The sequence below is a fragment of the Paramacrobiotus metropolitanus genome, unplaced genomic scaffold (assembly GCF_019649055.1).
Source record: "Paramacrobiotus metropolitanus isolate TYO unplaced genomic scaffold, Prichtersi_v1.0 Parri_scaffold0000137, whole genome shotgun sequence".
NCBI classification, from domain to species: domain Eukaryota; kingdom Metazoa; phylum Tardigrada; class Eutardigrada; order Parachela; family Macrobiotidae; genus Paramacrobiotus; species Paramacrobiotus metropolitanus.
This window is the reverse complement of record NW_026570357.1, coordinates 127,998-269,067: the sequence shown is the minus strand read 5'-3', so window position 1 is coordinate 269,067 and position 141,070 is coordinate 127,998. Positions and strand designations below refer to the sequence as shown.

General features: G+C 45.9%; 14 protein-coding genes across 21 annotated transcripts; 11 read left to right on the top strand and 3 right to left on the bottom strand.

Moving 5' to 3' along the window:
* Positions 1-3,616: 3,616 nt before the first annotated feature.
* Positions 3,617-7,329, bottom strand: LOC129599063 (uncharacterized). 2 transcript variants are annotated; one of them, XM_055497198.1, is made up of 4 exons: positions 6,937-7,329; positions 6,123-6,723; positions 4,314-5,090; positions 3,617-3,921 (listed from the first exon to the last, which is right to left on the bottom strand). In XM_055497198.1, exons 2-4 carry the CDS (start codon positions 6,708-6,710, stop codon positions 3,907-3,909), a joined length of 1,380 nt encoding a protein of 459 aa, XP_055353173.1. In that variant the 5' UTR covers positions 6,711-6,723; positions 6,937-7,329; the 3' UTR covers positions 3,617-3,906. The 2 variants fall into 2 exon arrangements, with proteins under 2 accessions (XP_055353173.1, XP_055353174.1); XM_055497199.1 differs by having other exon boundaries at positions 6,972-7,329.
* Positions 7,330-36,962: 29,633 nt separating this feature from the next.
* LOC129599057 (uncharacterized) lies at positions 36,963-43,622 on the top strand. Of its 4 annotated transcripts, none has more exons than XM_055497186.1 (4): positions 36,963-37,127; positions 40,820-41,491; positions 41,949-42,677; positions 43,145-43,622. In XM_055497186.1, exons 3-4 carry the CDS (start codon positions 42,012-42,014, stop codon positions 43,391-43,393), a joined length of 915 nt encoding a protein of 304 aa, XP_055353161.1. In that variant the 5' UTR covers positions 36,963-37,127; positions 40,820-41,491; positions 41,949-42,011; the 3' UTR covers positions 43,394-43,622. The 4 variants fall into 2 exon arrangements, with proteins under 4 accessions (XP_055353161.1, XP_055353165.1, XP_055353163.1 ...); XM_055497188.1 differs by lacking the exon at positions 36,963-37,127 and having other exon boundaries at positions 40,654-41,491.
* Positions 37,415-39,556, top strand: LOC129599058 (uncharacterized). Of its 2 annotated transcripts, none has more exons than XM_055497192.1 (2): positions 37,415-38,248; positions 38,547-39,556. In XM_055497192.1, the coding sequence occupies exons 1-2, from the start codon at positions 37,846-37,848 to the stop codon at positions 38,633-38,635; spliced, it is 492 nt and encodes a 163-aa protein (XP_055353167.1). In that variant the 5' UTR covers positions 37,415-37,845; the 3' UTR covers positions 38,636-39,556. The 2 variants fall into 2 exon arrangements, with proteins under 2 accessions (XP_055353167.1, XP_055353166.1); XM_055497191.1 differs by having other exon boundaries at positions 37,416-38,418.
* Positions 43,623-46,405: 2,783 nt separating the features above from the next.
* On the bottom strand, positions 46,406-49,333 carry LOC129599070 (uncharacterized). The gene is made up of 3 exons (XM_055497207.1): positions 48,510-49,333; positions 47,292-48,038; positions 46,406-46,941 (listed from the first exon to the last, which is right to left on the bottom strand). Exons 1-2 carry the CDS (start codon positions 49,131-49,133, stop codon positions 47,337-47,339), a joined length of 1,326 nt encoding a protein of 441 aa, XP_055353182.1. The 5' UTR covers positions 49,134-49,333; the 3' UTR covers positions 46,406-46,941; positions 47,292-47,336.
* A 1,069-nt stretch (positions 49,334-50,402) lies between these two features.
* On the bottom strand, positions 50,403-53,606 carry LOC129599071 (uncharacterized). Of its 2 annotated transcripts, none has more exons than XM_055497209.1 (3): positions 52,652-53,606; positions 51,514-52,260; positions 50,403-51,071 (listed from the first exon to the last, which is right to left on the bottom strand). In XM_055497209.1, exons 1-3 carry the CDS (start codon positions 53,258-53,260, stop codon positions 50,916-50,918), a joined length of 1,512 nt encoding a protein of 503 aa, XP_055353184.1. In that variant the 5' UTR covers positions 53,261-53,606; the 3' UTR covers positions 50,403-50,915. The 2 variants fall into 2 exon arrangements, with proteins under 2 accessions (XP_055353184.1, XP_055353183.1); XM_055497208.1 differs by having other exon boundaries at positions 51,537-52,260.
* Positions 53,607-53,954: 348 nt separating this feature from the next.
* LOC129599075 (uncharacterized) lies at positions 53,955-56,899 on the top strand. Its single transcript, XM_055497214.1, has 3 exons — positions 53,955-54,727; positions 55,608-56,357; positions 56,715-56,899. Exons 1-3 carry the CDS (start codon positions 54,089-54,091, stop codon positions 56,889-56,891), a joined length of 1,566 nt encoding a protein of 521 aa, XP_055353189.1. The 5' UTR covers positions 53,955-54,088; the 3' UTR covers positions 56,892-56,899.
* Positions 56,900-56,933: 34 nt separating this feature from the next.
* On the top strand, positions 56,934-58,111 carry LOC129599076 (uncharacterized). The gene has a single exon (XM_055497216.1). The coding sequence runs from the start codon at positions 57,146-57,148 to the stop codon at positions 57,854-57,856; it is 711 nt and encodes a 236-aa protein (XP_055353191.1). The 5' UTR covers positions 56,934-57,145; the 3' UTR covers positions 57,857-58,111.
* Positions 58,112-62,495: 4,384 nt separating this feature from the next.
* On the top strand, positions 62,496-63,331 carry LOC129599094 (uncharacterized). The gene is made up of 2 exons (XM_055497234.1): positions 62,496-63,113; positions 63,200-63,331. Exons 1-2 carry the CDS (start codon positions 62,496-62,498, stop codon positions 63,218-63,220), a joined length of 639 nt encoding a protein of 212 aa, XP_055353209.1. The 3' UTR covers positions 63,221-63,331.
* LOC129599092 (uncharacterized) lies at positions 63,316-65,171 on the top strand. The gene is made up of 2 exons (XM_055497233.1): positions 63,316-63,993; positions 64,704-65,171. The coding sequence occupies exons 1-2, from the start codon at positions 63,316-63,318 to the stop codon at positions 64,878-64,880; spliced, it is 855 nt and encodes a 284-aa protein (XP_055353208.1). The 3' UTR covers positions 64,881-65,171.
* A 3,978-nt stretch (positions 65,172-69,149) lies between these two features.
* Positions 69,150-70,581, top strand: LOC129599091 (uncharacterized). The gene is made up of 3 exons (XM_055497232.1): positions 69,150-69,861; positions 70,134-70,513; positions 70,569-70,581. The coding sequence occupies exons 1-3, from the start codon at positions 69,283-69,285 to the stop codon at positions 70,579-70,581; spliced, it is 972 nt and encodes a 323-aa protein (XP_055353207.1). The 5' UTR covers positions 69,150-69,282.
* Positions 70,582-74,223: 3,642 nt separating this feature from the next.
* On the top strand, positions 74,224-78,686 carry LOC129599074 (uncharacterized). The gene is made up of 3 exons (XM_055497213.1): positions 74,224-76,439; positions 76,632-77,826; positions 78,135-78,686. Exons 2-3 carry the CDS (start codon positions 76,762-76,764, stop codon positions 78,285-78,287), a joined length of 1,218 nt encoding a protein of 405 aa, XP_055353188.1. The 5' UTR covers positions 74,224-76,439; positions 76,632-76,761; the 3' UTR covers positions 78,288-78,686.
* Positions 78,687-79,201: 515 nt separating this feature from the next.
* Positions 79,202-84,671, top strand: LOC129599065 (uncharacterized). The gene is made up of 3 exons (XM_055497202.1): positions 79,202-79,944; positions 82,752-83,528; positions 84,182-84,671. The coding sequence occupies exons 1-3, from the start codon at positions 79,357-79,359 to the stop codon at positions 84,347-84,349; spliced, it is 1,533 nt and encodes a 510-aa protein (XP_055353177.1). The 5' UTR covers positions 79,202-79,356; the 3' UTR covers positions 84,350-84,671.
* Positions 84,672-92,844: 8,173 nt separating this feature from the next.
* LOC129599078 (uncharacterized) lies at positions 92,845-99,855 on the top strand. 2 transcript variants are annotated; one of them, XR_008691872.1, is made up of 5 exons: positions 92,845-93,718; positions 94,288-95,077; positions 95,142-95,390; positions 95,453-95,524; positions 99,454-99,855. XR_008691872.1 is itself a non-coding variant. In XM_055497218.1 (3 exons), the coding sequence occupies exons 2-3, from the start codon at positions 94,514-94,516 to the stop codon at positions 99,607-99,609; spliced, it is 720 nt and encodes a 239-aa protein (XP_055353193.1). In that variant the 5' UTR covers positions 92,845-93,718; positions 94,288-94,513; the 3' UTR covers positions 99,610-99,855. The 2 variants fall into 2 exon arrangements, 1 of the variants encoding a protein (XP_055353193.1); XM_055497218.1 differs by lacking the exons at positions 95,142-95,390; positions 95,453-95,524.
* Positions 99,856-108,330: 8,475 nt separating this feature from the next.
* On the top strand, positions 108,331-109,430 carry LOC129599090 (allatostatin-A receptor-like). The gene is made up of 3 exons (XM_055497231.1): positions 108,331-108,830; positions 108,942-108,994; positions 109,060-109,430. Exons 1-3 carry the CDS (start codon positions 108,331-108,333, stop codon positions 109,428-109,430), a joined length of 924 nt encoding a protein of 307 aa, XP_055353206.1.
* The last annotated feature ends 31,640 nt before the right edge of the window (positions 109,431-141,070 follow it).

The window sequence follows — 141,070 nt, the reverse complement described above, 5'->3', positions numbered from 1 at the left end:
TTATGGCAGCTTTAGAAATACACGCCACAACCATACTGTACCTGAGTCCGGTAAGCGGATTTTCCAAAATCTTTCTGGTCATACCCGGATGCAGACTGCAATTCTTCACCGTATATAAGCCTGATGGCAGCAGTGCATTCGGGAGACTTTTTCATTCCGGCTTTTAAGAGTAGCTTGCTGCGCCACATTGAGGATAATATCTTCTTCTTCTGCCGGTTGAGCAGATCTTTACGAGCACTGGGATACTCTTCACTGCACGCTGTTGTTCGTTTTGGGATAGTTTCTCCCCCGGTCGTCGTTTTATTAGCAACTCATTAAAACTAAGCCGCAACATGCTTGTATACGGACACGATCAGGGCGCCGTGAACGCGTGGAACTCCGTTGACGTCCTGGTGGACGGTGTACTGCAGCACGGGAGCGTGGTCAACGTGCTGGAGAAGGGCTTGGTCATTGATTTCGGATGTGAGACACAGCGCGCGCAGTTTATCGAATACGGAAGCATCTTCCACTCGATCCAGCCAAAGGATGAACGGGCCGTACTCCGGGACTACACTGTGCAAGTTCTGCTGCGAGCGACCCCCGATGGCCCGTGGCAGTGGTTCGCGGGTCGGTTCGTAGCCGGTGGCTGCTTCGCGTTCATGCAGACTGTCAGCGCTTCCGTTGTAACGGCGCAGCTGCCCCACGGTGTTATCACTGAGCTGCTGCCCCGGCAACAAATTCGCCAGCCGCTCTCGGACGCCCAACTCGCCCGCCGCCGGGTGCGGGTCAAGGATTTTTGTATTCGTCAATGCGCACTGCCAGCAGTGTGGTGCGATGCAGCACCTTTGCTTCGAAACATCTGCCGATTGCGCCTGCAGCGAGTGCGGCCCGTCTGGTGGAGAAAGGTGTGCCGCGGGACGCTATTGTACATGCAGCGTTCCCGCGATCCTCCCCTGGAACCTCAGGATCTGGTACGTGACCACTGTAGAACGTTTAGCTGCAATACGGGACCGCTCAGCGATGTTGCGAGAAATACCGCGCTGCAGCTAGAGCTGGTTGCGCGGCTCTCTCTGGTGTCTGGCCTCTGACTCGCTAATTTATCGGCCAGTCGCGCAACCCGACTATTGCCGCAATGCGGTATTTCTCGTTAATCGTTGTTGAGCGATATGTTTCGCTTAAGGATTTCATCCGCTTAGGACTTCTTACCCGCCTACTACTGTACTCCAGTTATTTTTATTTATTATCATTATCTTCGTTCATTGTTATAATTTTCATGAGCAGACAATGTTCGCGTAGGTTTACTTTTTTACTGATCGTGAGGAACTTTGAATTATGTACAGCATTACAAAATTAATGAACATTCACCACGAAATGAACATAATATAGCATGCTGCTTTCTTATAATGATAACTGTGCGACGATCAAAATAATAAAACGCTTATTCTCATGAAAATTGGGACCGGTTGTCACTCTTGGCAGCCAGTGAGCGCAAGTGACAAGGCCTATCAAGCAGGTTAGGAATACATGGGAAATATTAGAAATATTATTAGTAAAACTATTCTAATAATAAGAACAGACATGAGCATGATACATGGGATGCCGGGATCAGAATATTAGCGATGACGAGGCGCAAACTACTTTTTCCCTTTCGCAGGAAGCCGTGTGTGTGGAAGCGTTGAAGAAGCATAGTGAAGGAGACATGCCGCGGCAGTTGCTCACTGCGGCTGGTATGGACTCTGCGATAAGCGAGCGCACGACAAGCATTAGTTGTGAGGCGAGCCTGTTTTTACCTAGAGAACTGCTGGTGGAGATCTTTCAGTCGTTTGACTCCATCAATCGCTTTCGCTGCCAGCGCGTCTGTACCTTGTGGAACACTCTTCTCGGAACCGAAACATATTTCCCCGATATGCACGTCTCCTGCCGGACAGAAGACTACCTGCCCTCTTTCCCGCCGCCCATGTTCTGGGCGCTGGCTTGCCTGTTCCGTTTGCGTGTAAAGCGCCGCACGAAGCGGATTATTATTACAAAGATGGATGTGGCGGAGAGTGTCGGCGTCGCCTATATGATCCGTTACGCGGCAAATTGCAATCGCATCCCAACTCTGGTCTTGCAACAGTGTGACTGGTCCACCCCGAACATGTCTGGGGGTCAGATCCTGGGCCGTAACGGCATTATCGCGCGGATTTGCGGCACGGCGGAGCGTGTGGTGTGGTATAAATGCCGCCTGGTGGAGGCACGTCTGACGGCCGCCGTTTCGCGGCACGCGCACTCCTGCCAACCAGAACAGCAGCTGGAAATCCAGTTGTGGGATCTCTTTGACAAGCACCTCGTTGTGGATGAAGCGGTTGATCGGATTATCTTGTCGGAATGGGTTGTCCACTGCATGCAACATGGCTTATTCGGAGAACTGTTCACGGTAAGCGAAATTAATTTTCGGCCGGTTCGGTCAGCTACAAAACATGAGGGGATTACAGGTTATCCGGCAGTATATTAGCGTGGATCCGCGGTCATCTAACCAGTATCGGGATTATCCGTGGACGACCGCGGCCATCGCGAGTTTCGACGGGAACAAACTGACCCCGCTGGCCGCCGCAGCGCTCCACTGCGACATGAAGAAAGCGCAATGGATACCGCCGCCCCGTCAACCATAAACTGTTTGGCTCCGAATTTTGTCTTCCAACTAACTAAGAATAGTGGCATACATCGGCCTTGTGTGCTTTTCGATCTGAGGTATACCGAAGTGACCGTGATGGGAGACCAGTATTTAGCCAATTAATAGCAAGCTTATTTTCGAGCTGAAAATTTTTATTCTGTTCAGAATTGAAGTAACACGGGGGTTTCTGGGCGTGTATCGAATGTTAACGGCTTTATTTACTGAATGTATTGTCTAATTATTGTGAGTAATGTCCGCGTAAATCAGCACTGGTTTTTTTTACGTGTGTACGAGTACAGGTACTGACGGCACATTCTTTTTATTAGGTTATTGGGTACGGGCTGTTGCCGAATAACTGTTATCTTAAACAATAATTTCTCTTCATCTTATGCTCTTCGCGCATCACGCAGCCTACTCTGTATGTGGGGATGTGATAACGTTCTGTCGTTCTATTCGACTTACTGTCAGAGCGGCATCCGCTTTCTATAGGATCGTTCGATAGAATATTTCAGTACAATTTGTATGCTTTGCCGATAGCCTAGTGGCGCCTCTCTCGGCCCCAGAGTATGGAGTTTGTGGGTTCGATTCCCTCAATCGGCAGATTTTTTGTTAGTGTCTATGCGAGCCGAGCCCAGCCCTTCAATAGCTGCATTTAAGTATGATAGACCGTATCCATGCCCGGTTGCATCGGGAAGCAGTACTCCCGAACTACTGCCTGCAGATCGGAATCCGATATACGGCACCGTCTCAAAACGACTCTGTCGTACGATGTCGCAAATTCCGCACCCAGGTAAGCCACGTGGGAGATGATTGCGCCGATACGTCAACGAATATCGCTGGAGATTCAGCGTGGAAATGCAGCATCTATCCTTGGCACAATGGACGGAGTGGATAGTTTAAAATGAAGTTTTGCTGCTGTAAATAAGATAGCGTATTTCTTTCTTTATTACCAGAACTTGTGCGATTATTAATAAAGCTGCTAGATTTACAAAAACTGTAATGGCAGGTAGACTACTGGATAAAACTGCTAACCAAACATAAAAAAACCACCCTAGTCTCTATCTTCTCTACGGTTAAAAGACGATTAGCACTTAAAACCGTCATAACAATTGCTAAACTAAAAGGCTGCTTGAGAAAAGCAATAGAGGGAGCTCCTCCCGTTAAGTCCCGAATTTTATTGCCCATTAAATGTAATAGTTCACTTAAGAGCCAAGCCAAAAACCTCCAGTGTTTCAACCGCTAAAAGATTTTCCAAGTACGAATACTTGTGGACTTTATCCAGGAAGAATCTGTAAGCGTCCAAGAATCACAGCTCAGTGTCAAATCAGTAGCACTAACATAAATACGGTGCACTTCAAGCGGAATCCAGATGACTTTTTTAATGATGCAAAAAAATGGCGTTGTTCTTTATTAATGTGTATTACAGCTTAGGACTGAAAAGACGAATACTCCCACCACAGCATTCCGAACGGATGCGGCGCAGTGCGCTGTACGACTCAGCTAAAATATCCGGTTGTCGTACAAGTGCACTTGCCACATGCGTACGGATATCTGGGTATGGGGTTATGCGTCTTTTTAGTCCTAAGCTGTACGTTTTACCGCGTTGTGTATTAAAAAATCGCGTTGTTCTTTATTAATGTACTCGTATCTTACGTTTATATAAAAGTTGCTAATGACTTGCCTGATACATCATCCTCCGTGGAATGTGATCGTCTCGTTTGCATTTGGCAATCCATTCTAGTGCGGCATGTCGCTTCCACTGGCTGTTGATGGTCAAATTGCTCTCCATGAGATCCCACAGCTGCATCTCCACATCCCTCCTCGATGGACCCTGAAGGCGGTACTGCGGAATTAGACCCTCGAGACCGTAATCCGCTATGCGACAATGCTTAAGCACCGTTCGGAGGTACGGCCCACAGTTCACGGCCAAGCTAGCCATCCGTCTTATGACCCCGTCAATTTCATACATTGGCGTAGTGAAACAGCAGTCATAGAACACCACCACTGTGGCGCAGTGCAAGGTGGTGAGGAGTGCGACCAAGTCTTCAACGGTCGCCAAACCGACATTCGTGATCGCCACCAACTGGGTGCGACTTTGAAGGCACTTGAGTATACCAGAAACCAACCAAAACATGCCCTCGATGGAGAAGGACAGGTGACCATCATAATATCCGTTGCTGCCGGTCAAGCGCACATCGGGGAAGTTGGTGTCCGTAAGAAGTTTGTTCCACACGTGACAGACGCGCCGACAGCGGACGCGCCCGATAGAGTCCAGCGACTGAAAGACCTCCACCAACATCTCCCCGGGTAACGGTAGCCCTATTTGATCGCTGTTGCCAACTTCCCAATCTTCGGTGGTTGCGCAAATCGGCCAGCGGCGAAGTATCCGGAGGCCCAATTTCGTTAATGTACAACAGCCTCTTTTTTTCTTTTTTTGTGCTTTATGATAGGCTTCCTCCTATGCCACCATGTAAATACAATCTGACTAAATGAGGAGGCTACGGTCTATGTTAAAAAGCCAGCGAACAGCCTTTTTTGCCCGCTGAGGCTGGTTGATCAATGCAGCCTCTCTGTTGTGACTATAAATAGACCGAAGACAGCGCATTCCGGTGCTGCCAAAAAGCGCAAGCGGAGTGCTGCCTTGCTGTATCGATCGATCGGCACATGTGCGTGTGAGTGGGTAAATCCGCTCGCATTCACTACGCACGTATGAGTGTGGCTGTCTGTGCGCGTACTAGCTGTACAAACCGGTTTTCGCTTTCTTCGCTACAACGCATACCCTAAACCCGTAGCTTCCTTTCTTGCTCGCATTGTATAAGATTAAATTTATTCAGTACGGACTGTATGGTAACAAACTTACAACTGGCTGTGCCTGCGTAGACGTACAACTGTAGCCGCTATATGAACCTTAACCACAGAGTCTAGTGTACGAAAAAGTATCACATGCTGCTCAGCACTCTACGTAACTAACACTTTTATTTCAAACTTGTACAAGCAAATGCACTTTAAAAACTTAGACTCAAGTAACCAAAAGCTAGAACAAATAAAACAACTCCTCTAGCTCTTATACAACAACTCCCTATAGCTACGTAACTTGTGCGATGCCCGACAGTGGCAAGACAGCTTCCCGATCTGACAGAGGTGCACCTTCATCTAGCGGTAATAAACTGTTAACTGGGCTGAGGAGGTCATTTTTTAGCCAAAAATTTCGAAAATTAAAAGAATGCCAGGTTTTAGAAACCTAAAAACGGGCGGCTAAAACTGCATCAAGGGTCGGACGACCCCCAAAAGTTCTCTCTTTCAAACGGCAGCCAACGATATTTTGCCGGCCATGTACCCCGTTAATTAGTCTGATTTGATGTTTTGGCCGTTTATTCCTGCTGAATGCGAAATGACTTGATATTCTCTCGGCAATAAAATCACAAGACATGGGCCGGGGCTACGAATGCTGTATACAATTTCATTTCTCAGTGTTCAACAACAAACTTACAAGATGCTCGGGTTTCAATGGATCGTCTTCCCGAAGCTGCAGGTAGAGTAGCGTTTGGCGGAGCAGAGAAGTGCACATCACACCACTTCGTACCAAGACACACTGGAAAGCTTCTTCGATGGTCCAGTAGATGGTGGCGGGCAACGGGCAGCACCGAATCACGAAAGCATTTTTTTTCAAGCGCCGCAGCTCAGATTTCCGACCGGCCGTGGGCTGAGGGCGCACCTGCTGCCAGGGTATCAGTTCGCTAACGGTTCCTTGCGGCAACTGCACTTCCACCCATGCGGCGTCGTCATAATCGTAATCCCCTATGGAGACGACCGTTCCCGGATACCAAATCCACGCATCGTTAGGCTGCCGACGCAGCAACACATCCACTACCGTCCCATCAGGCACAGTATTCGCGCCGCATAGGCTCCAGTAGTAGATGCGCCCGTACTCAACGAACTGCGAGCGTTGTGCGGGGCATTCAAAATCAATGATCAGACCGCCCTCCACCACATTGATGACGCGGCCGTGCTGCAGCTGGCCGTCGATGCGAACATCCACGGCGTTCCAGGCGTCCACGTCGCCTACGTAGACGAGCATGGTGTCGCTCCGGCTGGAATACAAGCCCGTTTTACAAACAGGTGATCGTGAAATCCGCTAAACACTGGCTTAGGCTATTTACCATACTGCAATACGCTACGCGACTGGATTAAGGTATAGGGATCATAGACAGTTGTATACTCATCATAGATAGTTGTATGGTGACAGACAATCCCCTTCATACGTTTTTATACGCGGTCTATAACTCTATATGCTACTCGCTTACCGTGGTCACCCGTTTTTCAAACCGACTTGTACTACCTGTAGTAGCAGATTAACAGTTGATCTGTGGTACCACAATCAGCACAGTTGACAAAGACATATTTTATTCTTGTGGGAATTCTGTCCAAAATGGGCTTGGGACAGGACTGTTGGCACAAGCAGCTCAGACGTCAGTACCAGCGTACATGCGCTAGTAGAAGGATCACCTTAAATTTTAGTATGCGATTATCAACCCATGTGTGTTGGGCAGTTTGAAACTATGCAGGAGTTATCGAAATCATCATCTCATCACGAGAACGCACGATTGCGCTGTGTATACTGTTATCCATTAACACAGCACAAGTAAAAGGCAAAACAAATACGAAGCATTGTTATATTATAGCGCAGGCAAAACATAGTCTCGAGAACGATGGTAACTGACGGCAATGTGGAATAAAATGTGTATGCAGTGTGTACCGTATACACTATACACTGTGACACAAAGCTAGTACAATACAACGCAAAACAAGCATAACGCCGGCAAAACACATGCTGCATGTGTGAGAATACAGCCCTAGGCTGATAACGTGTCAATAAACCATGAGTCATAAGCGCACATTTTATGGGAAATTTTTCGCGTAAAATTCCAGCTCCGGTTCTGCCAAAACGTAAACCTCGTAAACCTTTTTTACTGCCATACCTTTCACTCCTTACTCCCCTTCTTCTCACTACCTTTCCTTTGTTACTGTACATATTTACCATTATCGTACATCATTATTCGGTACCTCTATCTACATGCGCTATGAATAACGAAGTTCGAAGAAAGAAACAATAAAAAGATTAGAAACTATTCAGAAGAATTGTCGGTGTGCCATCCGCAGTCGCACCGATGCGCTGGATTAACATCATTAAGACAGTAAAAACAGCCGTCCAAGTCCCAAGAAGATGAAAAGCGGTACACGGCTGTCTGTAAGGAGGTGGACGCGAAGTGCGGCTAGTTTATTCGGCCAGGGTCGAAAAGAGGGAGGGAAAATTAAAGGGAGGGATTTTTAGCGGTCGAAAAGATGGAGGGGAAAAGCAATTGTCTTGGTCAAAACGACAAAACTTGTTTTCGCGGTGTTGGAATATTTGGAAAGTTGTAACAGGAATTTTTGCAACTGCACGCGACGGTTGGTGTACAAAAAAAAACAGCGAACGCTAGAAGATATAGCGCTAGTTTACCGTCAGCTCCGAATCGGTCCGGTTTTCGACCGGTCCGCGGTTCGGCTTGTAATCGGTTCGGTTTTCAGTCGGTTTGAACCGGTTGGTCCCCTTTCTTTGGTTTATTTTTCCCCACCCTCTTTTTTTTATGAACATGAATGAACATGCATGATACAGACAATAAAAACTAACAGAAGAAAGCCCAGCACTTATGGAAAATGACACCCCGACAAATTGGGCACAGCAGCAGCTTGCTTGAACATTTTGCACAGCAAACTAAATGACCGCATGGTCTGAACATGATTTCCGAATCATTTTCATAGCAGACTTTACAGCGTAATTTCTCTTTGGGGTCTTCAGAAGTTGTAGGTTCTTGAGCTTTTCGTGTTAATCCACAACATGTTGTTTCGGCTTCTTGGCGTTTTTTACGAACATCGTTGATGAATGCTGAGCCCTTTGTTTGTACAAGATACGGACATTTCGGGTAAGTCCAAGCGTGCTCTTCCCACGGAACATCATCTTTGTCCCAAGCATAAAGTGCACCACCACAGTGAAAGCAGCGAACACAGTCATCTCGGCCTTCATAATAGAAGCCGGCTGCAGCCATATCTCTGGGTTGCTGGTGCTTGTTAGCAGGCCATTCAGCGTGAGTAGCAAAGCGTGTCTTGTAGTCTTTCATTGCCGGTGAGTGCGGAATGTGTTTTCTTGATCCGAATTCCTCCATAGCCCTAACACAGTCTGGACGTGCTAAACGGTGTCGGTAGTATGGTTTATACCGTGAGTTCACCCAGTCACCCATAATATAGCCACAGTATGCGCAGTGGATTTCGTCATGCTGCCCTTGATAAAAGAACCCTTGGCTTGCCAGTTCTTCAGGGGCAAGGGACTGATCCGGCCAGTTTTCAAAACTCCCGAAGCGATTGCTCATCTGTGTCATATCCATTTTGGCTACCAACTGAACTGCCGCACTGAAATGCTAGCGTTTATATAGTATCTATCAGTCGTGTCAACTCAAGGCAAAACACCTAGCACAGTGTGCTCGCCAGCTATTGGTTCATCACCGTGTAGCCCAACCCCTAGTTATACTGCAAGATTATCGTATGGGTCGGATTCGTCGTCTCCACGTACAGCATTACTTGGAGTATTAGACTTGGACTATTGGTCACTGTCTTGTGTCTTTGTGGTAGAGGTTTAGCCTGGAACTAATGTTGTGGTATGTTGTACTACTGTTGTACTAATGTTGTACTAGCCAACTGTGTTATGTTGTAGTGGGTGGCGATTTGTATTAAACTACGTTAAACACAGTGTGTGGTGCCATGTATTAAACTATGCTGTCTAGCTTGTTTATAAGCACGAAGAAGCTCTGTCTAGCTTAATCATTAAATCAAGTTTTAGTCTATCTGCACTGGTATAATTGTAACAAGGATAGGTCCGGCTGTATAGGTTAAGATACTATTACATTTTGTGCCCATTCATTAAGTAAAAGAATGTCACGATTAGCTCCGGTTAGCTTCCATGAATACGGAACTACCGTATTGTTTTATGAGATGAGTGGCATCGTTCTTTGAATATTAAATGCTTTTAATCCGGGTTCAACGTGTTTGTAGTCGGGAGTTTATTGTATATCAAATTATACACTAGCGGTCTATGGGTCAATAAAACAAAACCCTTTTATCAACAGAGGTTTCATTAGTATCCGGGTTAATAAGACAGCTAGTGACGTAACACAGTGGTCCGAGCGAAGCGAGGACCACGCGCGCCCTCTCGGTGTGTGCGCGTGAAGCCGAAGCCCAATTTCAAGTCTGTGTAATAGATGGCTGTTGTATCAGTACGCTCGTATTAGTTTAAGCCCGCCCACATGGGTTCTCTCTGATATTAGCGCGTTTCAGTCACTTTCGGTAATACAAGTAACGTTGGTATTGTTTTTCTAAGAGAAAACTATTTGTAGCTATAATCAAAGGGTTGAAAACCAAGTGGGACGATATTTCGGAGCAAGAGCAACGGGAGTGTGCCCAGTATAATATCGGTACGTTTTCGTTTATATTTGTTAAAAGGGTTAAACTTAAACAATGAAAATTTAATTTATTAGATCTGTGTGCAAGTGTCAAGAAGTTTGTCGGAAGCTGTACATGGAGTAAGCCGGGAAAGGAGGTAGACCGTTTGCTACATGCGGTCAACCGGTTGGAGGTATATTGACTTTTTATTTTATTTCACAAAAATAATGCTACATCCGTATAATATGTTTAGTGGTCGGTTGCCTTTTTGAGTTGTGACATTGTTCCCGATCCGCGTCGTACCAACTTACAACTGGATACGGTTCCCATCATAATGGCAGGCAGTGTGGAGCGTGACCGAAAGAAGAAGGAGAAGCTCAAGGCCAAGTCTTCATCATCAGTGAAGCCATCCACTTCCAAAGCCAAGCCGAAGAAGAAGAAGCAAAACCAAGCCAAGCGGGTAATCCAATCACCAACACCCTCTCCACCGTCAAGCCGTTCTCCAACCCCGGACTTTGGCGGTTACGATTTTACCCGGCAGCGGGAGCCCACCCCCCAACCATCACCACCTGTCTTCTCTGAGCCACCTCAACCTACTCCACCATTGCCGGCGGCTGTCATCACTGAGCCACCTCAACCTACTCCACCATTGCCGGCGGTTGTCATCACTGAGCCTACTCAACCATTCCCAGTATCTGTCACAGCTGACCAGCCGACTACTCTGCATATGGAGTTTCCCGTTAGCCAGCACCGCATTGTTTCCTCGGGTGCTATTACATTCCAGGCAACGTTCGCTGACGGTACGACCATTGAAGACACCCTGCCTGTCCCTTCGACTATTCCTACTCCACCGTCTCCACACTTCAAGGCGCCATTGCCAGTGAAAAAGTGCATCCTCGTTCCGCAGAAGTTTACGTTCCCGAACACTCAAACCGTGATTACCGTGAAAGACGATCCACTTGGCAGTGCCGAAAATCCTATCATCATTGAAGACAAAGAAGAGCCGCCCGTCATTACTTTGGATGACTCTGACAGTTCGGATGAAGGTATGAAAACGCTTTGCTTTGAGTCGGATAATGGGGGTGAAGCGGTCGTTTTGGACGGAGGCCAGGATACCGACATGGAGGACAATGATGAAGACGACGGTAATGAAATGGACGACGGATTCTTGGGAGACATCGATGATGATGAATTCGAGCCGCCGTTTGCGTCTACTCAGTATTCATTGGACAACAGTGCGATGGAGGACACAGTTGGTATGACCGAAGTGGAGGGCTGGTTGAACGCATTTGGTTATTACTTAGACTGATGAATTGTTTTCTCTTCTTCATGTTGTTACCTTAGCTAAACCATTTTGCTAATGATGGCTTTTATGTAACTTGCGGTTGATGGGTGCAATGTTGTTAAGAAAATGTTAACAATAACAATATGTCTAACAATAACTTCTTGATGTGAACTCTGAATGAAATCTGTTGTCGGTCTATTAAACTGTGTTTAAAAAAATAGTTATACTGGTTCAATGATTTGTCGCAGAAACACAAAAAAACACTTTATAAAGATGTGTACCATAGGTCCATTATAAAGCGCCCTCGAGGCGCGCGCGCGCAAAGCCAAAGCCGCGGCCGAGCGCAGCGAGGCCAGGCTGAGGCTTTGCGTACTGATACAACAGCCAGCCAGCGTACTGATACAACAGCCATCTATTACACAGACTTGAAATTGGGCTTCGGCTTCACGCGCACACACCGAGAGGGTCGCTGAGGTTTTATACTCAAAAAAAGTGTAGGTTTCAACTCTTAAAAGTTAACATAACGTATGAACTATTGTTTTAGTTACTTGTACTACGCAACCCGTTAACTGAACTCCGTTGACCAGACTAAAAATTGACGTTTAGACTAGTAACCAACCGTAACGTTTCACTGAACAATACCAACGTTACTTGTATTACCGAAAGTGACTGAAACGCGCTAATATCAGAGAGAACCCATGTGGGCGGGCTTAAACTAATACGAGCGTACTGATACAACAGCCATCTATTACACAGACTTGAAATTGGGCTTCGGCTTCACGCGCACACACCGAGAGGGCGCGCGTGGTCCTCGCTTCGCTCGGACCACTGTGTTACGTCACTAGCTGTCTTATTAACCCGGATACTAATGAAACCTCTGTTGATAAAAGGGTTTTGTTTTATTGACCCATAGACCGCTAGTGTATAATTTGATATACAATAAACTCCCGACTACAAACACGTTGAACCCGGATTAAAAGCATTTAATATTCAAAGAACGATGCCACTCATCTCATAAAACAATACGGTAGTTCCGTATTCATGGAAGCTAACCGGAGCTAATCGTGACATTCTTTTACTTAATGAATGGGCACAAAATGTAATAGTATCTTAACCTATACAGCCGGACCTGTCCTTGTTACAATTATACCAGTGCAGATAGACTAAAAACTTGATTTAATGATTAAGCTAGACAGAGCTTCTTCGTGCTTATAAACAAGCTAGACAGCATAGTTTAATACATGGCACCACACACTGTGTTTAACGTAGTTTAATACAAATCGCCACCCACTACAACATAACACAGTTGGCTAGTACAACATTAGTACAACAGTAGTACAACATACCACAACATTAGTTCCAGGCTAAACCTCTACCACAAAGACACAAGACAGTGACCAATGGTTCAAGTCCGAGATTCCTAACAAACAAAACAATTTTTAAAAACAAGAAATATTAGAAATTAGGCAAATTGCGAGTTAATTATAGTGGCGACGGCGGGGGTCTGATTCGTTCGGCGAATTGGTGGAGCGCTTTCGCGTAGTCGGCTGGCTGTAAATTTCCTCCGGATAATGGTCCCTGGGTGATAGCGATGCGGTTAATTTGGTCAAGGATAAAAGGTTGGGAAAGAAGGCTATTGATTCTTTCAACGGCGGTCTGGTCCTCTGGTGAATAGTCTTGTACTGGCGTTGATGCGCGCGGAGTCGTTGAATGGAACGGTGTTGGCGGGCGGCGGCGGCGTTGCGGTGCATTTACAAAGCGTGATCGGCATGGATTGCGAGTCGGTGTAGTAAAAGCATCAGACGTGGAAGGCACTGTGGGTGACGGTGGAGTTGAAGAGCGGCGGCGTCCACCTCGTGGCGCATCCAACAGACGTGAGCGGTATGGACTACTGGGAGAAGATGGTGACGTCAAGCGAATCAAATTGAAGGGCTGTGTGCGAATCGGTGAAGGCATTCGATCCCGGGCAACGCGGGCAACATTCCAACGAGAGGTATGTGCTGGCTGCGTAAGGTAATGGCTCAAAGTTGACATGTCAGGAGAAGCAGGACTGTACTCCACCATCTGGGTCGGTTCCGGAGTGCGAGAACGTTGTGGCAGGGAAAATGCTAGCTCTTGCTCATGGTCGTCAGGCAACGGAGAGTAGACGCTGCCGTAAGCGGCAGTATAGACGCCGCCGTCGTTGATTGGAGTGTGGATGTGGTGGGTGTTGTCTGCAGAATAGTCGTTGGCTGGAGTGTAGAAGCCAGTAGGTGGTGGTGGACTTGGCGGTGCGGGAGGCTGCGAGGCGGTTAAGGGGTTCTCACCAATGAACGGTACGGTGCCGGTCACGCCAAACTGGTAGACTGAATTGTAGGCGGCGCAAGGACCATACGGACCAACCAAAGAAATAAGACGGGCGTCATGGAAAAACTGAATGTCTCCCTGTAAATGGTATAAAACTATACTATATAAAGAATCCGGCCAATATATTTTTGCTAACAAAATATATCACTCCTTTGAAGGCGGGGCAAAAAACTAAACCAAATCTATCGTGGAACTTACCAAAATCATATTAGCCAGATGGATAGCATGCACCCAGGCATCAGGAAGATTATCCATGGCGCTTATGTTTGGACGTCGGGCCAGCATATCACGGCGTATACGGTTAGCAATTTCTGTTTAATTTAATTTTGTTGTAATAATAGACAAAAAAAATAATTTGAAAATTGTCTTACCGAATGCTCTATTGGAAATGGCAGCCAGCTCTGCAGTCGTTGGCGTATGAGTGAACACATGAAAAAACTGATCGATCTCCAGACAAGCGTTAGCAAACGGACAACGAGGATCAACCAAGTTGTATGGTCGATACACGCCATCGGAGGAAGTGGATGATGCGTAGGACAATGAGGATGAAGAAGATCCGGTAGATGCTACTGAATCTGCTCGGGAAGACATTATGCAAAGGTCACTCGTTAACTTAAGCTTACTAACAGAACAGTCTACAGCGCTGTTATAAGGTAATACCAAAAGATCCAAGAAGCGTCCAAAAACTGCTGCTCAAGCAACTGATGGATTAACTGTGGCTGCAGTTGGTTTATATCAGCGAAAATTTCGTTTGCAGATTTTTCACTGTACATGTCCTTTTGTTTCCTTACAGTCGGTCTGGTTAAGGCTCTTTCTCCTTCGTAAGACTAAACCTAACTTTTCCCGTACATACGTGTAAGGAAAAAGTTTTAGTACGAATGTTAAGAGAAAAGACAAGTTTCTGTGGAATTTTCGGTATGTGTTGAAGTAAAGGAAAGTTGAGAGGAGACCTATGACAAGAGGTTGGATGACAAGTAATAAACAGTAATCCGTCTCGCGACCCGGATAAGAGCCATTTTGTTCTTGTTTTTCTAGGTCAAGCGACAATTTGATTTTCCCTGCATCCGTATCACAGATCCTGAATAAGTCGCGTCAGCGACCTGGTTTCTATTGTTTGAGAATTTTGGTATAATGGCTGTCGTTCTCCTGTTCATTTGCCCTGTTGCCTAGCTAATATTCCGGATTCGTCGCGACACTGACAAGGATTGCATTGTTTTAGTACCGACATAATCCTATTTATCTGGGTTACACGCTCTTTTGATTTGGTCTGGTACCTTGATATCTGCGACCCGGATTCCGTCGCGACTTCCATTGTTTAAGAAACGGTTTTTCCGGAGTCTTACAATGGTTCTCCCTCGTCCCTTCTTACCGAATGGGTCAAAAGGAATTTTCCTTGGTAGCTCCACGTATCATACAGCCCAACCCACATCGTTAGAGAACCAGTGTCCACCAGACCAAAAACTCTCTGCTTCGGACCACATCAGTCTGGTCAAGGGTAGTGGGAGTTTACAAATCACCTGCAGCCAATGGCTGCGCACCAGAAAAAATGTCGAGTTCCAACTCAGAGGATATAAGTCGATTTCTCTAACACAAAATCAAATCATTCGGACAGTTTTCTTTTACGCACCACTGCAACTGGATCTTCAGCATCCCCCATGGCTATTCCTGATTTTCCTGACGAGTTTCCCCTGCTTGAAGAGTACACTGGTAAGTTCAAACAGTACCTACTAATAACTTATTACTAATAACTTGTAACTAATAACTTTCAAATTTAATATTCTGACATTAGTAAGGGTGACCTTTCATAATTTGGATTGAGGCTTTTTATAACACGGTTATTACTCTATTGCCTAAAGAAAACCTCGGCTTCTTCTAGAGATCGCAAATGAATTGTTTTCGGATTGGTTGGCTCTCAATCACTGCCGCAGAATCCGGCGTTATTCCGGCTACTACAACTTAGCCTATGCTTTGTGGATTGACCTTGCTTACTACATCCGCCATTATGATGCTCTCGTCTTGTTTCTCCATGTCGCTGAATTTCTGGTAAGCAGCCACTGTAAATTTTATTCTTCACCTGAATTTACATTTCTTAATTCTACTTTGATTTTGGTTTACGATTTTTTGCTAATTTCAAAATTTTCTATGTAGAAGCAACTTCACGATTTCTACTATCGGCTCATTGTTCCCACTCCGGATTTGCCTGACGAATTTCCACTATTTGCACAGTACATTGGTGAGACACTGAATTTTCCAATTTTTTTTAAGATTTTTGTGTTTGTCTGTTCCAACACTTACAAAATGCTTAACATTTTAGAGCGAGCCAACAATTTGATCTCGGACTGGGCTTCACGCACTGAGTTTGACCAGATCCACACCTACTACACGTACTACTCGCAGGCGAAGAATATGTGGTTCGATCTTCAGCGTTACACTCGCAATGCTGGCGTCCTTCTCGTGTTTCTTCGTCTAACTGATTTTATGGTAAGAACCCTCGCCGTTGATGTATTTTTCTGTGCATAATTCAATTTATATTCATTACTTGATTTTTGTAGAAGCGACTGCACGACTTTTACTACGAACGCGTTGCTGGCGCCCCGGACAACTCGCTTGACTCGGGTTTCTTTGAGGGCGATCCGTCGGATGAAGCTGAAAGCGACGTGGGTGACGAAAACGAAGAAGAAGGTGAACACGTTCTCGCAGACGACACGTTGGAGAGTGAGCCGGCGACTGAAGCTGAAGAAGGAGAAATCGACGCGATTCCGGAGACCGAAGCCGAAGAGGAATTGGACGACACTCTCCTGGTAGGAGACATTGACTTAAACGAGTACCTGAACGGCACTGAGCCTGTGGACACTGTCGAAGGCGGCAACAAACGGAAGCATTCGGACGACGACGACGACAACGACACCGAGGAACCGCCTGCCAAGAAGCAAGAGACTGAGGTGAACACGCAAAACTAAAATGTCGTAGTGTTTTTCTTTTATGGCTTTGTCTTTACATACAATACATACCATGGGATAATGGCAGTACAGTTTTCATACCTCTTATTTGATACCGCATACCGTGGGATAATGGTTACAGTAATAGTGGAATTACAATGTTGTGGTGTAGACTGTTTTTGATGGAGATTGTTGTTGTTGTTGTGGAAATAATACAACGTGGTTCTTTTTCGTTAGTTTTTCACGTTAAAACATGTCGAAAGAAAGGCCGAGCGGTTACTTACCGGCGCTGCTAGCGCCGGTAAGTATCCACTCGCGCCCACTGGAACGCCCAAAGGTGTGGCTTAAACAGTGTTAACCAATTACATCGTATTACAGAAAACATCAGACCAATAAGCACACGCTACAGTAATTCAGCTCGTGTATAAAAGCCGCGCGGCACGAGACTTTTCTTCATTTTAATCTTTCCCGTCTGGCAAAAATGACTTATCAGTTGACTGCTTCTGATCATGCGGCTATTGCGGCCATTCTCAGTGAGCCGTGGATGGGTGTCGATGATGAGCAGCAGCAGCAGCAGCAGCAGCAAGTTAATGATGCGTACCAGTTAACCGTTGAAGATCAAGCAGCCTTTGATCACATGCTTGCTAATCCCAATGAGTTCAATGAACACGATGAACAAACTCTAGCAACGGCTTTGCTGCACCTGGATCAGGTTGATCAGTTGAGCCCCGGATCTTTAGCTGCCGCTCTTGCTCTTGCGCAACTGGACGACTGGCAGTATGAAGATCCTCCAGTGCCGCAAGCTGGTGGAAATGTGGTCCGAGATGAATCGCTGCCCGATTTCTCAGGTCTATTTCAATTGGTCAAATAGTCGGAACGCGTTTTCAAAACCTTCAACAGCACTGAACAGAAATACCGTGTCCAGATAGCCTCGCTACCGCGAATTTTTGCAAAAGAAGAAACCATGCTCATCATGCCGGAAATCCTGCGCGTCATAATGGATTTGTGCTTTAAAGAATTTGCCCCGACGGACCGTGTTGTTGTGGCTCTCAAATCGGATGGGCTTGAAAGAACGTTCTATTTAACCATGCGAAAGCTCTCTGACTTTAGCATACCCGCTTTTATGCATCGTATTGAGCTTCTGAACTCCGGCCAGAAGCTGGTGATTGACGATTCTTTCACCATACGGATCTGGCGTTCTATCATGCCGGCTGGTGGATCCTGGTTCCTCAGGCATCAGCATGTTAAGCAGGACAGAAATCGTTTCAAGAAATCCATTGTAAGCGTCCGTGTAGAAAATAACCTGTGCTTGCCTGCCGCGTTGTTCCTGGGGAAATTTCGCCTGACGCATGACCTTGAAGTTCCGCAGCATAAGAATAAATGGAACAATTATATTCGCGCTAACCGCACTCGCAGCTTGGAAGCGGAGGCCATCAAGATAATGAATAACTGCGATCTGCAACCTGGCCATTACTGCGACCTTGATGCCCTAGATGTGCTACAGGAAAATGAATTTCCCGAGTTTCAAATTAAAGTTATATCGGCCAATCAAGGCGACATGATTATTGCACGGGTACCCGAACGTAAAACCCATGATATGCAGGAGATTTTTTGTTGCTGGACAATGAGCATTTTGACCTGGTCACAACCGCGACAGGCTTTTACTGCTCACCCTACTTCTGCAATGATTGCGATCGACCGTATCATCATAAAGAACGTCATCGTTGCGAGGGGAAATGTAGGTCGTGCTACCGCAACAAGAGCGACTGTCTCGTGGACAATCCAATCTCCTGCACTGAATGCAGCCGTCGGTTCCACAACCAACAGTGTTACGATATCCATAAGAAGAAAAGAAAAAATGGAAAGAATTATTGCGAGCAAATGTTCATCTGCCAGACATGCGGTGTTTTTGTGAACCTATCCAGTCGTGGCAAAAACGTAACACACCAGTGCGGGGAAATTTATTGCAACACGTGCAATGGTTTTTTTCTCCAAGCTACGCATTTGTGCTACATAAAGCCGCTCAAGGCACCGCCACCATGGCAGAAGGAAGAAATGAAATACATTTTCTTCGATTACGAAACCTACAACGATCCAGTGAATGGTCACGTGCCCACATGCATCGTTGCGCAATATGCTGATGGTTCGGAAGTACGTTTTCCGGAAGATGGTCAGCCGATGAATGCGGAAGTTCATGAGGCATTTGGGCGCTGGCTGTTTCAAGAAAAGCATCGGGGATTCACTATCATAGCACACAATTTTCGAGGCTATGATGGACATTTTGTTCTGAAGTACATGTTGGACAATGGTTTGAAAGGAGTGGAGGTCATCAAGCGTGGGACGCAGTTGTTGGAATTGCGGTACCGCTAACTGGGGATCCGGTCACGTGATACCCTCAACTTTCTGGCTTTGAAGTTGAGTCAGTTACCAAAAGCGGTTATCTGGAAATCGAAGTGCAGAAAGGCGACTTCCCACATCGATTTAATAAGCCTGAAAACTGGGATAAAACTGATTTGCCCTGGCCCGAGCCGGAACAGTATATGATTGATGGAATGCGAAGAAAGCAAAAAGAAGAATTTCTTAAGTGGCACGCTGAAGCTAAAGCGGCCGCCAATGGGGTGTTCAATTTTCGCGAGCAGATGATGACATATTGCTCGAACGATGTTACGGTTTTGCGTGTGTGTGCGTTAAAGTTTATCAGCGATTACCAAGCTCTGACGTCGCTGAATCCAACGGAAAGTATGACCATGCCTTCGGCCTGCTACCGGTACTGGAGAATGTTTCACCTTCCCGAGAACAAAGTTGCCGCGTTATCCAGTCACGGACCGCACCGAAACCGACGGACTAGTATTCAAGCCACGCAATGGCTGGAATGGGAGAACATGAGCGCAAACGGCCGTATACGCCATGGTCGGAACGGTAAAGAAGTTAAAATTGGGCGATACTTTGTAGACGGTTTTGACAAGGAGACACAAACCGTTTACGAGTATAACGGCTGCGTCTTCCATGGACATCCTTTCTGTACTGAAGAAAACGATGTTGTACCATACTCCAAGAAGAAAATGCGCGAAGTTTACGAAGAGTTCCAGGAACGCGAACGCTTCCTTGAAAGTCAGGGATACACTGTGGAGGTGAAATGGAGCTGTGAGTGGCTTAAAGAACGACAAGATCCGGATATTGCCGCATTTCTGCTAAATATGAACATTCGTGAGCCAATGAATCCTCGTGACGCCTTCAAAGGAGGCAGAACGAATGCCAGTCGTTTGTATTACCAAGTGAAAGATGACGAAGAAATTAGGCACTATGACGTTGTTAGCTTGTACCCATTCGTAAACAAGACCAAGGCATACCCGGTTGGCCATCCTGAAGTAATCGTATCACTGGCAAATACTCCGACAAAAATGTCGCGAACGTTAGGATCTTGTTTCAGCGCTGAATCTATTTGTAGGCTGTTCATGGCGCAAAGTCGAAAAGTACTTGGCGATTGTTGTTAATTTCGATAATGTTATCGAAGACCATCATAGCTATGCAAACTATACCTTCAGGTAGCGGTTTTGCAAATTTAACATTGATGTTTAAATTACCTTGCCTTATCAGTGACAAGGCTCCTCTGCCCGTGTGGCCGCGAGTGAAGTCAAACCCAAAAATATTGAAACCACCCTTGTTAAATACGGACCTGTCAAACGGTAGTTCACCATGACCTTCATGCAGCCGCTCTAGAGTATCTAACAACCCTTCATAACCCTCAATTGACGCACCGTCCTGGAAATCTAAGTTGTACCCCGTGTAGGAAAAAGCTGTCCATCAATTTCAGCACTTAAGTTAGATACGTTGAAATGATGAAAATTGAACGGAGTTGACTTAAAATCGCCAACGAATGAGCGATTGGGTGACATTGCAAAGAACATTACCTTGGGTAACTGTCCAATAACAATATTCGCCCAGGATAGTTGCTGCTGGCCTGATTGCATTGTGGTTTGTCTTAAAGCAACCCGTTCGATGTGATATTTTGCATTAGTTGTGACTAGTTGCTTTGTCATGGCTGCTAAAAAGTCTGGAGAAGGTTCATACTTTCGAACTTTCAGCTTGGGGTTTCGAATAGCAAAAGCCTTCGGAGCCGCTAGATCATTATCAGTAAGAAAACAAAGATTAGCCCTGTTTCGTATTAGTTTAATGCTCAACTCTACACCAGGAATTAGTGGACGGTCTTGCTGGAACAAATCGCAGTGTAGTTTACCAGACAACTGCAACGGACGGAAAGTCTGCAACCATGTTCTTCGCGTTTCGGCACCCTTACTATGAAATGTTGTTGCCCCATTTATCTCATTCATGTATAACGAGTCTTTGTCAAGGTCAGTGTCCAACGCAAATCCACACAAGCTCAACTGACTGTTCTGAGCCTGAACAGTGAAACCCAGAAGGGATTCAATGTACGCTCGAATGTGATACAAGGGACTGTTATCGGTTATGTTGCGACCTCCCAATGAAACCGTAACTGATTGAAATAAACTATGCAAAATATTGTTAATTGGTGCAAGACAGTCTTTTTCTGTTGGAACAGTACCAGCAGAATTAGCAACGTGTAAATCACATGAAAATCTAATGTCAGCTAAGCTGATCAGCTCGGTTTGACACGGTGAAATTGTAAATACAATATCGTTTGAATCGTCGGTTACGGCTTGAGACGGGCCCAAGTCATAGTCATGTGTATTCCACCTTTCCGTTAGCGTAGCTGGAAGATAAAACAAGTGACTTTCCAAAAGCATGGAGGGTTCTGAGCCAGCTTCAATAAGAGCCATCGTTACAATTTGTCTTTTATAGCGTCTATTGCGCGTTGACGTTTCGTGGGTTTGATCATTCTCTTTCGACGACGACCCTTAATACCCGACCCCTGTTGTTGAGCCGTGTTGCGTAATTTCTCGCTAACACGCTCAACAGCTTTATCGATTACGGATTCCACAGCTTTGCTGGCCATTGTTTTCATGTGAGGTTGGGCCGTTGCAATTAAATTGTTTATATGCGGCGCAGCTTTGCTGAACAAACCCTTTGCAAATCCAATCACACGTCCCCAGAAACTACCACCTTTCATGGGTGCGCCACGATAATATGGCATGCCGTACCCATGCTGTTTGGTGAAGATCTGGGTGTAGCGGTGCTCGTCAAATTTTAACTCCTGTAGAACCATTTTAATGCTTCTTTGGTCGAAAGTGTAATTTAATTACTGATGTACCTGGATGAAAGAGTACCTCCTTCCCTAAATCATCGCGCATCGCTATTTCTATAGTTTGAAACGTATGGTAGGCTAGCGGCATATAATGCGGATTTTCAAAACGAATTACTGTCTCTCGAAATGAATTCGCTTGAGTCGATAAGGTGCGTAGTAAAGGCACCATTGAGTCGCCTACCAACCCATGTGTAATCACGTCACAATACACATGCACGAGACGATTATGCAGTCCCGGATATAACATATGAGACAGAGCATCTCTGCTGTTATATGTGTACTGGTGTAGTATACCTAGTGCGCGCGCGTATTCGGAGCCCGTAAAAGTTAAAGCGAGGCCCGGCGTGATGTTTAACTGAGCTGCTTGACCACTCGCTATTATCTGGCCGTAGGTTTTCGAGTCCCTATCATCTACGTTTTCCCTCAGCAGTTTGTTAACCGTCCGAATTAAATGATTTTCATCCTCAAAAGCATGTTGATCGACGAATCTATGAGTTCTAGACGGCATACCGTCACGCGAGACAGCAATGGATAATCCGGTATTAAACTTTATCCGCATAGGCGGTAGAATAATTTCCGAAAGACCTACTTCCCACGCACCGTCTAAATCTATAGGTCTAGCGAGCAGCGTTGTAAATTTACCAGGGCAGTTTTCAGGGTATAACCCGTCTGACGCCGAAGACGGCAATGTCATGTAAAAACTCATTTCAAATCTTTTTTGTTTTCCCACGAGTCTTAAGCAGGACCGTATCCATACCAACGTACTAAGTATTGTACTTTTCCTTTATGTTTCCTTTCCCTTAATATCCTAGAGATCCTATGATATGGCTTTTCTGCCATTGTGACTTTAGATAACTCTTCCGGATAAAACTTACCGTCTACAGGTTCGCCAGCTAAATCTTCGACCGTGTAAAGGTAATGGCTCCCGCTTCGTGTAGCGTGGGTTATTTTAAAAACTTCTTCTGTGAAACGAGTCTCGTACCCTTTTTCAAATGTCTGTTTCTTTTTTTGCCAAACGTACATGATCACCAAAAGAAAATGTTGGTTTTGGATTTTTCATACCTTTTTGTTCATCATCCATCTTCTGGAGAATTTGCTCAGCTTCATCAGGACCGACGTCTTTAGGGGCTACTCCTGTAGCCGAGTGTTTTGTAGAATTGTAAGCGGATAAAACCTTAGGAAGGATATCTATGAATCGGTATGTGTTGTTTTCGGTCATGAACACATACAACCGGTCTTCAATGGTACGATTTAGACGTTCAACCATCGCACATTTTACATCATCGTTTTTTGTTGTAAAAAATGTAACATTACATTCTTCAAAAAACTTACGCATGTCTTTACTAACAATTTCCTTGCCATTATCGCTTTGAACGCGTAATGGAGGATAATCACTCTTGTATATTTTCAAAAGCGCTCCACAAATATCAGCAGGCCGTTTGGATTTAACCGGCTCTGCCCATGCATAACGAGAAAAGCAGTCGATACACATAAGAATATACTTAAACCCATCGTTATAACTAGCAAATTTTTGAAAATCCACAAGATCGATTTGATGTTGGTCACCCACATTAACGGAAATAATTTTTCGGCGTTTGAACTTAGACCGAAAAGGTTTGTGTTGTGTATATGCGTCTTTGGTTTCTAAGTAAGCCTTAACTTGCTTTCGTGTATATCCATGTTTCCTGGCTTCTTTGTACAAGCGGTCTATGCCACCTAAACTTCCTTGAGAAACAGGATTCAAATACAAATCATCTAATGTGGGCTTCATCATGTGTACGAGAGCCAGCCACCTCTTTGTATACCACCTTTGTGTCTTTTAGCGGGAGGTCCTGACGGTTTATTACGTTTTCTCAACTGAATTTTGTTCTGACCTGAACTTTCAGCTTTATTTGATTGTTCGAATGTTAAAGCCTTAAGCGGCGGTGTGTCGGTAATAGCTGCCTGCTCTTTCTCACTGGCCTCTATTGCTAGTCTTTGAGAACCACTAGCAATTGCAGCCCTTTGCTTAGGTTTTGGTGTGGCCTCTTGGAGCTTGTTAGAGGTTTTTGGCTTAATTGCCACCGTCTTCGACCCTTCAATAGCAAGTTGCTGATCTTTGTCCTTTTGCCGGAGCCGGTTTGAAGTTTTCGGTTTAACGGCCAGCGCTTTTAACCCTTCAATAGCTAGTTGGTTTTTTTCCACAGCCGGAACGGATCCATTGTCAGGTACTTGATATTCTAACACACCATCAGCAGGAAATTCCACTATCGGAACACTAGGCGGAGTAGGAGCGTATTCTATAGCGGCATTTAAAGTGTTATCGGATTTCGGAATGCGTCTAACATGGACTTTTTTGACCAAAGGAGGTTTTTTCGGTTTCCGATAAACATGTTTGACTACCGGTTTGCTTGGAACGACTTGTATTTGCGGCTCACCAGGCACTTGTACATATTGTACAATTGGTTGTGATGGTACCTCGACATACTTATATTCAACTAACGGTGGGGCTGTTGCTTGAGTACCCTGTTCATGAAATGTCGGAACAGCCTGCACAACTTGATGGGTTACGTTTGGACCCGCTTGACTATATTGATCTTTAAGAACACCTGTAGAATGAGCTTGTATACTTTTATCAATCATTATGGGTGATGTATTGGTAGCAGGAGCACCAGATTCAACTTGCACTGTTTCCAACAATGGAGTCGCGACTGGAGCGTTACCCGTATTGTTTAAACGCTGGTAATCCAAAGCAGCCTTCGCCATGAGCTGCTGTGTAATTTCATGACCAATGTCTTGAGCCTTTTTCCAAGCAGTCGGCGCGGGAACACCTTCCCGAGCATGCTTCTGTTTTAAAAACTCGGTTTCGGGAACTAAAACGTACGTCTTCATTTTGCTAGAAAAGTGGAGACTAACGTTCCTAATACTGGAAGCAAAACGTTGAGAAATCCTCCTTTTTGTTGCAATGTTTTACGTTTCTTTGAACGGTCTGTACTGCGGTCAGCTAGACGTTTGATTGTTGAAGAATGTTTTCGAGCCCGAGCTAAATCAACTTTGCTAAGACCGGTGGGTTGCTTAACTAGGTTTAGGCAGGCTTCTTCGATTGCGCTTATTTGTTGTTTAGTTGCCAGCTGGAAAAAGCTTCTTCTCTGACGTGGTGTCAGAAGCTTTAACGCTTCAATAAGTCGAAAAATTTCTTCTGGTTTCATTTTTCTACATATATGCGTCTGTACTCAAACACGTGCGACTGAAGACGAACATTGTCTGGAGCTTCGGGTCTAAGGTTTATCAGTAAATAACCAAAGGGTTCCTTTATAGCCTTTCGGTAGGCCTCCAGCATATGTGGCATACCTAACTGACGTGCAAGTGTTTTAACTTGCTGAACATCGCGAACTGATTTAAAAATTACCAAGTACTGAGAATTCAGAGCGATATCACGCATGCTCCTTCCTTGTTTGTATAAATTTTGAGATATAAAAGTTACAGAAACATTTTTATGATGAACGTCGCGAGTGAAAATCGAGGAACACCTTGGCGTTCCAGCAATTTCCTCCATTAGATCATCTAAAACTAGCAGGCTCGGGACGTCTTTGTCGAAAAAATTCTCATCTTCTACGATGGGATTAAGACCTTGGACAAGTTCAATATCTTTTCCAAAATCCTGGAAGGCATCTTGCCAAGTACCATAAGCATATACTATTCTAACAGGGGGTGGATTGAAACTCTCCGTAAGATTTCGCAAGAGCTTCATTGTAAAAGTCGATTTTCCTGACATAGTTGGACCAGAAATATATATCGCGCAGGGAGTTTTAAAGCGGAAATCAAAACTCAGTTTTTCCATTTTTAATTTCTCCTGATTTGTGCTGCTAACTATCGGCCACTTCACAATGCACTCAATTGCAAAAACTCTCAAATGTTGCTTTTGAAACGATCAGATTTTTTCACTTTTCCACACCGTAGTGGTATACTTTTCAAGGAGGTTTTTAATCTGTTCAATTGTGCGTTGAATCTGCAACAGTGATCTCGCTCCGAGAACCACACACTTTCCAGTATGGAAAACGTTTACGGTAGTTTTCAATAACGGAAACCGCAGTTTGATCGCTGGAAAAAGCTCAGGTTCATAGAAAAATGCGACACCCGTTGGCTTTTCTTTCAAAATCTGGCTATACAGCTTATTTAAATTTATTATTTCACTGTAAGCATACGTACAGACTATATTTGCCACAAAGCGCTCCTTAATAGTCACGTCGATGCAGTTTACCCTCAACATTCTTAAATGCTGTTCTAATAGCCCATTTGATTCTTCTATGGACTTGCCACCTATTACGATTACCTTACCATTCTGGAAGATCTGGCAGAATGTATGTGACTGGTCTACAAGTCTGATGTTAACTGCGTTGAAATTTTTCACCTTCGTAGCATGTTCCCCGAAAACTTCTAAAACATGCTGCAGATCAACTTTTTCGTTGAGCTGTACCGCCAGAATAATGTTGTGGATATCCATGACTGAACGCATTACTTGCAACAGTGTCAGCAAGAAGGCTTTATATGCTTCACTGCTGAGACTGTCGCAAATAATGGCGTTTTTCAGCCTTTTTTTTTCTCATAACAAAAGGGACTAATAAAAAACAAACAAAAATAACAACAGCAACATTTTTATAGTGTTACAAAACATGAGAAGAGCGGCTAAACAATAAGAGATTGCGCTTTAAAGCTATCGTCCAAGATTCGAGCCACATCGATGAATCCCATGTATGGTAGCTGAACAGAGCGCCCGGGCTGAGAAAACCTGATTGTGCGCCCGTACTTTTCGTGCACCTTCAAAGTCAATTCCAGGCAAGCGGGGCCATCGAATTTCATTTTCTCCTGTTTGCCTTCAGATGCTGCGTTATCCAGCGAATCTTTCAAATGTCCACTCTTCAGGATCTTTAGCAATTCAGTGATTTCATTGTATCCGAATCGGATTCCTTTATTCCATGCTTTACGCAAGCCCTCAGCATCCGCATTTGCTTCGAACACAAGAAATGCCCGTACTTCTTTAGCATTCCAGAACAGGCTAACCACACTATTGACTTTGTACACAGTGTAGCCATCATGATCACCAACAACATCTAAAATGCGTGCGAAATCCATTTCTCTTGAGATATGGCAAAAAACTTGCTCTCAACTTTTTTTCAGACTGATTTGGAAAAGGCCAGTCGCGTCGCTTTTATACTCACCAGCTGTGTCTGAGAAAACCAACCGCTTACCCCATTGGTCGTAAATTCCGATCAGACTCCGCCTTTTTCACACTTACGTCATTCAAAACAAAAAAACACTTTATTTCATCTATGATTGGCTGAAAAATCGAAAAATAGCTACGCCCTTATATACTGTAAGCTCCTATCGATTGGCTAAACCGTACGTGACGTAGCTTGGAAACTCAAAAATGTTTTAGAAATGAGAGCGGTGATTGGTTGTAAACAAAGTAACTTTATTCTATAGAATATTTAAACTCGAGTTGCACTGGAAAATCTATCATTCGCAAGGAAAATGGAGAAGGACCAATTTCGTGGTTGCTTAGTTGGGGGTATGCTGGGGGAATGCTTATGCGTTCCCTTGGAGGCGTATCATGGCATTGTTCACAAGGTTGCGCAGTTGTTCGTTGATACACGAGACTACCGCTCTTATCGTAAGAAGACCGTCTTAACAAACGCGCTGGGTAATGCATTGCTGGATGATGGGGGTTATGATGCAGTGTCTGCCGCTCGAGCGTGCGTTGAAGCTTATTACAGCGCACATCCCGTCATACGCTCGGCTTTTGGGAAGCTTAAGGATATAATACATCACTGGAAGTGGAGCAATTACAACACCTTTGACACATTACCGAAAAACATTGTACCGAAAACGTTCCTCAAAGGATACGGCCCAGCTGCGTGGATTCCAGCGTACCCACTTTACTTTAGACATCAGACAGAGCTGATGATCCGCAACGTACGTAGCGTTGCCGAACTCACACATCCCGCAATGGAAGCTTACGGAGCATGTGAACTTCAAGCCTACGCTATTGCCGTAGCCCTACAATACCCCTACTTTACTCCAGAACAGTTTCTGGACATGCTAATCACGCTGTGTGACTCAGGCATTAACCTTCAGCTGTATCAACCAAAACTAGTTCATTTAAAAACGCTGCTGTCGCAAGAAACAAATATCGTGGTGAAAGCCCTTGGTAATGATTCCGCGGGACTAGAAGCAGTACCTATGGCTATTTACTGCGTACTAAAAGGAACCAGTCTGGCGCCTGAAAATGCTTTTGAAGCGACCATGGCGCTTACAATACGGGTTGGTGGATGCACTGACGGAATTGCAACCTTGGCGGGTGCTATTGCCGGAGCTTGGCACGGTCTCAAAAGTATACCGCAGGCATGGCTACAACTGTGTGATGGATACAAGAACAGCATTACGCTCGCCGATAAACTTGCCGAACACGCCAGCAACACCCTAACCAATCGCGAAATAGATGATTTCGGCAACTACGACACTTTAGAGTCACGTTTGGAATCGTTCAAAGGATGGCCACATCTGAAACCCTCACCCATGGAACTAGCTGGAGATGGATTTTTTCATTTTGGCACACAAGATTGTGTTCAGTGTTATTACTGCAACTGTAAACTTAGAGATTTTGAGCCTCTCTCTGATCCGCGTTGGGATCATTTATGTAAGAAGCACAACTGTCCTGCCTCCAATGGTCCTGATAATTTATATTTTCACTTGTAAATACCATAAAATAAAATGTCATGAATAAATAAAAGAGGGTGGGGGAAAATAAACCAAAGAAAGGGGACAATCGGCTCCAGTCCGGTTCAAACCGACTGAAAACCGAACCGATTACAAGCCGAACCGCGGACCGGTCGAAAACCGGACCGATTCGGAGCTGACGGTAAACTAGCGCTATATCTTCTAACGCTGAGAGGATGTGATCAAGCGTTATGCGCAGGTTAGAGCAAAGATTGTATGACCAGCGTTGTTTTTCTCGGCATCATCTGGCACTTTTAACATCTAGTTTTAGGATTTATTATTAAAAACACGAGTGCATATGAAAACATCCCCAATAGTCTTAAAGAATTACAGTACATGTGTACGCACTGATTGTGCAGGTGCAGAATCATTTATCAAGAGAAAGATCTATACTACAAAATCTATACAATAAAACTATCTAGACTACAAAATCTATACAAAAATAGGAGAACCTATTAAAAAACAAGAATAACATAAGGAAACCTAAGAAAACCATTTAATTACGAAACCTAATTAAGAAACCTAATTAAGACCATAATAAAACCAAAGAAACCTAAGAAACCTAAGAAAACATTTGCATAACACCACCTCATTAACAAAACCACCTAATTAAGAACCCTAATTAAGAAACCTAATTAAAAACTTAAGAAAACTTAAGAAACCTAAGAAAACATTTGAATAATACCTAGAAAAACCACCTAATTAGGAAACCTAATTAAGAAACCTAATTAAAAACTAGAGAAAATTAAGAAACCTAAGGGTCATTTGAATAGTACTCGTAACAAGAGAGCATAAGAAAACCGAAAAAAATATTTTAAAATGCACGGTTTACAAAATGAATGGTTTCCGAAATGGTTTCCGAAATGAATGGTTTTCGAAATGAACGGACACCCTCATCACAACTACAAAGAGTCCGGCACCGTTCAAGTGGGAGCAGGGACTATATACCGTGACGGTACGGCCGTACGTGAGTTATCAGCATGGCTGCATGAGTGAGGCGCCTGCTTTTTTACAGAATCTTAATATTATAACATGAAAATTAATCTCAGTGATAAAATCTGGGTTCAAGCGTAGTGCTTATGAAGGGTACTATTCATATCTACCGTAATTATCGAATTTGCCGCAATGGGCGGCAAATAGTTCGAATACCATAAAGCAGGTGCGCTTATTTCGGGGAGGTGCGCTTATTTCGGGGGGTGCGCTTATTGCGGGGGGTGCGCTTATTGCGGTGGGTGCCACAAATTCGATAATTACGGTATATGCATTACGATTAAAGAAGGCAATGCATACAGTATAATTATACAATACACAGGTTTATACGCAGCGATGTGCAATACAGGAGATATTCATGTAACTCATGCTCAAACATCTGCCAAAATAATCAAGACTTTGTGTAAATAAGTACAGAGTACCTCTGTTCAATACCTTTAATAAGTATCATAACAAAATCGCATTCATAAAAAAAACCTCCTTTATGCTATCCTGATCGAGGTGTGTAAACAAGTACTTATTTTTATGATCGATACTGAAACATAGCGGAGCGGCATACTTTGTTCTCTTTATGATAATAATCATTATATTTATTATCTTGTAGCTGAAGAATGGTAGTACAAAATTCGAATAACTGTGTTCACTGTACTGTAAATAGGTTCCATTTTCCGAATGGTGGTGCCCGAATTTCCCTGTTCTACAGATACTTGTTTTCAAACACTTGACTAGGCTTTTCGTTTTGACCAGACAAATTCCCTCCCTCTTTCGACCGCTCAAAATCCCTTCCTTTAGTTTTCCCTCCCTCTTTTTGACCCTGGCCAGTTTAGGCCAGCAGGGCAAATCCAGGTCAGTGATAACAATAATCATGGTACGAGAGCTGAAGCATTTCAGAAGATCGGCAACGTACACCCCTACCAAGGCTATCATATATACCACAAATAAAACAGTAATCAGAATGAACCGGTACGGTTGGAGAAAAAGCAGCTGAAGGTTAAACTTATAACATCAAAATTTTATTTAGGTTTCCCTTTCCCTGCCATGTGCCGGTAAGTTTTAGCTGATTCTCGCTTCGTGTGGGCTTTGCTATCCCATGCTGAGATTATCAGTTCGTATTCGTATTCTTTCTGTCGACGCAGGACTCTACGACAGTACACATACCATGTTCTCGTCGTTTAATGGCTCGCTTTCCCGCCGCTGCAGCTAAAGTGTTTGACGGAGCGACATGGCGCACAACGCACGATACTGCCTACATTGGAACGTCTCACGGAGTTCACGGAAAGCGAGCGACCAATGGATGGCCGCTGACCGGCTCCAGTCCGTTACCGAGCAACAGCGGATCACAAAACCATCCTTTTTCACGCACTGCAGTCGTGCAGCGCGCAATCTTCTTTCCTGTACGTTGGACGTACTTGCTGCCAAAGGGCCAGCTCCTTGACGGTGCCGTGCGGCCGCTGGACATCAACAAATGGCATTCCATGGTAGTCTCCCAGGAAAGTGACCGTGCCGGGATACCATACTCACTTTCATCGTCGGGCTGCCGACACAACAGCACGGAAGCTGGAGCCCCCGGGTAATGCTAAGTTGTCGGTGTTCGAGTGGAAGATGCGCCCGTACTCGACGAACTGCGAGCGCTGTGTGGGGCATCCGAAATCAATGATCAGGCCACCTTCCACCACGTTGATTACATGGCCATGCTGCAGGCGACCGTTCAAGGAGAACGTCCACGGCGTTCCACGCGTACATAGCGTCTGCGTAAATATGCATGGTAGGCACGTCGTTTCTGTGACTGTGAGTCGGGGTCATGTCTCGAGTAGTCGTTGTAGTAAAGCCTAAGCCTCGGGGTAGAAGTAGCAAAGTAGTAGTCCGATGTGTACTTAGGGACGCCAGTACACGTCAAAGTGTAGTGATTTGTATGAGGAATAGAATCGTGAACTTGTATCAATCAAGGAGCGGAACACTGCGGCACCTGTGGTATCTACGGTGGGCAGTGGCTGAGTCGCACGTTCTCATACTCCGCGAGTTGACTAGCAAGTTTTCCGAATGCTTAACTGCTTACCACTGCGATCTAACAGCCTAAAGTTCATCATTACGAGTATACCGACATTGCACAATCAATAGTAAAAAGACGGATCTGTCGCGTTCGCTTCGTAATAGAAGTCAAGGCGGATGCAGACTGGAATTTTCTACGGCTTATATAATCTTGATGACAGCAGGGCATCCGGGACGTTCTTTTTGCTGCATTATCACTTTTCCAGAGTTTAAATTAGGATCGGATTTTAAGAATAACTGTTATGGATGCGCCACATCAGGACTACTAGCTTAAAGTTTGCCGGTTTAGCAGATCATTACAAATACGGTAGATACCGCAAGATCACGCGGTATTATTCACTTTGGCCTAGATTCGACGTCAGTCGCCGTTTTATCACTATCGGTACTCGTAGGGAACTAATTACGTAGAACTGAGCCATCGATGGCTGCAACATGTTTGTATACGGACATATTGAGGGCGCCGTGAACGCGTGGAACTCCGTGGATGTCCTGTTTGACGGTGTACTGCAGCACGGCTGCGTGATCAACGTAATGGAGAAGGGCTTGATTATTGATTTCGGAGGTGAGACACAGCGCGCGCGGTTTACCGAATACGGAGGCATATTCCACTCGATCCAGCTAACCGATGAGTGGGGCGCCCGCCAAGACCGCACTACGCAAGTCCTTCTACGAGCGACTTCCTCTGGCCCGTGGCAGTGGTTCGCGGGGAGGTTTATTCCCGGCGGCTGCTTCACGCAGCCGGTCAGTGCTTACGTTGTATTTGCGCAGTTGCCGCATGGCGATATCATGGAGCTGCTGCCCCGGCAGCAAGTTCGCCTATCGCTATCGGACGCCGAACTTGCTAGCCGCCGCGTGCGGGCCAAGGATTTTGAGATACGTCATTGCCCATTGCCAGCCGTGTGGTGCGATGCCTCCCTTTTGCTTCGAAACATCTGCCGATTGCATCTGCAGCGAGTGCGGCCCGTCTGGTGTACGACGGAGCAACACGGGACGCTGGGGTACATGCAGCGTTCCCGCGATCCTCCCCTGGAACCGCAGGACCTGGTGCGTTGCGTCTATAGTATGTTTTAGCTTCTATATAAAGGCGGGCTTCTTATGCTACTATCGCTCATCGGAATTCGACTAGAAGAAATACCGCAAGCGGTTATGGCCGGTGCGCGGCAGTGTTGGAAAGTGTGCCCTAGACGTAGTGACCTTCTACTCGCCCATTTTGCGCCCTTCCAAGTGCGCATCCGGGTATAACCGCAATACGGTTTGTTCCGCAACCCCGCTGAATGGTACTCACTCACAACAATTAACCGCCGCCAGCGGCGGCCGCGGCTGGCCATCCAGCCGCCGCTGGCGCCATTATCCAGCCATTATCCAGCCGCCGCTGAATTCAGCTCACTCTCTTACTCTACGTGTTTTATAATGTTTCTGAATGTGACGTTTAAAACTACAGCTGGTAACCAACCAGTAAAGGTTAACTCCCATGTCTGGAATACTTAACTGTACATGACAACAGCACCATCGGGAAATAAGTACATATGTTAGCATTTAATGCTCACCTGCGTCTGTCCTATTGCCATTACTGTATTCCTTATTTTGGACTGCAATAATGGCAATGGAGCAGACACCTCACGCTCACATGTCCTTACTAAACTTATTTGATGAAAAGGAGACGTAAAATAGTTCTTCCTTTTTTCCGCAGGAAGCCCTGTGCCTGGAAGCGTTGAAGAAGCATAAGGAGGGAGACCTATCGCGTCAATTACTCAGTGCCGTTGGCATGGACTCAGCGAAGAGCGAGCATACGGCCAGCATTAGTTGCGAGGCGAGCTTGCTTTTACCTAGAGAGCTACTGGTGGAGATCTTCCAGTCGCTGGACTCCATCAACCGCTTCCGCTGCCAACGCATCTGTACCCTGTGGAACATTCTTCTCACCACCGAATGCTTCTTCCCCGATATGCGCGTCTCCTGCCGGAGAGAAGACTACCTACCCTCCTTCCCGCCGCCCATGTTCTGGGCGCTGGCTTGTTTATTCCGTTTGTGTGTTTACCGCCGCATGAAACTGATTATTATTACTCAGATGGATTTGGCTGAGTGTGTCGGCATCGCCTATATGATCCGTTACGCAGCCCATGGCAATCGCATTCCAACTCTGGTCTTGCACCAGTGCTGTTGGTCTAGTCCGAGTTCGAAGGCGGGACAATTTGTGGAACATACCGGCGTTATTGCGCGTATTTGCGGCACGGCGGAGCGCGTGGTATGGTATAAATGCCGCATGGTGGAGGCGCTTCTGACGGCCGTCGTCCCGCGGCATTCACAGCATTGCCAACCAGAACAGCAGCTGGAAATGCAGTTGTGGGATCTCTTTGAGAAACACCTCGTTGTGGAGGAACCAGTAGATCGCAGCATCTTGGCACAATGGATTGCTCATTGCGTACAGTATGACTTAATTGGTCGTTTGGCAACGGTAAGCATTTCGAGGCGACTGGGTCAGTTACTAGCATATACAAATACCGCAATTATCGAATTTGCCGCACTGAACGGCAAATCGTTCCAATACCATGGAGCAGGTGCGCCTTTTTTTCAAACAATAAATTTCAGATGCCATTATTTTTCAAACAATAAATGTAAGAAGGGAAATTTAAATTTAAGAAATTTAATTATTTATGTTTCAAAACAACGGCGCATTCTGCTCTACTAAAACTGAGTGCAGTTGTTACCGGGTATATGGCTAGCCAGCAATACGGAATTACACAACTTGAATGCAGATCCCGGTTTCTGTAAGCCAATGCTTGCCTTGCCAGCAGTACAACCGTACGTGCATACTTATTCGTTTACCGCCGTACTATTATATTCGTACTCTTAAAATCCCCCCTTGAACAATTAAGAATTTCTTCGATACATCCATATATATTCTCGTTGCTATATTGTTGTATCGTTCAATCAGTAAAAATGCCTCGTAGTTATGACACGAAGTTTAAGTTGGAGGTTGCCGGTTTATTGGACTTGACATTTCATTACGGCACCGGGTGCCGTAATTTCGGGGGGGGGGGGGGGGGACATTATTTTTCAAATATAATGCGGCGCTGCGCTTATTGCAGGGGTGTGCCACAGATTCGATAATTACGGTACATTGTGTGGGTTACAGGTAATCTGGGATTATGTGGGAGAGGATCCGCGCCCGTCCAACCACTATCGGGATTATCGGTGGACGGCCTCGGCCATCGCGGGTTTAGACGCGAACAAACTGACCCCCCTGGCCGCGGCGGCGCTGCACTACGGCATGAAACAAGCGCATTGGCTGCCGCCATCGCATCATGCATAAAGTGTTCGATTCTCACTTTTATCAGTATTCCAGCTAACTACGAATAGTTGCATTTATCGGCTTCGTGCGCTAACCGATCTGCACACTTATTAACCGCTATGGAAATCATATTTGCAGACTTGCCAGTGCTGGAGCTCTTCATTCTTTTAAAAATTGCAATGGTACTAACGGTTTGAATGTTCAAAACTTTCTTATTAAATGCTTGACGTTTTTATAATGTTTAAAACTTCTTTCTTGCAATAAATGACGTCGATGCGATCATCCTGCGCAGGAAAATTGTCGGTATTACTCGTACTTCATATGTGTCCTAGCTATTGCCGAATAATTTTTGTTCTCAGATTCCCATTGACAGCACTCAGTGTGGCTCTCTAACGCGAAAAATTCTTTGACAACTGCATTTTGCACAGAAGTATTTCTTCTGTAAAACGATATGCCTACTAGGCAGCCGCCTTTTAAAGATTTGTTTTGTTCTCTGCTGCAGTGCATAGTATCTGCCGTTTTGGGTGTTGTAGAAATAGCACAGCTGACGCCGATAACTGCTCATTCCTGTTCCGGTAATTTTTTCAAATGGTGTATCTTTATTTCAATAGCGTGATAACAATATTAAGATCTAATTCCGGTAATTATTTATTCGCAGTGTAAATGTGTAAAATAACTGCGATCGCTGATCACGTATTGTACATGGCGTGTAATAACTGCGCTCACGTATTGCGCATGTGTGCAGTACGTGAGCGTAGTGCTTGCCTTTTTTCTAGAGATTCACTGAAAAAACTCACATCTTCAAGCGGCGGCGTCAAGCGCAGTACAATCTCCAGCTAATTATATATATTATTATTTCTACAATACTTTCAAGTCAGGCCATAATGCACATCAGCTGACTTGGTGCTTGCCCAAATATTCGATCCATTCCTGTGAGCAACCACTCTCGTAAGATGGATTACCCGTCGAGGATGACAGGTATTAGGTTTATACTTAATGTTTGCTCTTCTTTGCTACTCGTACAGACCTTAAAACTACTTCTGCAGGTTGTTCTTCAAAGTACTTTGAAAAGATCAATGCGAGTAATGGAACGAGCGAAATCTATCTCTGACTGCGGCAGAATAGGTGGCCACACTATCCGATTTACTGGTACTGCGTGTTAATGTCCATCTTTTACTGGCATAACCCGGTAAGGCGCAATGCTCATCTACGGAGACGAGGCATGGAATGCTGTGTACGTTCGTGTCGACGGCCAAATGCAGCACGGCAACGTGATCAACTTGGTGGACGGCGGCCTGACGATTGATTTCAGCCTTTTCAGGTGCCGGGCACAACGCTCGCAGTTAGTCGCGTACGGGTGCATCTTTCAATGGAGCGCCGACTAATCCTGGCGACCTTCCCTCGGTACGCCAGTGAACGTATTGTTGCGTCGACAGCCGGACGGTGCATGGAGATGGTACAGCGGCACGATTACTTTTGTGGAGGACGAAAAATCTTTGTACCCAGCTTTCTTCGTGGAAGTGCAGGTGCCGAATGGTACCATCAGAGAGTTGGTACCCTGGTCGCAGGTACGGCCAGCAACGAGAAATTTGGATCCCGCGCTACAGAGCGTGAAGAAGGATGACTTTGTGGTGCACTGCGGGCCTGTGGCAACAAGTTGTCGAACAAGAGCCCAGCAGCGGAATTATGCGCGATAAATTGATCACGCGCCTTCCGCTTGCTCGAGAGGACGCACCGACGCGAAGAATATCAGGCGTTGTGCACCGTCTCGTCCCGTCAAACAGTGCTCTACCTGCAGTGTCGGACCATTAATCCGTACTCATTACCAGCCGGAACCAGTGAAACACAGTCAACTCATACCCGCTTTCAAAGACGACTGCTTGGGGCTAATAACATGTCAAGCAAACCACGCTGTAAAATTCTTCTACCTGAAATTTGGCCCTCCATTATTTTCCTGCAAGAATGAGTGTACTCGCTGATGGTACCATGCGGCAGCTATGGCACCATGCGGCAGTTTACAGTGTTATACTGTAAACTAGCTGTCTGCGATCTCTTTTTTGACATTACAGTAATTTTCACGTTTATAGTTTACATACGTACGTGCGACTTATTGTGCTTCGGCTGTCTCGAAGAAGCGCTATACCGTAAGTACCAGTCCGAAACTGTGGCAACTTATCGTGAGTGTTTTAGAAATAGCGCAGCTAACGCCGGTACATGTGCATTTAATTAAATGCAGTACGCCGGTACTGCACTTAGTTTTTGTCGCACACTGTACACTACATGTGTAATAATAACGATCACGTATTGTGCATGTGTATGAACCTAGCGCTCACAGCGATAATGAAGAGCGCAGGTACTTCAAAAAAACTGACATTATTTTTACCACGACATGGTCTGCTGACTGCTGATACGTTGTTAGCCTCCGGCAGGGCTGCCGTGAAGTTGCCGTGTGTTGAGTGCACCTCCTACTAATGCAATTTCCGTCTAGAAGTGCTATCTTCTCGCGCGACGGCATATTACAGTAGGTGCATGCTGGGCCAAACACACCTGCTCGCGCACTTCGCCACATATGATCTATGCCTTTGAGTGAGGGCTCTCGTTGACCGTTGGGGATAGTATTCGATCACGCAGTGCGCAACCATAATATAATTTTCTTGCCAGAAGTGGATAAGTGTTGCTACTGCCCTTCTGAAAACGGACTACTAACGGATAAGTTGTTGGGTCGATTTATTGCGAACAGAAAACATCCGTCTCTAATAACAATTCTCCCACCTGACTGTTCATCTATTACATGTAAGCCGTGAGCGGTAACGGCAGGTTCATGCTTGTTACGGAGGCAGAGTATCGGCGTGGCACGCCGTAATGGTTCGCGTTGACGGCCGACTACAGCATGGGAGCGTCATCAACGTGGCGGAGGGGGGTCTGATTATTGACTTCGACTGTCCCGGACAACGTTTGCAGTTCGTCGTGTACGAGCACATTTTTCAGGAGATGTACGAGCACGTTTTCCAGCGGAGCGATGGCAGGTTTACCGCACTCTATGAGGCTGGAGCGCCGGTGTTCGTTTTGCTACGTCGGCAGCTCGATAAGGCATGGACATGGTATGTGGGCACGACCGTCTCCCTGCTGGGTAACGGCAACTTTCCGGAAGCGGCACTCGTGGAAGTGCAGCGCCCACACATAACGGTCAGGGAGCTGGTTCCAGGGCAGCAAATATCCCGACCCTACACGGAGAAGAATGTTCACTTCGTGCGAGTGAAAGCAGGTGATTTTATGATCCGATGTTGTCCGGTGTCGGCCGCCCACTGGACCATCGGGAAGACGTTCCAGCGCGTGCTGTGCCAGGAGTACTCTTCGCTGTGTACATCCGTGCTCCCGCAAACGTTTTTTTACTTGCAACCTAACCACGGGATTCCCTTAACAGCGGAGCACATAGTAAATATTATTTATTTGATGTGAAAATGCATAGATAGAATATTTTAACTGGCAACGCAAAGCTACTAAATGAGCACAAACAAAACGTCCGATAGCAATAACATTGACAGTCTCGCGTGTCGCTGCAGCACTCAGCATACGACACGGCGACGAGCAGGATGAAAAGAGGCTGGGCTCCACCGACGTATTCCTGGACAGGCTGCCGCGAACCGCTTAGTCCGCTCAACAACAAGCCGACCTTTGACGTCACGCATTCCAGCAGCCTACCGTTGCCAGCGGAGCTGTTGCTGGGGATCTTCCAATCGCTGGACTCCATCGAGCGCACCCGCAGTCGGCGTGTTCATCCCGTATGAAACAGTCTCCTCACCACGGAAGCCAATTTCCCCGACTTGCGCCTGACCGGTCGCGATGGATTCTATGACGGTGACATCACTGACAGGTACTGCTCCGTCAAAGGTTCGTTCTGGGTGGTTTGCGGATGGCTGAAATGTCGCAGCCGTTACACCAAAGTGGTGGTTATCACAAGTCTGAGTATGGCCGGATGTCGACAATTAGCCGCAATGAGTACTGAGAGCGAGAATATTTACCGCGTATCGCTGCTGGTGCTTCGCGACTGCGATTTTCGTCTGTGGCATCAACGTGTCAATGGTATCATAAGCCGGCTGGCTAGCCTACCCGACGAGTTTGCGCCGTGCGACCGAATTGTGTTGCAACAGTGCCGCATCGAGGATGACGGTCTAAAGGCTCTGGTACCGCAGCTTCACTGCTGGCAGTTCCCATCAAGGCGAGGTTTGGAGATGCAGCTGTGGGATCTTGTTGAAAACAGTATGACTCTCAGGGACCCGGATAAGCGGCCTTCCGTTTTGAAATGGATTGGCGACTTCAAGGCGGCGTTACTATAGTCTCGAGATGATGATGATTAAGGCGAGTCGTTAAACTGGATTTCACTGTGCAGATAGGGCAAGAAGTCTATGAAACCAATGACTTTCGTAAGCCCGATGTGGATGCCCGGAATATTTCTCAGATTCCTTAGATTATCATCCTGAATTGTTGTGTTTCTTAATTTTCTTAGTCGTCGCCCTTGTGACGTTCGACGAATGTTAGTCGGCATAATGTTAGCGTAAAACAGCAACTTCAACTCATTATTTTAAAAGCTGAAGCTAAGACTGGAAGAGACAGAACGAGGATTCAAACAGAACACGGATGGATGTCCATTTGGTTGCCACTACATAATGGTATTGGTGGTTACCAAAATGGCGCTCATTTTTGATGGCTGGGATACATTCAAGATATAGTCGACAGCATGTTTCAGGACAAGGGAAACGATAACGCAGATGGATCAATAAACCCAGTCCCGTATAAAAACATTTGACGGCCAGATTTTGGGATCTAAAATTTTACTAGCCTTCTTGCTAAATGGGAACGATACAATCCAAAACCGAAGTCATCCTCTACCGAAGCGGCTGACTCATACGATTCCTGAGTAAAAACTGAACATTCCTGCGGCTACCGCTATCGGTGTCCGGTGTGTGATTCTGTAGTTACAATAAGGCCACGGAGAGCGCATCGCTTCTAACGAGCGTACCTTCTAAGCCCAGAGTAAGATACCAAATTTTTAATAGACAAAATACAGACGCGGGCACACTATTTCACAATCAAAACGTATCCATTGCAGAAACAAACAAAATCTCTATCCTCCCGTGAGTTACAAGGTAACGTACTTAACGCAGCCGTAGCGCTTTCCTTAATCACAGCCAAACTGAAAGTAGTAGCAGTAGAACGCCCTTTGAAGAACCAGTGAATGCATGAATTTTTCGGTCCATAAAATGCAAAAGTTCGCATAAGCCGGGCCGAAAGCATCAAACTTTTTCAACCATTAAAGGATAAAAGAAGTATCGATATTTCTACGAGGTGTAGTTCTTCCGGTGCGTCGCGTTTTCGGCTAGGTGAGCTACCTTGCCGGCGAACTTCGAACTCCCGTGAACACGAGAATCGGTAAAATACAGTACATGAGCCAATAAAAACACTATTTACGTCAATTTACATTTACAAGTTAGTACCCACTACCAAGTACCAACAAAAAACGTCTCAGACGGGGCATAAATGACATATGTACCGATGCGGGCGGTATATACCGCCCGCAGCGAGGGCTGTCTACGTTGATCGGTACATATTGTTAGGAAAAACTGCTACACTTGGTTACGATTTATCACGCGGAATATGAAATAAATTGATGTAAATCTGAATTTCCGATCTTCTGGATATCGAACAGCGTACATGTTGAAATAAAATAGACGAGGCGTTTACAGATTTCTCCCACTATCGCGTTCTGTGCTTGAAGTTTTGAACGTTGTGTATTCAGCATCAGAAACATATGAGTTTTTCTTCGGATGTGGTTTAGCTCACGCGAACCACCATCTCAGACCGAGTCCGACGGTATCGAAAACCAGGACCAACGCGAAGCCATGCATATTTACGGCCACGAGGATGGTGCTGTGTACGCCTGGAACTCCGTGGACGTCCTCGTCGACGGTGTTCTGCAGCACGGCCGAGTGATCAACGCGGCGAAGACGGGCTTGGTCGTGGATTTCGAATGTCGCATCCAGCGCGTCCAGTTCATCGAATACGGACGCGCCTTCCACATGATCAAGCCACCGTATGATTTAGATGCACGTCGGGACCGTGATGTCCAGGTCCTTCTGCGCGCGGATCCCGAGGGTCCGTGGAGGTGGTTCCGGGGTGCCATGGTTCCCGGCGGAGACCTTAGCTCCCGCGTCAATGCGTACATCGTGGAAGCGGAGATGCCACACGGTACCATCAAGGAACTGCTTCCCCGCCAACAAGTGCGTCGACCGCCCTCGGACGACCAACTTGCCCAGGTGTGGCCCAAGGAATTCGTGATGCGGGAGTGCGAACTGCCAGCCGTGTGGTCCGGCATGTCGCGTATGCGGCTGAAAAAAGCTTGTGGGTTGTATTTGCCGCGACTGCGCGACGTCTGGTGTGCGAGAGTACGTAAGTGGACGCTGCTGTACGTGCAGCGCTCGCGGGCCCTCCGCTCCAACCGGAGGAAGTGGTACGTGGTTTATGTTTGGCGTTACGCCTTAAACTGTCTACAGGGGATGAATCCCTAGAGCGCGTAACCTTGGAAAATACTTTGAAAAATTACCTTGAAAAATTAAAATGATAAATAATTTATTTCAAAATTAATCAAAAAGATTTTTGCAGTTGTCTGGCAAGCAAGCTCCACGAAATGAAGTTTAGCTGCTGTACTTCGTAGTTACATAGCAATTTGGCTTGTATCTACGCGTTTGTGTAGGTATAAGCTAAATAAAACGAATAAATATTAAACATTGAATAAACATCCAAATCCTTAACGTCAGTCATGATCACAGAAGAGCACGTTCAGGGCACTCAATAATAGTACTACGAGCAGTAATCATAACACCATCATATGTTGCACGACTGAGTACGACTGCTGTAATGTTTGCCGACGAGGCCCTGCCAAATAGGAACTGGCCGCTGATTTGCAGGAGGCCGTGTACAGGGAGGCGGAGAAGGGACTGAACGGGAAGAAGCCATCCAGACAGCTGGGCATGCAACCGAGCGTAGTCAGCACCAATTCCAGAGTGAAACGGCCTTGGCCTAGTGAGCTGCTGGTGGAAATCTTCCAGTCGCTGAACTCCATCGACCGCACTCGTTGCCGGCGTGTCTGTGCCCTGTGGAACCGCCTTCTCACCACCGAAGCCTACTTCCCGGATGTGCGCGTCTCCTGTCGCACCGACAACTATCCATTGTCCTGGACAAATCCCCTGTTTTGGAGGCTGGCTGGTCTGTTGCACTGCGTTAACCGGCACACGAAGATGATCGTTCTTATGCACATGAATCTAGGCGACAGTGAGCACCCCGGGGTTGTGATTCGCTGCACGGTCGGCCGTATCCCGACGCTGGTGTTGTATCAGTGTGTCTGGCCCCACTCGAGTTTTCATCTGGAGAAAACCTTGTACTGTCACGGCAGTATCATGCGAATCTGTGGCATGGCGGATCGCGCGGTGTGGTCGAAGTGCCGGATCGAAGAACCGCTTCTGACTGCCGTCGTGTCGCGGCATTCGCACTGCTGTCAACCACCGGAGCAGTTGGAATGGCATTTGTGGGATCTCTTTGAGCAGCATATTGTGTTGGACGAACCGGTCGATCGGAGTATCTTGTCGGAATGGATTAGGCAATGCGTTGAGCATGGTTTATTTGAAAAGCTGGAATTGGTAAGAAAATTTATGTCCGCGTGTTTTTTAACGATTTACCGACACTACAACACACATCTTGTCGACTGCGGCGAAAATATGGCTTAAAAAACCCTAAGAAAACTACAAAATCTAAGAAACCCTAAGAATGTGAGATGGTTCAGCAAAACTCGAGCTCGAATTAGCGATGGATCGATATCCTGTCTGTTCGACTTAGGTTTACGATAACGAATTGCCGGCCGTATAATATACGGCCGGCAACTACCGTTTTGGACTAGTCGCTGGTGTAAAATGTACGACCTTATAAAAGCTGATGCTATGTTTTAACGCCTTCCGCACCAACAGACGCTCTGTCCATACGCAGTGCGGGCGGTTCATGCTCATTGGCTGTTTTCCTGTTGCACTTGTCGATTTATTAAGAAATTTTCCGTGAACCTACTGACCGGTTTCCACTGTTTGCAATTGCACAGTGACTGCTGTGATTGCAGGCTCTTTACGATTACCAGAACGCCGATCCCCGTCCATCGAGCCAGAACGGCTCTCGTCGATGGACAGCCTCAGACATGGAGGATTTGGATGTGAACAAACTGACACCACTGGCCGCCGCGGCTTTATTCTGCCTCTTGGAAAAGGAGCCGCCGCTCCCACGTAATCGCAAAGCAGACTCTGCTTTATCCGGCATTCTCGTTAACTCGGACAATGGGGTATTTGCTTTTGTACTCAGTAACAATTTGTAGTAGTTTCTGCATAACAGGTTTAATTAGCGGCATTGGAAAACTGATTTTTATTCCAGTCGTATGTTGTACAATTCTCTTGAGTACTTGTACATTTGCTGCTGCTTTCGGTATTTACACCCCGTTCACGCCAAGTCCGACCTGCTGCGTTTTGATTTTTTTCTAAGTGTGTGCACTATTTATCCTGAATCATTTTCTTGTTTTTGGTAGAACTTCTTCTTGCGCATCTTATGAGTATAAAAGCTTCAGTTTTTCTGCAACGATGCGCCGAGAAACGACGCCCGAAGCAAAGCATCGATCGAGCTGAGCGTGGCACCCATCCCAAAAATTTTAATTTAATAAGAAATTAAGGAACGACTTCCGGCGCTTGAAGCTGAAGTCAGTTTGTAGCCAATCCGAAGGGTGCTTCATGGAAAAAATCGTGATTGCCAAAAGCTGACCAAACCTTCAAAACGCGTTGGCGAACAAAACCTTCGATCGTCCCAAACCAAGCGCTGATCGAAAGAAGTGATGGTGGCCAGTGAGATTGCTTTTGTATGAAATGTTGCGCGCTTCCATAGCAGACACTGGTACAAATGTTGAAGCCCAGAGCTTTGTGGATCGTATTTTGTCGGGCATAGTCAACGGAAACGTCTCACGGTTGTACGGTGACCTTTCGAAGGTTGTCGCTCACGAATTTGCCCACGCCCAAAGTTATACCTCTCCCCTAACCTTGGAGTGGCTTCGAATCACCGGTGTGAAGTGCGTCCCGAAGGGCCACTGTATAGCTAACTGAGCGCATTTAGTGCCGTTGGACTAAGGCATAAATGGGAATTTTAAATGAATTTCAAGTAGAGCGAAGACAACCACGGAGGAAATCAGGGCATGGCTGAGCGATGCTTTTTAAAAATTTAGTGCTTGATGTAATTACATGTACACTACGATAAACACTCGGATCCCCAAAGCTACAATAATCATCAGCACTGCAATCCAAAACGGTGATTTTAAAAAGTTTTCCTGGAAGTTCTGCCGCACGGAGGATTTCCCGGGTTTCTCAATGTCATCGTCTCGTGGTTTTTGTGCCCGGCTGCGTGATTATGATTCTACAGACTTTATAATTCGCTCCAGGACGGGAAAGACTTCCCTGTACATCGTTTTCTGCTGATGCCGTATTGGCCGGTCTTCGCTGTCATGTTAACTCACGATTTCAAAGAAAAGCAGCAGGTGCTGTGTGAAGTAGAGGACACCGACGGGGAAGCAATTGCAGTTTTGCTCGACTACCTCTACGGATGTGTTATGACCAAGATCAATCCTAACAATGCGGAGAAGGTGTTGATTATGGCGAATAAGTATGAATCTATGATGTGGTGGATCTGCGCTCCTTCAGCGAACAAATGCTGCTCAGCGGGCAGAATGCTGGTACAGTGGAACCTCCCGACCTTGAACACCCTCGGTACGCAGTTTCTTGTTCAGGGTTCAGAGGTGTTCATGGTTCAGAGGTACTGCCCCCAGGGGCGGAGATTTTCTTAAGGGGGCCCCTGACTTCGTATAATTTATATATAGCTAGTTAAAAAGCTTAATTTATGATTTGTATCGTGTTGGGCAAGATAAAAGTTTAACATGGGAATTACAATTCAAAAAATTAAAATTTTAATATTCAATTTTACAATTCAAAAATTAAAATTTTAATATTCGTCGGCCGAAAAATTATCGAGAATAGATTTTTTTCATCAGAATGAGCAGCGGTGAACTTGTCTGGGACGCATTTCTTACCTTGATGTTCATTTAAAAACTAGAAATTTGATCACGAAATAAAAACACTGAACGGCAGACGAGTGGTTACGAATGCTCTAAGTGAACACCTTGAACGCTTGATCTTCTCGGATGTTTTGGTGAACCGCTCTGTTCATGTCTGGAGGTCTAATTCAATAAGAAAATATTCTGCGGTACACAGCCGAGTGTTCACGGTTCAGAGTTCAGAGGTGTTCAGGGTTCAGAGGTCCCCCCTAATGCTATACATTACGAGAAGCGCCGGTACGAAAAAAGTTGTTCAAGATTCAGAGGTGTTCAGCGTTCGGGGGTGTTCAGAGTAGGAGGTTCCACTGTAGGTATCTCGCCTTCGCGGAGCAACGGCAGCTGGATAGACTGAGAAGGGAAGCTCAGTATCTCCTTAATACGAACCTTCCTCCGCTATACACGAACCGTCCTCCACCGCGCAGCCGGGCACAAAAACCACGAGACGATGACATTGAGAAACCCGGGAAATCCTCCGTGCGGCAGAACTTCCAGGAAAACTTTTTAAAATCACCGTTTTGGATTGCAGTGCTGATGATTATTGTAGCTTTGGGGATCCGAGTGTTTATCGTAGTGTACATGTAATTACATCAAGCACTAAATTTTTAAAAAGCATCGCTCAGCCATGCCCTGATTTCCTCCGTGGTTGTCTTCGCTCTACTTGAAATTCATTTAAAATTCCCATTTATGCCTTAGTCCAACGGCACTAAATGCGCTCAGTTAGCTATACAGTGGCCCTTCGGGACGCACTTCACACCGGTGATTCGAAGCCACTCCAAGGTTAGGGGAGAGGTATAACTTTGGGCGTGGGCAAATTCGTGAGCGACAACCTTCGAAAGGTCACCGTACAACCGTGAGACGTTTCCGTTGACTATGCCCGACAAAATACGATCCACAAAGCTCTGGGCTTCAACATTTGTACCAGTGTCTGCTATGGAAGCGCGCAACATTTCATACAAAAGCAATCTCACTGGCCACCATCACTTCTTTCGATCAGCGCTTGGTTTGGGACGATCGAAGGTTTTGTTCGCCAACGCGTTTTGAAGGTTTGGTCAGCTTTTGGCAATCACGATTTTTTTCCATGAAGCACCCTTCGGATTGGCCACAAACTGACTTCAGCTTCAAGCGCCGGAAGTCGTTCCTTAATTTCTTATTAAATTAAAATTTTTGGGATGGGTGCCACGCTCAGCTCGATCGATGCTTTTGCTTCGGGCGTCGTTTCTCGGCGCATCGTTGCAGAAAAACTGAAGCTTTTATACTCATAAGATGCGCAAGAAGAAGTTCTACCAAAAACAAGAAAATGATTCAGGATAAATAGTGCACACACTTAGAAAAAAATCAAAACGCAGCAGGTCGGACTTGGCGTGAACGGGGTGTAAATACCGAAAGCAGCAGCAAATGTACAAGTACTCAAGAGAATTGTACAACATACGACTGGAATAAAAATCAGTTTTCCAATGCCGCTAATTAAACCTGTTATCCAAAAACTACTACAAATTGTTACTGAGTACAAAAGCAAATATGTGAAATATCCCATCATCCGAGTTAACGAGAATGCCGGATACAAGCCTGCATAGCTTAACGGAATCAAAAAGAATAATTACGACTGACGATACTGCTTCAACCAGCGCGCTTCCTTCAGCCCCTCAAACAGGGCCGCTGCGGTGATTATGGTCAGTTTTGTTCGCATCCACATCGCGGATGTGGGACGATATCCACTGATGGCCACGATAATGCGTTGAGCTGCGTGGATCCTCGGTCTGGTAGTAGTACAGCGACTAAAAATCGCAAAAACCAAAGGAAATTAATTAGGGATAGGTAATCAAGAATATAACACATCCATAAACATTTCTTCGAGGTTTTTTGAATTCCGGACACTTTCACAATAAGTGAGAAAATTGAATTACCTATATGCGCGCGCTGCTCCCAAAAGACTTGATAATTTTTTATGAATCTCATATATATGCTTGTGTACAGACATCGATGACCACCTCATCGGTTTTAGAAAAAGAAAATCGCGGAGAATTCCATGTCTGTGTTGTTCGGAATGCAAATATTTATTGTGTAAGCAACGGGAATTCGGAAAAATCAAAGAATGCCGAAAACAGAACGAATTACTAGCACCTACATGCCACAGCTGGTCCGATTAATTATGCTGAACCGAGAGGGCAATTCATTCGGGCACGAGCGCCCGATCTACCGGTTCCTTCACAACCAGATGCTTTTCGAACATATCCCGCAGCTGCTCTAAAAGCCTCTCGTCGGGTAGACAGACGATCGAGTGCTGCGGCACGACGGCAGTCAGGCGCCGCTCCCCGATGTGACACTGTTTCCACACCGCGCGCTCCGCGGTGCCGCACACCCGCCGCAGACATTCCATGATGGTCCCCAAAGAACTGGACCAGGCATTGCCAATCCACGAACACCGGTTAAACACCAGCGTCTGGATGCGGCCGGCGCTGTAGCGAATCAACGTGTCAGCCTGGTCGCATTCGCTCATCTCCATGTTAGCTAGAACGATCCACTTCGCGCGACCACTGACGCAGTGAAGTAGGCAGTTGAGGGCCCAGAATAACGGCGGCATACGGGACGACGGAGAGTCCTCTTTTCGCCCGGAGACCCGCACATCGGGCAAGTTGGCGTCCGTGGTGAGGACCGTATTCCACAGGGCGCAGACGCGGCGACAACGGATGCGGTTGATGCTATCCATGGACTGGAAGACTTCCCTTAACAGCTCGCTGGGCAAGAACTGGAATAGCTGACAGCTGGCCTTGGCTTGACGGTGTCTGTCTTGTCCCTTAACTGTAATCTGGGTCGAAAAGATCAAGTTTTCTGGGATGTCGCCGTTTTTCTTCATTCGATTGTACAACTCTTCCTGCAAAACGTAATCAGTTATGTTTTCTCGGCCGAATACCTTTTTTATTCACGGCATTCCAAGATACCTAACCGTCGAAAATAAAGCGTACAACATGCGCGCACGGCACGTATTATGACGTATGCACGCTTTATTTATTTATTCTGTACTGGTACTTAATTAGACTCTACACGCAATCAGGTCGGTGTAAAGTTTACACCGACAGGACCTTAAGGTTTACACTGTAAACCTTAAGGCTTTAAATTGCTCTATAAGTTAAAGTGCAATCCTGCTTTAAAAAAAAAGCAGCCAACAAATTCGAAATTTTCACGTGATCTTTCAAGTAAAGGAACTCAGTGGGTTCCTTTAAAATACAGAACATCCACAACTTAGCACGCGGCCACAAAAAAACAAAATTCGTTTCAAGTTATAGTATAATGAGCGCTGCTATGGTACATACTACAATAATCGCCTGATATTTATAAAACCCACCAGCTCTTCAGGCTGCAGCGGACGGTCAACACCATGCTGCAAGTACAACAGCCTATCGCCGAGCACCGCCGTGCACAAAACTCTCCGCGTTCGAGGAAGCCTGATGGGGTGAATCTCGAAGGGTGGCTGAAATCCGCCTGAGTATGTCGCCGGCAAGGAACATTCACGGATAACAAAGCCTCCGTCCCGCACGCTCAACAGTGCCAAATCGGATTCCGAAAGCGGTCGGCGCCCCTGATTCATGGGTAGGAGCTCCTTGACGATGCCGTGGGGCAACTGCACCTCCACGACGACCAGACCTGCCAAATAGCCTTCACTGTCAGTGCCAAGGGACAGCGCCTTCCCGGAATACCATGCCCAGGGACAATCGCGGCCAGCGCGCAGGAGGACCTGCACACCAGGATTCACATGCGCGCCTCCAGAAGTCAAGAGTCTCTGCGATTGGAAGACGGTATGGTATTCGACGAACTGGGAGCGCTGTCCAGCACAGCCGAAATCAACGATCAGACCCTTCTCTGCTAAGTTGACTACTTTGCCCAGCTGCATCACACCGTCCACGAGGACCTCCACGGCGTTCCACGCGTAGAGCGACCGCCAGCGCTCCGCCTCATTGTAAACAAACATCGTGATCGTATAATGTGTATAATGGCTTGTCAGGCTCTCCGGTAGAGATTGCTGTGAGCTTTTGGGGTAACGCTAATTTTAAGCGACCTTACAAACGAAACGCCTGATTACTTCAAAAGTTTTTAAACAGAATACTGAACACAACTGTTTTCCAAAAAGCGTACCGAGAGTAAACACTGAAAGCAGTTTAAACCTGATGCATGATGCATCGTTGTCATGACAACGATTAGCAGCTTCATAAGTTGATGGTTCAGAATCAAAATTTGTTTTGTACCGACGCGCCGCCCTGGGGCGGTTGAGACACTCTACTGAGTCACTGACCAGTGATACCAGCATAGGTGCAATACTGTATTCTCAAAAATTGAAACTTAGATCACTGAGTAGGATAAAATCTGTACTATTTTAATAAATTTTTTTTATTAAACAAAACAACGTTTTCCACGGTACCAATAACAGAAGCGGCATAAAGCGGCATGCGTAGTTTCCCCGCTGCGGTGATAAAACTTGCTGAATATCGACATTTGACAGTTACCCGTATCGAAGTAACTACAGCCTACACATAGTGAACTGTTTTTGGTTTTCTAGATGCTGGAATATCAGACAATTAATTTTACTTTTAATACGATTAGTATAGTAAACAATCAAATAGTAAGTTAAGTACGCTTAATATACGTATATATATGCGCTTTATTAATGTACGCATTAGTTAAATATGCTCGTTGTCTGTAATTAGCATAGTGTCAGATACGTCTCATACCTTACCATTAGGACGTTGTCGAAGTTTTCAGTGCTTCTTAGCGCATTTTGTTTAGCATCAGAAACAAGAGACAAGGGAAAAGAAATTACTAGTGCAAAAACCTACAAGCTATAGGCGCTAATTCTGAACCGCTGGGATACGTTCAGGACATCTGCGCTGCTAGCCGCCAAGCATGCTGCCGGTGGCAATTTAGCCGTATGTGCGTGGTGGCGCGTGCCAGCCGGACGCCGGTAACCGAGCGTTTACTGTATACTGTAACAACAGCCTATCTGGCTGCTGTTCTAGTGGGGTGGCGATCAGCCTTTACCACGATTATGCGGCTGTTAGGACGAAAGGTGGCACAGCCGGCAACGATGCTGGCCGAGGACGCTCTTACTGATGTAACACAATTACACAGGTGGCTCCGATTGGGATGACACAGGTTCATCCCAAGCGGTCAAAACGCAACAACGTAACTCAAGGCATGTTTAATGACAAGGGCGTTCAAGAAATGGAGCAAGGTTTAGGGCAAGAGTTTAGGACAAGGTTGATCAAGTAGATGCAAGCTGTAGCAAGCTGAGTAAAAGATTGAATTCTAGAAATTCATGAGAAAGGAAACTAGCCGGTAAAGTGGACAATTCGTAACGAGATGGAAGATGAATCATTACGGAGTGGTATTATCGTTCGTACAAATACTATCCCTACAGTACTGTTTACTGCAGTCTGTAATGGCTTTTAGAAAGTTAGAAACTGACGCGACCCAAACAAAAGAATCTGCAGGAACCACATATTTGTCTACTAATAAAATCAATAAAATAACCTACCGGTACGTCTGAAATCTTATCAAACTTGTTAACCGGCCGCTGAAGAGCCAATCAGTTAGGGTAGGCCTTCGCTAAAACTAAAAGTAATTCCATGGAGGGTAGTAAAAAAAACTCAATTCATCGGTTTATTCCAGTTACACTAAGCCCGTAGGGCATCGTTCGTCTTTAGCTGCAAGGCCCAAAATGACAACGCGAATCAGCAGAACCCCGACGCATAGGCGCCTACCACTGCTTGTCCTTCATGGCACAGCGGAGAGCCGCCGCGGCCAGCGGCGTCAGTTGGGCCACCTGCAGACCCGCGACGGTGGGCGCCGTCCACCAGCAGTGACGATAGGGGTTGGAAGGGCGCGGATCCGTTTGCAGATAGGTGTAGAGCATCTACGAGACGACATAACATCCATGACCCATCTGTAGAGTACGGTTCATGTGTATATTCCCCCCAGGTCACATTTTCTTTCTTACACCTTGTTGCGCCTAAGTGACAGGCCTGACAACTTGCCATTGCTCCGATCACAGCAACAGACCTGCTCGATGCTCGGCTATGAATTTTTATCGATCTGCAGAGTATTTTTGAATTTTATTTATTATGCTTAATATCTGTGTAGCAATGCAGCATTAACATTATGTACGAGTATACAAATTTCTCCCGAAATTTGTAACATAAAGGTTCTGTACAGGTAGCACGTATTTAACGCGAAAGTTATAGATTCTGTATTTTCGACTGTACTGGCGTAACCAGTGACTTTGGTACTTTCTGCTGTGTTAATGCGATAGAAATTATGGCATGTGCTTGCACAAACTACACGAAATGACGACTTACCGTCGTAAGATATCTGAACCCACCATGCTGGACGCACTGCGCAATCCATTCCGCCAAAACAGTTCGATCCACTGGTTCCTCCAGGACGAGATGCTTCTCAAAAACATCCCACAGTTCCATCTCCAACTGCTCCCGCTGGCAACTATGCGCATACTGCGGAATAATAGCCGTCAGGCGGGGTTCCTCAATCCGGCAGTGCGACCACACCACGCGCTGCGCAGTACCGCACACTCGCATGACAGTCCCGCGACGCCACAGGATTTCCCCCACCGCAAAGCTCGGATAGGACCAGGCACACTGCTTAAACACCAGCGTTCCAATGCCCCCGATTTTGTGGCGGATCATCTGGGTTGCGCAGTCGCACTGCCCGACGTTCATGCGCGTGAGGATGAGGGTCTTTGTGCGACTATTAACGCAGTGGAACATTGTGGCTAGTAACCAGAAGCCGGGCGTGGTCCAGGATGCCGGGTAGTCCGCTGGGCGGCCGGAGACGTGCACATCGGAGAAGTAGGTTTCCGTTGTGAGGATGGCGTTCCACAAGGCGGAGACGCGGCGATAGCGGAAGCGGTTGATGGAGTCGAGAGACTGGAAGATCTCCACCATTAATTCACTGGGAAGATGCAGCGCCGCTTCGCAGGTCTCGCTGGATGTCCGCTGTCGCTTCGCGGGCGGTTCGGCAACCGCACTGGTTAGCTGACGTGGGATTTCATTTTGTTGCTCCTTCCACGCCTCCATGCAGACGGCTTCCTGCAAAATTGAGTTATTTTTGGTTTGATGTTATTGGATAAAAATTATTCGTCTGGAGATCATCGAACCAAAAAAAAAAAACATTTTCAAACTAAAAATCAACCCCTTCATTACTCATTTTTTACAACGTAATTAACCGAAGAAACGGTTCCAGTGAATTAAAAATTATCAAGTACTCAGTAAACAGTAAGCTGTGCTTGACACGCTAACAGAAAAAAAACGCGAAGAAAATCGGTTCTAGAGCAAATAAATTCAAGCCTGGCTACTTAAAAATACGTCACCCATTCACCTTAACACTAACACCGGTAGCTACTTGAAGGTCTTTACGAAGAGCGAGAGAAATAAAAAGCTACAACAAAAGAAAGTTCATCTTGAAAAACGGTCTACGCACCAGATCATAGGGCTGCAACGGACGCTCCCGGGCCCGCTGCATGTAGCGCAGCGTGCCTTGGCTAACGCTCCCAAACCAGACGGGATGCCTTCGCTGCAGGAGCAATCGGACGCAATTTCCAAACACAAGCGGCCTGGACCAAGCCGCTGGCAACGCACACTCCCGCATCTGGAATTCTTCCGCCCCCACGCGGCGTCTGACAAGCTCCGCGCCCGAGGGCGGTAGCCGCACTTGTTGGCGAGGCACCAGCTCCGTCAAGGATCCGTACGGCAGCCGCACTTCCACGATGCACGCATCGGCACAGCAGTTCAGAGAGTTCCCGGGGTCCATGGTACCCGCGAACCAGGTCCACGGGCTGTTCGCGGTGGCGCGCAGAAGCACTTCCACACTGCGGTCCTGACGGGCATCCACATTGTAATCCGGTTTGACGGAGTGGAAGATGTGTCCGTGGTCGATCAACTGCGCCTGTTGGGATTCGCACCCGAAATCGATTATCAGTCCCTTCTTCGCTACGTCGATAACGCGGCCGTGCTGCAGCAATCCGTCAACGAGAACGTCCACGGCGTTCCACGCATGCAAGGCCTTATCGTCCACACCGTAAATGTGCATGATGCCGTTGGCGCTGGCTCAGGTTGGATCAGTTCTCTACCGTCAGGCGTACAGGTACGAAAATCCAGTAGAAACCACGCTGCCAACTGAATAGAGCGCGATAGAGAGAGACACTGTTATTTTCTGCATGCAGACTAACCTCGCGTACGTTTCACAAAATTTCACATTATGTATGGCCAACTCTGCGCAAGGATCAGAAAAACAAGTTTCTACCAATGACTAGGTACCATTAACAACAAAAAAATCATTCGTTTAACAAGTTGCCAAAGAATGTGACAAATCTGCAGGTGTTGATGACTGCCATTGCTCAGATTCAGACATTCGGGTAACTTCCAACGCCTGTGTAGGTTTTTTGTGCATTTTGCGCAGTAGAAACGACTGGTAACGTGTGTCATCACGATCCGGGGTTTATCTACGCTCTGAATGGTCAAAACAACTATACCGCACGTATTCGAGATACCGCGCTGCACAGCTCCGTTTTTTAATATACCCGTTCTTATTTCTAAGAATCATAACTTATGCGCTGCACTGACTGTACACCAGCCAACAGAGAAAGATGTCTGACTTTTCGTATTGACTGGCATGAAGTTCTGATCGAGATACCTGTGCAAGTTACGTGCTGAAGTGCTAGGCTGCCGCCCATAGCGACGACTACCTTGGAGAAAGCGGTAATATTCGAATTATATTCCTTAAATTTAATTTCCTTCCCATTAAAAATTGTCTTTGCTTTACGACTACAGATTCCTTTCAAAACTTTTTTTATTTCTGTGAATCATTTTGAAGAGTACTGTCCCATCGCGAGGTAGCGGTACCTATTCGACGCGCACAATGTTTGTTTACACCGAGCACGAACAGTACACATGGAACACAGTGGAGGTCTTCGTTGACGGCCTGCTGCAGCTGGGCAAAGTCATCAACGTGGCGGAGAACGGCCTGATCATCGATTTCGGTTGCACTGGCCTGCACTCGGAATTTGTTGAATACGGTCGCGTCTTTCATTCGGGTGTGCTGTGGACGTGGTGGGCAGCCATGGATCGTTTGGTCCGTGGCTTGAAGGGGATCGATTTGGATGTAAACAAGGACCCCACTGTGCAGGTCCTCCTGCGAGCTGGCCCTGATTGCCCTTGGATATGGTACCCCGGGAGGGCATGGTCCCTTGGAAAGGAACCCCCTTTTGCCAATGCCTTCATCGTGGAGGCGCAGCTGCCGTACGGCGCTGTCAAAGTTCTGTTGCCCACGGAACAGGTGCGCCGGCCGCCCACCGACGCCGAACTCTCTCGGCATCGGGCCCATTTTGTTATCCGCAGCTGTCCTTTGCCGCCCTGCGCAACCGGGCTTCCAGTGCCCTTCGAGATTTTGACGGCAACGCTGTTTCAGGAGCGAGAAGTACTTTGCATCAAAGTGCTCAATGAGACCCTGCAGTACCTGCAGCTTGGCTTCCACACTGCGTTGCAACCGGATAAATTGGTGCGATTCTTGATTCACCGAATTTTGAATTTTCTGATTCTATCGACAAAAGTACGGCATTTCTCAGCAACCGGATACTCGTACTTTAAATATATTATAAACCAACCGTCTCAGTCTCCATTTTAGTGGGGAGGGGGGGAGCTCGAGGGGTTATTCCCCGCGGCCGGTAACTTGGGCGTCAAAAAATTAGCAAAGTGGATGGTACATTGCGAAATTTTTTAAGGCGCGATTCAAGTATTACGTAACGCAGTTTTTCGTGTTTTTAACAACCCCCTACCCCTTGTAAGTTGTAACAGCAGGATAGCAAAATTTTCAACCCCCCCAGCCGAATACGTAATGGAAAGCCCGACCACCCCCCATAAAACTGAAATTAAAATGTATTATTTATTTTCGATTTTTTATGGGGTGTCGGCCCGCACGTAACAAAAATTTTTGGACCCCCTACCCCATGTAGCACAGTGTAACAAAAAGCCGACACCACCCCCTACCCCTCGAGCATTACGTAATACTTGAAGGCCCCCTTAAAGTCAGCCGAAAAATCGAGAGAATACCGCCCGCTTTGGTGGTAGTTCTCCGGCCTCCCTCCGAAATCAGTCTAGATTAGCTACTGAGGACCACTGACCAGCAACCATAGGTCATTTGACCTAACATATAACAGATGATCGCGGTTGAAATAACATGTACTAAGGAAGTCAATTAATTTAATTTTTCTCTTAAAACAGCTTTGCGGCTATCTGTAACTGGTACAAAAGGGTCGAGTAGAAAACAAAATATTGTGCAGACGGGTTGCTCAAGATATACTAGTCAAACGGACTGGTTATTGAGAAATATTAGAAAAGTCGGCAAGCACTGCGTAATTAAAAATAAAATTATTTTACAGAGCGAGGTGTACGCGAGATTGAAACTGCAGCGCAATTTAAACGGCGGCATCTCAGCACACCTGTTCGTTCGAACGGCAGCCATGAGACTGGATCCGAAATGCACGGAGAGTGTCAGTTGTGAACTCCCATTCTTACCCATTCTGTTGGTGGAAGTCCTCCAGTCGTTGGATAGCATCAACCGCACACGCTGCCTGCGTGTCTGCGCTCTGTGGAATGGGATTCTAACCACAGACGCCTCCTTCCGCGATGTGTGGGTCTCCGGCCGCCGCGAGGAAAGCCTGTCGCCTGGCATGTCGCCCTTGTTCTGGGCGGTCACGTGTCTTCTCCATTGCGTCAACCGTCAAACCAAGATCGTCGTTCTGATGCACATGGAGCTGAGCGATTGCGACGCTGCGGCCACCATGGTTCGATATATAATCGGCAGCGGTAACCGCGTCGGAACGCTGCTGTTTGGTCGCTGCTCGCTGGAGCACCACGATAACTGGCGCATAACGGAGACCCTGAAGTGCTTGGCGCGAATATGCGGTATAGCGGAGCGTGTGTGCTGGACACGGTGCCGTGTTAAGGAATCGCGCTTGACTGCCGTCGTACCGCGGTACTCCATCATCTGTCAGACAGACCAGCAGCTGGAAATGCAGCTGTGGGATCTCTTCGAGAAGAATCTTGTGGAGCAACCGGTCCGTTTAGCGCTCCTGTCGCAGTGGATGGCCCAGGCGGTTGCTGAGGAGCGCTACTACGCACTGGGACCGGTAAATGAGTATCTTTCTGGGTTTATTGATTTTATTGCACGGCAGGCAGACATCTCAATAAATGCTACAGTGGACTGAACATGATAACTACACAGTAAAATCGTCTGAAACTCGAAACTTAGACGTTATTTGAAGCGATGAGTTCAAATCTGGAAAATACCCGTAGAAATTTAAACCTAGCAAATAGCAGTGGTGAGACATGAGCCACCGTGAACGACACTACAGCAAGAGACACTCAAGGAAGTAAATAGAAAATGAAGATTATTAAACGGTTGCAATATGCTTTAAAGCAGCCAGGAAATTCCTGTTAAAAATGTCGTTTCCAGCCGGGTGTTGCAAGGGTTTGACTGTTTGCAGAGTCTCTGCCACTATCAGAGCGTCGATCCGCGTTCCTCAACGCACTATCGTGGCTGCCAGTGGACAGCGTCTGACCTGCGCAATATGGATACGAACAAACTGACCAAAATCACCGCAGCGGTTTTGTGCAGGAGGCTGGAAGTTGAGCCGTGGCTGTCCCCTCCTGCCGATAATTGACCGTCAGCTTACTCGGTAGCTCCACTAACATCGGAAATTATTGTATTCGAACCGGACGTCTACTGTCGTGATGCTACTGCACAATGGCTCCAAATAACCCAACATGACCTCCCACACCTGGACGCGCGACCAACCCAGAAAGTTTGGGACGATCCCATAATTCGCGACACCGCAGATCGGCTACGAGCGACAGCCGGGAATGACATCTCCGAACAGGCAAGGCTGAGAGGTGTGAGCACGAAAGAAAATGGGGCATGGTTAGAGCGCTGCCGGTTGCCTCCCTTGGCAACCTTCTTACGGACTCCGTGGTAAGAATCGCCGTTGGTTTGCGTCTGGGTGCACCGGTAATTACCCCACACCGCTGTGTATGCGGTGAATGGGCGGATGCTCGAGGCTACCATGGTCTAAGCTGCAAGAAAAGCCGAGGACGAATCCCCACACATAAATGCCTGAACGCCATTGTGAAACGTAGCCTCGCATCTGCTGGTTTCGAAAGCGAACTGGAACCGCAAGCTATCTTTCCAACAGACAGTAAGCGACCAGACGGAGTTACCTTGACACCATGGGATAGAGGACGAATGCTGGCATGGGATGCTACTTGCGTCAACACAATGGCCATATCGCATATTATTGCGACATCCGCACGAGCGGGAGCAGCAGCAGCACAGGCCGAACAGGGCAAGATCGAGAAATATCGCGATATCGGCCAAGAGTACTGGTTCCGTCCTCTGGGTTTTGAAACGCTCGGGCCGCCCGGACCGGAAGCTGCCCGCACGATAACGGAATTTGGACAGCTCATACAACAAGAAACTGGCGAAAAACGTGCCACGGAATACCTTCGCCAACGGATCAGCATTGAAATACAACGAGGAAATGCGGCATCGATCATGGGGACAGCGCCATTGGGAGCAAATTTAGATCAAATTTTCTCTGTAATTAGGCCGCCCCTCTCGATTGATGCTTAATAAGAGTAATTGCCTTCTAAGTTACTGTAAATGCTTTGGTGAGGAAAAATAATAAACAAAATGGGTGTACCATAAAAAAAAAAAAAATTGGCCGTCATATTTACGTCTAGAAACTAAAAAGCGTGTCTGTTACTTCATTTGTGCGTCGCTGGCTTTCCTTAGCAACGAAATTGAACAATGGGCGCGTCTGTAACTGTAGATCTTGTTGGTTGTTGGTTAATCAGCTAGGAATGGAATCGTTTTGCATGCATTCATACCCTCTATCACACCATTAGAATTACTATTATTATGCAGAATTTGATACTCGTTTGGTACATTTGATAGCCCTTTGAGACAGCGATGGCGTGAAACTGAATAAAAGTGCTTAAAGTTTAATGCGGCTATGGAGAACAACGCAATGGAACAACAGTTATTCAACATTTTCTTGAAAATTACCGCTTTAACGACGAGGGTGCTTCCACAGATTACGGGCCTACACGGCGCCACCTCCCCGTTTTTCTGTGTTCGCAGCCTCGTTGTCAGCCCGTCGTCAACGCCGTCCGAGTGCGCGCGACTGCCTTGAGTATGATGACGGTATACCGATTTATTTCGCCGCACTTGTGGTGTAAGTTATTACGCGTTGTCAAAGTAACGATTCTCCGAAGTCAGTATATATCTGTATGTACTATGCATGTAAATTCCGAAACAAGCATATCATGTCACCATTTCCAATTTTCACCGGAAAAATTTCACAGTGCGGGTCCATGCGCCGACCGTCACAAGATCGGGATAGACGATCGAGTATAAAATCAACAATGCCAACATACTCAGCTGCCTGTAAACAGTCCAGGCTAGAACCATAGCGCTTTAAACCAGGCGTAGTACACGGCCATAACGGCTAAGCGTGGCAATTCCGCCAGATCCAATTGGCGCAGTTCTTCAGTCGACCACGGGCAAACAAAGCTATCCCTTGGAAAGCGCGGATCCAGGCTCCGATAATTGAACAGTATCTGGAAACAGATTTAACACGCAATGCATTCACCAGTCGCGTACAAACGAACGAGAAAGGAGCCACGCACCTCTTCCAGGACGTCTGCACTCTGCGTACGGGCTATCATCGCGGATAATTCCATCAGGGAGCACGCTTCGTTGACAATATGCTTCTCAAACAGATCCCAAAGGTGCCCGTGTAGCTGCTCTGCTGGTTGGCAGACGACCGAGTGCTGCGCCACGCATGCCGTCAGAAGCGTATCCGCGATGTAGCACTTTATCCAGGACGCGCGCTCCGCCAAACCGCAGACCCGACCGAGGACGGTTGTGGTGTCCTTTAGAAAGCTTTCTTCTTCAAGACGTAATAAATACTTACAAAACGTCAGCGTCCCGATGCGGTTCCTGACACCGAGAATATGGATAATGATTTCGGCAGCAGTGGCGCATTCGGCCAGGCTCATCTGCACAAAGGTCACCTTCTTCGTGTCGACGTTGACGCAATGCAGGAGAGAGGCCAGCGTCCAGAACCGCGGTTGCTTGTGGGAGAACAGATCGCTCTGTTCTCCACCAAAAACTAGCACATCGGACAAGGAGGTCTCCGTGGTGATGATCGTGTTCCAGAGGGCGCACGTGCGTCGACAGCGGCTGCGGCCGATGCTGTCCAGGAAACCAAAGACCTCGATCAGCAGTTCGCAGGGTAAACACTCGTCCAGCGCATCGCTGAGCCAGTCCACGCGCGTTGTAGCAGAAAGCAGATGCCGACCGCGTAGTTCGGGTTTTAATTCGCCCTTCTCCAGCTGTATCTTCAGCGTCATGTAACGGTCTTCCTGCAAACGTTTCCTTCAGTTTCGGTACACTAATCACTTACCAGGGCTCGGTCACCGCCTTCCCCCCCAAAAAAATTTCGTTTTTTGTTTGAGGACGGAAGAGTTATGGGGAACACTTAAAAAATACTTACTTTCATCGGCAGTGGTGCAGTGGGCGTGGCCAAACACAAATTTAATGGTCGACATTATTGCCGTATTTTTTATTATGCGTCATATGATACGAGTATTACAGAATACAGATTACACTGATAACTTTATTTTCCGAGTTCTGTGTTATCCGTTACCACTGAAGTTTTTATTTTTTCATTGATTTATTTCCTAAATCACTGTTTTTAAAAAATGAAATTGTTAGAGAATTCGCCACTAGCGACTGTACAGACGCCCGTGTACTGAAATCCATGCATGTTGGAGCTTGATAAGTGGCGAGATTAGTAAAAGTTTTACTTTTTCAAAACAGTTATTTAGGAAGTACATAATATGAAATGAAATAGTGCAGTGGTAATAATAATATGTAATGGGTAACACAGTCTTCTGGAATTAATTTTCAGTGTAATCTGTATACCATAGTTTTACGATACCGCAATCCAACAATGGCAATACATGCTATAATGTCAACCATCAAATTTGTGTTTGGCCACGCCCAGTGGACCATTGCCGATGAAAGTATTTTTTTATGTGTTCCCCATACCTCTTCTGTCCTCAAACAAAAAACGAAATTTTTCTGAGGGTGGAGGCGGTGACCGAGCCCTGGTTAGTAACCCCGTATACTGCAGAAAATGCTTTAGTTACTATTGCTTATCTTTAGTTATCTTGTAAAAAAAAACGCTACTTATCCTGAAACTGCATCAATTACTTGCATGATGCCGGTTGGCGGTATTCGACCAAGATGCTACGTTGCGTTACTCACCAATTCCGGCGAATACAGCGCCGGTTTCCTGGCGTAGCGCTGAACATAGTACATCTTCCCGTCCAGCACCGTCGTGCAGCGCACTCGTTCTAAACTCATTTTGCAGAGCTCGCGGAGCAGCGCAGGTCCCTCGAACCAGGCCGTCGGCAAGGAGCAGTCGCGGACGACGTAATCATTTTCCCGGATGCGATGGCTATCCAGATCCGCTTCCGAGGGCGGAAGCCGCACTTGGTTTCTATGCACCAGTGTCTTGACGACGCCGTAAGGGAGCTGCACCTCCACGCAGCACACACCAGCCCAGCAGCTTTGGCTTCCCAGGGACACCTTCCCGGGATACCATTTCCAGGGATCGTCGGGGCTTGCTCGCAAGAGGACTTGCACATTTGGGGCTAAAGATATGTCCAGACGCTGACAGACATTCTGCGAATGGAGAATAAGACCGTATTCGACCAATTGCGTCTCTGTGGAGCGCAACCGAAATCGATGACCAGTCCATTCTCGGCAACGTCGGCTACTTCGCCGTGCTGCAGCAGACCGTCGATGAGGACGTCCACGGTGTTCCACGCGTGCAATGACCGACGTCGATCGTTTTCGTAAACGTGCATTCTACAGCCGAATTCTAGCCGGCATCGAATTAAGCCGATTTGATTTAAACTGCACAAAGATTAAAACCTGTCGATGATAATCTAAGCTTTCTAAGGCTTTGGAAGCACAACGTGGTGGTATAGGTATATAAATGGCGCAGTAAACTTTCCTCACTCGATGCATCGACCGACGTTGAGATCTAAAGGCAAAACGTCCAGAGAAAGAAGTTTATTTCCGTACATACTCTTTCCAACATCATAAAAGCACTTCAACCTCGATTAAACATCAATCGCAGTGCGATGACTCCCAGCATCTATGAGACCATGAATTATTGTGACTCACTGGCTTGAACCTGACAAATGACTACCGAACCGTTAGACCGAGGACAACATAGAAAATTAATATCGCTGCATGCGATTTGTACCGCAATGTTACGATGACATTTATAATGATTTATGTGAGCACTGAGTACTAAAATTAATAAGCGTTACTTTAGCGCGCTGCCAACGTGCAGCGAGCTGGCAGGTTGCATGCCAGCTACCGGTATGCCAGCTACCGGTAGATACCGCTACCGGTACCTTGTAAACTGCTGTTAAATGCCGCAGACTCGTAACAGACGTGCCCGGCTTGTATGTCTGATCGCAAGACTTAACATATTCATCGGAATATGTTCCGACTTATGATCATCGGCCGAACTTGTTTAAAATTTTTTGATGATCATGCCAGTGTGCTGCTTTCTTTATTCCGTACAAGTGGATTTTCACATGGCGGCGCCTACATAATTTAAATAAATAATCCATTTCAAGAGCACATTACTGAATCACGTTTCCTTGTAAGCAGCGCGTAGACGCAGTCGTCCCGTAATAACGAATACGTTAATTACGTTCGTTGCGAACTGACAATGTTTTCTTTGACTCAGTTTGGAGCTTGTCGATAACCTCTTTATTTATTATGAGTAGAGTTTCTCAGAGAATTTGACGAAAACGAAAAGACTTTTTTACTGAGCTACGGAACGTGGGGAACAGGTAAGTTCTGGCATTATTGGAAATAACGCCGTTATCGGCTGTCTTAGTTTTTAGTTTTATTACTGATGCCAGTTTTCATTTCCTGTCGTTCCGTAACTTCCGTTCCGACTTTATGAACAAAGTTACCGATCCAGTAATATACATCTGTATATGGTGATCTGGAAGCGATTTAGAGTAGTTATTTGTATGTGAAATCAACGTCGTAATTGCAAGTGTTTCTTTAAAAGTCTGCGGACAAAATCTCATCCCTGGTCGTAGCGAAGCATGACAGTCCCTGTCCCTGTAGCGAGTCCCTACACAATTTGGACAAGCAGTACATTTTCACCATGTTTGTGTACGACCCACTTGAACAATCTCTGTACGCGTGGAACGCCGTCGAAGTCTTCGTCGACGGCCTGCTCCAGCTAGGTAGAGTAATCAACGTAGTGGAGAAAGGTCTGGTCATTGATTTTGGTTGCGCCACGCAGCGCTCACAGTTTATCGAATACCGGCGTATTTTCCACGCGTGTAAAGCTAGATCGCCTCATCCTGTGAATACCTATCAGGAATACCGTGAATATCGTAATGTGCAAGTTCTCTTCCGAGCGGGCCCCGACCGCCCCTGGGCATGGTATCCCGGGACGGCGGTGTCGCTTGGGGAGCAAAGCTATTTCGGGTGTGTGTACATCGTGGAGGTTAAACTGCCTCACGGCGTCGTTAAGGAATTGCTACCCAGGAATCAAGTACGGCGCCCGCCCTCGGACGCCGACTTAGCCGCCCGCCGCGTCCAAGACAAGGACTTCGTAATCCGCGGATGTCCCTTGCCGGCCGCACCACGTGAGCTTGGGGATCTGTTGGCGTCCAACTTGCCTCCAATGCGGCGAGTGTTATGTACGGAGGTGCTCAACGAGACGCTGCTGTACCTGCAGCGTCGCCTGGACCGAGAAATGCAACCGCAAGAACTAGTGGGTGACATTACTTTTAACAGTATAGTGAATTGCATTTGCTACTTTGATATGGACTACTTCGTACATGTTAAATTTTTTTGCAGGATACAAAAAAGAATACGTAAGGATATTGTGGATACAAGTCCAGTTGTTATTACAGGAAGAGGTTTACCACCGACTGAAGAAAAAATATAATAACAACCAAATCTCACAAACCCTGATGGTTTCAAGACGCGGGACGAAACGGAAGGCCGGTGACAGTTGTGAACTAGTATTCCCATTCTTACCCAGCGAGCTGCTAGTGGAAGTCTTCCAGTCACTGGACAGCGTCAACCGCACCCGTTTCCGGCGCACGTGTGCTCTGTGGAACACGACACTCACCACGGATGTCCATTTCCCCGAGGTGCGGGTCTCCGGCCGCGTGGACGACAGTCCGCCGACCTGTACGCCGCCCTTATTCTGGGCGCTGACGGGTCTTCTCCACGGCGCCAACAGCAGCACCAAAAGCATCGTCCTCATGTATATGGATATGAGCGAATGCGCCGATGCGGCCAAGATGGTCCGCTACATCATCGGCCGAAACGGCCGCGTTGGGACGCTGGTATTCGTTGGGTGTTCTCTACAAGCCTGGTGTTTGCAGAATACTATCGGCGGTTTGCTGGAAGTGTGTGGCGTAGCGGAGCGGGCTGGCTGGATACGGTGCCGCATCGCAGAGGAGCGCCTGACGGCCATCGTGACGCAGTATTGGGCCCTTTGTCTGCCCCCGGAGCCACTGGACGTCCATTTGTGGGATTTGTTTGAAAATAGTCTCGTCATAGAGAAACCGGTGGATCTAGCGCTCTTGTCGGAGTGGATTGCCCGGACGATGCAGCAGAATTATTCAGACCAGCTTTGGCAGGTAATTGAATGACTGTCTGTTTCTTGCCATGCTGTCGGTAATCATATTATTAGAAACTCATGCTCTGTACGCCGTGTACGGTATGATAATTATTGAAAACACCAGCCACTCATGGAAACACAAGCTTACGGCAAACCGACACTTTGTGACCGGCAACTTGCTGACGTCTTTTTGCAGAAACAGTAACCCGATGATCGACAAATTGCTGAACGACAGTTCGTTGAACCTCGAACCTCATAAGATGGCGTATGAAAAGAGAAAACAACCAATAAAAAAACATAATAAAACCTAAGAAACCAAAGAAAGCTAAGAAACCCATGAGAAAACACCCAGAAAGCTAATAAACCCAGAAACCAGATAGGTAAGTTAGTAACCAATTTGTTGGTCAACAACATATTTTCTTATCGATCTGCAGCTTATTGGTCAACAGCAATATGTCGGTCAGCAAATTGTCCAAAACAAAACGAAGGTCAGTGAATCTGACGTGCTACCCAAGCTTAATGCGAGTAAGTGGGCTAGCGCATTCAGTCATCTCTCAAACAGAAGCGCAGTCGGATATTGCCTCGAACTGAATTAACTGATCAATAAGCAGAGCGTCCGTATGGCGGCGAAAGGGTTTCCAACGACATGCTTACCGTAGTACCGGTATTCGTACTGGCTGGGAATTAACTAGACGAACGGCTTTTGAGTATTTTTCGATGTGTTTGCAGACTCTGGACCTTTACCAGCGCGTGGATCCCCGGTCAACGCACTATCGCGACCGTTGGTGGGCACTACCTTCCCCCCGGAATGATGTGGATGTGAACAAACTGACCAAAATCACCGCCGCGGCAATGTACCGTGTGCTGAAGGGATCGCACTGGCTGGCACCATCTCGTCCACCATGAACTTTTTTTCTTAATAGTGAAAGCGACTCGAAATTGGCTTCGATGATAAACAGAACTGCTGCTGTTAAAATTCGGTAGTTTTGGGAGTTTGGTTTGATGAAGCATAAATCTGCTTTGAGTGCCGTTGCGATACAATTGCTGAAATAATCCTTAAACCGGTCATTCATTCATGTATCGGGAGCAGACAGGCTGATTAAACTTCTTTTAGAGTTGTTTTACTTGCTCTACTTCTTTGTAGCTATTTGGCTTCGAAACGCGTATGTTCTTATGTTTTGTCTCATTTGTCTGTACCGCGCCACAGGTGATTAATCTGCTGACCCGTACGGTGAACTTGACCAGTTTGCTAATGATACCGAAGTATACTGTGCACATAAATTCCGGAGCAAGACCAAGACATCACTTCACCATTCACAGTATTCAAATTTACCGGTAACATTTCACAGTTACAGACTGTACGGGAGCGTGCGTCAGCCACTTTAAGATCGCGACAACGATCGGGTATAAAATCAGTACAGTGTGGCAGTATGCCACCGTAATCAACTGCCTATTAACATGGATGCCTAGAGCTAAAACACTTTTCTCCAGGCGTTATAAACGGTTCTGGCGGATAATGCCTGCCTAGAGCGCAGTTCGTCGGCAAGATGCTTCTCTAAGAGATCCGACATCCGCTTGTGCAGCTGCTCTGCCGGCTGACAGACGACCGAGAGTAGTGCCAGGGATGCCGTCAGCAGCGTATTCCCGAAGTGGCACTTTAGCCAGCACGCGCGATCCGCCATACCGCAAACCGGCAGCAAGCCGGCTACGAGCCCATTAAGATCCCCTCCTTCGTCAAGACGCAATGAACACTTACATCAGCATCAGCGTCCCGATGCGGTTGTTGTCGCCGAGAACATAGTCAACGATTTTGACCGCAGAGGCGCATTCAGCCAGGTTCATCTGCACGAAGGCCACCTTCTTCGTGCCGGCGTTAACGCAATGCAGGAGAGAGGCCAGCATCCAGAACCGCGGTTGTCTGTCGGATAAATCGCTCTCTTTACCACCGAAAACTTGCACCTCGGACAAGGAGGCCTCCGTGGTGATGATCGTGCTCCAGAGGGCGCACGTGCGGCGACAGCGGATGCGGCCAATGCTGTCCAGAAAACCGAAGACTTCGATCCGCAGTTCGCATGGCAGATACTGGTCTGGAGCATCACTGACCCGGTCCATGCGCGCTGTGGCAGTTAGTAGATGCCGACCGCGTAGCTCGGGTTTTAATTCGCCCTTCTCCAGCTGTACCTTCACCGTCATATACAGGTCCTCCTGCAAACGCGTTTAACTTAATTTTGGTACAATAATCGCTCTAGAAACACATTGGAAACTGCAGAAAATGCTTTGGGCTACTACTGCTCATCTGGTTAGATTATACAGTCTGTTTCCTAATTTTTGGTTCAGAGGTAGAACCAAGAGATGTGGCTTATACACAGCCTTACCGAGAATCAGAATGCTTCGACAGTGTCCATTCACATACAGACACATCCATTCAGATCAAAAGTCAGTGTGCAGCGGTAGTACAATATTTTAACAACAGCCTATCTGGCTGCTGTTTTGGTGGATCCACCTTACTCCACCTTACCACGATCTGTCGGCTGTTAGGATAAAAGGTGGCACGGCCTGCAACAATGCTGGCTGAGGAAGCTCTTACTGATGTAACACGATTACACAGGTGGCTCCGATTGGGATGACACAGGTTCATCCCAAGCGGTCAAACACAAGAACGTAACTCAAGGCATGTTTAATGACAAGGGCGTTTATGAAACGGAGCAAGGTTTAGGGCAAGAAGTTTATCAAGTAGATGGTGCAAGCTGTAGCAAGCTGAGAACAAGACTGAATTCTAGAAAATCATGAGAAGGAAAGCTAGCCGGTAAAGTGGACAGAAATTCATAACGCGATGGATCTGACTGGGTGGTCTTATTGGTCGTACAGTGCTATCGCTATAATATCTGTACACCAAGCACCATGGCCAATACAATCACACTCTAACTGAAAGGGAAAATACACATTTTCCTTCTCTACCAGGTTGCAAAAAGTACCGAGAACAGAGACAGCGCACCCCCCCCCCTCGCTACGGCCCTGTCAGTACGTATTGATCACCATTAAAGGACTTATATCAATCACACTCTACTGAGTCCGTTTGAACCAAAAAAGTGGAATGTATAAGGCAAACGTTGGTTATCCTGAAACTGCATCAATCACATGCAGATTGGCTGTATTCGACAAAGATGCTAGTCATCATTCTACGTTGCGAAACTCACCAGTTTCCACGAATACAGTGCCGGCTTCCTGGCGTAGCGCTGAACATAGCACAGCTTCTCGTCCAGTGCTTTCGTGCATCGCACTCGTTCTAAATTCAGTTTGCAGAGCTCGCGCAGCAACGGTGCCCCCTCCGACCAGACCGCCGGCAGCGTGCAATCGCGGACGACGTACTCCTTCTCAACCACGCGCCACCTGGCTAGGTCGGCCTCCGAGGGCGGACGCCGCACTTGATCTTCAGGCAGCAGCTCCTTGACGACGCCGTACGGGAGCTGCACCTCCACGAGGCACACCTTGGCCAGGCAGCGTTCGTTTCCCAGGGAAAACGCCTTCTCGGGGTACCATTTCCAGGGATAGTTCTGCCCCGCTCGCATGAGGACTTGCACGTTAGTTTTTCGAATAGGTTCATAGGACGGGTCCCTACCAGCTCGCACAAGAGCTTGCACGTAAGAGTAGAAAGGTAGGTCCAGACGACGATGGGAGCTCTGCGAATGGAAGATGGGTCCGTACTCGACAAACTGTGCGCGCTGTCCCTCGCAGCCGAAATCGATTATCAATCCCTTCTCGGCAATGTCGGCTATTTCGCCGTGCTGCAGCAGACCGTCGATAGTAACGTCCACTGTATTCCACGCGTACTGATGCCGATCGTTCTCTCCGTAAACATGCATTCTACAGTTTTCTTTCACCAAATTTCAGCCAGCTTCAAGTATCTAAATCTGTTGTGTGCTTCTGCTTTTGTGCAAACTGCACAAACACTGATGATTGGAACAGAGTTAGAAGTCGGCTTGCAACAGAGTTAGAAAAGGTACAGCGTAAAGTTAATAAAGTTAAAATGTGTTGTATGGATGAAATGCTGCATTAGGCGTCCAACAATCAGTACCTCGAGCTCAATCTAGCTAGTGAGTTATCACCTACTCTATTCGAGTTACTTACCTCTACTCATGACTCATAAGGCTTGTGAGTCATGAGTACAGGTTAATAAAGGTACTCTTTTCAACACCATAAAGCACGAGAAGCTCGATCACATCAGCTGCAGTGCGGTGCCACAGGCATCTAACTCGAACAGGCATCTGACTCGAACCTGGCATACGATTGCGCTCCGGTGGATAAGTGTGAGATACACAATACCCATGCCAAAAGTGACATGCTCAGGTAGTTTAACTCAACTTCACCCCTGTACCGCGTTAGGATCGGTTTTCGCTGTCTGCGCTGATTCATTTGCAAAGGTATCCCGTTCCATCAAATTCAACTGCAATGTCAGTTTGTCATAACTAGGGTAAAACTAACAATCATGTCTCGTGGCGGTTTAAACCCAGCTCACGTTGCCTATTAACGGGCGAACAATCCGACGCTTGCCGCCAGCTGCAACTGTATGATAGGAACAGCCGACATTGAAGGAGAAAAAAGCGACGTCGCGATGAACGCTTGCATTGGATCCTTACAACGCTGTAGCCAGCCGCTCAAAGCACGTTGAGCGCAAATCTGCCAGCTCCCTCCCTGCTTGCGTAACGTAACGCTTACTCGTTGCTCGCATAACTCAATTCCAGAAATCTCTATCACATACCGGCAATGATGTCAACACGCAGATCGCAAGCCTCCCGGCGGAGTCTCTCCCGCCTCATCTCTTGCGTTGGTCTTTCTAACCGGAATTTCAGCTCACACACGTACTACATAGTACGTTGACGCTGAAAACTGGACCGGTTTATACAGTCTTCTACAGGCTACAGCCGATTGCCGAATGCTTCCTTGTGCTGCTATCGATTGACTGCTTTACTTATACCCGATCCTTGGTACAGTTTGTTGCAAACCCATCCCTTGTTTTAAAGTAAAGTCCGCACAGCTGCGTGATGTCGTTTCATCCGCTGCCGGTTCTCCAAAATAAGCGATGCTGCTCGGTCTATTTTAACCGAGTCAACGGAAGCTGAAAATTTACAAAACTAGTGTTCCAGTGTGTTTTTCTATTGCTTCGGTTAGTTCGGTTTTGCTGTAAATCGCGACGTTAATACTTAATACTCTTTCATGCTGTAAGATCCGGAAGCAGGCAGATACACACTCACGCAGACTCGTGATCGCCATCTTCATTTACAGTGAGGACGAGCTGTCGCGACGCTTTATGTCCTCATGGAACACCGTCTACGTCCGCATTGACGGCCTGCTACAGTACGGCAAGGTCATCAACAAGTTAGACAACGGCCTGATCATTGATTTCCAGTGTGCTCCACAACGCGCGCAGTTTGTGGAATACGGGCGCGTTTTTCGCCCATGGGAATCGTTTACACCGCAGGACACACGTCCGGACTCTAATATACAGGCTCTCCTGCTAGTGAGTCCTGATAGGCCGTGGACATGGTACCCCGGCAAGAAGGTATCTCTTAGTAGCGATGGCTATTTCGCCAGCGTATGCCTGGTGGAGGTGCAGCAGCCCCACGGCGTCGTCAAAGAACTGTTGCCCTGGGAACAAGTGCATCGACCGCCCTCGGATACCCAGTTGATCAATCGCGGCGTGTGGGAGGAAGATTTCCTTATCCGAGGCTGCCCCTTGCCGGCGGGTTGGTTAGGCGCATCGCCAGAACATCGCGAGGCCTTCCTCTCCAGTCTGCCCCGGGCTTCAAACGTTCTCGTCGTTTCGGTGCTCAGCAACGCGCTGGTTTACGTACAGCCACGCTGCGGTGGGCTACTTCCGTCTTCACTGGTGCGGTTTGTTGAAGTCTTTCTAGGCGGTGGCTGTGCAGACTGTGCTCGAATCATGTTAGACGGCTACTAGTAATTCAGATTAACATATGTGCGGTTATATGCAAAATTTAAAGCTGATTGGTCGAAAATGACAGTTCTTGCATACCTGAATCAATTGAACTGTACAGAATTTTCGTATAGCCATAACTCACAGACCTGATGTTGGGCGCACAGACGGCTTTTACGCCAATATATACAAATCATAGGGCTATAGAATTAATATTTCTGCAGGAGCAGCTGTTTGACAGCTTACGGAACCAGATCGTTCCGCCTCCGATTGCGGCTGAAAGACGCGAGGAAACCCGTCAGACCATTGTTTGTGCTGATGCACTAGTTCAATCGTTACCCAGCGAGTTGTTAGTGGAAATCTTGCATTCGCTGGACAGTATTAGCCGCGTCCGTTGTCGGCGCACATGCCCGCGTTGCGATGCTCTTCTCACCACAGACGGCTGCAAGCCGCCGGTGTTCTGGGCGTTAACGTGTCTCTTGCACTGTGTCAACAGCCTCACGACGACGGTTGTGCTGCTGCACATGGACATGAGCAAATGCCGTGATGCTGTCACCATTCTTCGCTACATTCTTGGCCACAGTCGCCGCATCGGGACGCTGGTGTTTGGCTCGTGTTCGCTGCAATATACCAGCTGGACCTTAAGCTACCTCCAGCAGATGCTGGGCGTAGCCGAACGCGCCTGCTGGACCCGGTGCAGCATCGTGGAAGAGCATCGTGGCGCGGCAGTCGGTCGTTTGTCAGCCGGATAAGCAGCTGGCCGTGCAGTTGTGGGATCTCTTTCAGGCGAATCTCGTTGTGGAGGAACCGGTGGATCTGGCGGTCTTGTCGGAGTGGATTGCCCAGTTGATGCAGTCTAACAAACTGGACACGCTTGAGAAGGTATTGCAGGATTTTAGAAAGCGTAACACGCATGGTACTTTAACGATACATACTCGTATAGAGAATGTGCTGACTTCTAAGTCTACAGTAAGAACTAGGAAGTGGTCACGATCTTAAGCCACAACAACTGTAATAGGACACAAGGATTATGTAACTGAGCTCCATCATGTTTACCTTTTCATACTGTTTGTGGCTATTCTTGTGCGTTGAACTCATTAATTTATTATATCTTCTGATGTGTTTATTCTTGATAGACACTGGACCATTACCAGAGTGCGGATCCACGTTGCTCGACGCATTATCGCCGCTGTCAGTGGAGACCATCGGAAATTCGCGATCTCGATGTGGCCAAATTGTCCAAAATCACCACGGCGGCTTTATTTAAAGAGCTAAAGAGAGCGCGCTAATTGTTCACGTCTCTTACTTCATGGTTTGCTGTTACCTTTGGCTGGTACCCCTAAAAGTACGGGCGTATCATTATATCAGTAAATGAATGTCTTTTAGCGGTTTATTTAAGAGATACACCTGGGCCCCGGTGAGCATGGATAGTTTGCCCATGTTGGAAACAATATTTCGATATTTCCCTGATTATAATATTACTTCTGTCTTTTGTGCCCAAGGCATGGTTCACTAACAAAAAGCACTCTTGAACAACCTTTGGCCGCGTGCGTATTTAGGAATTACAGAATTGCACTGCGGTGCGCTAAGATTGCTAATTATCAGTTCAGTAAGAGTACCGTTATTACTAAACGCGGAAAAAGTGTCAGTTGGCACGTTGCTCAAATTTCCTCTGTATTAAGCGACGCCTTTCGTCTGTGTTGCTCCAGTCGTTTTTCCAGCGCTTTCACAAATGCGATAACTGACGGTCTCCAAGATCTTGACAAGGCTCGCACAGACACTCGCAAAAAATCTGCCAAATGAGGCCCGCTCTGACAGGCACACTGTTTCAAACGTTTTCGGAGCAGAAATTTACCTAGTATCTGCCGCTTAAGTGTGAGTATAGCCGACTCCGAGAGTAGCCCGAAACATTTTTGTTTGGCTTCCACCGCCGCTGCACCTGCGCTAGTTGCAGTGGACTTACTGCGGTAAGGCGCAACGGTGTCAACACAAGTACCATCGCAAGCCAGACAAATCCCTCTCTGTCAGGCAGCGGCTGTTTTGTATTAGTTGTCTGTACTAGTAGTCGAGTGCATTTACGCTAGAAGGTAATGGCAACGCAACGGATTAAATCCTTGGACACCGGAGAATCCGCGTATTGCGACGTAAAACGCCGCATCCTGTTTAGCATGCATGTATATATGTTCTGCGTACAGCGGCTGTCATAACTATACGCGAACGATAACAGTTTCCGCTGTTACTCAGTTGCTCTCCCGTTAAGAATTTTTATTTTTGATAGAAATTTCGAGCGTGATCTTTCTTAGTACTGGACGTTTTCGCCGCTCTTCGATATCTGTATTTTACATAAGTGTCCCTTTGCGCATGGCGGTAACTGTCGATACTGTTCGCACGTTTAAGAAGAAGCAACTTGCGCGCTTGAACCTGCAGGAGATCAAGCGGTTCATTGTGGAGTTGGAGGGAGAACAAGCGTTTGATCCGAAAGTGGAGACGAAACAAGACCTGGTGAACCGTTTCTTCCAGCTGCTCCATCCGGATGCCGCCTTAGAAGCAGAAGACGACCAAGCCGTTGGCGGAGCGGAAGACAATGATGCTCCTTTTGACCTTGGCTCTTTGGTCGGGATATCCGCCGAATCGGCCGCTCAACTGACTGGCAAGGGATGATTTGGCGGATGATTTGACCTTGTCGGCTAAAGTCAGGAAATTCCCCGACAATCTGGATTTCATCACTGGACGAATTCCCGAGACCGCGATCGCGTTGAAATTTTCGCTGCTCAACAAGTTGCTTGTTCTTCATCGGTCGTTGTACCGTCAAGGGATCGTTCCTCGACCTCAAATGACTGTTCTCCAACGAGTTTGCGCACCATATCACCCGGGATGCAACGGAAATCTATTGTTCGCGGCGGGTCACCAACGGCAAGGCTTTTTCGGCAAGCGTCATCATTCCCCTTCATGTGAGAATCAGACCCAATACTTAATACTGTACTTTACGAAGTTCAAGTCGTTCGTAAAAGCAGCCCATACGGCTTATAAAATGATAATTATGGGATTAACAATTCGCCGGTGTTCGCTAACACTAAGGGCGCTCTTAGTCCGGCTCGGACGAGTGACGCAATGTCAGATGACCTTTCGGTGACGGATTTGCGCGTGCGTCTCTTACTAAATTCTTGTAATACAATTTAGAAGGAATGGTCGTGCGCTCCACCAGACCACTCGGTATTACAGCTTAGCGCGCTTTAGCCAACCCAAATGCCGGTTTTCAAAACGTGCAGAGCCAATGTGCCACATGCGTACTCTTTGAATGCGTACGCGACCCTGTCGTTACAATGTTGTATTTGACGCAAAAGCGTAGTGTTTGCAGACAGGAATACAGTTTTTCTGTTTGATTGTGAATTTGGGTTATGTCTAGGCGAGTATTCCCGCCACGGCTCCACAGCTGGCGCGCATTTCTTGGCAAATATCCGCCCAACCTCGGATTCCCCAAGGGAGATGGTCGCTAAGGCTCTTTTTCACTTACGCCAGATCAGGATATCCTCAGCATGCCGTTTCGATGTTTACTGTTGTTTCAACTACAACAAACAAAAATCCTGCTTTCAGACTCCGTGACTCTTTCCACATGTCTGCGGATTTTGTGGGAAGGACCACCGGGCCATCAGTTGCCCCAAGCGACCCGGTATCATTAGATGATGACGTTTAGCAGCCACTTCCCTTTCAATTCCGGGTGCACGGCCTTTCGACTTTCTAACCGCATGACCTTTACCACTAGCCTAACCCCGATTCTCTGTCTTTGTCGCGCTATTGCAAACCATCTGTTTAAATGCATTTGCCCTGTCACGCTGTCGCTAGCACAAGTATTTTCTAACCCGGATTTGTTCTTACGTTGTCTCGTACTAGTCTTTTCTGTATGGGAAATCGAACTTACGGATGCACGGATAGAGTTTTTGTAGAAAGGTTTTGCTAGCGGTGTTTCTGTTTTTGTCGTTTTGAGCCAAGCAATACCGGCTGCTTGCAAAAATGTGCTGTATTTCGCTAATAAACTACACGGTGTCGTGCATACTTGTACGAATCAGACTAAATTCTGTTTACGCAGAGCAAACATCGGTTCGGATGCGCCATGATAAGATCCCGCTTGCAGATAGAGTGGTAGAGTCCACTTACAGCAGTGCATCTTATTTAAATATTTATTTCGGCTGGATAACTGTTGAGCTTCCGAGCAAAGGTCAGCTGCTGTACGGCAAGCGCAATAAGTATTGGATTTGTTGAATTTTGTTCTGCATGTTGGGCATCCACAGCGTGGCAACGGTACTGTATCAACAACCAAGTAGAATTTAACAACAACCAACCAACCCGTACTCTTCGGAGGGAAACTTATCGCCTTGCGGAAGAAGGACGGCGGTCTGCGCCCTATCGCGATTGGTCTGACCATCCGCCGGCTGGCTGCCAAGATCATCGGCGCACGTTTAACAGACCGAACAGCCGCCATCTTGTCTCCACAGCAGCTGGGAGTTAACGTGCGTGGCGGCGCCGAGGCTATCGTGCATGCCACTAGGTTGTTCTTGGAATCGGATGCTGATACGACGAAGGTGGTTCTCAAAATCGATTTCAAGAACGCCTTCAACACAGTCTCACGGGACGCCGTCCTGGCCGCAGCGCATGAGCATTTTCCTGAATACAGTGAATTTCTACGTAGTGCCTACGGCCACCATTCTGTGTTATTTTTCGAGGAATTATTGCTGTCCTCCGAATCCGGCGTTCAACAGGGCGATCCTCTAGGCCCTTTACTGTTCAGCCTGGCCCTCCGAGCAGTGCTGATCGCATTGCGGTTGAAGTTGAACGCGTGGTTTCTCGATGACGGAACCGTGGGCGGAACACCAGAGGCAGTTGCCGAGAGTTTTGCCGAAATTATTGAAGGCGCGATGGCCATAGGCTTGCAGGTGAACAAGTCTAAATGCGAACTGCTTGTTCTCGGTGGATCAGCTGAGTCCCAACGTAAAGTCACAGAGAACTTTCTTGAACGTTATCCCAAACTGCGCATTCTGTCGAAATCTACCATGTCATTACTCGGTGCTCCTGTACTGGACGAAGCTGTCGGACCATTACTGGACGAAAAAGCCAAAACGTTGACATTGGTCTGTGAACGGTTGCAAGTACTTCCAAGCCATCATGCGCTGTTTCTCCTAAAAAACTGCCTCGGCGCACCGAAAATTATCTAAATGCTACGATGTTATAACGCGTGGAGATATCCCAAGCTGCTTTATCAGTTAGATGAAACATTGCGCGAATGTTTCCAGAAGTTATCCAATGTGCGTACCAATCACGACGACTATCCGTGCTGGCGTCAGGCATCCCTACCTGTTAGCAGAGGCGGAATCGGCATCCGCCGGTCGGAAGAATTATCTCTCCCAGCCTTTTTGGCTTCGATTCATTCCGTATCCGGCTTGGTGTCCATGCTGCTTCCAGACTACGGTGTAGTAAACGTTACTGAAGCCCTTGATTTATGGAAACTAGGTTCCCGTCAGCCTGATATCCCAGACCCCGCCTTCCGGAAGTCCCAAAAAGCGTGGGATCTGCCACTTTGTAACGTTTCATTGTCAACATTATTGGACGTGTTTCGAGGTGACGAAGTGAATACAGCCCGCTTGCTTGCCCAGTCAAGGCCAGAAGCCGGCATCTGGTTGAACGCATTGCCTTCAGCTCACATTGGAAACTTGCTGGACGACGATGCCTTGAAAATCAGCGTCGGTTTGCGTCTAGGTGCTACGATCTGTGATCCTCATGATTGTAACAAATGCCACAAACCCGTCGATGGCTATGGTCACCACGGATTGTCATGCGCGTTTTCCGCGGGAAGGCATCCACGTCACGGTGGATTAAACAGTATCATTTGCAGAGCATGCGTGTCTGCGGGTGTACCAGCAAAGTTAGAGCCGCGCGGAACATCTCCTACAACGGAACGCCCCCCAGATGGCTGTACGACATTCGCCTGGAAACGCGGAATGTGTCTAGCATGGGATGTGACATGCGTAGACACAGTGGCCGCGTCACATGTTAAAGCAACGTCCGCCACAGCGGGAGCCGCCGCTACGCAAGCCGAGGAAAAGAAAATCAGACTGTATTCCTATCTGAACGGCCGCTATATCTTTGTCCCAATCGCTTTTGAAATGCTGGGCCCTTGGGGAGCGGCGGCCATCGCCATCGTCAAGGAGCTGGGTAAAAGACCGGAGAAGTACGCTCGCACGAATTTCTTCGACAGCGCCTGTCGATTGAGATTCAACGAGGGAACGCGGCGTCAGTACTGGGCACCATGGATGGAGTGGATAAGCTTAGGGGGCATCCATAAATTACGTACGCGGAAAACCACGATTTTTTCACTCCTCCCTCCCCCTTTGTAGCGGTCCGTCACGTTTGCGTGACCCCTCCCCCCTGGTTCGTTCAATCGTAATACATGGAGCTGACCACCCCTCCCCCCTGGGTTCGTCGAGGCCGTCACAGCTTGTCACAATTTTTTGACCCCTCCCTCCCTGGTTCGCTGCGTACGTAATTTATGGATCCCCCCTTACAGAGATTTTTTTGTTATAGTTTGAGCAGTTCTGTTTTATATTACCCACAGTGTAACGAGCAACAAGTAGAATTTAAGAGTGCTGTATTAGTTTTAATGCACTTCTGCAATTCCCTCCGCGCTGCCTTTAGGTGTATCTGCAAAGTAAATCATATCTCTATTACAGCAACGTTAGACGTTTTGGAATTTGGGAGCAGTTGAACTGATCCGACCGGAACAAGCTCACACCATGTTTGTGTACGGGCAGAATCACGGGGCTGCAGCACGGCAGCGTGATCAGCGTGACTGAGAAGGGAATGATCGTTGATTTTCGATGCAGGAAACAGCGCGCGCAGTTTGTCGAGTACGGGCGCCTCTTTCACTCCATCGAACCGCCTTCTGTCTGGAATGCCAGTGAAGACCGTATTGTACAAGTACTGCTGCGAGCGGCCTGCGATGGACCTTGGCAGTGGTTCCCGGGTGAATTGGTCCTCGAAGGAGGCCTTAGCTTTCTGGGCAGTGTTTACCTCGTCACGGCGCAGCTCCCGTACGGCGTCATCAAGGAGCTGCTACCGCGGCAACAAGTGCGGCGACCGCCCTCCGACGTCGACCTGCTCAGCCGGCAGGTGCGACCGGAGGAATTTCAGAGGCGCCGGTTCTCCGTGCCCAGGATGACCCTGGTACAGCAAGATGAGGAGGAGCCATTCAACGCGGTTGCCATGCCGGCTGCGAAGAGAAAACACATGGTCAGCGGCCTCCCGTTACAAGTCGAACTGTTGGCGGAGGTGCTCCAGACGCTGGACTCTCTCAAACGCACCCGCTGCCGGCGCATCTGCGCTCTGTGGAACGTTCTGCTCACCACCGAATTATATCACACGGATGTTAGGGTCTCCTGGCGGGCCGAGGACTGTCCGCGATCCTGGACACATCCCCGGTTCTGGATACTGGCGGGGCTGCTGCACTGCGTTACCCGTCGCACCAAGGTCATCGTTCTTATGCACATGAATTTCGGCGAAGGCGACCACGCCGCCTCCATGATCCGTCACCTGATCGGCCGCGTCGGGACGCTGGTGTTCTATCGGTGTTCCTGGCCGTATCCGGGTTTGACTTGGGACGACACGTTATACAATCATGGCAGCATCCTGCGAATCTGCAGCATGGCGGATCGCGCAATGTGGTTGCAGTGCCGAATTGAGGAGAAACATTTGCCGTCCGTCGTCTCGCAGTGGGCGCACTCCTGCCAACCGCAAGGAGAGCTGGAAGTTCAGCTGTGGAATCTCTTTGAGAAGCATATCGTTGTGGAGGCACCGGTGGATCGCAGCATCCTGTCGGAATGGATTGCTCACTGCATCGAGCGCGGCCAACTGGGAACCATTACAGAGGTGAGCAAAACTGGTTGGTTTTGGGTTCAATGGTTTAACGTCCGCACACATTCAGGGCAGAGTCTAATTCGAAGCAGCAGACACCCACAACAACAAGAATTCTCTAGAGAACACAGTATTTCAGATCAAGCTGTAAACAAGAATACAGCAGTGTATTTAATTTTATTACCACAACTTAGTACACTCGCTCCTTTACAAATACTTTTCCTGGCTATATCTCAGGTTCCAGAATTTTTTTCGTCATGTCTTTAAACGTACCAATGCGGGCAAGGTGCTGGAAGGGTAATTGAAGTGTTGTTTTTTTATAGGCTCTCTATGATTATCAGACCGCGGATCCTCGGCCGTCGAACCAGTATCGTCGCTGCCGGTGGACGGTTTCGGTCATTGCCGGTTTGGACGTTAACAAACTAAGCCTATTGGCCGCAGCGGTTATGCGCTGCATTATGGGGAAAGCGCAATAGCAGCCTCCGTCGCGAGAGCCATGAGATGTGTCAGGACGGAGCTACGTATTGCCCTGACTCAGCCCTTCGACTCAATGTTCTGCTTGGCTGATTCGGGATTCCCATCCCCGCTTTTTCATTCCTGTTTGACGGATCACAGATCCGCTAACTTCGTCGAAGAGAGTGATTCATCGACGATGCGTCTCAAAGAGATCCTACAGCTGCTTGTGTAGCTGTGGTTTGGGCTGACAGACGATCGAGTGCTGCGCCACGAATGCCGTCAGCAGCGTCCGCGGGATGTGGTTGTTAGATAGCGTAAGGTTACTGATGGTTTATGGTGGTGAATGACCCTTACTGACTGACAACTTTTGTCAAAATATTTTGTTTCATCCGATACTGGAATACCTTCGTGGTGCAAGGTATACAGACTATCTGCCAGTTTTCCGCGTTTTCTGGTAAACCGTACATGTGTGCTTTTCTTTGTGTGTGTGCAATAAAGCTGATCTGATGTTCAGCGGCTTATTTCCAGACTACATCTAATTCAACTGGAGTTCCTGTTCGTCGTGATCAGACCACGTTATGGCCTAATGCACATCCACAGAACACCAGCGTCTCGATGGGGTTAGGGCCACCGATAATATGCCCGCTTGTGCTGTGTGCAAATGCGGTTGATGCAGCACATGTGCAAACTGAATCCTGGAAGAAACTGTAAATTTCCCTCGCTGCCCACTGGATCCATCAGAAGTTATAAGTTACTATTGCCATCGAATAAGTAACTTGTTGGTACACAATATCTGACAAGTAGAAGTAGGTAGAAACAACCTAGCCGGCGCATGTGCACCGCCGTTGCTAGGGAATAAATTAGTTTCTGCTTCTGCTCATCATCATCCCGGCTGCTTGCCACTTACCGCAGTGAATCGAATGGTTTATGTGTTGGGAGTTTCTGTTGATAAAACATTTCGCACGCATTATTAAAAGCTGTTGAAAGGCTGATTTGGATAGACTTCGAGCTGCAACGATCGTGCTTCACTAAAAAAGTCGAAAATCGCGTTAGCTTACCTTCAGTAACCAGCTACCGAACAATTGCACCATGCTTATTTTCAAAGAAGACGTCACCGCATGGAACGCCGTAGACGTCCTCGTCGACGGGCTCCTGCAGCATGGCCGCGTCGTCAACGTGGCGGAGGGCGGCCTGATCGTCGATTTCGGCAGTGCGGCACGGCGCGCCGAGTTTGTCCAATACGGGAACATCTTCCATGCGAAGTGTCGGGATTCCTGGAAGGACGACGTGCTGGTTCTGCTGCGATCGCATCCCAACGATGTCTGGAAGTGGTACCCGGGCAAGGTCGTCTCGCTGGGCGACTACGACAACTATGACGGAGCGGAATGCGTGGATGTGCAGCTGCCGCACGGCACCGTCCGGGAGCTAGTGCGCGAGGCGCAGCTGCGCTTGCCGCCCACGGACAAGGATCTGGCGGGGGCGGAGCATGTGAAGCCGGGGGACTTTATTATCCGTTCGTGTCAGCTGCCCGGCGCCAACTGGTCTGGCATGCTCGGGGAGATCTTCAAATGCCAGTTGAATGCGTCCATTCACAATGCCGTGTGTACGTCCCTGCAGGCTGGGTCCTTTCTCTACTTGCAACGCCCGACGGATAGGTTGCTGAAAACTAAGGACATGGTGAGTTCATTTTTTAATCATTATACTGTAGATGTTGCTTGGCGTGCGCGCATTCTGTTAAAAAGCTTTGACTAATTTATATTTAATACTTCCTCATATTATCTAGTTTAGTTTAATATTTTCTCTTCGAAGACGGCCAAAGATTGTTTTTAAATTCTAATTCCCGGCCATATGGAGTATTAATTCCCGGATCGGTTCATTTAAAAAAAAATAAAAATTACAACTCTTTTGATAAATACACTTCTGCGCGTTTAAACCCTTTGCAGTTTTCTTTTATATTTGATTTCCCAACTAGATCTTGCGCCCACAAACCATTTTTATGCCAATTTATTCCAATGGTTTTCTTGTTGAACCCCAAAAAACCATGCAAAGAAAAAACTGTTTGGGAGGCAAAGAAAAACCAAAAGCATGGATTTAACGAGATAATTAAATTTTTTCTCCTCTGGTTTTTAAAACAATGGGTGGGTGGGGTAAAGAAGCTGCGTAAATGCAAGATCATTGCGTTCGGAGCGATACGTTTTGAGCGGAAACGAGAAAAGCAGTCCACCGTGTTTTTGAAGCAGTGAATCATTATTGTATTAACGCGAGGTAATGCTGCCTGTGCGCGCATTAAGCGGTCTGCAACGGTAAGAGGTTGGACGAAGTGTATTACGTACTGCAGTGATTGTGTTTTTCATCAATGTGTACGTAGAAAAACAAAATATACCGTAATTTAACGCGAATCTTTGCGGTACTCTATCTACATTTATAGCACGGTCAGTGCAAGTTAAACTTTCCGGGCATGTGTTTTAACTTGTATCCACAATATCGCACCGTATCCTCCAGATTTTCTATATTTTTAATCACTGCCGTATTCCACCATACTTCTGCAGCATCTTTAACGTATCCTGAATTCTTCCTGTAAGAAACAGTAAAAAATTATCTGTATACTTAAAAGATACTCGCCGGATACAGAAAGTCAAATGATACGCGAAGATACGCTGGGCTACTGCAGTTATTAATAACGCTGAAAACTGTACTCAGCGGAGTACATAAAGGTTACATACAGGATGTTGATTTAATTAATTATGCTAAGCCAGTTTAAACATCCAAAACACAGACAAGCGTCACACTGCATCAAAAGACTGCGGAAACGTGCGGCCGAATCACAGAGAACATTTGATCCAAATTAGCCGAGGCTGGTGTCGTTCCCAGGATGGATGCCGCATTTCCACGTTGAATTTCGATGCTGAACCTCTGGCGCAGATACTCCGTTGCGCGTATCTCGCCCGTTTCCTGCCATATCATCCTGCCTACTTCGCTGAGCAGCCGGGATGCTTCCGGTCCGAGGGGTCCCACTGTCTCCACACCCACCGCACGGAACAGGTAGTCCTGCGTGATGTTCTGGTACTTCGCGGTTTTTTTCCGTTCGGCCTGTGCAGCTGCTGCGCCAGCTTGGGTGGATGTTGCTGCAACATGTGAAAGGGCCATCGTACACACACAAGTTACATCCCATGTTAACATTTTGCCTCGTTCCCAGGGCACTAGGGTGACTCCGTCCGGGCGTAGGCCGTTGATTCGCGATATTCCCAGGGGCTCGAGTTCTGTCTCAATGGTGGCTGAGGCGAATGCTCGTTTAAAGGTGGCGTTTAAGCTACTGTGTCTTGACTTCCGGCCCCGGCTTTTCTTACAGCTCAAGCCATGATAGCCTCGAGCATCCACCCATTCACCGCAAATGCATCGGTGCGGAGTAACGATGGGTGTTCCCAGGCGCAGGCCAACCGCAATTCTTAATGCGGAATCATTCAGGAGGTTTCCCAGTGATGCAGCTGGTAGTGCATCCAGCCGTGCGCCGTTGTCCTTGGTGCTTACACCTAAAAGACGCGCTTGGCTAGAGATATCAGACTGGGCCGTTTCAGAAAGCATCTTCACGGAAGTTTGGATAACTGGTTCATCCCATGTTTTTTGAAATTTTCGCGCTTCCACAGCTGGAAGATCAGCTCCCGCCACTCGCTGCCATTCTGCTTCGGCGCCGCCGCAGTACACTTCCGGGTCGAAGGAGGTAATTTCGGTTGCCAGCCCGGTCACTGAGTAAGCCGAGGCCAAGAAGGCCGGAAGGGCAAACTTCTCCAGACTCCGGATTCCGAGGCCTCCTTCTGCAACCGGAAGTGATGCCTGTGTCCAGTTCGTGTCAGTGATGTTGACGTTGGCAATTGCAGAAAGGCAATCACGGATCATACTGTCGAATTCAGTCAACAACCCTTTCTCTATATAACAACGGGCAGTGCGTAGCTTATAGGTCATTCTTACCGGTCCCATGCTACGTTTCAGTAAAAAAAAAACATACAGGATACTCTGGAATACTGTTGCTTTCGAAGATGATACGCATTCAAATAGCATTTAGTACTGTAGTAGTGTTCTGCACGCATTGCGAACAGTATTTTCTAGCTAGCGAATCTCGCCTTATCCTCACCGTATGCTTCGTGTATCCTGCTGTATCCCGTTAATTTGTTTTAGGCTTTCTAAGCTTTCTTATAGGGTTACATGCTTGTAACACATATGTTATCACACATATGTGTGATACGTAAAAGATACTGCAAAGATACGTAGGTATATTAAGCAAAGATAAGTAAAAAAATGTAAGGATACATTTGGGATACCTAGAGGATACCATGGCATACGGCGGGATACTACAGATGCAAGTACAAAACCATGCCTCGAAAAATTTAACGCGTACGATGTCGTCCATATCTACGTATATCTATAGATTGCATTAAGTCATATACCAGCATAATTCCCTTAAAGTATAACCAGCTCTTCGCTTACAGAAACCCTTGTATGATAGCGCGTGGAAGGAGAACGACCGTGGCTGCTCACTGTCGACACAGGAGTGGATCCGCCGTCACGGCACGCTTAGCACACCACAGGAGAAGCGTACTAGCGGCAAAGGACGAAGCCTGCCGCTGCCCGTTGCACTGCTGGTGGAGGTCTTCCAGTCGTTGGACTCCATCGAGCGCATCCGTTGTCGGCGGGTGTGTTCACTGTGGAACCATCTTCTCACGACCGAAACCAACTTCCCCGATGTGCGCGTCGACGGCCGGCAAGCTAGTTTCTACAATGCGGAATTCAACGGCGCCGATGTGTACTGGGTGGTTAGCTGCTTGCTGAAGTGCCTCAACAGCGCCGCCAAGATGACCGTTATCGTGCAGCTTAAGTCCGCAGACTGTGCTCGTTTGGCCGCTTTGATCCGGCACCTCCTGGGTGAGCAGCGTCTCCCGACGTTGGTGTTCTGCGAGTGTTTATTCGGGGAATCGTACGACGAGACGATGGAGCAGCTCGCGAACGGAGTGGTCGTCATGGCCCAGAGCTTTGTGTCGTACGACCGCATGGTGCTGAAGAACTGTATGGTCTTCGACTGCGTTCTACTGGGAATACTGGTCACGCAGCACTCCTTCCGTATCCAGTCGAGCGAGGCCATGAGAATGGAGGTGTGGGACGTTGTCGAGAACGGTCTCAATGTGCGGGATCGGCAGGCTTTAGTAGAGCGGATTGCTGACGGCTTCAAGAACAAGCGCAATGAGCAGATCGACCGGAACATTGTGAATGTAAGCGTCATCGTGATTAGTTTTATTAGGCAATATGTTGAAAGTCAAAACCCTGCAACGTTGATCCGCTCATATTAAACGGAAAATACTCATTGAAAACCAATTGTCGCAAAAAAGCATGGTTGAGGCATTTCCTTCTAAATGAGGGTAGCAACGCATATGTTTTTAGAACTGATGGTACGGAAATGGTAGTCACAGATAAATGATAGAGTTTAACTGTATCGCTGACGAAAGCGCGACTTGAAAGTTGAAATCAGGCGCACGCAGAAGCAAATGCGGCACTTTGATTTACTGACGCCATCATCACCGTTCGATTTGCAAAACGGTGCCGGCGGTCAAGCTGAGTCGGCCGCCGGCAAAGCCGCGGCTGAAGTCCTCAGTCGTCTTAAAAATCCGACCGGATGTCGGCCAGGTAAAGGCAACTTCGGCCGGCAGGCAAACACCGTGAGCCAGCTGGCCAAATGCGGGCAGTTTGTTACCCATTTAACCGTGTATATCACGGTTCACCGTGTATATCACGTGTATATCACGTAACGGGACGCCTGCGCCGACCCGCGTCAAGTATTTAAAATGAAGGAAATGTGATTAAAGCGCTTGACGTTTAGTACGGTAACGACCAACAGAAAACACCACGACAGCAGAATACGTTGCAGGCGCTCAACTATTACCAGAGTGTGGACCCGCGTCCAGCCACCGAGTACCGCGGTCGGAAGTGGACGGCGGCCAGCATTTCCGATCTGGATGTTAGTAAGCTGACCGCTTTGACGGCAGTCGCTTTTATCCAAAGTATGCGATTCCGGGAAGGTGAATCGGATTTCTAATCGCAGCATAATGCGACACAACACTTTACCGAGTCGTCTGGACCTGTTGGAAACGGATTCGTAAACGAGTACTACCGACCCATCTTATGACACTATCTGTGTGTAACAATATTAATCGTGTTTAATGGCTTCTTTATGATGTTTGTGTAACTGTGCAAGTTTTTACCGTCTACCCAATGCGTGCCTGTTGTGGCTAGCGCATGTCAATCAGGGTGAAAGGTTCACTCATTCGCATTTAACTGCTTAAAGGAAAGGAGTTGTTTGTTCGTACCGGCAAGTTCCGGGATCTACTACTCTGTATACGGTATACTGTATACGGTATACGGTAACAGTATACTGTTATGTTATTCAATGCTAAATTTCAGAAAATGCACAACTCGTCCTAGTAACGATCCCCAGTGCCCCCGTCGCTCATCCGGGGCAAATTTCTGTTTGATTCGACTTAATAGCGCACTCATCTTTCTGAGCTCATGTTGCTTAATCAGCTTGAAGCTATTACAATGCCAGTTTGCGGTTTGCGTAGTTTTATGATGACAGCTTAAGTACTTACTGGGAATTTCTATTTGTAAACGACTGCGGTATACAAATCAAGAAACCGTAACAAGTTAATCAAACAGTTTAAGAAGATCTATCATCACAACAGAAAAAACTCAGTAAACTTTTCAACTCCGTTCATTGTTCCTAAAACTGTATTTCCGTCATGCAGTACGTACTGTATTTCCGTCATGCAAAGAACGTGATGCACAAGGCAGAGGAAACTATCGTAGTGCAAAGCAAAGGGCAGTGTATCCACTAATGGACCTAGTGCGCTCACCGACCGCCCGGTTTTATCTCCATAATAAATGGATACGAGCCCCCATTTGCAGACGTTTTAGAGGCCGCTTTTAAGGCTAAGCAGGACTTGTAGAGTATGTACGACCATCGACGGACATGCGAGGCTCTTTCTTTAACTCATGGACTCACAGTACAAGGCCACGACGGTGATTTTGCAGAATTTGTTCGAGTTTGTTCGACCGACTTCGTCCCAAAGCTCACATGCATTTTTTATACACCAAGAGCCGCATGCATTTTGTGCCGATGGAATTTTTGTTAACAACTTGTTTACAATTAGCGGTCACTAGATAACTGCAAAAGTAATCTTTCTGACCTTGTTTTAATTTACCTGAACATATTTTCAAATTTCAAATATTTCAAAAATTTCAAATATTTCAAATATTTCAAATATTTCAAATATTCACCTTCAAATGCTACTTAATAAATACTTATTTCTAAATATTTCTAAATATTTCGAAATATTTCTAAATATTTCAAAATATTTCAAAATATTTCTAAATATTTCTAAATATTTCTAAATATTTCTAAATATTTCTCAATATTTCAAAATATTTCTAAATATTTCTAAATATTTCTAAATATTTCTAAATATTTCTAAATATTTCTAAATATTTCAAAATATTTCTAAATATTTCAAAATGTTTCTAAATACTTCTAAATATTTCTAAATATTTCTAAATATTTCTAAATATTTCTAAATATTTCTAAATATTTCTAAATATTTCTAAATATTTCTAAATATTTCTAAATATTTCTAAATATTTCTAAATATTTCGAAATATTTCAAAATATTTCAAAATGTTGTTTCTAAATATTTCTAAATATTTCTAAATGTTTCTAAATATTTCTAAATGTTTCTAAATATTTCTAAATATTTCTAAATATTTCTAAATATTTCTAAATATTTCTAAATATTTCTAAATATTTCTAAATATTTCTAAATATTTCTAAATACTAAATATTCCTAAAAATTTCTAAATATTTCTGAATATTTGAGGTCGTTAGCACCTCTGCTTGGTGCGAAAAGCGCAGATATAATAGCGAGGTAAATGAAAGCCTTGGTGGGTTAGAAGTCTAAAAGTGACAAAAAAAAGCACTGAATGTGCAATTGCGCATGGCGACTGCAAAAAACAACTAGAAAACGGCAAAATAACGTAGTATCCTATCGAGGGCGGGTGAATGGGGACGCCGTTACGTACTTCGCCAAGCGCCGCCAGTTTTCCTAACACCCAGTTGTGCACGTCACCCATGGTATTTTTTTACGAATTCATTTTGAACTCTGTTGCAGATGCAGTTAATTTCTGAATGTACAGTACCTCATATGCTAAATTATATATCATGGGGCGTTGTTTTTGTGATTATCCTGGGCCTCGTCCATAAATGCAAGTTGCCACAGCCGTGAGCCAAATCAGGGCTGAGGAGCTATTTGAATCTGTGGCAAACACGAACTTGTAACCACCATGCTCGTTTATGGAGAGGACGAAGAAGCGCGGCGCTTTATGTATAACTCGAACTCCGTGGACGTCCTCGTCGGTGACCGGCTGCAGTACGGCAAGATAATCAAAAAGGTGGAGAACGGTCTGACTATTGATTTCCTATGTGCCACACAACGCTCGCAGTTTGTCGAATACGGACGCGTTTTTAGCTCGTGCGAACCGCCCAAACGTCTCGACACGCGTGCGGACCCAAATATACAGGCTCTGCTGCGATCGGGCCCTGCTGGTCCCTGGACCTGGTACCCGGGCAAGGTGATCTCCTTGCGCAGCGAAGGCTATCTGGTCAATGTGTACCTTGTGGAGGTGCAGCTGCCCCACGGTATCGTTAAGGAGCTCCTGCCCCGGCAGCAAGTGCGACACCCGCCCTCGGACCTGGTCTTGGCTAACTGCAAGTTGCGGGACAAAGATTTTTCGTTTTTTGAATGTCCCGTACCGGAGGGCTGGACCGGCGCATCGCCTGAACGTCGCGAGATTTTTCTCACCAGCCTCTCCCGAATATTTGGAGTGGTGGATACGTCGGTGCTCGACGGGACACTGACTTATCTACAGACAGGCTCCGCGCTCCGTCCCTTTATACTGGTGCGGTGCATAGTAGTCCTAACGGCGCCCTATCGTTTTGGCCACCATTCATTTTGGCCACCATTCATTTTGGCCACCAATAATTTTGGCCACCCGTCATTTCGGCCAACTAACCAGGGAACATTTTCCGCCTCCAAATTCAAAAAATTCTCATGTTTTGTAAAATGGTAGTGTACTATTGTAGTATGCTTAAAAAAATATTTTTAGCTGCCATCGTCAAGGGGGCGTGGCCAGACAACAATTTAAAGTTTGCATACTATCATATGCTGTGTAATGCAATGCAGTACAAGTTATTCGTAATTATTATGTTAACTTTTTCCTGCAGCACCATGGACTTTTGCAGCTGTCCGCTGTCGAGAAATGATGTAAGTAAAATAGGCCCACTTGCGTCGGCTCGGGCCATTGCTGCCCGTGTGCACATTTTCAAAAACTTGTTATGAAGTACAGCACAGATCTGTGTATTAGCAGAACAAAGCTTTTTCACAACTTATTGTTTGCAACACAAATCGATGAAAATATATTCCGAAAATGTATATTCATGCAGCAATGGCCCGAGCCGACGCACGTGGGCCTGTTTTACTTGCATCATTTCACGACAGCGGACAGCTGCAAAAGTCCACGGTGCTGCTGGAAAAAGTCAACATAATATAATTACGAACAACTTGTACTGCACTGCATTACACAGTATAATATGATAGTATGCAAACTTTAAATTGTTGTCTGGCCACGCCCCCTTGACGATGGCAGCTGAAAATATTTTTTAAGCATACTACAATAGTACATTACCATTTTACAAAACATGAGAATTTTTTGAATTTGGAGGCGGAAAATGTTCCCTGGTAAGAAACTTAGAAACCTAAAAACCTACCCGTATGGTCGTTTGAGTGGGCCACCTTAAATATTTTTTTCCCGAAACCGATTTTCTTCCGGTTTTCTTCTTTATCTCCATGCAAGACTTACCCTTCACAGAGTACTTGAAATTTTAAAAAAAGGCTGAGCCGTTCTTTTGCAATTGCGTCGTAAAAAAATCAGTGACGAAAGCGCCTTAGCCACGCCACCGAAGCCACTGCACTACACCAAGAAAAATGTAGCCACTGCCACACATGTGCGGCTGTTGTGACGACACATGCGCACAATGTCGTAACGCTTCAGTTCAACTTACAAAGGTCAATTTTGAAGAAGTAAAGGCATAAATTAAAATAAAATCAAATGAATCTAAACTGAATTCCTCAGCAGCACATTGGCACTACACTAAGAAAAATGCATTCACGATCGCTGAGCTTTATGTTTATGTTTATGTGAAAAAGCCTTATGTTTATGTTTATGTTTATGAGGTATATACCTAACCAACGACCATACGGGTAAGAATCTAAAAAACCTAAGTAAACCTAAGAAACCCTAAGAACCTAAGAAATCTAAGAAAACTAAGAAACCTGGGGTGGCCAGAATGATTGGTGGCCAAAATGTATGGTGGTCAAAATGATTGGTGTCCAAAATGAATGGACACCGGCCTAACTCCTAAAATACACTTAAGTTGCTGTGTAGTCTGTGTTTAAGCAGCTTACAACAATCACATTCACGAATAATTTGTTTTATTTGTTTCCCAGCAAGATTTATTTATTTTATTTGTTATTTTATTTTGTTAGTAATATGCACGAGGCTGTGGACGGGCGCTCAGGATCAGATACCGCTGCTGGTTTTTTGGGACATAGGTTATTATAGATTTCTTGGGTTTTTAGTGGATTTGGAGACGATGTTTTGTTGATCATCAGAATGTCGTCAGTAAAGTGTCTGTGTTCATCAAAATGTCGTTCAGCAAGCTGTCGATCACCGAGTTGTCGTTTCAACAAATTGTCGAGTAAACATTTTGTCGGTCAGCAAAGGGTCGTCAGCAAGCATATTGCCCAGCAAATTGTCGGTGTGCCTCAGCTGCCACAGTAAAGGACAATTCAGTAGCAATAATTCAGAAGCGATCATCACCGAAATATTTCGTCACTGAATGATTTTATTTTTCTAGCAAGAGGTGTTTGACAGATCACACGACCCGATCGTTAAGCCTCTGACTGCAGCTGAAACCGGGGAGAATTCGCACCGGACCAGCGTCTGGTCCGGTGCGTCTGAAGGACCAGGTACAGTAATTCAGTCCTTACCCAGCGAGCTGGTAGTGGAAATCTTCCATTCTCTGGACAGCATCAACCGCGTCCGTTGCCGACGCACATGCTCCCGCTGGAACTCAATTCTCACCACTGAAAGCTACTTCCCTGCTGTCCATGTCTCTGGCCGTGATGACGACACACCGTCGTCCTGCATGCCGCCCGCGTTCTGGATTTTAACGAGTCTCCTGCACTGCGTTAACAGCCGCACGACGACGGTCGTGCTGCTGCACATGGACATGAGCCAATGCCGTGAAGCGGTCACCATGCTCCGCTACCTGAACGGCTACGATCGCCGCATCGAGAGGCTGGCATTTCACTCCTGCCCAATGCAGTACACGAACTGGACTCTGAGCTACCTGCAGCGGATGCTGGGCGTAGCTGAGCGCGCCAGCTTCATCCGCTGTCGCATCGTGGAAATGGTGCTGACCGCTGTTGTGGCGCGACAGTCGGTCATCTGTCAGCCGGATAAGCAGCTTGCTGTGGAGCTGTGGGATCTCTTTGAAGCGAATCTGGTTGTGGACGAACCGGTTGATTTGACAGTCTTGTCGGGGTGGATTGCCGAGTTGATTCAGTCCAATACACTGGACACGCTTGCACGGGTAACACAGGTAACTAAATCCGGTCAGTTGCGTGTCGGGTTTTAAGGCGTGTTTTCTTTACCTTCAAGTGCGCTAACCAACTGCGTGTTTGTAAGTGGGTTAGCGATTCTTCTAAGGGAACTCAACCATCCTTTACGAACGGCTCTACAAGATATAAATACGTTTTTCCTTTAACTTTGTGCTAGTGCTCTATTATCGTTTTTTACATTTTGAAGCAGCTTACTGAAACATTGCTGATATTATGCTGCACACGATTATGACAATAAAAGCAAAAACATGTAAAGCATAATTCGAGCTGTCTGTTTCATATATTTTTGGTTGTTTAATCTCGACAGATGCTCGACCATTACCAGAGCGCGGATCCACGCTGCTCAATACACTATCGCCGCTATTGCTGGTCACCTTCGATTATTCGTAATATGGATGTAAACAAATTGACCAAAATCACCACCCTGGCTCTGTACCATCAAATGAAACGACCATCGCACTGACTGCTCGAGCCACGTCGCCCATAATTTGGCGCTTGCTGTTGTTTAGCGTTCGAAGCGACTCTTTAATTTCACTGCTGTCGGCTGTCGTAAATTATAAAAGCTTATTCTGCTTACATCTAGTTTTTGTAAGTAAAGAAACTTTTGCCTGTCCAATAATCTGTAACAAAGCCTGTTAAGATCAAGGCCGTGATTGAAGTTTTAACATGTAAACATTCAGTGTTTGTCATACAATAAGCTAGATGCTGCGATTTGCTGTTTCTCCCTTCTAATGACAATATTAAAACGATGCTCTTGCAAGGGCTGGGCTAGGCTCGCATAGACACTCGCAAAAAATCTGCCGAATGAGGAAATCGAACCCAGTGGCGGCCCGCCACTATGTATCTTTCGAGTCTCCGGATAATTTTTTTACGTTTCTTCGTGGAATACATTTGGGATGCATAATGAATGCTGAAGAGTACGACCGGATACGGCAATGACTAATAATCATTAAGAATTTGGGAGATCTATTAAGGATACGAAGAGGAGGATACGGTACGATACTTGGATACAAGTCAAGACACATGTAAAAAGTTTCTCTACTTTTATGGCACGGTTAGTAAACCTTAATCTTAATCTAAACGTTAATCTGCATCTTTATATTGTTATGGCACGGTTTAGTACTCGTTGAAATTGTAAAGATACATGAGGAATAGTTAGAGTCAGAGGATACCGTTGGATACTACGAAACAAATAAAAAAAAAAACATCCCACCTGTTTACAGTACGTACTACGTGTAGTCAATATCTCGCGATTATGAATGTCAGACTTATTGTCTTAAGGTTATATGACGTGGTTACCAATTGTCATGGCTTATCCATGTTGCTTGGCTAAGTAATCAGTGTGTTGTTGACGTATAAGCAGAATCTTATTAAACCTTTAAATATTAGCTGCCATAGGTTTTATTCAGATCGGCGGTACAAGGTCATAATTTTTTTATCATAGTAAAGATACTTACCACGTTGATTATACAGCCTCAGCCGACAGGACAATTAGGCGGCCAATTACAGTATGCAAAACATTTCTTCGGGACAGCTACCGGCATGAAAATCAGTGTCCCGCACGCGGCAAATGGCCAAGACGGCGGGTGAGGGCGAGCGGCGCACTCGCTCCGCCGGCCACAGTCACTTGAAGGAGCCGTATGGCAGCTGCACGTCCAGGAAATAAACATATCTGTTGGTGCAGGCCCCGAAACGTAAGCTGTCTTTCCGGGGTCCCTTGGGCCAACACGAGACAGGACCTGCACATTACAGTCCCGGTCGGTATAAGAAGATCTCCAATGGTGGAACATGTGCATACGATCGATAAGCTATGACCGCGGCCCCGCAAAGCCAAAATCGTTGACCAGACCGTTGAGATGTCGGCATCCTGGACTGCACTTTAGACCAGCCGGTGTAGATCGGACACCTGCGCTGCCTGTGCGAAAGAACCATTTACGGCGTGTGTGATTAGTGGAGGATTGTCTGTGTACTGCGCCTTGTTTATAAGTATGTTAAAGATGCTACGCTTTGCTGTGTATAATAGTGTCACATGGGATTTATTAACTTATTTAATTATACTAGTTTGTTTCACTTATATATATATATATATATATATATATATATATATAAAAAAATAAATTATATATATATAAAAAAAATGAAAAATAAATTAGACCTAGCAAGAAATGCGAGTTCTGTATCGTAACGGAGCCAGGAGAGTTCCTTTTAGATACAGAACACCAATCAGCAGCCGGTCGCCCAGTCAGCAGTAAGAGGGTGTGATCGAAACGTTACAGAACTTCCGGCTCTATATCGTACAGAACGCATAATTATAAAGTGCCTTTCGAGTACAGCTACTCGTATTATGGATTTATCAAGGTCATTCTCCACTTTGTTAATTATCTTACCCAGCCGGCCGTGGACTAGCTCGTCCACAGCCATCACTCTTAAGGAATAAAGGAATATTAATGCTGTAGTTAAAGATTTAAGAACCGTTTGGCAAAATTCACAGAAGATCGAAATCGCTAGTGTTACACAAGAACAGTAAAACACTGTTCACAGCTTTTCTCTGACAATGACATCATTTGCCTGATGTCATAGGCTCTGGCATCATCGCTACTCGTAGCACTGCATTAGAAACCAGTCAAACTCCAACTGCCGAAACTACAACAAGGATTACGGCAACAGATTTCATTATAGGCTACCCAAACGTAGTCGTCATCATGGGCGGCCGTTCTGTACACTTCTCCTTTGGCCCGAAAATCCCAAGTGTGTTTTCAGCGTTCAACAATCGCAAAATTTTACCGTAAAAAAAGATTTTAGATTCTGTCGAGCCATGGTCTTGATTTCTGAGTCCCAATGTTGAAACTAGATAAATGAATGTTTTATGCATAGGCATTTTAATAACGTACACAATTCGATTCTCCTCAAAAACTGTAGCCAATAAACGCAGAAGCCTCTCCTGGCATTTTACTATACATATAGTGATTGTAGTCTTACTCTCATCTATGATCTATGGCCTATGCTGCTTTATTCCTGCAATCGCATATCTCGAAAACTGCTGAGCAGTCGCTGTCAGCACGAACTGTACAATGTTGATTTATGGGGAAGCCGAGTCACTGCAAGCGTGGAACTCTGTGGACGTCCACGACGTCAACAGCCGCTGGCTGCAGAACGGCCGCGTGATCAATGTGGCGAAGGGGGGTCTGATCGTGGATTTCGAATGTGCGACACAGCGCGCACAGTTTGTCGAATACGGGTGTATGACGCGCTGCCGGTACCTCTCGTACACAGAAAGCTTCGGACCGCCGGAGGTGTTGGTGCTGCTGCGACGACAGCCCGACCGGGCGTGGGTGTGGTATCCGGGGAAGTTAGTCGGGCTGGGAGAGTGCTGCCCGACGGGTTGGCAGTGCGTGGACGTGTCCATGCCACAGGGGACCGTCAGAGAACTGGTTCCACAAGTCCGTCCTGTCCTCATGGAGGATGATCTGCAGGGGTTGCGCGTGGTTAAGGGTGATTTCGTGATCCGCAGCTGTCCGCTGCCGCGCTCCTTCTGGTGCGACGGTTCCCAGTTGGTCCAGGAGATCTTTAAGTGCAATTTGAGCCTACGGCACGATGTCTGGTGCACGGTGGTGCTCAGCCAGACGCTTCTCTATCTGCAGTGGCGGGGCGACAATCCGTTGACGCGTGAACAAGTCGTAAGTAGCACAATGTCTGGCTTTTACTGGCTCGACAGTCTGCAAAACTTTCCTGTAAAAACAACTGATATTAATTCTGATTATTGAATTAAATGAATAAATGCTAAATTTTTATTTCTAGTGAAGGAAAATGGCCCGGTACATGGTGTCAAAAATGGGATACATACACTTACACTAAAACTTCCGCTTTCGCGCACTCCGAACCACTTTTTTCTGGTACTTAATGCATGCTATTTAATCCTTAAGTTTGAATTTTCTGCTTTTTATACCCTTTTTGTTGAGTGTTAAGCGATAATACGCAGCTACAAACTTACAGAGTACCTTTTAATACACAATATTTAAAAAAAACTTTATGAGAACACGCATGAGTCGTTCCACTTGCTTTCTGTTTCAAACTTTCAGCGTTTAAGTCTGGAGATTATGCGTGGTGATGCTATGAGTATATTGTGCACAGTCCCTTTTCATGTTAATTGGGACAAATTCTGTATCTGATTGTATATACTAATACTGATAGGTGCTCGTTGATGTGCAAATGTGCATATTGAAAAATAAATTTTACATATTTACAGAAACGAGAGTACAAGACATCGAAGATCGATGGAATAGCTGAATTTTCATTGCGGACAGCTCGATGGTTGCACCGTCATACGACTCTTTACACACGCGACAAGGAACGCAAGATCGGGAGCAACAAGAATGCAGCGAGCCTGCTGTTGCCACCCGATCGAGATTATGGTACAGATTCTCCAGCCCCTGGACTCCGTCGAGCGCAGCCGCTGTTGACGGGTGTGCCCAATGTTCGACAGCCTCCTCACCAGCGCCATCCACTTTCCCGACGTGCACGTCACCGGCCGGTCGGTGGATCCTGACCGGGCGCTCTTGAGCGGCCTGTACTGGACGGTGGCCTGCTTACTGAAATGGCTTAGCCAGGACACCAGCACGCTGATCATCACCGGGCTGGGCGTGCGGGACAGCCGGCGCATGATGTCGCTTATCCGCTATAGTCTACCGGCTCCACGCATTGGTTGGCTGGTGTTCGACGATTGCCGGTTTTTCATGGATTATGTCGATGAGGGCCAGCATGAGGCTGATGGCGCCATCGAAGACGATGACAGTCTGGCCGGGGATTTAGCCTTGTGTGACCGGATGGTGTGGAAGAACTGCCACATCTCGGACGATTATTTGCAAGCATTTGTAGCGCGGCATGTGTTCGAGGCTCCGTCGCGGCAAGAGCTGGATCGTGAACTGTGGGATGTGTTTGAGAAGAGTCTCGTTCTCCCGGAGCCGGTCAATTTGCCGGCTTTGTCCCTGTGGGTTGCTGGTCGTGTTGCTGACCACCAGAAACAGCAGATAGCAATGGTAAATTAAATTCTTCCATGAATTATTATGATAAAAAAATTAATTCCATTGATAAATTCTGCAGTTTTCCGTAACAATATTTGGCGTGCACCAGCTATGCGAAATGCACTTCAGGAAAATAGCCCGGTATATATTGTCACAAATGGATTACATACACTCAAACTTTCGCTTTCCTTTTTATGTCATTTTATAGCCAATTGATTTGTACAATGTTCTGAAAGCCCTTATCTCGGCATCCGAATGTTGCGCGCGCAGTCTACTTTATGGCCTTATCACCTTTATGTCCTTTACATCCAAGTTTCAAGAAGATCAAGTAATTAATAACCAGAGGTATGGTACACAACGATGCATTTATACCTTTTTCGCCCATTTTAGTTCGCCATATCTCGGCAACCGGATGATGCGCGCGCAAACGGTTTTCAGAACAAGACTCCATACAATAAGCTGGTAAACAGTAGGTATCCTTATTACTTTTACGTCGCGACATTACAGTCATGAGTCAAATCACTACGGCCATCATTACCCACTCAAGAATTAAAAAAGAACAATGTATACTAGGAAAGTGCACTCGCTTTTAGCGGGCACTGCATGACCGAAGCGTAGCGGGATCATATAGCGGGAACAGGGCTTAGTGCTGACGGTAGCGCGATTTTAGGAAGTTTTTACACACCGGATTTATATCATAGAATTCTTTATTTTTTCGCAATAGGCAAATTTAGACAGGCAATCGGCAGAAAATGGAAAAACATTTATCGTAATTGTCTGAAACGGTTCATTTCGCGCGCTTTTTGCACAGTAGCTTTTCTTGTTTTGATGGACTGGAGTAAGCTAAAGGAAAACATAGGTTCAATTGCAAGTCCTTTCCATGACTTAACACGTGAAAATCCCACATAAATAAGGCCGGACGCGAATTCGCGGGCTCCAAGGTGCTTGGTTACAAGTTATGCCTTGAGCTTTATGAATGGTGATAGCCCAAGCGAGGCATAAAGGCAGCTGTGTTATTGCGCACTTCTCCGATTTTTCCGTCCAATGCGTTGCTGTTGGCGTTATTGGAATACAGTTATTCGCTAACGTCGGACCAGTATATTTGTCAAACTCAACCAGTACAGCATATGGTAGACTGTCCGTCGGGGATGTGCCAGGGGAATATACAATTTCTCTTATATAACCCACCGCTCCGTTAACGAGCCCTTTACTTGTCCACAAATTTCGTTTAAGCATGACCCGGCTACCGCGAGAAAGGTATAAAACCGGTTTGAGACCCATAGCTTGTTCTTCGGTTCCTACAAAAAATTAACTGATAAAAACACCAACGTTAGATATATCCTTAGAATAACATTTGGAAGCAGTGCGGCCGTTATGTTCTGCCATAATTCTTGCGACCGGCATGTTCAGCTGTCTTAAAGCGTTCGTGTTGTAATTTCGTGCGGGTTCTTTTTCCGAAAAAAGATGCAATGCTCCCTTGAAATCTGTTTTCTCGTTCTCTGACAGTAGCGCGTACGTTCGGTTGACAAACTTTTCATAGTCCTCGGTTGTAGAGTCGCCAGTTGCGATGCGATCTAAAGCATCCCTTAGGGCTTGTTGATCGGGGTCCGATCCGGTCTGACGATGTGATGAATTAAGGATGAAACATTTGGTGAATGCGTTTCGAAAAACAAGCTGTCCTTGATCGGATAAATCGCTTGCAAAACCATCACCATATAGCGGTCTGTCCAGTACAGGCGGCAACTGGTTGATGTCTCCGAAAAAATAGACATACATGCCACCAAATGGGAGATCGCATGATTCAGGCTTGGCTTGGCGGCATCTTTGATCCATCTTAGCGAGCAAGGTACACCCTATCATGCTGAACTCATCCACAATAATGCACCGAATATTCTCGAAATCGGACTGGAATCTTGCGAGTTCTTCGTTTGCCAGAGGTACAAACTTCCTGTTAACCGGAATCCTTAGAAGAGTGTGTACTGTCATTCCTTCACTGTTATTGGCTGCCATGCCAGTTGGGGCTACAAGCCGCTACGATTGCTCACCGAATCCAGGTTTGCTCTCCAGCTTTGCTCAAGAAGGAAATAAGTGTGGATTTTCCACTTCCCGCTTTTCCCTGTATGACTGTACAGCGATGTGGAGTAGTGCCATTAAGCTGTTCGTCGAAATAAGCGTTGACTTCCTCTTGTTCACCGGCAAGAGTGACGTTGGGCAACGTCACCGGTTCGTTAACTTCGTCTGCATCTGTTTTAGCCCGTTCAATGAAACTGTCGGCTTCCGCAATATTTGGGTATTGTTGGTAAGCCGCCTGCCAGTCAAACAGTACATCAATTTGACGGGTACCCAGCTCGATAACTGGCGGTGCATCATGCGGACCATGGCCGTGCAGAACCATATACTCATCTTGGTCCCGATTGTTTGGAGCTTCCGCTTCCTCATCCGAACTATCAGGTACTTCGGCCTCTGGTAAATCGTTTTCATGGGCTGGAAGCGCGAGCGCGTTATACGCTTGTTCCCAACTTTGTCCTTCTGCCAGGGCAGTGTTAATGTCACGCCACGGAGAGTGTAGCAACACTTGCTGGCGATAGTACTCTTCATTTTTCGTTGCATCTGCCGATAACGCTAAGATGGGAAATACTCGTACAACAGCTTCCTTATTTCGAGCTCTTTTTTTCCAGCCATTTTTTGACCAGACAAAATTAGACGCGACTTCCATCAGGCTGGAATGTTCGAGATCCAGTGCTCTGTTTTTATATTTGCTAAGGATGGTTTTGGTAGATGGGGCATCTGCATCTGGCTGCTCTGCATCGTCGGCAAGTGGAATCCATTCGTCGCTTCTGATAGTAATATTTACAAAAGGGCGGGAACTTCTGTACAGGTCGAATGGACTGCAGCTGGTGGTGCGCTCATATACGGGTTTGTAGCAGTGATCAAACCATCGAAATATTCGATTATTCGTTGTCTTCCCTGATTATCCAAGATATCAAAGTTCACCTCGGTGGGCACATCTTCTAACCACAGCAGTCCATGAAGGTTCAGCTCTTGTAAACGTTCAGCTCTTTGTTCAGATGTCTGACCTTGGCGTGCACGTCTGTGAGCCTCTCTATCCCGCCGTTGTTCCTCTGCGCGTTCTGAAAGCCTCTGTTCTCGCCGGCGCGCCATTCGTTCCCGATTTATCGATCTTAAAGTGCGCCCTGCTTGTAATGGCATATTTTGTGTTCGCCGACGAGCAGCAGCCTCTCTGTCCCTCCTCTGTTTGCTTCGGAGTTGGGCAGAGGTCATTGCAGCTCTTCTTCGAGCTTGATTGGCCCTATTGTGCGCACGGGTCTGTTCGGCTTGTTCATGAGACTGCCGCCGCTGACGTTTCCTAGGTGGGGACGGTGAAGGTGACGACGATTCGCTATTCGTCCCTGCAGCACAATTATGATCTATATTGTGGATTTTTCTTAAGTGTGACACGGCATTTTCACCTTGCTACGGACAATTAGTACTCACGGTTTGTTATTTCCTCCTTTCTGGGCCTTTTGCGGTTGCCGGGTACGGGCGCCTTCACAGCAGGTTTGCGGGCCATCAAAAATTTCGGGTAAGCGAGCTAATCGGCTTACCGGCAAGTTTGACGGCTATTTACGCATGATATACAGTGACCTTTGTAACAATTTAATTTACAGTATATGACATTACACGACTAATGTCAATAAATAAAGCACTGAAACCATGGAAATAATATTCAGTATTATTAAATGGACAATACTTACACAACGTTGTACATACTTATATTGTACATACTTATTGTTGCACATTGTACATACTTATACAATGTCATGTGGTCAACGCGGTTCAGCAATCGGCGACTCACAGACAACGCATAACGATAGAGTTCCGCCATGGCGGTGACCGACGCACAGACACCACGGTTTCTTTGTGGTGTGAGTATATACGGCCATGTGTGAAACGCACGTACTGGGCGCCATGGTGGTGACCGACGCACAGACACCACAGTTTCCATGTGGCGTGAATATATACGGCCATGTAAGGAACACACGTACTGGGCGCCCAACGAATGGGTTACGCAATGGCGGTGACCGACGCACAGACACCACTTTTTTATTTTCCTTGAACATAGAAGATCTTCGCTACGCTTCGGTCGACAAATCATTTAGCTTTAGAATGACATAAAGTATTGCAAAAAAGTGATTCAGAGTGTGCGAAAGCATAAGTGTTACTGTATGTATCCCATTCTTGACACCATGTACCGGGCCATTTTTTAAGGCGTGTGACGTGAAGGGCCGCGCTATGAAACTTAGCGTAACCCATGAATCTTTATTTCTCGCTGCATCTTTACGTAAGAGATTAATCACGGGATAAAAGTAATAAGTAGCGGGTTCCTACAGGTCCTGGACTTATACCAGAGCGCGGATCCGCGCCTGTCCACGGCTTACCGCGGGCGGCAGTGGATGCTGTCCGATATTTGCGATCTGGATGTCAGCAGGCTGACCACGTTGACTGTGGCTGTTTTGAACGTCATTAGACCAGTCTACATCACCTGAAAACTGAGGAGAAAACATTGGCTTCTTTCGGACTTCAGATTGTACTATTGTGTAAGCACGTTCCTCTTACCTAGCTATTTGGCTACAATAATGTGCAACATCATCGGATTCTGCTTATTTTTATCGTATTCTGTCTAATGTATAGTGAATCAATGACCTCTTTGTTCTGATGGCTTTGTGCATGACGTGGCCTTGTGGCGTATTAGTGTACAGTAGAGAGTGAACACGTATAGCAATAATTGTGTGACGTGATGTATTTCTAGTTTAAGTATTACCGGTGTTTAGAAGAGTGGTTTGACTTGACTGACCTAGTGCATTTCATGTTCTTTCCCTATTAATAACATTTATATGAAACGACAGTTTTATATGTTTCGGATGAGTGATTCACAAAAAACCGCATGTGATACACAGGTTTGCATGTCGGTTCATGCAAATCGCTTTCAGCACTGACTGATAACGCCTAGATAGTTATAAGTTTATCTCGTTCATCATGAATATTGTCGTGATTCGGCAAATTTCGTTCGAAAAATACTAAAATAATTTTAGCTAGCAAATTCATCTTAAGCTTCTACAGATACACTTAAACTTACAAAGTTAATTAATCTTGTTGAAGATGTACGAGCATCATTTGCACAAGTAAATGTGTATACGTAAAAGCTAGGTTAATTGCGATATTTGGACCGTATTACTAGAAAAATTTGTATTACACCTTGAAACATTTGGCATTCTTGTTTTTAATGCGCAGTACTCTGTAATTGATTACCGAATGTGCGCTTAACTGTAATTATGCATAAGCGCAAATCACCTTATTTTTTTCTCTGCATGCTAGCCAGAATCTTAGGCAAAGATGTAATTATAATATATTTTATTGCACTCCAGAAAACTCCCGGTAGCAACGGTAGCGCCAAATTAAATATTACTTAAATTTAATCTCCTTCAGACTCAGAGAAAGAGACAGAGTGCGCATAACAACAGCGATATCGCTAGCTGACTTGTTTTTGTAGCAGGTAAATATTTAAAATTTACGGGGTAATAAGACACTGTAAGTGCGACAGTCGGCAGACGAAATTTTTCATTAGCGCCACGAAATGTTAATCGGTAACGTTAATTACTGAATATTGTACTACTTCTTAGAATTCTGCACCCATTGAAACGGTCCGCTTTTGTATGCAGTATTTCAAACTAGCACAATCAATCTAACACAAACGCCTGATTATCTGATAGTTTGCCGGTGGTAAAGCTAAATTCATCTATATTCATCTATACAATAAACCTCTCTATAATATAACATCATATACATTGTCCATATTATACATAAAGATAAATGAACACCGCGCTAGTATTTGGCGTGTTTCTACCTGTATATTCATTAATCGTTATGGTCAGTCAACAGAAGATATTCAACGGTTCATAGCTGAAAACACATAGCAAAGGGGCACGTACGCGTACATCACTGATGTCAAAAAAAGTCTTTTATCAGGATTTCGCACAGAGTCGCATCCCAACGGCTGCGTGTACCATGCAGTTCCATTGCGGGTGCAGCACTTAACTTGTTAAGGCCGCCTCATAGTTCACCGAAAACGGCAGTTTCGACTAAAAGGTGTCCAAACTTCGAATAACTATCAGGACACCATTCCCCGACTCTCCGTCCCATTTTTACGGATGACTATGAGGGAACATGATCGTGTTGAAACCGAGTCGTCGAAATTCGTGATTTCGACTTGTTCGGTGTAGGAGAGGATGGCTCCTCCCTAATACAGTCTCCGTTTGCTTTCGCCCAATCATACATACGTTTGCCCAAGTGGCCACTGCCCACCGGGACGCCCAGATACTCTTATGTACCTGTATATTATGTACCTGTACATATGTACAATACATCTTGCATATAATTTGTACCGACTAATTATCACATAATGCACATGTGACACAACCCGTTTTTGTTAATAGACATTTTAATTACTAAAATAATTATAATCTGTACGTATATTTTTCCATATCTGTAAGTCAGTATAAGTATACATGATTTTCCGTTTGTGAGCCATTTGGAAAGTTTTACGTAAGTTTTACATCTTGTTACGGACATGCGGCATATAACCGGACGCAGTCATTGCCGGCGAGATAAACAGCCGTCTTACGGCCGAACATATGGCCAGTGTCCATCATCAGCAGCAATTAACGTTTATATTTAGTAACGTGTATCGAGTAAACAGTGGTGTTGTGCCTTATGGATAATGTGCTGGTAATTATCGTGTTGTCTTATCAATCATAAGCATATGGGCTATTAAGGAAGATGTACGTACTGTCCGTTGTCCACTCTGTGTGTATGTGCGACTGCAAAACATGGCAATTATGAATGCGTGCACTTGACCTAGTATATTTAAACGCAGTGTGAGTGTGCATTGGGATTTGAATTGGTTTTGGTTTCTCTCAGTCCGTTTCTGAGTTGTTCTGTACTTGTGAATTAAAGTTAAAATACCAACTTTAACATTGGCGTTTAACTGCTGCGTAAAGTCTGCAGCGATACGTAGTAGTGGAGCGCTTTAATGTATCATTTGGTGCCGAAACCATTTAAACACGGGATCTGGATCATCGTGACGGGATCGGAAGGGATATTGCCAATGATGCATCTTCAGCGAAGGATGCGACTGTGGACTGTCAGAACCAGGAGTGTTGACCCGGCAACCAAGCGGAGCGCGCGCAACGGAATAACGCGCATAGTGGAAAAGCGTTTGTTTAGCAGACGAGAGAGTCTAAAAAGTCATCGCTCCGTCCAAGTAAGAAGGTTGACCTTTGCTTTGTGGATACAAGACGAAGTTGGAACGGTTATGCCGCATAGTCCACGCCAATGATTTTGTAAATGGCGCGATAAAGTCGCTGACCTGCGGGAATTTGGATGTTCTGTCCAGCGCAGTAGCCTTTATATGGGCATTGTGCCGAGGCGAGGGCTGGAGGGAACCAGTAGTTTGTCGGACATCCCTGAAGAGGATGAGTTCCGTTACCGTCTCGATGAATGTGTCGCGTTTGGCAGCCAGAGAGGGCGTTTGCAACGGACACCGGAAGCCCGACTACAGGTTGCTGCAGCTGTGAAGACTGATGGATGGCCCGATGGTTTTGCCTTCGAGGAGTTTGTAAGCGCGGATAGGATGAGCGGATTTATCACAGAGCACATCAGAAAGGTCACCGAGAGATACAATAACAATGAAGGTTGCCTACTTTTTCCCCCCGCCGTACGTCTTGGTTTGGAGGGCCAAACCCTTTAAGAAGGGAGGAATGTTACCAGCCACACCGCCCCATGTGAGCTATTTTAAGATACAGCCTGGCGTAAACAAGATCATTAGCCACAAAGAGAACTGAGAGAATATCAGTTAGTTCTATATTTGGGCATAAGTTGAGAAGACCTGAATTGACAGATTTCCAGTCTTCTCTGTATCTCTTGTTATGTCGTTTTAATGTTGTTATTGAGTAATCTGAGTTTCTAGAAGTTTCTTAATGTGGATGTTTACCCGAATTTGGCTATATAAGCGCCAAGCTTGCCAATGCTAGAGGGGTCCACTCTGGTTTAGTCCACTGGAAGTCATCTAGCAGTCACTTGAATTGTGTTTCGTAAATAAAGTCTCAGAATCCACGTTGGGATTTCTACGTTAAACTTAGCTACGTACAGTGCCTGGGGCAGCACATAACGCTAGTGGAGTTTTTAACGTAACAATCTGCTTACTAAATTGTGGCAAAATGCCTCGTAAATCATTAGTAGTACAAAAAAATTAATGCCGAATAAACTCGGAATTCAGAGCAGCTGTGTGAAGTATTGCAAGGGCATTTGGGATACCAATAAATATGGAAAGCTACTAATGAGGTATTTTGTGCCAAAAAATGCCGTGGAGTGAGTAGATTGCCAAATCAAAAATTTACGAAAAATTTAGGTTCTCAAATGACAAATTAGGCAGTAAGTACATAATTACTTGTTGCAATGTTGTTTGATCTATTGCAAAGCCTTTTTTCACTCATGCTACTGGTAATCGACATGCACTGTATTGCACTGTAATACCGAATAATACTCGGCTTGCCATAAGCCTAATGTTGGCTTGCCATAATGCAGCAATCAACCGCCCTGGGCGGTGACTTCCTACCGTTGCAGCGGGCGGTTGCCTACTTCCTGTCAAAATGGTGTCACTAATATTGCCGAAGGACGGACAACTATGAGGAATACATATTTCGATCACCACGACGGGACGGTGAGTCGGAGTGACCGTGTCGTCGGAAATCCGTGACCACGGAAACTCCGTCGACGCCGGGAGCTCGAGAAACTTTTTCTCCGTTTCAGAAAACGGTTGACTATGGGGCCGCCTTTAGTGAATGCGCTCGATAAAACTTGATGTTTCAGTCGAGCGCAATCTTCGTACCGCGCTGCACCAACACTGAAATTCTTGATTTCCCTATGTTTTCCAATGCTACTATTTATCCAACAGGCGGCAAGTAAATTAACTGATGGTATTTATTGGGATGTATGTGTATAAACTGACAGCATCCAAGTCTATCCTTGACTCTTTCAGGCAAAAAATGATTTACATCGTCTGGCCAGTGCAGCCGTATCTTATTACAAATTAATACCTATTTCTTTGTTGTGGGAAGTAGCGATTGCGAATCGTTGTACTAAAAATTGCGCACAGTGTACCGGTATTCTCTGACTGTATAACAATCGAACTGGACGCTCAGTGCTATCGAGCGAGGTTGGTGTGGATGGTTTGGTGATATACAGAAACTGGCAGTTGTCCACCGAGGAGGAAAAATACATTTTCCAGAAGAAAAGATATGCAAAGTTGGATTACTGACATGTTCGTTGCCGGTATAATTTCTATCAGTTGAAAACTTTTGCATACACTCATGCCCAACAACTACTCCTGAATCTAAACCGTCAATATAAATTCCTGTTGATTGAATACGAAAAATGGCAACGTACATAAAAGGGTCTTCAAATGACTAATCAGTACTGCACTACAAAGTACAAAAATTTAGGAGACGGACGCAAAGGGTCTGTAGAGAAAAAAGCAGTATTTTTACCAAGGTATTTTTGCCGGGTTACGACAAAATAATTCCAGGACAATTTTGTCTTTTTCAGGACAAAAAAACACTGATTTAAGGGTGATTGTGATCCATACGTTTCCCATATGAGTAAACGTCTAAATCAATGTACCGATATTACTATGATTCATATACTTCTTATTGATGGGGTTTCATGGATGAGGATCGGTGAGACTTGTAAGCGTGCCCGTTTAAGGGTTTGCTTAATAAAGGAAGCCAATGCAGGCATCAGCATGAACTAACAAATTAACTGGAATCGAAAACTTCGAATAAAGAGTGCCGGCTGTGGATGTTTCTGGCTGCATCGTCAATCTTATTCGACAAAATTAATGTTATGAAATTTCCAACTAGACGTTGCACAGCCATGTGTCTTGCACGCGCCAGCCAGTTCAGCGGAACCCATAAGGACATAACCGTAGCACAGTTGGCTGAAGACGTAAGCGCCGGAAGTGCACTTTCATTGAACATTTCGTCAGTGTGTTTAGTTTCGTGCAATGTACAATTATTTATTTCTAGATTCTTCAAACAAAATTCAACTAAGGTAACGAATGCCGGGTGATGGGGGCAGTTACAGTATGTGCGTCACCAGTCCAAAGACAAACCGGAAGTACGAATACGAATATATTGAACAAGCATTTTGCAACTTGAATTTGTTGACCGATATTCCAACTTCACTCGACAACAAAATTAATGACTGATGCCGTCATTCTCAGCCGAGTTTTTTTTGCAAAAGGATTTTTCAAATTTACGTTTTAAAGTAATGTATTCAGGTGTCACATGTATTGTAGTGCTTAAGTGCTACCAGCTGCAGTACCTATATCATATGAATATATACACTGCAATATGGCTCAAGTAAGGCACTATTAAGGGCGGTAGTCACGCTGCGTGACTCACGCATACTTTAGTTTTACACTGAATACGATTACGCTCACATATATACGCTTGAATCGGCAGGCTGTGTATTCGGCAGGCTGTGTGTGTTGTTGACTACAAGCTGACAAGTATTTTTCATTTTTGACACTGCATAACTTTTATTGTACCTTTCTTTTATCAAGAATTGTTTTGCTGAATGTGTGGGTTATTATTTTGTGTTATTTTTCTGTAGGCGTAGCTATTCATCGAACCAGAATCGCGCCACAGGACTGATTCGGATTCTCGGGCAAAACGGGGTTACTAGTACTTATAGTTGCAACTAACGGTTATACCTTGTAAGGCTAGAGTAAAGATTTGAGATTACACTCGCTAGCATGCAGGTTCACGGAGAAATTGGCCAGCCGGTGACTGCGTGGAACGCCGTCGACGTCCTGGTCAACGGCCGGTGGCAGCACGGCTATATAGTGAACGTCGCCGAGAAGGGACTGATCATAAATTTCGGATGCGACTCGCAGCGCGCCCAGTTCATCGAATACGGAGCCGTCTTCCGTTCGCAGGGTGACCGTCGTTCGTTGCTGAAATATTCCCCTATAGACGTTGACGTGCAGACGCTTCTGCGGGAGGGCTACGACTGCCCCTGGAAATGGTACCCCGGGAGGATACTGTTGCTGGGAAGAGTCGAACACATTGCCGTGGGGTGGATCGTGGAGGCGCAGCTCCCTCACGGCGCCGTCCAGGAGCTGCTGTTCCTGGACCAAGTACGCCGCACGCCCTCGGACACCCACTGGGCCCGTTGCGGTGTGGCAGAGGATGACTTCGTTGTCCGCTCGGGCCTTTGCCGGCCGACTGGTCCAGTCGCTCTACGGTTTTCCAGGAGATCGATAAAGTGAGATCGCAAATACGCTGCACGGCAGTGCGTGACGGGATGCTGTATTACGTGCAGTGCTCCAGCCATCCGGCGCGGTCTCCGCGTGTTCTGGTAGGTCAAAAAATTAAGTGTGTGCCGCATGTGTCATCAAGAAGGCAAACGCATTTATTTTTTAAGAGTATATCGCAATTCAGTTTCTAGAATAGTATTACGCGAACGCACTTTTTTTTTATATTGATGGCGTTTTTCCCGATAAAGATGATTTCTACAGCAGGAGTAGAGACGCTACGTACCACTGAGTGTTTTATAACTGGCGTGGGCGGGGGAATTAAGGAGTGAGCAGTGGCAAAATAAGTTCTTGTGAAAACTGTCAGAAATATTTAATTAATGTTTAATTTATTCCTTCGGGTTCAACAACAATGATTATACTACGGTTACAAATCCCAAAGACAGTCAAAACCAATCCCTTCCTCAGATTTACTTCTGCGCCGGTCCGCCGCCGGACAAAGAGTCCAAAACTGTGGCAAGTGACTGGCAACATTTTCTCTCGTTATCGCTGAATTACCGTACATTTAGTAGAAGCGGTAATTGGTAAATAAAGTGCTTCAAATTTTATGTACAGCACGGTGCCAAGTCAAAAATTACTTGAAATGGGCATTTTAGCGCGGAGCCGATGTCGGTCAAAATTCTTTTTATTCGTATACACAAGACGTTTTTTTGCTATTCCAAATAATTAACCTGTGATAAATAATTAACCTGTGATTTTTAATTTTACTACTGCTCGGCGTGCTCGCTACACCGTAATTTTATAAATATTTTTTTATCTGCCCCTTGTCGTTTATTTTTTGGATGCTTTCAGTTAGGATATAATAACGATGGAATAAAATTGTGGGAGTGCCTGCATCTGTCTTGGCGTAGTGCAGCGGCTTCGGTGGCGTGGCTATATGGCTCTCCATATTGACTTCTTTTCAACGCAATTGTAAAAGAAGCGGCAGATACTTTTTAAAAAATTGAATGCAAATGCAAATATATTATATACGCTAAGGGAAAGTTGATACTGTGCTTCCGGACATTACTATCCGGTGAAGAGCTTATAGTTATCAAGCATGCCGTGTGTACTATTCAGAAGGTGCTGATGATGCAAAAACCATGCCTTTTTTGTGACTGAATGGTGTCTGTACCACGCAAGATAAACTCATCGACTTTTAAATTTCTAATGTATTGTTCTCTGCATGTCCAAGCACTATTGAGTCCATATCCAAGTAAATACTGATTTATTAAATTTCGATAATTTATGAAGGTTCATGGAATGAATTCCTACAGTTAATACATCTTTGCTCCCGGTACGACCTCTGTTTTTGCAGGCGTTAAACGAGCGTGTGCTTCAATTGCCAAAGAACGCCGTGGAAGAGGAATCCGCCATACTTCGATAGCATAGCGTTTATAACACACTTGCATCTGAATAATTTCTGAGTCATCCCGGTTGTACGCCGTCGCTTATCCAACCCGGTTTAATAACGGCTCCCTCACAACCAGGTGAATAGCGATATTAACGATTACGCATCCGGGAGCTTGCCATTGTCCCACCTGATCGCTTCATTAGCGCTCTATAATCTAAATGCATTACGGCAAAAAGTGAGTTTATAGCAGTAAGAGGATGTGTACGTAATTCTGTTCTGCGACTATCAGCTGCTACCTCTCGAGTGACTCGCAAGTGGCATCCCCGCATCCATAAGCTCTTTCCCGGATCAACGTGACACCAGGACTTTCTATTTTCATTCTTTCTGGAGTACGCTGCTGATATGTTACGCAATACTGCAACGGGAAAAAAGTACTATTTAAAATGTTTGTAATCGGCTCCTTACAGTAGTTCTCAAGTTAACATTCAGCTTTTCATTGTGATGGCAAACGAAACGGGTTTCAACAATTCCAACGCGACAGGCGGCAACGACACCGCACCAGCCGGCTTAAGTCCCGGGACCTATGGGTTAGTCATCAGTGTGACAATGATATGCGCCGGCACCATCGTCTACAATATTCTCATCATCATCGCATTTATTCGCGATTCCGCCGTGCGAAATCCTTTTTCGTACTACATCCTGAATGTCTCCATCACTGACCTGGCTTTGGCTCTGTTCAGCATGACCGGCTTCGTCTGGTTCACCTTATCACCCACATCCAACGCTAGTTATTGCCCGTACTACAACTTCTTTGATAACTTCTTCTCCACCAGTACCGCACATTCGGTGATGCTCATCAGTTTGGACCGGCTGTTTTCACTATACTTTCCCATTCGTTACCGGAATTTGCGATCCGTGAAGTTCACAGTGATCATGTGCGCTGGAACGTGGATTTATTTGCTCTGCTTATTGATGCCGTACAATCTGATAGATGCCCTACGGTACAACGAAATGACCTTACCGTGCTCCATCAACTTCAAAATGCAGCATACGTATTCATTAGTTGTCGAGTTTCTCGCGTATGATTTTCCGCCATGGTTCGTTTTGTTCAGCTATGTACTGGTCTTCTGGAAGTTACATGGACGAGCGAAGTTCAAACAGCAAGGTATGTGAATCAAAGAACTCCCAAATTAATTTGCTCACAATTTCTAGAGCTTCTTATTTGTTCAGGTTTCTCCAATAAAGTACACGGAAAAAAGAGTACCGTCATGCACAGCCACGCCCACACCAACGTCACGCATGTACATACTACCGTCGTTACCGGAACAGAACCCAGTGCAACAGCCAAAAAGAAATCCAAAGACCGTGATGAGAAGAAATTTTTTCGTCTCTTCGCACTGCTGGCGCTGTGCATTTTGGTCTGCATTTTTCCAGGAAATATTTATTTCCTGTTGGTGGATTTCGTGCCGTATTGGAACGATGACGTCAGCGCTGTTGTGGCTTGCTTGCAATATTTAAGTTGCATATTCAACCCGGTCATTTATCATTCCAGCCTCCCCACTTTACAGAAAGCGGTTAAAAACGTTATATTTTGCCGCTAAGCCGTTTGCTGTTTTAAAAATGGCTGCATCAAAAGGGCACATACCCTGTGTAGTTTTCTGTTCACAGAAGCATTTATTTGACGAAGGGTCTAACTGAAATTTGAACAGAGATGTCTGATTTGAATTTATTACTTACTATTATCGACCGCGTATGTCTGCATTCTGCTTGTGACGTGCTGTCACTTATATGTGAAATTTGTAGAGAAAAAAGCAGACGCAGCTAATGCATTTTTATCTTCAAAAGAGATGCTTGTTGAGACGTGTTGAGCGGCACTTTCATGGACACAATTATGCTAATCGGCAAACGGCATAAAGCATGGCTTGATTGACAGGCTGTTCAGACTAACATGCTCATGCTCATTGTCAGAGTACCGCTTCCGATGCGGCATACAGTTGTTAATATGAGCATAACTATTAACTAGGAATAATTAAAAGCGATGAAACGACGATCTACTTTACGCTACAGGTTTTCATGCCGCTATTTGATACAATAAATAGCACGTGATGCTTATAAAGTATATAGTATATACAGAACTACGTAGGATCATGGTGAAATTTGAAATTTGACGCATGCCCAATGATTTCAAATTCTATGTGACATCGTAACTCTCCAGAAAGCCACCAGTATTTTACATAGAATACTTCGCTCGACGTACGCTTTCCATTCATTCATTGTCAGTTTACTCATTTATATTCAATTTCCGCTATCAGCTCGATATGTTGAGCTGTTCTGGTACTGTACATTCCACCTGCAACGGAAAAGGTTCTTTCTCAGTGACTTCTCACTAGATGTAGCAAACTAATTATAAGCTGTTGGCTGGACTTTTATACGGTCCCGCTTTTTATCGATTTCCAATTCTTCTGACTTTTAAATCGATGAAGTTGTATAACTCCGATCCTAAACCAGTGTGGCAGCTTGTGGTACTATGTACTATGTACCGTGGTACCGTGTACTTACCGACACATCTGCACTGGTTAATAATGCGTACATTTGTTTTATCACTTGACAGTGCTGCAGGTCATACCCGTAACAGATGTTTGTGACATTATTGGTAATTTTAATCCCTCGAAATGGGACTTGCTCGCAAAACTACATCCTTGTTTTGGATTAAAAATGAACAAAATCTGGATTAAACCAGCATCTAATCTGGGGCTCCGGTATCTTTAATTGTGGCAACGGTTCACCTGTAGCTTGACCATGCAAATAAATGCACTTTGTGGAGAAGCGGTAAACCCTATTTTGTTGTGAATTTCTGTAATCCCAGTAACAAGTTTTTTTCTTCTTTTGAATTCGGGTGGCACGATCACTCTGATCATGAGTCTAATATTATGAGAATTAAGGGATTTGGCCCGGTACATAACACTAAATTCGTGTACATTGGCGGGAACTTTCGCTGTCGCGCACTCCCAAACTCTTTCTTGCATTGCTTTATGGTATTTTGTAGCCAAAAGAATTGTATACGTAGTTGTGAAATCCGTTTGCGCGCGCAACATCCGGTTGCGGAGTTATGAAGGCAACAAAATTCCAAAAAGTTAAAATGCATTCAGGTGTACCAAAAGTCCCATTATGGACCGATCCCTTTCAAATTTTGCACGTAAATGCACATCACCATGAAGATTGTTTTGGTAGACTTCTACAATTTTTTTCGAATTTTAAAATGAATTTCAAAAATTTTAAAATTCATTTTAAAATTTTAAAAAATTCTAGAAATTTGTTTCCGTACCAAAACAATCTTCATGGTTATGTGCATTTACAATACACATGGTTATGTGCATTTACACATGGTTCATGGTTATGTGCACAGATAATTACATTTACACATGGTTCATGGTTATGTGCACAGATAATTATATGAATACTAATTATCTGTGCCAGGATTTCGGCCCCTTTCATTCGGCGCCGGTGATCCCAGCTTCTGCTCCTCCAATTTTCCTACTTCAAAATGCGTTAGAAACCTCTCGATCAGGCGGGTGTTCTGAGACCAGTTATTGCTTGCTGTCTTCAGAACCTCATGACCCGTGGTCACTTCAAAGCTTGTTACTATGGATGCCATAAGGCTGACAAGAGCGGGTGCTCGCTCTAGGGAAACAGCTTATTTCTGTTGCAACATACTGCATGATTTGACTGCAACAAAATTCTAAAAATAGTCGCAAGCCAGTATTCATCCGTGTCAACTTGTTAGTATTCATATAACGAGGCTCCCACATCGCTGCGAAAACCTTGCGGTAAAAGTAACGTAACGTAAAGGTGATGAAAGTACATAACATTTTCGCAAACAAATTATTTGGTGACTATCCTCCCTAACAAGATCGGCGATTCAATGTCTATTAAATAAGCCGCAGTAGCTTAGACGCAGTAAACTATATTTTTATGCATTGTCTTGACAGCGGACTCATAGCGCGTTAAATTAGCCAAATGGCAACACATCCTTGTCTTGTATCCTGTTTTCCTTTAAAGCCCATTTTTAATTTATGCGGGATCACGCTAAGCTGGTTTACCGGCAAGCTTGTGGTCGAGGCATCCGCCTGACTGTTGACACAAATGTCCGCGATTCCACGTCACAGATAATTAAGGCAAATACGCTGTTTGCTATACATGACAATTCCCCACGGAGCCACCTATTGTCAGCCATGTCAGCGACTGCCTTAACGATCCGCTGATGCTCTCCTTTGAGAATCCAGGCGGTACAAGAAGCAGCCAAGAAAACCACAAAATGCGTCTCTTCGTTTTCCTTAATCTATAATTGCCGCGCGCTGCAGTGGGTATTCAGCTTTGTGCCACAATGTCAAACAATAGCTCAGTTTTTACTGTTTCTACGGGAATTCCAACCGCGCACTATATTATGGTGGCGCTTGTGGCTCTGATATGCGTGCAAAAGATCTGCTACAATATCCTGATCGTCCTGGCATTTATCAAGGATTCGCAAGTGCGCACACCGTTTTCTTACTACCTTCTCAATGTGTCCATGTGCGATTTGGGATTTGCGACATTCAGTATGACTAGCTTTATCGGCTACACCGTTAGACCTTCTTCCAGCACGGGAGCAAAGGCTTGCCGGTTTTTATGCTGGTCAGCGGTGTTTTCAATATCAACGCATGCTACACAATTCTCTTAATCAGCCTGGATCGGCTGTGGTCGCTGTTTTTTCCGTTGGGGTATCGCAATCTGCGCTCGAAGAAGTTGACCATTGGATTGTGTTTGTTGGTGTGGATTTACGTAATGTGTTTGCTGTGGCCATATGTGCTGCTAGATGTAATGTACTTACTACAATGACCTTACAACGTGCAATCCCAATGTAACGGCCCAGCATGCATACGCCCTGGTTATTGAGTTTGTGGCGTACGATATACCCCCAGTGATGATTATTGGGATCTATTTATTGATTTTTGTAAAGTTAACCGGACGGAATCGTGTTAAAGCGCTAATGAGAAAAGGTAGGACACACAAATCGACAAACCGTTCCGCAAGTTCTAGAGTTTCCCGTTCAAACACTAAATCAATTGCGTGCTGCTCTAACAGTCAGCAACCCATCTTCTCCGTACAATGCGATTAATTTGAACCGAATAAAATTTCCGGCATCTCCGCATACAATAAATTAATCTTTAATGTATAGAGTTAAAAATCAAATTAGGTACATACATGCATACATTTTATAAAATATTTGTGAAGCTGCAATATTTAACTTGTAGTAAAAGCATGGGCTTTTCTTTGTAGAAACTACCACAGCAGGATTATCCACGCACGCTGTCAGCGAATCCGTTAATAACCAAGCAGATCAGCGTTCTCGTGCCGCTTCCAGCGCACATGGCACAGATGGCAAGGGCGTCAAAGTCATTGCCCACCGCTCCTCGGAGAAAAAGCTCTTCAGGTTATTCGCTCTGCTGGCGTTGTGTATTTTTATATGCTGGATCCCAGGAGTGGTCTAATCTCATCGCGGATTTCACCGGTTATTGGAATGAGGATATCTACGTTGTAGTGGTCGTACTACAGTATGCCAGTTGTGTGTTTAACCATCATTCTACCTTGCCGGACTTGAAGAAGGCTATACGGAATGTTGTCAGATGTTCTTAATGTACAGTACCTTTGACTTTAATTAAACCAAGGGGATCGACAATTTATACTAATGCGTAGACAGTAGGGAGAGGAAACGTATATTTTGGATTATAAGAAAACATGGATGTTTCGTGTCGGCTTAATTAACACCATGCTACAGTGGGTATTAACCACAATATGAGTGCCTGCATTACCTTCTGCTATAATAACTAAAGGCTTCACGGAACTAATGGCAGACGGAACTCCTGGAGCCAAGTTTCAGGAAGTAATAGCGAACGCCACTAAATGCGTCGCTGTCCACTTTGCTCGGAATCTTTCGTGATGGCGGAAATTACAGGACCAGAATCCTGGCCCAACCAGCACCGAAAGCTGGCATTGGACTAAATACTCTGCCCTCAGCCCACATCGGCAAGCTCCTAGATGGCGATACCCTGAAGGTATCAGTCGGGCTCATGTTAGGTGCTGCAATTTGCGAAGCACATTTCTGCGCGAAATGTCACAAACCCGTATATGTATATGCCCACCACGGACCGTCATGCTCTTTCTCTGTCGGATGACATCCTCGTCACGGCGGGTTTAACACCATCGTGCGCCGATCACTGGGTTCAGCAGGCGCTCCGACAAAACTGGAACCGCGCGGTACTTCTAAGTTCTACGTCCGATCGCCACCCAGACGCATTTACTACCTTTGCCTGGAAACGTGGCATGTGCTTAGCATGGGACGTGATCAGTGTGGATACTGTCGCCTTGCCACACATCAAGTCCACTTCGGTTGCCGCTGGATCCGCAGCTGCACAGACGGAAGACTTCTAGACAACCAGGTTTAATGCGTATCTGAAGGGCAGATACATCTTTCTGCGCCACGGAAACTCTACACCATGGAAAGTTGGCATCAAATTTAGTGAAGGAAATCGGTAAGCGGTTACAGAAATGGGTAAGCAGCATACTGGTGAACTTCACTCATTCGAATTTCTTCGCCAACGGTTATCGACTGAAATCCAGAGAGACAACGCAGTTTCAGTACTGCGAACCATGGATGAAGCCGTGAAATTAAAGGAGATATTTTTGTTTTAATTAAATCTTTTCTCATTGTAAAGTGATAAGTTTAACGGTCTTGGGCTAATAAACAAAACTGGAATCATATTTCGATGAGTTTCGTCATCTGTAAGATCACGAATTGAAAGGTCCGCTTGAGTCGCTGGATAGACTCAGTCGAAAAATTGATGACCATCAGGGTGATAATCTAGACGAATACAAATCGCGTTAATTTTAACCCAAGAATGCTTGATTTCTGTCGCAAAATCTAGCAGCAACTGCTGATCTTTTGCGGACCGGACAACGGTCGACCATCCACTGTTCCGTTTCGTATCATACACTTCTATTGTAAGCAAACGTTCTCCTGCAGGATCTCTGCCGCCGCAGACATATATGCGGTCCTTTATCACGCAAGCAGAATGATTTCTTCGCGGGTGTCGAAGTGGGTCTATATCTTCCCACGTATCATTGTCCAGATTCAGACGGATGCAGCGGTCTGTTATAACAAATTCTTCACTCTTTTCAGGCTCTTGTACCTGTCCGCCCAGAATGTATACGCATTTGTTCAGCCCAGCCATTCCAAACTGAATTCTGGTTTTTGGCAACATTGATAAATGCACCCAGAGGTCAGACTTTGGATCATAGAGATTCAGGTCATATTTCGTAGCACAAATTATTTGATATCCGCATTTCGCCAGTACGAGAGCATTGGCCCTGAAACCAAAAACAAATGCCCACTGGTATTTTGGTACTACAAAAAAATTAAAAATTGTTTTTATTTCGAATCGCTTGTTGTGGTAAAATAGCTTGGGCTATTTGATCGCAGTATCGTCAAAAATCCTGTCTTACACTACTTTACGGGTTTGAAGTTGAAGTTGTTTTTGCTATCTGCCGTCAAAATAGCATGGTAACCGGTTCGTCTCCTTTAAAGAATTTCAAGGATACAAACTAAATAATGCGACACACACGTAGTCACATAATTACACATATTTCAAAGGTACAATCTTAATTTTTACCACCCCCGAAAACAGCATAACCAATGTAGAAAGTACCCTCAACGGTTCACACGTCGCTGTAACGTTAAGTGAAATAGCGCTAATTCGCTAATTATTCTACGAAATCGCGCTACAGTAATACGGCCAACCAGTTGTTAGTCATGTCCCCGCTCGATAGCGCCAGCGACAAAGTTTGCTCTCCCAGTAGTTTACTGTTGTTGACAAAAAAGGTCTGGCTGCAATATTTTGGCCCTGTCTTTCTGTTTGTGAAGATGACCGAATCAGAGAACTGGTAAAACAGTCAAAAAGTTATCGTGGCAGCTTCCGGCAAAAATAACTAACCAGCCATTGTTTTGTCCGCACGGCGATAAAATGCGATCTATCTCACGAGTCTTGCTCATACTTTGCGAGCTGAGGTCAAATACAGTAGCTAATGGAGAATATATTGATTTATTAATTGTACTGCGGCAAAATAACTTTGGCAATGTCCATCGCTTTGAACACTTTTCCGGCCTCGAAGAAATAAACAGTTCCATAACTGATAACGATGGGCCGATCAAAAGCCGAATATTTCGGAAACTGTAACCGGCTCATTCTTTCGTCAAGAATATTCCACAAATAAGAACTCGGTCGTCGTTGATTACCCTCTCCTTCAACTTTTGTGAAAATTATGTCAGTTTCGGTCGCCACCACATCACCCCAAGTATGAAGGCCTGATTGCGTTACGAGGTGAATACTTGCGGATTCAGATAAAGGATCAAATGCGAATAATTTAAAAACTGGTACAGGAGTATACCCGCAGAGAAAAAACACGATGGCTGGATTCTGCACTTCATCTAATACTGCGGCTGCGGAAATTCTCACTGCGGTGTCTCGATCCAAACATTGCCGGATTAGAGTTGCTAAATGTTCCGCTATGTCATCACTGACAAGCGGCACATAACCGTTTATGATCAACCTAGCAAACTGATAATTCTGCATATTATCTAAAATTTCTATAACTGTTCCATCTTTTGCTAACCGTTTCTTCATGCCTTTACAGGATTCAACCATCTCAAGAATAATACAACCCGGACTCCAAATATCGGTCTTCCGTCCAGGTGCCTCTGTACCAGTTTGAGAGAATTTCACCAGCATTTCCGGTGACACGTAGAGGGTAGTGCCGCGCAACTCCGAAATGTTGCCAGAGCATGTGGCGCTTTCTTGCATATAAATTAAATCGTCAAGATCCCCGATAACTAATTTGTCTCGAGTGCTCAGAAGTTTTAAAAGAATGTTTTCAGGCTTTAAATCTCCATGTATTATGCCGTTTTCGTGCAGGAAATGCACTCCTCGGCAAATATCTTTTGTGAATAGTGTAACGCTGAAACCATGGTTTACTGACAGTCCGCTTTCTCTGGCATCCTTCAAAAGAGAAGCAAGATCACCTAAAAAACATTTGCATTCCATAACCGGCTAACTGTGAACGGTTGCGGTATTATCAAGTGTGCTCGTTTCGCAGCCAGAGCGAACGCTGCACGTGTCTGTAGGTACGATGCATGTGATTGATAGTCGAAGTGCACGAGGTGACTGTACACAGTCCCTGTGCCCACAGATGCGGTTCACACGGTTATCTTGTACCGAAACTGAAATTGCCATCGACGTCAGCTTGGCTGCTGATGTGCGATGGTCCTTATTACAGTACGTATTTACAGTGGACTATTGCTTTTGTTCTTACCCTTGCAATATTCCATTGCTAGTTCCAGCGTCACCCCGCCGGAGGCCTTGATGAGGGAAATCTTGTGATAGATTACCAGATTTTCATGCTTCAGTCCAATTAACTTTTTAAGTCTCCGCATAGTTATAGTCTAACTGACGTGAAATAAAGACCTATCACAGTGAAGTGGGTATTATCTCCACTTGTCCGACCACGACACAATCGGATAGAGCGACTCTTTCTCAAACTGTTACGGAAGATGGTAGAAGATAACGTTGATCTGGTGGGAAGTAGGAAAGGAAAAGAAGAAAAGGTCCGGGTCCAGCAAACACGAGAAATACACACATGACGGAGAAGTATACGTTACCTGTCCGACGCTAGATGTTAGCAGAAGCGATAAGAGAGATATCCATCAACCTGGCGATACAGGGCATAAAGAAGATGAAGAGACGGAAAGGTCACGGTAAACAAGTGGGATCAAGCGGGTAACCTGTTACGTCACGAGGCTATCCGAAGATGATAATGCACGTCGACGAGATAGAGGAATGATCCCTGACAGTAGGTGAAAGGTCACCCAGAGGTCAGTTTGAACAGCCTCACTTGGAAAGAGAAGACCAGAGCAAAAGCCTGAAGTTAATCAGATCGAGTACAAGACTCTACTTTTGTTGAGATTACAACTCTTGACATTTGTGTGGGCGACGAGCGCCTTATATAGCCCTGGGCACACGCAGTGCGGCTCTTTGTACGCGCAGGTACGTATCTGAGAACAATAGGGATTTAAACGCTAGCCAATAAGAGACATCTGAGGACACGTGGACTGATCACACCGCTACATCACTACACGTGGTCTAATGAGAACTTGAGGTCAACTAATACTCTAAAACAATAGGTTGAGCTACGTCATCGAAGCGCGGTCAAGTCGAAATGGCAAGTCGCGGTCAAAGTTCTCTGCTGGGGATTTCTGAGAAGTCGATACTCGGAGTCGCGGTCATGACACGCGTAGAAGCTGTAGTAAGGAGTGAGCCTAAGCCTTGGGGCAGTAGTAGAGTAGTACGATGTGGACGGGGCTGGTACGCCATTACACGTCAAACTATCTTGTTCAATTATGTCCTTAGAACGACAGCTGATGCATCGCTTTTACAGCTATGTTATCTGCTCCCCGATAATTGCCACGCTTGGTAATTTTGGGTTTGTAAACAATGCCAAATGTACCCCTTCCAATAAAATCTGCATTTGAGTAGTGATATTGAACGCTACTACCAATATCTAGGTATGAGTCGGGCTTCCCGGAAGCATAATTACCATCTTATTGCTATTGGGCACATAAAGCTGTACGAGGACATTTGGGTGCTGTGAACATACCCTGCACGATTAGGCTGCGATGAAAAGCCGGCTAAATTTATAGCCGTTTGCGTTCAGACTGTGATATCAGTAGCGTTGCGAGCTACGGCTAACCAGCTGTTCATCGCAGCCTAATCGTGCAGGGTATGTTCACAGCACCCAAATGTCCTCGTACTAGTTTTCAATCATTCACTTTTTGCGTAAGAAACTGATCACTTATTAATTCGTAAATTGTAATAAGCTTAACAAATTAAGGTTACCGTTGCTTTTCCAACCAGCTGGACGGGTTGGCATTCTTGAGTTCTGGTGTTACTGAACATCTAAGCAAACAAGCTCCCCGCGGAGCATATAGCGCTATTTGATTAGTGATAAGATAGCAATGTAGGAAGCGTTGTTGCAACTGAAACCTCAGTGCCGCACGTGTGTACGTAAAGCGAATAAAACCTATGCTGTGTGCCGGTACGGATCCGATCAACGATACGTTATCGTTATACTTTTAATAACACTCAACAAACTGACAGAAAGGGAAAACGAATGAAAAGTTAGTTAATGTAACAGGAAAAGGCAAACGCTTATATTCGATGAAAACACGACTGCAGCAAATATTCGAAAGTGCAGTCTACCATGCAATCGGCACATCAAAGCAATGCAATAAAACGCGCAACAAACGCTTATGCCAACACATTTAAGCACATCCGCCAAATAACACCATAAAACACAATCGTTAAGACGCAGTCAAGCACAAACACAAGGATACAAATTGTAACAGTAAAATATCATATACGATTATTACGTCCTTGGACGACCGCTGGCACAGTGTGCCGGTTACATGGTCAGTGGCCGCTTGGCGGGTAACATTCCTCCCTCCTTAGCGGTTGCGTCCTCGCGACCGGAAGACGTTTAAGTGCGGCCAACGACGACGTAGTCGGTGTTAGCGGAATACGCCACAGTTTCCACTCCCGGGTACAGACGTACAGCGGCATCCGTAGGAGGCGCGGTGGCTTCCGGTGCAGTCAGAGTCAACTGTCCCGGTGCGCTAGCGGCTTGGAGTGGCTGCATCTCAGCGGTCACAACAGTTGGGCGCCGGCGTCGAGCGCGGTTGCCTATGCGGCGAAAACAGCCCAAAATCAGTAAATGACAAGAGCATTTAAAACACACCAACACAACGGCAGCTATGATAAGGATGGTGACGACACTGGCTAAAATGCCTTTCAGCCAGCCTAAGCGACTGAGAATGTCCGGCACTTGGCCGGACTTCGAATTGGATTGGAAAAGCGAGCCGACATCGCCGACGCCTTGCTGCTCCATGGCACCGGCCAACTGGGCCAGGAGGTTAAAGGTCATCGAGTGCTCTTTGTCCATGGCGGACTGCAGCAACACTCCGGACATGTCAATGGGCTGGCGGTGGTGGTGCGCGAGGAGTTGACGCTCCATGGACTTGGTCGGCAGGACTCGGATCCATTCTCCGTCACGGGATTCGAAGGGTTTTACTCGGAAGTTCACGATGCTGGACTTCCACAGGCAATCTTGATAGGGGATAAGGAGGTATCCATCCGTAGCGATGCTCCAATTGCCGGCGCGCGGTTGAGGCCCACATCGGCCGCTCCGGTCGACCTGAAAATCAACGGTCACAGCGGCGCACTGTCGAACAATGCCCGAAGAGCCAAAAATTTGTAGACTTTGGCAGTGGACCATTTCCATAGAGAGGGCGGCGAGGATACCGGAAATCGTTGATAAGGCAAACAGGTCGGCAATCCGGTTCTTGTTCAGCCGGCAGTGGAGGTTGTTGACCAGGTCAGCTAACTCGTTTTCGTTGGCCAACATGGTGTCGGACATGTACTGCATGGGCATGTACATGTACTGCAGGTGGGGCGGCAACGCTTGGGTCAGCGACAGCATAACCGACGGCGCGACACGGACGGTAACTGGGCGTTTGGTGGTTCGGGACGTTGTTGCGGTCACTGCTCGTTTGGCCCGTCGCCTTGTCGTACTGGGCGTCCTGGTAGTGCTGGCGGGCGTTGGTCGTGGGTAAATCATCGGTTTACCATAATCGTCCACCACCTGGATGTGCATGCTCGCTTCGCCCATAACGGTGTACATTTCTGGGAGCGACGCATCACAAAGGGTCTCCAGGGATCCAAGGATGAAATCCAATTGGTTGGCGTGATCGCGGACGCGGAATGGTTCATCCTGGTAATACAGAGTGCCATTACGCCGGCCAAGCCGGCTTACCATGCAGGGCTGATTTCCGGGGGCAACGTCACTCCAGACGTGTGTCCGAGGTCCTTGGATGGAGAATCCCTGCTTCCGTAAAGTGGTGATCTCTCCGGTGATTGTCAGAACTGGACAGCCGTTGCACTCCTGTTCCAGAGTCACCTCTTCCAGCTCACAGTTGAGCGTGGTAAAATTGCGTTCGGAATTCCACGATCCTTGACCGGTCGGTTCAGTGTGATGACTCCACACGTTACCGACCTTCTGCTTCTGCTCGGAACCACACCGACGGGTGTTGATCATCACCCAGCAGTCCTGGGGGCTCGTGGTCAGCAGACGGGTCGACCGTGTCGTGTCGGTGGTCCAGATGACGGTCTCCCAGAACGTCAGGACCTGCTCCCATGTCCGGCAAACATACCCGCGGAACGTTTTCCCAGGTTCTTTTTCGATGTACAAGTCGAAGTTCACTGGTACACCACGGAGCCGAGTCGGTGTAGGAGGGCAGGCCAACAGCTGGTCGAAGTCCACCACTCCCATAAACTGTGGTCGAGAGGAGTCACAGGCCTTAATTGCAATGGCGGAGACCGGCGCTAAACAGAACAGCCACAACAGAATTAGGGCACAGAAACGCAACGGTACCGCTGGTAGGCCGGTGCTGGTTGGATGACAAGGTCGGATCGGCGGGGTCACGGCCACGACGGACAGGGCAAACTCCTTGTGGAACCACTTTGGCTCCTTGCGAACGCGGTTACCCTGGCGGGTCGGCTCGGGGTTACTAACCGGTTCCTTGCGGGCACGGGTACCCTTACGGTTTGGCGGCGGTTGACTGACCGGTGCCGACGGGCCTTCTGCGCTGTTCGGTTCGTCCAATAGCCCGCACGGTGTCGAGAAGTGGTTAGTTTCCGGCTCCGCATCCTCCGGCTCCGGCGTCGTGGGTTCCGGCTCCGGTGTCGGCGGCGTCACCACGAAGTTAATGTCCGGTTCCGGCATGTCCAGGGCGGGTTCCGGGATGTATGGGTCGGGCGCGGCTTGGGCCGACACGTCCAGGCGGTGTTCCGGCACCACGAGTGCTGGCATGTCCGGGTCATCCGAATCGGAGGCATCCGACGTCACGTCCTTCGGTGGGTCAGTGGTCACGGTTACGGGACTTTTGCGTCGTGCCAGTGGAATCCAACCGTCTCCATCTTCGTCGGAGCTGTCTTCGTACAGTTCATTCCGGTCGAAGAACGGTTTCATCCGGGAGACGTGAACAACGAACCGTGTCCGTCTTCGGCGTCCTTGGGTTTCGACCTCGTAGTTTACGGGTGACGTCTGGCGAACAACCCTGTACGGGCCATACCAACGGCTCAGCAGCTTTGTGGCACGGCCCTTCTTCCCACTGGGGTTAAAGATGAGGACCGCATCCCCAGGGTTGTAGGACACGTCACGGGCGTCATCCCGCCCGTACGTGTAGTTGTGCTGGATTTCGATCCGGGCGGCGGCGGCAGCGTGCATATCGCGCATGCGTTGCTGGAGGTCCGCATTGAACGGCTCTTTAGCCGTTGGCAGAGCGACGTCAATGGGCAGGACGGGTTGACGGCCGTAGACCATCTCGAACGGCGAAAACCCGGTGACGTCATGCTTGGACGTATTGGTCGCGAAGATCACGAACGGCAGGGACTCGTCCCAGTTCCGGTGGTCATCATCGACAAACTTGCTCAGCATGTGGCTGAGCGTTTAATTGTAACGCTCGACCTGACCGTTGCACTGAGGCCGGAAACCGCTGGTGGTGGTCCGGCGGATGTCCAGGATCCGGTAGAGTTCGGCGACCAATTCGTTGACGAACGGCGTGCCCTGGTCACTCAACACTTGGTAGGGCATGGAGAAGTGGAGAAAGATGTCGTAGACCAGAAACTTGGCAACGCGGACTGCGGTCTGCTCCGGCAGGGCCTTGGCGGACACCCACTTCGTGAAGAGGTCCGTGGCGACGATGATGTACTTGTTGCCGGCCTTGGATCGCGGCAGTGGACCCATGACGTCCACCGCGACTACTTCGAATGGACCCGCTGGGCAAAAACTTTGGACAGGTCCAGCAACTCGGTGGGTCGATCGGTTACGGGTTTGGCACTGGACACAGGACTCGACGTACCTACGAACAAAGTTAACCATGTCCGGGAAGTAGACCCGCTTCTTCAAGCGGTCAAACGTCCGGTCGAAGCCAAGGTGACCGCCCATCGGGTCATCATGGAGGAACTGCAGTGCTTCCATCCGTAGGCTTCGCGGTAGGACCAGGAGTTCGGCTAACCGGCCGTGTGACTTCCAGACGCGGTACAGGAGGCCGTCCTTGTCCACGTACGTTTTCTTTGTGACCCGGTCAGTCAGAAGTCGGGCTCGAACATCGTTGCAGAAGGCGTCCTTCTGTTGCTCGCCCTTCACATCCAACGCGTCCAGATGTTCAGCTGGGGTGGCATCCACTGCCATGCACTGACCAGGGTGGTCCACAGCAGGCACCGGAAGTGCCGGGTATCGGGACAGACAGTCCCCGTCGGCATGAATCTTACCGGCCTTGTGGACGATGATGAGGATGTACTCTTGTAACCGGAGGGCCCATCGAACCAGGCGACTGTTCGGGCTCTGGATATTAAACAGCCAGCAAAGGCTGTGGTGGTCAGTCCACACGGTAACCTCCCGCCCCAGGAGGTAGTACCGGTATTTCTCACAGGACCACGCGATAGACAGCAGCTCCCGCTCTGTCGTGGAGTAGTTTCTTTCCGCCGGAATGAGCCGGCGGCTTCCGTAAGCAATAACACGCTCACGGGATTCCGAGTCACGCTGCACCACGATGACCCCAATCGCGTACCCGCTGGCATCCGGGTGGATCACTGCCGGTAGTTCGGGATTGAAGTGCACCAACACTGGTGCTGTTGTCAAGGCACGCTGGAGTTCGGCAAAGGCATTCCGCTGCTCGGCTTGCCAACTGAAAGGGACGTCCTTTTTGGTAAGTTGAGTCAGAGGTGCGGCGATGTCCGAGAAACCCCGGATGAACCGGCGGTAGTAGGCGCACAACCCGAGGAATGACCGAACCGCTTTCAGGTTCTCAGGTACCGGGAACCGGAGGATCTCTTCAACTTTGTCCTGGTTCGGCCGGATTCCTTCCTGGGTCGCGGTGAATCCCAGTACCTTGACCTGGGACTTCAGGAAGTGGCACTTGGAGGGCTTGAGCACGAGGTTGGCTTCTCGGAACCGTTCCAGAACTGCTTCGAGGGCTTCCAGGTGCTCGTCCAGGGTCTCCGTCCCGATGACTACGTCATCGAGGCAGACGAATGTATGGATCCAAAGGAGGCCGGCCAGGACGGAGGATATCGCACGCTGGAAGTGGCTCGGCGCGTTGCGGAGGCCGAAGCACATGACTTCGTATTCGTAGAAGCCTTGACCGGCCTGGAACGCCGTAATGGCTTTGCTTTCTTCGGCCAAGGGAACCTGCCAGAACCCACTCTGCAGGTCCATAGTCGTTATGTACCGTGCACCGGCCTGCACTTGAAGGCAATCATCCACCCGCGGGAGTGGGTACCGGTCGGGCACGGTAACGGTATTGACCCAACGGAGGTCCGAGCACAGCCGCCAGGACTTTCCTCCCTCCTTAGCTGCGAGGATCACCGGGGAACTCCAAGGACTTCGGCTGGGCCGGATGACTCCCATGTCGAGCATCTCAGCGACTTGACGCTCGATCTCAGCAACTTTCCTCGATGCTCTGCGGTACTGGTTCCGGAATATGGGGCGGGTCCCAGGAACCAGCTCGATCCGGAATGGGTCCACTCTGGCATGGCCCATGGCTCGGCCTTCGGTGTGGAACAGGTCTGCATACGCTTCAAGCAGGCATTGCATTGCACGGAGACCGTCCATTGTCTCGGCATCTCCAATGTCGAAGGAGGTGACCGGCACCTGAGGCCATGCGTACTCCCATCCGGACAGGTCCATCTCGGCCCCGTCCTCGTAGGAAAGGGACAAGACCTGGTGATGACGTAACACACTGGCTCCGGACGACTGTCCAAGGAGCGTTACCATAAGGTTCGACACCCGAGGCTGCGTTCCCCGGGCATCCCACAAACGTACTGGACCGCTTCATGATAGCCTACTGTCATAGCAGCTAACTTACCGGTGCCCTTTGCCGGTTTGACCACTGCTATCCCCGTTTCAGACTTCGGCTGGACACTGTCCGCCTTCAGGATCCGGCCCTCTGGGAGGTCCAGGAGGATCCCGGGCAACCGTAGCACGTTACAACCGATGACACAGTCATATTTTCCCGCGCCGAAGTGCTCGGAAATAATGAACGGCACTTCCTGTTTCAGTCCGTTTACCTCCACGACCAATGGCAGCAACCCGGAAGTCTTGACAATCCGGTTGTCTGCGACCGTGACGTCCATTGCATACGGCACCGGCTTCTGACCCAGCCCCTTCGCGAAGCTCTGGTAGAAGATATAGCGCTAGTTTACGGTCAGCTCCGAATCGGTCCGGTTTTCGACCGGTCCGCGGTTCGGCTCGTGATCGGTTCGTTTTTCAGTCGGTTTGAACCGGACTGAAGCCGATTGTCCCCTTTCTTTGGTTCATATGAACATGTATGAACAGGAATGACACAGACTGTACTTTAAACAGAGAAAGCCCAACACAACCCGGCAAAAGCATAGCAACAGGGGGCAGGGAGACCCCAAAGGGTTGGGCCCCCGAGGGGTTGGGCCCCCGAGGGGTTGGGCCCCCGAGGGGTTGGGCCCCCGAGGGGTTGGGCCCCCAAGAGATTGCGCCCCCGACGGCGTTGGTACTTCGCTCAACAGACTAAAGGATCGCTATAATATACATGCAGTACGCAGAAAATATTTCGCCTTGCTCCCGTTGATAAAAAATTCCTTGGCTTGCCAGATTTCCGGGGGAGAGCGACTGGTCCGGCCAGTTTTCAAAACTGTTGAAGCAGTTGATCACCTGTGTCATATCCATTTTGACAACCATACTGCAAACAAGCAATGAGCTATCTGCGTTTATCGTAATTCTGAATCGTTCAAGTCAAGACAAAGCCTCATACACAGTATGCTTGCTAGCTACTGAATCGTCGGTGATACATACAGGACAAGAAATTACCTCGAAATCTCTTGCAGAATGACTTACAAGCAAGCTGGGATACATTCAGGACAAGAATTTACATCGAAATCTCTTGCAGAATGACTTATAAGCAAGCTGGGATACATTCAGGACAAGAATTTACATCAAAATCTCTTGCAGAATGACTTATAAGCAAGCTGGGATACATTCCGGACAAGAATTTACATCAAAATCTCTTGCAGAATGACTTATAAGCAAGCTGGGATACACTCAGGACAAGAATTTACATCGAAATCTCTTGCAGAATGACTTATAAGCACGCTGGGACACATTCAGGACAAGAATTTGCATCAAAATCTCTTGCAGAATGACTTATTAGCAAGCTGGGATACATTAAGGACAAGAATTTACATCGAAATCTCTTGCAGAATGACTAATAAGCAAGCTGGGATACATTCAGGACAAGAATTTACACCAAAATCTCTTGCAGAATGACTTAGAAGCAAGCTGGGATACATTCAGGAAAAGAATTTACATCGAAATCTCTTGCAGAATGACTTATAAGCAAGCTGGGATACATTCAGGACAAGAATTTGCATCGAAATCTCTTGCAGAATGACTTATAAGCAAGCTGGGATACATTCAGGACAAGAATTTACATCGAAATCTCTTGCAGAATGACTATAAGCAAGCTGGGATACATTCAGGACTTGAATGTCCCGGCTTGTTATAAGACTGTTGAAGTCTTCCTTTTTTGGAGAACTTTGATGAAAGCTGTGAGCATCATGGCCCGTGCGAGAAAAAACAATCCGGCAGTGGGCGTTGTTTACAAGCCTCCATGGTGTTTGCGGAATTTTTTCACCCGCTCCATATTTTATTAGCCCCGCTAGCGTTCGCGGTGGGCTAGGTAATTTGCTTATCACCGTGCAAATTCTGCCAACGCGCTTCGAGACGCCCGTATCACACACGCTAGTGCGCTTCAGTTGCTAGCGGGCGTCAGGGCTACCGTGCTCCACAGGCCAGCGTACCGTAAGCGCCAACGCAAACTGACCACGAGAGACATTGCACCGGCTGGCGCCACCGCGCACCATCAACGTCATACCTCACCCCAAAGCAAGCAGTATTGATCAGCACAAACGCAACATCGTTTTGCTCAGGGCTGTTATAAATTGAGTGGCTTGTCACGGTTGCTTGAGTACATATAGTGCGCCATTGTTCTGAGCGTATCTTGGGCGGTCAAATGGTAAAGCTTTACACATACTTTTTGGGGGATATTTTGTATTATTCGGGTTATACAGAAAATATGCACATGCTCAGAGACGGAATATGGAATTTTTTTAGGTCGGTAATGGCAACTACTTGCTACATATTTCGACTGATTTTAGCTACATTTTTGTCCAAAACTTAACGACATTTGGAAAAACTATTTTGGCACCCATCCTTTCGGCCGAGACATTTCGGCCGTGGGTATAGTTTTCCAACATAGCACACAGCTTATTTAGTAAGTTTGTACCCCTATCTTATTTTTACTACCAAATTGCATTCTTTTGCTGGAAATATAGAGGCTGGTTATACATGCTGTCAAAAAATTCTCACGAAAGTTTATGCTTTTTGTCGAAATGGTTAGTTAACAAGTCGGTATTTGTTTCAGGTGCTAATTGATCGTTAGTTTAAATTTACATAACTATAAACTTCCAATGGATTAATTGGCTCGTTCTCTATCTCACCGCAAAAAACTACGCACTGCGAGCTTAACTTGTGCTAATAAGTATCACTTTAGAACGTTACGCATTGTCAAGGAATTTACTTTCTCCACTCTGTAAACACATCCAGATGTACGGCGATAAATTTCTTTATGGTTTAATGTTGGCATTCCAGGTGGTTAGAGAAAGTCTCGTGAAATCGCCATACGACACTCCTAGGCCTTGTCCCGAGTTCGGAGCAAATCTCGCTATCGTACGAGTTCTCAGCCGCACGAGGTGACTGTATGCAGTGCCTACGCCTAAAGATACGGTGCGCAAAACCTCCTCACGAGGTGGAGTTGCTGTATCGCAACCAAATTGGCTTTGAATTCGGGTCGAGGCCCTAGTACACTACAGCGCCTCAAATTTTTCAATACCAGGTTTGTTTGTCTCATTTCAGGTTTACTCAATAAGCGCTATAACAACATTCACTGTAAGACGCTTACTTAGGCCACGCGCAGCCAAAATGAGACGATCAGAAGACTGGAATGGACCAATAACTCTATTTGGTTTCAGCCATCATGGTTTGATTGAAATGGTAAACGAGGTGGACATTGATGAAATAACCATCTTTTTTTTCATAAATAACGTATTTTATTCAACCCTGCATTGCGTTCATTTATATAAAACAAAAAAAAACCTGCAAAGCTTTTTCAGTGATAAAAGTAAGATAGGGGTGTTTATTTACTGAATAAGCAGTGCTTTGTATGTTAAATGCGGCTTCGAACAAAATGCTCGTAAATAATTCCAAAATAGTTTTTTTCCATCATTTTAAAACTGTAGATCATATGTAGTTGTAATCAAGCCAAGTTGGAATATGTAATCAGAAAAAATCAGATAAATAGATAAAAAGTAATAGCCATTGCCGTCCGAAAAATACCCATTCTGCCTTTGTACAGGCTTGTAAAGTGACGCTGTTACCACCCAAATATTTGTTATTATGTATCGTTCACAGCGTGCTTAAACGTGTTGAACTGGTCGAGGCGCCGTAGGGCAGCCAAATGAATCTGTAAATAAACTGTGCCCAAACCCTGTACTTAATTGAAAAATTGTACAATAAACCACACGTGCATTTTACGACTGCTTGTACCCTTTACATACACAGGTTTCTGCTGGCACCAAAAGAAAGCGGTGTGGTTGTACAAAATTCGTAACCGAGAAAATTTATATTGCAACTAATTCCGTTTAAATACACAAACGCGAGGTGTACCCTCGGCTGGCAGGTTCAGATCAACACCACCGCAACGTTATGGATTGCGAAGACAATTATAGAAAGGAGACTGAAACTTTGTTCGATAAAGTTTCTAGTTGTGGAAAAATTAATGACATTGAGTTTATGTTCGCGGTTCTGCCATGGAATACTAGGCTTCGCTTAAATTTGAAAATCTCTTGTGAAATTGCCTAGATTTGTGAATGCCTCGGGGGTTGTCTATTCAATCAATAAACTAAACTGCACATTTACTCACGTGCTTGGGGTAGCGTTTAATACGATTTAGCTCGCAGTTTATTACTGAAGATTCACAATTAGTAGAAAGAAGTCATATGTTGGTCTTTCGTGTCTTAATTCTTGTTTTTGATCGTTTTATCAAAACATAGTTACAAAATATGAGACAGATTACGGTCTCGTCTTATAGTTGGCCCCCAGTTTGTTCACAAAAACTGGCATAATAAAACGGTAAACCGTTGGAAAAAAATAGTAGCATAGAAATTTCTCTTTGTTAAACATTAACTCATGATTGCCACAAAGCACTTCCAGCCACGATAGTATTACACAGAATGGTAAAAAGTGTCACTGGTTAGTGGTATTAATTCAGTTATAATCTTAAGGTACACGGCCGAAAGTCGTAAAATCACCATAATTATACCAGTACTATTACAACCAACACTACAACGCCAGCGCTATCAAACAGAATTACCATGCACAATGAACAGTTTGCAGCTTGGGGTGAATGCAACTAACGTCACGATAAGTGTCTGTTGAAATACTACACGCTTGCGCAGGATTCAGTGCTTTTTAGACATTTGCGTAATTTTTCACAAGATTCACAGAAATTTCATAATATTGAGCAAGAAATATTGACAAATTTGCACCAACAATGGAGTTTTTCAGTTCTAAAAGGGGGAGTTATTAAAGCATAACCTTCGTAAATAAAGCACTTCGTTACGTAAAAACTCTACATTTTTTCTGAGCTGATTATGGAGTTTTGTATTTCATAAAATATTTAGTAAAAAGCACTTAATTTTTAGCCAAAATTGATTTTTCAGCAGTCAACAAAAAGCCAAAAAGCAGAAAAAGTCAATAAATTTTGAATACTGACTAATCTAACCCAGCTAAAGTAAACAAAGCAACTCATACATTGAGTTCACTTTTTTACACTCCCCAGCACAAGTGTCAGTAGTAAAAAAGCGTCCGACACTCGCATAGACTAGCAAAATCTATGCATATAAAAAACTTACAATGCTTGGAAACGCTTGGAAACTGTATGTGCGTATGAACCACGCGTGTTTAAGCAAGCTGATGTGCGGTATGTGTGTAGCTACGACCCACCTGGCATATATGCGCATAAGTAGCTGATTTGACAGCGCCTTTAATATCAGCTAACATATCACAAACTATATAACAAATGAGCTGTTTGTTAATATTTTGCAAATAAGTATTTATGGCGGAGAAAATTATAAAATTATAATTATTTCAGTTTTCTTGGCAATATAGCGTAGGTCTGTGCAGTGCAGAGGTAGCGACTTCTGGCTGTGCTAAGCCTACAAGCATCGAAAACAACGATTGCTTTTTTTTCATTTGCTAAAACTAGCCACTTGTTAGACTTATAAAATGTTTGTTTTTTGATCTGCCGGTTTGCAAGTTTTGTTAAAAAGTGAATGGAAGACGTGTCTAAAGTTGCAAAAGTAATATGTAGTCGGATAGTTACGTGTATGTATGCATGCGAGGGGATTGAAATACATGGATACCCTTTGCGAGTATACTCTATTCGCATGGCACTTTATCTAATTTGTGCGGCACGAACCACCAGTTGTCATCGCATTCTGGGTTCGACCATAACATTACATGTGTAGAAAGATTTTTAGTTGTTCAGCACGCAAATTGTGACCGCAAATCTTGGAACATTAATTATGAATCGTTTGACGTTTATTTGTCAGCAAAGGCAAACGAATGCTAAGGTTTGCACAGCTGGCTGGGAGGGTGCGTATGGAAAATTCGCGGTGATGGTAAACGACTGACTAATGCGTGATTTGAAATTAGCAATGCCATATTTTTTGGCTTTTTGATTAGTTACATTTTTAAAAACATGAGTTCGCGATGCACAATAGAAGACGACCGTGTCTCGTGGTACGTTTAAAATTCTGGTATAAACCGCTACTTTCGTAATACCAGTCTAAAAAAGATTCGAGTGAGCAAAAGAATAATAGCGCAAAATTTGCGGTCCGTTAAACATTAGCTCTTAATGACATGCTACTTCTACCAGTGTTACTGTGTGTATTACAATGTACGACAAAAAGAAGTTGATGCCTGGTCTTAAGACACATAGCGCAGGCAAACGCTTCTCTGTTCAAAGCCAGTGCTTGCAGTGTGATGCGCGTCCTACAGTCTGTTCTGCCACCCATTTCTCGTGAATCACGAAATAGAATCAATCGCCCAACCAATATCCCAAAAGATAAAAAAATTAAAAAATTTCTGATTCCAAACAAGTGGCAATTTATAGAAACTGAACAAATTATCAGTTTTTGTTTCTCTCATTGACTTAAGCGTAGGTTGAAGACCAAACGATTTTGCGCACAGTCTTTGCTGCGCCTACGAAAAGGCAAAATGGCTAGAATTCGTGTTATTTGCTATAAACAGCCACACGTTTAGTACAAAAAGTTTGGATTTTTTTTGTACGCCGTTTGATATGCACTTTGTATAGTTGCACTCCAAAATTCACGGAGCGCGAGCGTTTGAAAGTGTCTGTTTTAATGGTGGCGTGTCGTTGCGAGGTTACTTTTGAACCGCGGACCGACTGACCAATTTCAACTTTTTTTTTTCGTCCATTGTACTTTTCATCAAGCACAACGAGATGCTTCAGTTAAGCCTTTGTTTGACCCAAGAAGAGTGTAACGTAATACTTCTCCATTTCTACGAGTGCAATACCATTTTCCAGTGTTGTTGGAGCTTGTGCTCGTGCAATGATGCAGTTAACAACTATCACCAGTTTATACCAATAGAGTACTAACCCATGCATCATACAGTGAAATCTCTGAAATACGTACACCTTCTTACTAAAAATTTCGTACGTAATTCAGGGGTATGCGGAATTCAGAATAGCCATCCCTGGCATCCTTGGGGGTGTACTACACACCTAGGAGCACTGTTTTACTAAAAAAAGTTTTGTACAGACTGCACACAGCATGAAACCTTACAAGTACCCGGGCTTTATTAGTTTACGTACATGATTTTATCATTTTGTGGGCACGTAAAGAGACAAGGACGTTCCATTTTTTTTGCACATTTTTCACCCTAAAATATCGTCCAAATTGAACTGAGCATACGGAATTATGCATTTTCAAGTTATTATATTTTATTTTCTGGATTTTTGCAACTTCCCATTAGAAAGTTTAAAAATCTAGTTCTAAAACATCAGATTACGCCTTCACGAGCTGACTCCGTACAGTTTAACGCTCAAGCGGTTCAGAAAAAAGCGGTGTATGTATACGCAACGCTGAGGTGTACGACACACCTCGTTCCTGCACCATAATCCACGCCGTAACTCGGACTCATAATTTTTGCACGCATTAGTGAGATGTATGATTTTTGGGGCGCGCATACAATGAGGTGTTACTGTACCCAGATTGTATAGCTTTGGGTGGTTGTAGCAGAAGCCACATAAGTATGTAACTGCGTTTTGAGTGCGCTGCAACTCACAGTGTTTCTGAGACAAATGTGTAGGAGTTTACGAAGCCATTACCTTTTTAATGGCAAATCGCGAGTGGTTATCGTCGGCGGCGGCGAAACAAGAACTTAGGATTAGTACCGCAGTTGGCTGCGCCAACTGCGGTACCTGTTTTTATTAAATATCGCCGCCGCCGACGAAACCACTCGCGATTTGCCATTAAAAAGGTAATGGCTTCGTAAACTCCTACACATTTGTCTCAGAAACACTGTGAGTTGCAGCGCACTCAAAACGCAGTTACATACTTATGTGGCTTCTGCTACAACCACCCAAAGCTATACAATCTGGGTACAGTAACACCTCATTGTATGCGCGCCCCAAAAATCATACATCTCACTAATGCGTGCAAAAATTATGAGTCCGAGTTACGGCGTGGATTATGGTGCAGGAACGAGGTGTGTCGTACACCTCAGCGTTGCGTATACATACACCGCTTTTTTCTGAACCGCTTGAGCGTTAAACTGTACGGAGTCAGCTCGTGAAGGCGTAATCTGATGTTTTAGAACTAGATTTTTAAACTTTCTAATGGGAAGTTGCAAAAATCCAGAAAATAAAATATAATAACTTGAAAATGCATAATTCCGTATGCTCAGTTCAATTTGGACGATATTTTAGGGTGAAAAATGTGCAAAAAAAATGGAACGTCCTTGTCTCTTTACGTGCCCACAAAATGATAAAATCATGTACGTAAACTAATAAAGCCCGGGTACTTGTAAGGTTTCATGCTGTGTGCAGTCTGTACAAAACTTTTTTTAGTAAAACAGTGCTCCTAGGTGTGTAGTACACCCCCAAGGATGCCAGGGATGGCTATTCTGAATTCCGCATACCCCTGAATTACGTACGAAATTTTTAGTAAGAAGGTGTACGTATTTCAGAGATTTCACTGTATGATGCATGGGTTAGTACTCTATTGGTATAAACTGGTGATAGTTGTTAACTGCATCATTGCACGAGCACAAGCTCCAACAACACTGGAAAATGGTATTGCACTCGTAGAAATGGAGAAGTATTACGTTACACTCTTCTTGGGTCAAACAAAGGCTTAACTGAAGCATCTCGTTGTGCTTGATGAAAAGTACAATGGACGAAAAAAAAAAAGTTGAAATTGGTCAGTCGGTCCGCGGTTCAAAAGTAACCTCGCAACGACACGCCACCATTAAAACAGACACTTTCAAACGCTCGCGCTCCGTGAATTTTGGAGTGCAACTATACAAAGTGCATATCAAACGGCGTACAAAAAAAATCCAAACTTTTTGTACTAAACGTGTGGCTGTTTATAGCAAATAACACGAATTCTAGCCATTTTGCCTTTTCGTAGGCGCAGCAAAGACTGTGCGCAAAATCGTTTGGTCTTCAACCTACGCTTAAGTCAATGAGAGAAACAAAAACTGATAATTTGTTCAGTTTCTATAAATTGCCACTTGTTTGGAATCAGAAATTTTTTAATTTTTTTATCTTTTGGGATATTGGTTGGGCGATTGATTCTATTTCGTGATTCACGAGAAATGGGTGGCAGAACAGACTGTAGGACGCGCATCACACTGCAAGCACTGGCTTTGAACAGAGAAGCGTTTGCCTGCGCTATGTGTCTTAAGACCAGGCATCAACTTCTTTTTGTCGTACATTGTAATACACACAGTAACACTGGTAGAAGTAGCATGTCATTAAGAGCTAATGTTTAACGGACCGCAAATTTTGCGCTATTATTCTTTGCTCACTCGAATCTTTTTAGACTGGTATTACGAAAGTAGCGGTTTATACCAGAATTTTAAACGTACCACGAGACACGGTCGTCTTCTATTGTGCATCGCGAACTCATGTTTTTAAAATGTAACTAATCAAAAGCCAAAAATATGGCATTGCTAATTTCAAATCACGCATTAGTCAGTCGTTTACCATCACCGCGAATTTTCCATACGCACCCTCCCAGCCAGCTGTGCAAACCTTAGCATTCGTTTGCCTTTGCTGACAAATAAACGTCAAACGATTCATAATTAATGTTCCAAGATTTGCGGTCACAATTTGCGTGCTGAACAACTAAAAATCTTTCTACACATGTAATGTTATGGTCGAACCCAGAATGCGATGACAACTGGTGGTTCGTGCCGCACAAATTAGATAAAGTGCCATGCGAATAGAGTATACTCGCAAAGGGTATCCATGTATTTCAATCCCCTCGCATGCATACATACACGTAACTATCCGACTACATATTACTTTTGCAACTTTAGACACGTCTTCCATTCACTTTTTAACAAAACTTGCAAACCGGCAGATCAAAAAACAAACATTTTATAAGTCTAACAAGTGGCTAGTTTTAGCAAATGAAAAAAAAGCAATCGTTGTTTTCGATGCTTGTAGGCTTAGCACAGCCAGAAGTCGCTACCTCTGCACTGCACAGACCTACGCTATATTGCCAAGAAAACTGAAATAATTATAATTTTATAATTTTCTCCGCCATAAATACTTATTTGCAAAATATTAACAAACAGCTCATTTGTTATATAGTTTGTGATATGTTAGCTGATATTAAAGGCGCTGTCAAATCAGCTACTTATGCGCATATATGCCAGGTGGGTCGTAGCTACACATACCGCACATCAGCTTGCTTAAACACGCGTGGTTCATACGCACATACAGTTTCCAAGCGTTTCCAAGCATTGTAAGTTTTTTATATGCATAGATTTTGCTAGTCTATGCGAGTGTCGGACGCTTTTTTACTACTGACACTTGTGCTGGGGAGTGTAAAAAAGTGAACTCAATGTATGAGTTGCTTTGTTTACTTTAGCTGGGTTAGATTAGTCAGTATTCAAAATTTATTGACTTTTTCTGCTTTTTGGCTTTTTGTTGACTGCTGAAAAATCAATTTTGGCTAAAAATTAAGTGCTTTTTACTAAATATTTTATGAAATACAAAACTCCATAATCAGCTCAGAAAAAATGTAGAGTTTTTACGTAACGAAGTGCTTTATTTACGAAGGTTATGCTTTAATAACTCCCCCTTTTAGAACTGAAAAACTCCATTGTTGGTGCAAATTTGTCAATATTTCTTGCTCAATATTATGAAATTTCTGTGAATCTTGTGAAAAATTACGCAAATGTCTAAAAAGCACTGAATCCTGCGCAAGCGTGTAGTATTTCAACAGACACTTATCGTGACGTTAGTTGCATTCACCCCAAGCTGCAAACTGTTCATTGTGCATGGTAATTCTGTTTGATAGCGCTGGCGTTGTAGTGTTGGTTGTAATAGTACTGGTATAATTATGGTGATTTTACGACTTTCGGCCGTGTACCTTAAGATTATAACTGAATTAATACCACTAACCAGTGACACTTTTTACCATTCTGTGTAATACTATCGTGGCTGGAAGTGCTTTGTGGCAATCATGAGTTAATGTTTAACAAAGAGAAATTTCTATGCTACTATTTTTTTCCAACGGTTTACCGTTTTATTATGCCAGTTTTTGTGAACAAACTGGGGGCCAACTATAAGACGAGACCGTAATCTGTCTCATATTTTGTAACTATGTTTTGATAAAACGATCAAAAACAAGAATTAAGACACGAAAGACCAACATATGACTTCTTTCTACTAATTGTGAATCTTCAGTAATAAACTGCGAGCTAAATCGTATTAAACGCTACCCCAAGCACGTGAGTAAATGTGCAGTTTAGTTTATTGATTGAATAGACAACCCCCGAGGCATTCACAAATCTAGGCAATTTCACAAGAGATTTTCAAATTTAAGCGAAGCCTAGTATTCCATGGCAGAACCGCGAACATAAACTCAATGTCATTAATTTTTCCACAACTAGAAACTTTATCGAACAAAGTTTCAGTCTCCTTTCTATAATTGTCTTCGCAATCCATAACGTTGCGGTGGTGTTGATCTGAACCTGCCAGCCGAGGGTACACCTCGCGTTTGTGTATTTAAACGGAATTAGTTGCAATATAAATTTTCTCGGTTACGAATTTTGTACAACCACACCGCTTTCTTTTGGTGCCAGCAGAAACCTGTGTATGTAAAGGGTACAAGCAGTCGTAAAATGCACGTGTGGTTTATTGTACAATTTTTTCAATTAAGTACAGGGTTTGGGCACAGTTTATTTACAGATTCATTTGGCTGCCCTACGGCGCCTCGACCAGTTCAACACGTTTAAGCACGCTGTGAACGATACATAATAACAAATATTTGGGTGGTAACAGCGTCACTTTACAAGCCTGTACAAAGGCAGAATGGGTATTTTTCGGACGGCAATGGCTATTACTTTTTATCTATTTATCTGATTTTTTCTGATTACATATTCCAACTTGGCTTGATTACAACTACATATGATCTACAGTTTTAAAATGATGGAAAAAAACTATTTTGGAATTATTTACGAGCATTTTGTTCGAAGCCGCATTTAACATACAAAGCACTGCTTATTCAGTAAATAAACACCCCTATCTTACTTTTATCACTGAAAAAGCTTTGCAGGTTTTTTTTTGTTTTATATAAATGAACGCAATGCAGGGTTGAATAAAATACGTTATTTATGAAAAAAAAGATGGTTATTTCATCAATGTCCACCTCGTTTACCATTTCAATCAAACCATGATGGCTGAAACCAAATAGAGTTATTGGTCCATTCCAGTCTTCTGATCGTCTCATTTGGCTGCGCGTGGCCTAAGTAAGCGTCTTACAGTGAATGTTGTTATAGCGCTTATTGAGTAAACCTGAAATGAGACAAACAAACCTGGTATTGAAAAATTTGAGGCGCTGTAGTGTACTAGGGCCTCGACCCGAATTCAAAGCCAATTTGGTTGCGATACAGCAACTCCACCTCGTGAGGAGGTTTTGCGCACCGTATCTTTAGGCGTAGGCACTGCATACAGTCACCTCGTGCGGCTGAGAACTCGTACGATAGCGAGATTTGCTCCGAACTCGGGACAAGGCCTAGGAGTGTCGTATGGCGATTTCACGAGACTTTCTCTAACCACCTGGAATGCCAACATTAAACCATAAAGAAATTTATCGCCGTACATCTGGATGTGTTTACAGAGTGGAGAAAGTAAATTCCTTGACAATGCGTAACGTTCTAAAGTGATACTTATTAGCACAAGTTAAGCTCGCAGTGCGTAGTTTTTTGCGGTGAGATAGAGAACGAGCCAATTAATCCATTGGAAGTTTATAGTTATGTAAATTTAAACTAACGATCAATTAGCACCTGAAACAAATAACGACTTGTTAACTAACCATTTCGACAAAAAGCATAAACTTTCGTGAGAATTTTTTGACAGCATGTATAACCAGCCTCTATATTTCCAGCAAAAGAATGCAATTTGGTAGTAAAAATAAGATAGGGGTAGAAACTTACTAAATAAGCTGTGTGCTATGTTGGAAAACTATACCCACGGCCGAAATGTTTCGGCCGAAAGGATGGGTGCCAAAATAGTTTTTCCAAATGTCGTTAAGTTTTGGACAAAAATGTAGCTAAAATCAGTCGAAATATGTAGCAAGTAGTTGCCATTACCGACCTAAAAAAATTCCATATTCCGTCTCTGAGCATGTGCATATTTTCTGTATAACCCAAATAATACAAAATATCCCCCAAAAAGTATGTGTAAAGCTTTACCATTTGACCGCCCAAGATACGCTCAGAACAATGGCGCACTATATGTACTCAAGCAACCGTGACAAGCCACTCAATTTATAACAGCCCTGAGCAAAACGATGTTGCGTTTGTGCTGATCAATACTGCTTGCTGTGGGGTGAGGTATGACGTTGATGGTGCGCGGTGGCGCCAGCCGGTGCAATGTCTCTCGTGGTCAGTTTGCGTTGGCGCTTACGGTACGCTGGCCTGTGGAGCACGGTAGCCCTGACGCCCGCTAGCAACTGAAGCGCACTAGCGTGTGTGATACGGGCGTCTCGAAGCGCGTTGGCAGCATTTGCACGGTGATAAGCGAATTACCTAGCCCGCCGCGAACGCTAGCGGGGCTAATAAAATATGGAGCGGGTGAAAAAATTCCGCAAAAACCATGGAGGCTTGTAAACAACGCCCACTGTTGGATTGTTTTTTCTCGCACGGGCCATGATGCTCACAGCTTTCATCAAATTTCTCCAAAAAAGGAGGACTTCAACAGTCTTATAACAAGCCGGGACATTCAAGTCCTGAATGTATCCCAGCTTGCTTATAGTCATTCTGCAAGAGATTTCGATGTAAATTCTTGTCCTGAATGTATCTCAGCTTGCTTATAAGTCATTCTGCAAGAGATTTCGATGTAAATTCTTGCCTGAATGTATCCCAGCTTGCTTATAAGTCTTTCTGCAAGAGATTTCGATGTAAATTCTTTTCCTGAATGTACCCCAGCTTGCTTATAAGTCATTCTGCAAGAGATTTCGAGGTAAATTCTTGTCCTGAATGTATCCCAGCTTGCTTACAAGTCATTCTGCAAGAGATTTCGATGTAAATTCTTGTCCTGAATGTACCCCAGCTTGCTTATTAGTCATTCTGCAAGAGATTTCGAGGTAAATTCTTGTCCTGAATGTATCCCAGCTTGCTTACAAGTCATTCTGCAAGAGATTTCGATGTAAATTCTTGTCCTGAATATACCCCAGCTTGCTTATTAGTCATTCTGCAAGAGATTTCGATGTAAATTCTTGTCCTGAATGTATCCCAGCTTGCTTATAAGTCATTCTGCAAGAGATTTCGATGTAAATTCTTGTCCTGAATGCAACCTAGCTTGTTTATAAGTCATTCTGCATTAGATTTCGATGTAATTTCTTGTCCTAAATGTATCCCAGCTTGCTTATAAGTCATAAACTGCAAGAGATTTCGATTCAAATTCTTGTCCTGAATGTATCCCAGCTTGCTTATAAGTCTTTCTGCAAGAGATTTCGATGTAAATTCTTGTCATGAATGTATCCCAGCTTGCTTATAAGTCTTTCTGCAAGAGATTTCGATGTAAATTCTTTTCCTGAATGTATTCCAGCTTGCTTATAAGTCATTCTGCAAGAGATTTCGAGGTAAATTCTTGTCCTGAATGTATCCCAGCTTGCTTACAAGTCATTCTGCAAGAGATTTCGATGTAAATTGTTGTCCTGAATGTACCCCAGCTTGCTTATTAGTCATTCTGCAAGAGATTTCGATGTAAATTCTTGTTCTGAATGTATCCTAGCTTGCTTATAAGTCATTCTGCAAGAGATTTCGATGTAAATTCTTGTCCTAAATGTATCCCAGCTTGCTTATAAGTCATTCTGCAAGAGATTTTGATGTAAATTCTTGTCCTGAATGCAACCTAGCTTGTTTATAAGTCATTCTGCATTAGATTTCGATGTAAATTCTTGTCCTAAATGTATCCCAGCTTGCTTACAAGTCATTCTGCAAGAGATTTCGATGTAAATTCTTGTCCTGAATGTACCCCAGCTTGCTTATTAGTCATTCTGCACGAGATTTCGAGGTAAATTCTTGTCCTGAATGTATCCCAGCTTGCTTATAAGTCATTCTGCAAGAGATTTCGATGTAAATTCTTGTCCTGAATGTATCCCAGCTTGCTTATAAGTCATTCTGCAAGAGATTTCGATGTAAATTCTTGTCCTGAATGTATCCCAGCTTGCTAATAAGTCATTCTGCAAGAGATTTCGAGGTAATTTCTTGTCCTGTTTGTATCACCGACGATTCAGTAGCTAGCAAGCATACTGTGTATGAGGCTTTGTCTTGACTTGAACGATTCAGAATTACGATAAACGCAAATAGCTCATTGCTTGTGTGCAGTATGGTTGTCAAAATGGATATGACACAGGTGATCAACTGCTTCAACAGTTTTGAAAACTGGCCGGACCATTCGCTCTCCCCCGGAAATCTGGCAAACCAAGGAATTTTTTATCAACGGGAGCAAGGCGAAATATTTTCTGCGTACTGCATCTATATTATAGCGATCCTTTAGTCTGTTGAGCGAAGTACCAACGCCGTCGGGGGCGCAATCTCTTGGGGGCCCAACCCCTCGGGGGCCCAACCCCTCGGGGGCCCAACCCCTCGGGGGCCCAACCCTTTGGGGTCTCCCTGCCCCCTGTTGCTATGCTTTTGCCGGGTTGTGTTGGGCTTTCTCTGTTTAAAGTACAGTCTGTGTCATTCCTGTTCATACATGTTCATATGAACCAAAGAAAGGGGACAATCGGCTTCAGTCCGGTTCAAACCGACTGAAAAACGAACCGATCCCGAGCCGAACCGCGGGCCGGTCGAAAACCGGACCGATTCGGAGCTGACCGTAAACTAGGGCTATATCTTCTTCTGGTTCAGGATGGAGATGCTCGCTCCGGTGTCCAACAGGGCCAATGCGTCACGTCCGGCTAGCTTGATGTCCATGAGGAGAATTTCACCGGAAACTGGAATTGGCTCCGTTCCTCCCGTGAACGGCACGTGGCTGTCAACGTTGTCGTTGGCTTTCGGTCCGGTGGTGGTCACCACGTTGAGGTGGTACGGATGGTCCAGGTCCATCGTTGCATCCGCCCAGCCGGGTGGCACGCCGGCCAGATGATGCCAAACGGTGGATCGTGCATTCACGTACGCG

Bases quoted from the DNA above. Each gene is read 5' to 3' on its own strand.
- LOC129599063 (XM_055497198.1), bottom strand. From the start codon at position 6,710: ATGCTCGTCTACGTAGGCGACGTGGACGCCTGGAACGCCGTGGATGTT. The intron at 5,091-6,122 runs GTAAGTTTGTTG...ATGGTGGCATAG, and splicing joins CATTGAAACCCGAGCATCTT to GAGGAAGCCTATCATAAAGC.
- LOC129599058 (XM_055497191.1), top strand. From the start codon at position 37,846: ATGGTTCGCGTTGACGGCCGACTACAGCATGGGAGCGTCATCAACGTG. The intron at 38,419-38,546 runs GTAAATATTATT...GTGTCGCTGCAG, and splicing joins CCTTAACAGCGGAGCACATA to CACTCAGCATACGACACGGC.
- LOC129599057 (XM_055497186.1), top strand. From the start codon at position 42,012: ATGCAACCGAGCGTAGTCAGCACCAATTCCAGAGTGAAACGGCCTTGG. The intron at 42,678-43,144 runs GTAAGAAAATTT...CTGTGATTGCAG, and splicing joins TATTTGAAAAGCTGGAATTG to GCTCTTTACGATTACCAGAA.
- LOC129599070 (XM_055497207.1), bottom strand. From the start codon at position 49,133: ATGTTTGTTTACAATGAGGCGGAGCGCTGGCGGTCGCTCTACGCGTGG. The intron at 48,039-48,509 runs GTGGGTTTTATA...TACGTTTTGCAG, and splicing joins CGCTGCAGCCTGAAGAGCTG to GAAGAGTTGTACAATCGAAT.
- LOC129599071 (XM_055497208.1), bottom strand. From the start codon at position 53,260: ATGCACATTTACGGTGTGGACGATAAGGCCTTGCATGCGTGGAACGCC. The intron at 52,261-52,651 runs GTGCGTAGACCG...TCAATTTTGCAG, and splicing joins CGTTGCAGCCCTATGATCTG to GAAGCCGTCTGCATGGAGGC. The intron at 51,072-51,536 runs GTGGGTTCAGAT...GTCGTCTCGTAG, and splicing joins TGCGCAGTGCGTCCAGCATG to ATGCTCTACACCTATCTGCA.
- LOC129599075 (XM_055497214.1), top strand. From the start codon at position 54,089: ATGTTTGTTTACACCGAGCACGAACAGTACACATGGAACACAGTGGAG. The intron at 54,728-55,607 runs GTGCGATTCTTG...ATTATTTTACAG, and splicing joins CGTTGCAACCGGATAAATTG to AGCGAGGTGTACGCGAGATT. The intron at 56,358-56,714 runs GTAAATGAGTAT...GACTGTTTGCAG, and splicing joins GCTACTACGCACTGGGACCG to AGTCTCTGCCACTATCAGAG.
- LOC129599076 (XM_055497216.1), top strand. From the start codon at position 57,146: ATGGTTAGAGCGCTGCCGGTTGCCTCCCTTGGCAACCTTCTTACGGAC.
- LOC129599094 (XM_055497234.1), top strand. From the start codon at position 62,496: ATGTTTGTGTACGACCCACTTGAACAATCTCTGTACGCGTGGAACGCC. The intron at 63,114-63,199 runs GTGGGTGACATT...ATTTTTTTGCAG, and splicing joins AAATGCAACCGCAAGAACTA to GATACAAAAAAGAATACGTA.
- LOC129599092 (XM_055497233.1), top strand. From the start codon at position 63,316: ATGGTTTCAAGACGCGGGACGAAACGGAAGGCCGGTGACAGTTGTGAA. The intron at 63,994-64,703 runs GTAATTGAATGA...ATGTGTTTGCAG, and splicing joins ATTCAGACCAGCTTTGGCAG to ACTCTGGACCTTTACCAGCG.
- LOC129599091 (XM_055497232.1), top strand. From the start codon at position 69,283: ATGTCCTCATGGAACACCGTCTACGTCCGCATTGACGGCCTGCTACAG. The intron at 69,862-70,133 runs GTGCGGTTTGTT...ATATTTCTGCAG, and splicing joins GGCTACTTCCGTCTTCACTG to GAGCAGCTGTTTGACAGCTT.
- LOC129599074 (XM_055497213.1), top strand. From the start codon at position 76,762: ATGATCGTTGATTTTCGATGCAGGAAACAGCGCGCGCAGTTTGTCGAG. The intron at 77,827-78,134 runs GTGAGCAAAACT...GTTTTTTTATAG, and splicing joins AACTGGGAACCATTACAGAG to GCTCTCTATGATTATCAGAC.
- LOC129599065 (XM_055497202.1), top strand. From the start codon at position 79,357: ATGCTTATTTTCAAAGAAGACGTCACCGCATGGAACGCCGTAGACGTC. The intron at 79,945-82,751 runs GTGAGTTCATTT...CTTCGCTTACAG, and splicing joins TGCTGAAAACTAAGGACATG to AAACCCTTGTATGATAGCGC. The intron at 83,529-84,181 runs GTAAGCGTCATC...AATACGTTGCAG, and splicing joins TCGACCGGAACATTGTGAAT to GCGCTCAACTATTACCAGAG.
- LOC129599078 (XM_055497218.1), top strand. From the start codon at position 94,514: ATGTTCGACAGCCTCCTCACCAGCGCCATCCACTTTCCCGACGTGCAC. The intron at 95,078-99,453 runs GTAAATTAAATT...GGGTTCCTACAG, and splicing joins AGAAACAGCAGATAGCAATG to GTCCTGGACTTATACCAGAG.
- LOC129599090 (XM_055497231.1), top strand. From the start codon at position 108,331: ATGGCAAACGAAACGGGTTTCAACAATTCCAACGCGACAGGCGGCAAC. The intron at 108,831-108,941 runs GTACAACGAAAT...CGTTTTGTTCAG, and splicing joins AATCTGATAGATGCCCTACG to CTATGTACTGGTCTTCTGGA. The intron at 108,995-109,059 runs GTATGTGAATCA...TTATTTGTTCAG, and splicing joins AGCGAAGTTCAAACAGCAAG to GTTTCTCCAATAAAGTACAC.